This window comes from Podarcis muralis, chromosome 11 (assembly GCF_964188315.1).
Source record: "Podarcis muralis chromosome 11, rPodMur119.hap1.1, whole genome shotgun sequence".
Classification (NCBI taxonomy): domain Eukaryota; kingdom Metazoa; phylum Chordata; class Lepidosauria; order Squamata; family Lacertidae; genus Podarcis; species Podarcis muralis.
In genome coordinates this window covers 64,253,676-64,397,423 of record NC_135665.1, presented here as the reverse complement: position 1 = coordinate 64,397,423, position 143,748 = coordinate 64,253,676, and the positions used below count along the sequence as shown (strand labels likewise).

The 143,748-nt window shown below is 48.5% G+C and overlaps 1 protein-coding gene and 1 non-coding gene across 2 annotated transcripts; both read right to left on the bottom strand.

The window, feature by feature from the left end:
- Nucleotides 1–35,460: 35,460 nt before the first annotated feature.
- Nucleotides 35,461–143,426, bottom strand: ARID3C (AT-rich interaction domain 3C). The gene is made up of 8 exons (XM_028749403.2): nt 143,055–143,426; nt 141,873–142,493; nt 67,214–67,286; nt 46,899–47,082; nt 44,488–44,732; nt 42,468–42,737; nt 39,069–39,158; nt 35,461–36,927 (listed from the first exon to the last, which is right to left on the bottom strand). The coding sequence occupies exons 1-8, from the start codon at nt 143,091–143,093 to the stop codon at nt 36,788–36,790; spliced, it is 1,662 nt and encodes a 553-aa protein (XP_028605236.2). The 5' UTR covers nt 143,094–143,426; the 3' UTR covers nt 35,461–36,787.
- On the bottom strand, nt 125,486–125,563 carry TRNAK-UUU (transfer RNA lysine (anticodon UUU)). Its single transcript has one exon. It is a non-coding gene; the product is annotated as a tRNA-Lys (tRNA).
- Nucleotides 143,427–143,748: the final 322 nt, after the last annotated feature.

Here is a 143,748-nt window from a genome sequence, read left to right as displayed (position 1 = left end):
AGGCTGGGAGTTTCTGGAGAGACAGCAGGGAGTGTGGTGGAATTCGTAACATCTTATTTGAAATTGGTCAGTTGATTTGATTTGCTTCTTTTCTTTCTGGGCATCAGCAGCTGAGATCTCGTCACCCCTGAAATTCAATTCACACTATTTTCTATTAGTATTATTAGTATTATTATTTACATTTCTATATCACTCTTCATCTGAGCATCACAGGGATGTTTACAATGTTGTTCTTGTTGTTAGTCGTTTAGTCGTGTCCAACTCTTCGTGACCCCATGGACCAGAGCACGCCAGGCACTCCTGTCTTCCACTGCCTCCCGCAGTTTGGTCAAACTCATGCTGGTAGCTTCGAGAACACTGTCCAACCATCTCATCCTCTGTCATCCCCTTCTCCTTGTGCCCTCCATCTTTCGCAACATCAGGGTCTTTTCCAGGGAGTCTTCTCTTCTCAGGAGGTGGCCAAAGTCTTGGAGTCTCAGCTTCAGGATCTGTCCTTCCAGTGAGCACTCAGGGCTGATTTCCTTCAGAATGGAGAGGTTTGATCTTCTTGCAGTCCATGGGACTCTCAAGAGTCTCCTCCAGCACCAGAATTCAAAAGCATCCATTCTTCGGTGATCAGCCTTCCTTATGGTCCAGCTCTCACTTCCATACATAACTACTGGGAAAACCGTAGCTTTAACTATACGGACCTTTGTTGGCAAGGTGATGTCTCTGCTTTTTAAGATGCTGTCTAGGTTTGTCATTGCTTTTCTCCCAAGAAGCGGGCGTCAAGCACAAAAATACATGCCATAATAACAAACAAAAGCCATACCCGCTACACACACAGTTTAAAATGCCCTAAATTGCCTTTTTGCTTGGTACATAAATATATGCAACGAAGGCACCTGGTGGGTCTCTCTGGGAAGAGTGAGGAGCCATTGCAGAAAAGGCCCCGTTCTCGTGTTACCACCCTCCAGACCTCTCAAGGAGGAGGCACGTGAAGAAGGGCCTCAGAAGGTGATCTCAAGGTCCAGGTTGGTTCATATGGAGAGAGACATCCTGAGCCTTCTAAGGCTTTACAGGTCAAAACCAGCACTCTGAATAAGGGCCAGCCCCCTGCTTGTATCACAGGGGAAGGTGGGCTAACAGGATCTCCTGATGTTCCCCCTCCACAGGTGGAGCAATTCACAGCAGAAAACTGGATCATGTCCAGTCCCACATTAGCACTCGGCCTGAGGTGAAGTGACTCTGATAAAATGCTAAAGTTAGCCTGAAACCCCATGCACACACACCCAGAAGCAAGCCTCATAGAATCGTGGACTCGCAGAGTTGGGTCATCTAAGTCTTACCCACTGCAGGAATCACATAGGCAGGTGCAGAGACATGGGCTGTGGAGCTTCTCAGAATGTACAGGTCTCCCAGTAGGTCGCAGAGCAGCCTGCGAAAAATCAACAAAGCCACAGAGTTGGGTGGCTTTCAAAAAGGATCAGACAAATTCAGGGAGGAGGAAGCGATCAATGGCTCCTAGCCATGAGATCTGTGCTCTCTGTCCACATTTGGAGGTCGAAATACTTTTGAATAACCGTTGCTGGAAACCACAGGTGGGGAGAGTTGCTCTTGTGCTCGAATCCCCTTTACAGGCTTCCCATAATGGGTGTCTGGTTGGTCACTGTGAGAAGAGGACGAGATGAGCCATTGGCGTGATCCAACAGTTCTCTTCTTATGTTCTTAGTCTAACTCAGCCCAATAAAATCCCTAATTTCTTGACCTGATGACTTTGCTTTGGCTGAGGAATAATCAGGGCTACCACCTTTCATTGATTAGTGTGCTAGATCAATTGATTAAAGCACCTTTTAATCAACTAGAAAGGCATCCCTCTGCAGACGCAAGGGACCTATTAGCGGGATTCCGTTTGACTTGGCAGGCTCTCTTGTCAAAACCCTGCTGGAGTTTGAAAATCTGGGTTCTCCAGGCTCTGTCACTTCGAAGGTCCCGAGCCTCAAGGAGGTTAGATTGGTTTCAACTAGGGCCAGGGCCTTTTCATCACTGGCCCCAATGTGGTGGAACGCTCTGTCACAAGAGACCAGGGCCCTGCAGGATGACATCTTTCCGCAGGGCCTGCAAGACAGAGCTGTTCCGCCTGGCCTTTGGTTTGGACTCAGTCTGACCTTTATGTTTCCCTCCCCTTACGGTCTTGATTTATCGGCTATTTTAAAATGAGGCTGCATTTTAAATTGCATTTTAACCTGCATTTTAAATTTGTTTGTTTCCCCCCCTCTCTCTTTCCCCCCTATTATGTTTTTACTATGATTTTATTGGTGTTAGCCACCCTGAGCCCGGCTCTGGCCAGGGAGGGAGGGGTATAAATAAAATTTTTTTTTATTATTCTGACCTCCAGATGTTTTCAGACCACAACTCCCATCAGCTCCAGCCAGCCATGGCAGAGGGCACCATCTTGGAGGAGAATGGTCTACAGCAGTAGTTTCCAGCTGGTGGTCTGTGGACCCCAGAGGATCTGTGGCACCATTCACATAAGAAAAGCTACTGTTGAGTGTCTGGCTTGGCTTTTGAAAAACAGAGGGTCTGCAGTACTTAGCCCATTGGGAACCACTGGTCTACAACTATAATAATAATAATAATTTATTATTTATACCCCGCCCATCTGGCTGAGTTTCCCCAGCCACTCTGGGTGGCTCCCAATCAGTGTTAAAAACAGTACAGCGTTACATATTAAAAACTTCCCTGAACAGGGCTGCCTTAAGATGTCTTCTGAATGTCAGGTAATTATTTATCTCTTTGACATCTGATGGGAGGGCGTTCCACAGGGCGGGCGCCACTACCGAGAAGGCCCTCTGTCTGATTCCCTGTAGCCTCACTTCTCGCAATGAGGGAACTGCCAGAAGGCTCTCGGCGCTGGATCTCAGTGTCCGGGCTGAACGATGGGGGTGGAGACGCTCCTTCAGGTATACAGGACCGAGGCCGTTTAGGGCTTTAAAGGTCAGCACCAACACTTTGAATCGTGCTCGGAAACGTACTGGGAGCCAATGCAGATCTCTCAGAACCGGTGTTATGTGGTCCCGGCGGCCACTCCCAGTCACCAGTCTAGCTGCCGCATTCTGGATTAATTGCAGTTTCCGGGTCATCTTCAAAGGTAGCCCCACGTAGAGCGCATTGCAGTAGTCCAAGCGTGAGATAACTAGAGCATGCACCACTCTGGCAAGACAGTTCGCGGGCAGGTAGGGTCTTAGCCTGCGTACCAGATGGAGCTGGTAGACTAAGTTGTCCTCTTGTCTTCTTGGGAGTTGATGGGGTTGAAGCCACCAGAATGACAGAGCAGAAGTAGCAGAAGATGCAAGAGGAATCCCACTGACTACAAGAGAGCCAGTTTTGAATATTGTCCATGATGGTGGTGAAGTGAAATAATAGAATTATCAAATTGGAAGGGGCCCTAAGAGTCATTTAGTTGAGTCCCCGGAATGCAAGAATCACAGCTAAAGAATCCCAGACAAATGGCCACCCAACCTCTGCTTAAAAACCTCCAATGAATACAGGCTGGATGGCTATTTGCAGTCTTGCTCTTCTGCCATTATTGCATCTGCAACATGCCATCCTGCTGAACTAGTCCAGGTAGTTTGGAGGCTGGTGGAAACTTCTGGGAATGATCCCTGTCCTCCCCTTCTGTGGCAACTGATATTCAGAAGCATCGCTGCCTCCAATTGTGGTAGGAGAACATGGTCATTGTAGCTAGTCACCATCAATATTAAGTTTGCAGATGACACCACCATAATGGGTTTAATAACAGGTGGAGACGAATCAGCATATAGAGGGAAGATCCAAAAAATATCTACATGGTGCCTAGGGAACAACTTGCACCTTAATATCAGCAAGACAAAGGAGATGGTGTTGGACTTTCGGAGGAAGAGAGGAGAACTAGCCCCGCTGTACATCGGGGAGGGCTGTGTGGAGAGAGTCTCTTCCTTTAAATTCCTAGGAGTTTATCTCAGTGAAGACCTTACTTGGAAAATCAATACAACCCAGGTGCTTAAGAAAACCCAAAAGAGACTCCATTTCCTCAGAGTATAGCGGAAGAACGATGTCAATCAACATTTGATGATGTCCTTCTACCGGTCCGCAATAGAAAGTGTCCTTTCATACTGCATCACGGTGTGGTACGCTGGTTTGACATCATCTGATAGGAAGTGCCTACAGAGGGTGGTGAATACAACACAAGATATTATGGGCTGTCCCGTGAATCCACTGGATGACATTGCGGAAGAACGTTGCCTCAGGAGAGTGAGGAAAATTCTCAGGGATGATTCACACCCTGGCCGGCACTTTCTTGATCTCCTGCCCTCGGGCAGAAGATATAGAAGCATGGTTAGTCACACCAACAGGGTAAAGAACAGCTTCTATCCGTGGGCTGTTCAGCTGCTGAATGAAAAGATAACAACAGGGCAACTGACTTTTGGGTTTGGTGGGTGTGCGTCAGCAAACGAGGGGAATTAAGGCTAAGAGAGCTGAGTACAGGGTGCTGGTGTAATCTCACTGTATACAAGTTGTACAAGTTTCCTGCTTGTTTCCTGCTTGGCAGGGGGTTGGACTCGATGGCCCTTGTGGTCTATTCCAGTGTTTCCCAACCTTGTGCCTCCAGCTGTTTTTGAACTACAACTCCCATCATCCCTGACTAGCAAGACCAGTGGCAAGGGATGATGGGAATTGTAGTCCAAAAACAGCTGGAGGCACAAGGTTGGGAAACACTGGTCTATTCCAACTCTATGATTCTAAGTGACAATAAAGTATTTCAATTTTCAATTCAATTTCGATTTCAACAGCCCTCTCCTCCTCCATAAATTCGTCTAATCCTCCTTTAAAGCTGTCTAAGTTGGTGGTCATCACTGCCTCCTGTGGGCATGAGTTCTACAGTTTAACTATGTGCTGCATTACAAAGGACTATCTTTCATCTCCTCCTGAATCTTCTAGCCATCAGCTTCAGGGGATGCCCATGAGTTCTGGTGTTACTAGAGAGGGAGGAAAACTTTCTTCTCTCTACTTTCCTCCATGTTTTGCAGGAAATGAGCAAGGAAAGAAGATGCTTTCAAAGTACCCTAAAGTTTGGAGCGCTGGACGAACTCTCCTCCCAAAACTCCCAACTGTAATTAGTGGAGAAGAAGTTCCATTCTGGTTGGGGGGGGGGCGTGGAGAGGCGAGGAAGTATCAGATGGGGAGGGAGATAAAGGAGCATAGAGTCTGTGCCGCCTTTGTTCTGTTGAGTCGATAGTTTTATTGAAAGAGACGCCACCACAAAAAAGAAAGGAAGGATAAATAAAAGCTTTGTTCAACAAAGAGTGACAATTAAAAATGGCAAGGCTTGCAAAAGGAGCCGTGATATAAGGGGGGAATAACCTTGGGAGGATCAATTGTCACAGTTTCTATGCGCCATAAAATGCAGCACTGGCAACCCACAGCATAGGCGAGGCAGGCGCCTGGTGTAATATTTGGGGGTTGGTGGGTTAGGGGATTCGTAAGACAGGTACATCCCCCATCAAAAAGGTCTGAAAGTGGGAGAGGTTTCCAGAGGACACCATCCATGTCCTTCAACTCTGAGGACAACCGTTCAGTAAATTGGATGGGGCAACCAAGTCTGACACAACAGATTCTCCCAGTCTATGCCTGTAAGTTGCTTGGCCTTTGTAGTTCTATCTATTCAAGAAGATTCAGGAGAGATAAAAGGCAGGAGGCACTGATGGCCACCAGATTGGAAGGAAGCCTGATTTAAAGTTCTGGTCATGGAACCATAGACTTGTAGAGTTCAAATGTCATCTAGTCCAACCCCCTGCATAAATCCCTCAGGCAGGTGCTGTGATGGCCTGGGACTCGGGCTCGGACCCGGAACCAGAGGAGTCTCAGTCTGCACCAGATCCTTTGCCTCAGGCATCACCTGAACCAAGTCTGGGGCCTGATCCTGAAGAGTCCCAATCTGCACAGGTTCCCCTGCAACAAGCACCAGCTGGGCCGAGTCAGGGGCCTGATCCTGCCCTGGCTCCAGATGTGGGGATTCCCTCGTTGCCTCCAGCTGGGCCATCACTTACAGCTGCTCCACTACCAGTTGAGTCAGGGGAGGCTGAGGCGGCCCCTGGGTCTAGTAACCCACCGACGTCTCCCGAGCTGCAGAGACTGAGGTCTGAGAGAAGGAGAGACCTGAGTACTCGCAGGAGGAGTGCTTGCCTTCAGGCGAGACAGGGAGGTGAGTCACCGGGGGATGAGGACCGGCCGCTACCCCAACAGAGATAAAAGGCTGTCAGACCCCGTCCCAAGTTGCAGGAGGAACATTGCTGTTTGCCAGATCCTGCCTGAGATCCTGTACCTGTCCTTGCCTGGTTTCCTGCCTCGTGTCCTGCCTTGGCTCTGTTGGACTGACTCCTAGCGGCACCTTTGGATTCTGGACTGGTCCTGGACCACGTTTCACGGGTTACCCAGCACAGTCCACCACATTCCAAGGGAGTCTGTTCCACTGTTAAACACTTCTTACTGTCAGAAAGTTCTTCCTGATGTTTAGTTGGAATCTCCTTTCTTGCAATTTGAATCTGTTGGTTCCATTTCCCCTCCACCTCTGGAGCGGCAGAAAGCAATCTAGCTCCATCTTCCATGGAGACCCTTCAGATATCTGAAGGTGGCTATCAAATCTCAGTCTCCTCTTCTCCAAGCTAAACACCTCCTATTCCCTCAAGCTTTCCTCATAAGTCTTGGTTTCCAGATCCTTGATCGTCTTGGCTGCTCTCCTCTGCACACCTTGCCAATCTCCTCCTTATCCAGAAGCAGAGCTGGTGACAAGGTTGTTTTCTGCTGCTCCAGAGAAGCGGACATGGAGCAATGGATCCAAACTACAAGAAAGAAGATTCCACCTAAACATTAGGAAGAACTTCCTGACAGTAAGAGCTGTTCGACGGTGGAATTTGCTGCCAAGGAGTGTGGTGGAGTCTCCTTCTTTGGAGGTCTTTAAGCAGAGGCTTGACAGCCATATGTCAGGAGTGCTCTGATAGTGTTTCCTGCTTGGCAGGGGGTTGGACTCGATGGCCCTTGTGGTCTCTTCCAACTCTAGGATTCTATGACAACATCCAGGCCAGGAGAACAGGGCTGCTCCTGCCAAACAGGTCGGGACTTCAGCTGAGCATTTGCCCTCTCCATAATCGGCAAAATCAACGCAGTCTCTTGAAAAGAAGGGGAAGATTTAAATGATGGATATTCTTGCCATTTCCTTCCCTGAATCATAAGAACATAGGAAGAGCCCGCTGGATGAGGCCAATGGCCCATCTTGTCCAGCATCCTGTTCTTGCAGTGGCCAACCAAATGCCTGTACTGGGAAACTCGCAAGCAGGACCTGGGTGCAGGAGGCCTCTCCATTCCTGTAAAAAGGTAAAGGTAAAGGGACCCCTGACCATTAGGTCCAGTCGTGGCTGACTCTGGGGTTGCAGTGCTCATCTCGCTTTATTGGCCGAGGGAGCCGGTGTGCAGCTTCCGGGTCATGTGCCCAGCATGACTAAGCCACTTCTGGCAAACCAGAGCAGCACACAGAAACGCTGTTTACCTTCCCGCCGGAGTGGTACCTATTTATCTACTTCCACTTTGACATGCTTTCGAACTGTTAGGTTGGCAGGAGCAGGGACCGAGCAACAGGAGCTCACCCCGTTGCGGGGATTCGAACCGCCAACCTTCTGATCAGCAAGTCCTGGGCTCTGTGGCTTAACCCACAGCGCCACCCATGTCTCTCCAGTTAAATATCAGTAAATAATAAAACAGAACAATGTGGTGAATCTTAGGAGTCTGGAAATGCATGCTTAAATAGATAGGTCTTCAATTCATAGAATTAATGAATTTGAAGGGACCACGAGGGTAATCTTGTCCAACCCTCTGCAATGCAGGAATCACGGAAACACTGTTTACCTTCCCGCCAGAGCGGTACCTATTTATCTACTTGCACTTCATAGTTTCGAACTGCTAGGTTGGCAGGAGCAGGGACCGAGCAACGGGAGCTCACCCATCGCGGGCATTCGAACCGCCGACCTTCTGATCGGCAAGCCCTAGGCTCTGGTTTAGACCACAGCACCACCCGCATCCCTGTCTCCACTCCTATACTTTCGTGCAACTGGTATTGAGAAGCATCACTGCCTCCAACTATGGAGGGCAGAGCGTAGCCAGCATGCCTGGTGTCCATCGATAGCCCTCTCTTTCTCAAATTGCCTCCCTTGGGGACTGGGGAAGCCGTCTGCCCCTGGCAGGCTGTGCCAATTTGACCCCCTGCATTGCCCAGGCCTCTTCCCCTGTGTTTGGCGAATTATACTGCTGGAAGCAGCAAAAAGAGAAAACTGACATTGTCAGCGGAGTTATCGACGCGGAGGAGAAGAAAAGAGCCGGGCCTTGGGGGATTAGCCGGTGCCTGGGGCCAGGGACCTCCAAAGCCTCGAGCGGAAGATTTAATGAGCAACGGAAATCAATGGCGCTTAATCTGTGTCTAATCAGAGAGGACTGCGGCTGCTGTGGGTTCGAGAGGGTTGGGAAATGGGAGGTTGTGTCGGAGAGGCTGAGGCAGCTTGCACATCAAGATGTTTGGGACTACAACTCCCATCAGTCCCAGGCACAAAGGGTCCCGATCCACGTTAAGGCGAGGTGTCGATGGGCTTTCATCCTAGACCAGCAGTCTCCCTCTTTATCCGTTGTTCTGCGATGCTTCCCCAATGTTACTGCACTATTCTTGCATTATTGTTGCAATTAATTTATTCATCGCCTTTCAAGCCACTGTCTCAAAGCAATTTACAAGATAGTTAAAAGCAGTTAAAAGCAGAAGAAGAACAAATACCGTTTAAAACAGGAATAAAAGCTGAACAAGTGGCTGGTTGTGGCAAGTCCCATTTATACAGCTGGGAAAGTAATAGGAAGGGGGGGAACAGTTAATTAAAATATGGGTTAAAATAAGGGTTAAAATACAATTTAAAATGCAGCCTCATTTTAGTAGTACAGTGGTACCTTGTGTTAAGTACTTAATTCATTCCAGAGGTCCGTTCTTAACCTGAAACTGTTCTTAACCTGAAGCACCACTTTAGTTAATGGGGCCTCCCGCTGCTGCATCTCCCCATCTCCTGGGTGCTCCACTGAGCACCCAGGTGGGCATAGCTGGGGGAGACCAGCTCCACCCTCCTCACCCACCCAGGTTTGTAGACCAGACTGGCCTTCACAATCAGATCAGGAATGAGGGAGGATGTACTCTGAACTGAGCCGACATTCACAGCAGCATCCACTGGCTGACGGGACAACCGCAATTCCCCAGGTTGAAAGAGGGGCTGGCACAGGGCACAGTCACTAACTGCTTGTGCCGTGTGTGTCAGGAGTGCGTGCAGGAGCCAGTCCCTGTGACCAATAGGACTCTGCAGGACTAGGGCCTTCCTAAGTTTGTTCTGTAGAGGCAAGGTGCGGCCGCACAGGTGAGGCCGATTGGTAACTCACAGCACCTGGTGGCAAGAGCCGGGAAGGGATATAAGGTCAGCATTTTCCCTTCAGATCTTTGCCACAGCAACACGTTTCCTGCCTTGCTGCGTTTGGCTCCTTGCTTCTTGATCCTCGGACCCCTGACTTCATGACTCCCTGCTTCTTGACCCTCGGACCCCTGACTTCGTGACTCCTTGCTTCTTGACCCTCAAACCCCTGACTTCATGACTCCTTGCTCCTTGACCCTCGGACCCCTGACTTCATGACTCCTTGCTTCTTGACCCTCAAACCCCTGACTTCATGACTCCTTGCTCCTTGACCCTCGGACCCCTGACTTTTTGACTCCTTGCTTCCTGACCCTCGTACCCTTGCGCTTCTTGACTCCCGGCTCTCTGAACCTCACACTCTTGGCTTCCTGACTCCTGGCTTCTGGACCCCCGTTCCTGCTCCTGCCATCTTGCCCCCCCGTCCCGACGTCCCCAGCCGGGACTTCGATCGCCCTTGAACCGGACCATGACAGAGGCAGAGCACAGCCATCAGGGCTAGCAGCCTTGGATAGCCCTCTTCTCCATGAATTGGTCCATTAAATCCATCTAGGTTGGTGGTTATCCTGATGTCCCCAGCCAGGACTTTGATCGCCCATGAACTGGACCATGACAGTGTGCCCCTTACTTGCCCTTACCTCCCCCTGCCTTGAACCACTGCGACTGGCCCTTCTCTCTCCCAGCTTCTCTCTCCCAGTCACATCCCCCATAAACCCCAAACTGAAAAACATACAAGTTATAAAGTAGTTAAAAACAATTTAAACAACAACAGAAACACACGCACGCCTAAACAGTACCCCAGCCCAAGAGTCTGTCCAGCAGCCACAGCTTTTGTAGCTGGAGTCAGTCCAGACCAGATGGAAAAGGCAGGGAGCAGGTCTTCCAGAAATCACAACAAGATGATCCATTTGGGGGTAAAATACCACTTTGCTTTCTCCGGCGCATGGGGGGGGGGGAGGAATACTGCACTGCCAAGGCCTTTCCCTGGAGCAGCTGCAGATTCTGCCCCCTCCCCTCCTGAACCGGACTCCATCCTCCCCCCGCCCCTGCCTGCCACACCAGCACTGTGGACAATTACGATCGCTGCTGGAGCCCCATAGATTGCCATTGATTAATGCTCGGGAGATGGCGGGTGCCCCTTCCCATCCAGCCTGGCTCGCCAGGGGGTCCCGCTGCCCCCAGCCCGCTAATGAATGCTCCAGAGGCTGAGTCTCACTTGCACCCATGTGACGCTTGCCAGTCCAGCCCGCAACCCTCGGCACACCGGTCCCCCCTGCTGGGAGTTGATTGGCGGCAAGAGGCCAAGGTGAGACCCCCAATTATCCCCCTGGATCAATGGCTGCCTCCTTGGACCCCCTGCGGGCAAGAGGGCTGCCCATCTCAGACGCTCCGGCTTGTTATCCTAGTTTAGCTCCCCAGATTCTCTCTGGGAAGGGAGGAATCTGAAGGCACAGAACCCCAAGAAGCAGAGGCCAGGTCTTCTGTGCGAGGCGGCAATGGCTTATTACGGGGTTATTGATCCATGTGTCACACCAAGGGAAGGCTCACGTACCGCTAAAGGAGGGAGAGAGTTCTGGTTCTTTTTAAGGAAGGCGGGGAAGGTTCCTCCAGGCATTTGTTCCATCCATCAGATATAAGCTAATTCTAACTAATAATAATAATAATTTTTATTTATACCCCGCCCTCCCCAGCCAAGACCAGGCTCAAGGCGGCTAACACCAGATATAAAACAATTGATTGAAATGCAACTTAAAAAACAAGATTAAAATGCAGCCTCATTTCAGCAGAAACTCAAAAACTTTTTTGGGGATGAAAACAAGTCTTCACCAAGGCTAACTTTTCAGACTGGTCCTACATGGGCCAGAAAAAAACCAGGGAAGTCCCCAAATAGGAGTTCCATCACAGAAGCAGAAGGGAAAAAGGAAAGAGGGGAAGGGATCAAGTTGATTCCAAGCCAAAGGCCAGGTGGAACAACTCTTTCTTACAGGCCCTGCGGAAAGAAATCAGATCCTGCAGGGCCCTGGTCTCATGAGGCAGAGCGTTCCACCAGGCCGAGGCCAGTGTTGAAAAGGCCCTGGCTCTGGTTGAAGCTAATCTAACTTCCTTAGGGCCCGGGACCTCTAGGGTATTGCTATTTATGGACCTATAGTGCTCTGATGGTGTTTCCTGCTTGGCAGGGGGTTGGACTCGATGGCCCTTGTGGTCTCTTCCAACTCTATGATTCTATGACCTTAAGGTCCTCCATGGGGCATACCTGGAGAGGTGGTCCCGTAGGTACAAGGGTCCTAGGCCGTGAAGGGCTTTAAGGTCAAAACCAGCACCTTAAATCTGACCCTGTACTCCACCAGGAGCCAGTGCAGCTGGAAAAGCACTAGGTGAATATGCTCACATGGCAGGGACCCCATGAGGAGCCTCGCTGCAGCATTCTGCACCTGCTGGAGTTTCTGGGACAGCTTCAAGGGCAGCCCCGCATATATCGAATTACTGATTTATTTTATTTTATTATTAAATCTATGCAACACCCTGTCTCCAAGGATTACAGGGCACTGTACAATATAGAAAACACTAAAATACCTAACATAATAACAAATAAAGCAATAAGCACCTTGCGCACAAATCCTGCTCTCTGCTTGCAAGAAACACAAAAGACACAGCGCCAACCAAAAGTAGTTTCAGTGACTTTGGAAAATACTCAAATTTTGAGAAAAATCCAAACTAATAGGGCCAAGGGTATTCCAGATATTTTCTTGCACCTGGGAATATGCACCTGAAATTGGAGCACCCACAAAGTCTCGTTGAGAGCCTGGGCTGTTATAAAAATTGAAAAGAGGGGTGAAGCGTTCAGGAGATCTGTTGAATTAAGGGAGGGGGGTCACTTGCTGTTTTCTGGTGTCAGGGACTGGACAGAAGAAGAATGGTGGAGACTGACCTTTCCAGAGAAGAAGACGTCAGAATTACAACAGGGGTTTCAGGGAGGTCACAGCTCAGAGGAAGATGAGGCGGAAAGTTGGGAAATAATGGGAGAGGAAGAGGGAGAACCATGAAGGCAACAGCTGATGGACTCTGTGTCTTCAGAAAGCATTCCAGACCGCCACCGCCCCCGAACCTGGTGAGCCTTGAAAGCAGTAGAGCAAAAGGCTCAGAAGCAAAAGGACCTCAGCATCACCTGTAGGGAAGAAGGTGATGAATGAGGAAGTGGGAGAAAACGAGGGTGGAGAGTCATTCGGGACAACGCCATTATTCCAAGAGGCTGCATTCCAAGCCTCTCTCTGTAAATATAAAATAAAAAGCAGATGGTAAGGGCTTTTCCTTGTCTTATCCATTCCTGGCAACCTGCCATGGGGTTTGGTTCCACTGCCACCTGACATCTGGAAAGCTGGTAGACCTGGGTGACATTTGAGCTCCGCTGAGAGCCTTAGTGCAGAGAGGAGAGAGGCATGACCTCTGAATAAGCAGGCATGGGATAGTCCTTAAAAACTTTGGAAGAGGAACATCCTATTCTCACAGTGGCCAACCAGAAGCCTCTGGAGGAAACCAGCACGCAGGATCCGAGCACCAGAGCCCTCTCCATTCCTGTGGTTTCCAGCAACTGGCATTCAGAAGCACCGCTGCCTCCAACTTTGTATGCAGAGCAGAGCCATGATGGCTTCTAGCCACTGATAGTCTTTTCCTCTTCCATGAACTTGTCTAGTCCTCTTTTAAAGCCATCTAGGTTGGTGACTAGGGACGCGGGTGGCGCTGTGGGTAAAAGCCTCAGCACCTAGGGCTTGCTGATCGAAAGGTCGGCGGTTCGAATCCCCGCGGCGGGGTGCGCTCCCGTTGCTCGGTCCCAGCGCCTGCCAACCTAGCAGTTCGAAAGCACCCCCGGGTGCAAGTAGATAAATAGGGACCACTTACTAGCGGGAAGGTAAACGGCGTTCTGTGTGCGGCTCTGGCTCGCCAGAGCAGCGATGTCACGCTGGCCACGTGACCCGGAAGTGTCTCCGGGCAGCGCTGGCCCCCGGCCTCTTGAGTGAGATGGGCGCACAACTCCAGAGTCTGGCAAGACTGGCCCGTACAGGCAGGGGTACCTTTACCTTTACCTTTTAGGTTGGTGACTGTGCTGGGCCCGGGGGTAACCCATGAAATGCGGTCCAGGTCTGGTCCAGAATCCGAAGAATCTGCTAGGAGTCAGTCTGACAGGGCCAAGGCAGGATACGAGGCAGGAAAGCAGGCAAGGACAGGTACAGGATCTCAGGCAGGATCTGGCATACAGCAATGTTGCTCCCGCAACCTGGAGTGGGGTCTTACAGCCTTTTATCTCTGACACGGTAACAGCTGGTCCTGATCCCCCAGTGACTCACCTCCCTGTTTCGCCCAAAGGCGAGCACTCCTCCTGCGAGTACTCAGGTCTCTCCTTCTCTCAGACCTCAGTCTCTGCAACTCAGGAGACGTCGGTGGGTTACTAGACCCAGGGGCCGCCTCAGCCTCCCCTGACCCAACCGGTAGTGGAGCAGCTGTAAGTGATGGCCCAGCTGGAGGCAACGAGGTCATCCACGCATCTGGAGCCAGGGCAGGATCAGGCCCCTGACTCAGCCCAGCTGGCATTTGTTGCAGGGGAACCTGTGCAGACTGGGGCTCTTCAGGATCAGGCCCCAGACTTGGTTCAGATGATGCCTGAGGCAAAGGATCTGGTGCAGACTGAGTCTCCTCTGGTTCTGAGTCCGAGCCCAAGTCCCAGACCATCATGGTGACCATCTCTTCCAACCGTGGGAAAATGTCTATAAACTGGAAGAGGGGCTCGTGGACTAGTGCGAAGATTCAGGAAACCAAAATGGTCTGTATTGATTCAGACTCTCAGGGACTCGGCTTCACAGCCAAAGCAATTATTCCCGTAGGGTGTGCTTTGATATTGAGTATATAGGGCATTGTCTCCTGAGCCACAATGATGAATTCGTTTTTCCTATCACGCTTTTGATTTAGGGAGCGCACTGCCAATTCTTATGATAAATTCCCCTTGCTATTTGTTCAGTTCTAACAGCGAAGCCTTCTTATAAATGGGGAACTGAGGTCGAGTCAAAATGATGGTGACTAAGTGGTACTTGAACATTTTGCCCACCGATCCAGACTGCCTCATCGGGTTGGTTTACTAGCTGTTTGTGTGTGAACTCCAGACCACTACAATTCCCCCATCTGTTTTGTTTATTAACAAGCTAAAACATGGTCAATGCTATGAACTCTGGGTTCAGAACTCAAAGGCACAGAACTCAAAGGCAGTCATATGAGTCAGACAACTCCAGGAGCAACCGGTGCAGGGATCATTTCCTTGTGAGATGAGCCTAGAGACCTCCAGCCTTTGGCGCTGCTTCTTTGTAAAGAAGCACGACAAAAAATGAGAGCAAGTGTTGCACACATATAGTGTGAGTCTGAAAAGCATCTTCAAACCCTCTGGAGCCACTTGGATAGCTCGAAAACACAAACTTATGTGGTTATCTCCCAACAGGACCCCCAGTTGCTGATTGAATAAGGGGTGAGTTGTATGGATCGAACCAAATGCAGACTGAAACTATTTCTTGAAATTCACTGACTTCCAACTAAGTCATATTCAGAGCAGAGCCATTAATTTCAGTGGGTCGAGAAACGTAAGCAGAGCCTACTGGATCAGGCCAATCGTCCATCTAGTCCAGTGTCCTGTTCTCACAGTGGTCCACCAGATGCCCAAAGGGAAGTCCACAAGCAAGGCATCAGGGCAACAATGTTCCCTCCATTTGGCAACTGCCTCCAGAACATAGCCATTGTGGCTAGTAGCCACTGATAGCCGGATCCTCCATGAATTTCTCTAATTGTGTTTTAGAGCCATCCAAGTCATTGGCCACCTTGTGGGAGCAATTGTCTACATCGTTTTCCTTGAAGGAGTTTTGGAGAGTTTTGTGAGACTCTCTCTAATTTGTTTGTAGTTAGGATGGGACTGAAGGACCATGATGGGGTGGTTTGTGTTCCTTCTCCTATTTTAACGGTGACTTCTACTGGGGCGTGATCTGTGATTATAATGTTACCTATGTTCATTGATTCCGCTGAGGGGATCAGACCCTGTGTGAGCAGAATGCTGTCCAGTCTAGACACTGTACCATGGCGTCCGGATTGGAATGTAAGGCTGGTGTCTCCTGGGTTTTGCTCACCCCAAATGTCGTAGAGACCCCTGTTTTTTTAGCATTTTTAGTAGCTTGTAAGAGTTCCTAGTTGGACGCAATGAAAGCGGTCCCCAGAGGAGCTTGCATAAAAGAGAAAGCATTCCTTAAAAAACAAACCTCCTCAAAAATTAGCAAAATAGAACAAGACATCACAGCCCTCTCATCTCGCTACAAACAAACAGGATCTAAATGGCAGTGCTTGATCTATAACATTCCAGTTCTTCTACAGACAGCTTGAGGTTTAACAGGTGAGCATTGGCACATTTTCTTTGACTTTTGCTAAGTTAAGTCACTTTTCCCTCTTCCGGAAGCATCAGGACTTGATCCCACCGCAATCTGTAGCAAAGATGCTGACTCCCTATAGCAGCCACAAGCGATATGATACTCTTTATTGTCATTGTCCCATACAATACAACGAAATTGGGGGGGGGGGGGGAATCTACATCAGACGTTCAAAACCCAACAAATCTGCTATTCCAGCCTGGTTAGCCCCCTAAAAACTCTGACACCCCATAATTAAATACAATATACTCCCATAGAGACTACCTTAAAGGTAAAGGGACCCCTGACCATTAGGTCCAGCCGTGACCGACTCTGGGGTTGCGGCACTCATCTCGCTTTATTAACCAAGGGAGCCGGCGTACAGCTTCTCGGTCATGTGGCCAGCATGACTAAGCTGCTTCTGGTGAACCAGAGCAGCGCACGGAAACACTGTTTACTTTCCGCCAGAGTGGTACCTATTTATCTACTTGCACTTTGACGTGCTTTCGAACTGCTAGGTTGGCAGGAGCAGGGACCGAGCAATGGGAACTCACCCCATCGCGGGGATTCTAACCGCCAACCTTCTGATCAGCAAGTCCTAGGCTCAGTGGTTTAACCCACAGCGCCACCCGCGTCCCAAAGACTACCTTACACTGCATTTAAAACCAAAATTGCATTTGGATAGAAACTGTTTCTCAGGTGGCTAGTCCTAGTCTTTATAACCCTGTACCTTCTTCCAGAAGGCAGAAGCTGAAAGAGATCATTTCTGGGGTGCGCACTATCCTGCACTATCTCTGCAGCTTTCTTATGGCACCTGGAAGCATAGATTTGATCCAAGGTGGGAAGAGTGCACCCAATTATTCTCTCTGCAGTCTTTACAACCATGGACAGCATTGTTTTTTCCCTGACCGTGCAGCTCCCAAACCACACACAGAGACCATAAGTTCATACACTCTCAACAGTACAATGGTAAAATGCCATCAACAGGTCCTTTGAGAGATTATTTTTCCAGAGGATTCTCAGAAAATATAACCTCTGCTGTACTCTCTTCATCAGGTCTTTGCTGTTTTCTCCCCAGGTTTGGTCAACTGTCTGTCCAAAAAAACTGAACCGTAACGGAGCAAAAGCGTCATTTGCCCTCTTGCACGCTTCGGTTTCTTAGTACGTTTTTGGAGTCAACCCAGAAAAGTTAGGAAGCGTCTGTTGTTCCGCTTCAACTTCAGCACTCTGGACAGCTCCCCACATGGCAAGCAAGAATGGAAGAAGCTGCCGGGCGCCTTTCTTTCACGGGAAAAGATGAAATGTCTAAAAATAATGGCTCACCCACAATTCCCCTTGTTCCACAATTTCTTCCATTTCTCTCATGGTTATTAGACCCAGGCAGAGAGAGAGGTGTTATGTCTGAATCAGGCCAGCGTGTTTTCCATGCAGTCCTTTCCAGTTTGATATATTCTATCCAGGGGATTAACTTAGGTTGGCTCTGGGCGGGTTTCAAATGAGTTTTTGCATTCATGGAACAAGAGTCTCTCCTCCCATTGTGTCTTGCCACAACCCCTAAATCTGCTCTGGAGCACTGGGAGAATTTCCAGCGCAGGTTTATGGGGTATACAGTGAGAAAAGAGGGAGGGAAAGCTCTAATTGGGGGGATTTTATTGGGTTTGTTTTGTTTTTATTATGAATTTTAAGTTTTTATATTTTGATTTTATGTTGTAACCACCCTGAGACCCTGCAGGTATAGGATACTATACAAATTTAAATAATAATAATAATAATAATAATAATAATAATAATAATAATAATAATAAGACACAGGTTTAACATTTGTTCTGATTCAGCAGTCAACCATGGGTTTTCCCAGGGAAAACAGTGGGGCAAGATTAAAAAAAACCTCTCAGACTTGTGCCTAGAAATCACAGGACAAGTGGAAGTGTGGGCGAAGTTGCTGATGTGTGAAGGGGAGACTTTGGGGAAAATCCTGCAGGGGGGTGGTTGTGGACCCCAAAAGCACTGCTGGCTAGGATGGCCTTACCGGGTCTCTCATGACATTGGTCTTTGCTAGTGCACATCTGCATGCAAGAATTGAACAGACTTTGCACCATGCTCATTCCTTTATTGAGTTGCATGCTTTACAGAATCCAAGAAGAAATCATTACAAAATTAGCAAACACGATCACATCATCCTCTTCAACGGCATCCCAACCCAACACTGACAGGAGTGAGACCCTGCCAGCATGGAACACTCAGAGACTTGCACTGCTTGCCCATTTTCTACCAGGCCAAGTTCAAGGAATATAATAATAATAATAATTAATAATAATTTATACCCTGCCCTCCCCAGCCATAGCTGGGCTCAGGGCGGCTAACACCAATAACATTACAATAAAAACATAATAGGAAAAATAAAATAAAGCAATTTAAAATGCAGGTTAAAATGCAATTTAAAATGCAGCCTCATTTTAAAAGTAGCCCATAGGTCAAAACCGTAAGGGGAGGGAAACATAAGGGTCAGACTGAGTCCAAACCAGAGGCCAGGAGGAACAGATATAAAGCCTTTTTGTGTAAGAAATCAAACTTTTAGTGTGCAGCCCCTGCACTTTGGAACTCCTTGCCTCTTGAAATCATGGAATCACCTTCACTGCATTCTTTCGAGCAGCTGCTAAAAACATTTTTCCTTAGGCAAGCCTACGCAGACATGTAGAATATTGGCATGTGTTTCCATCTGTTATCAGTGTATCATTGATTTTAATTATTTTTGAATGTATTTTTTACTGATACTTTTTTTGCCATTTGCCATGTGCCTCTTTCTTTCTTTCTTTCTTTCTTTCTTTCTTTCTTTCTTTCTTTCTTTCTTTCTTTCTTTCTTTCTTTCTTGTCATCAGATTCCTATTACATGTTAGTTACCATAAGGTTTCAACATTATACATAGCACATGATGTATTTAATTACAAATTCCCCACACCTAGCCCTATACCCAAATACCCATTTGACTTCCTTCACCCACATATATGATATCAAACTCATTTCTTGAAATTCTAATATTGCATTCATTCACCTATTAAAAATATCTGTTCTTAACTTAATGGGTTTAGTCAATATTGGCATGTGTTTTAATCTGTCATCAGCGTATCATAGGATTTAATTATTTTTGAATGTTTTACATAACTGTTTTTTACTGATACTTTTATATTCCTTTTGAGGGTTTTGTTTTGTTTTTACAATCAAGCAGAATATAAATCTTATGAAACAGTTAAAATAAATAAACACAGAGCCCAACCAGTTGTGATCCTATTTGTAAAGGAGCTTGTGAGGATGGCAGGCGGTGGAGGTGCTGATAATTGTGTTCGCTTTTTGACAGCGCATGTGGGGAACTGTGCCATCAAAATCCCCTTTCTGACGATTATGGAAGAGTTCTGCAGAAAGTCCCTCCATCAAAGCTAGAGGCCAAAGCTGTTGGCATTCATTTGTCGAGACGCTGTTTCCTGAAATTTAGCAATGGTCAGCCTTACTGCATTGAAAATAAAAGTGAATGATTGTGTACAATGTAAAAGGAAACCTTCCCCATCAAAACTGGCAAATAATGCTTTGGTGTATTGTTTGGTGTAATCTTCTTTCCTTTCCTTTTCCTTTTTTTTAAAAAAGATATTTATTGAGATTTTCAAATTATTACAAAAAGAAAAAAGAAAAAAGAAAAATACAAAATAAAAATAGTTAAAAACAATTCAATCTTTCCATTACTTATCTTTCATTTGCTTGTTTCCCGGACCTCCTCACACCTCCCTTTTTTGTATTCCAATTCAATTTGTTAGTTCAGCAAATCCTAGTCTTTAATCATAAAGTATTATAACATTAAATTTTTACCTGTTAATAATCCATTTTTTCATATTCCTTTATAGCATTATAGCTAAAAACCACTTAACTTCTTATCCAACATCATTCTAACATTCATTAATTTTACAATATTTCTGTAAGTAGACTTTAAACTTTTTCCAATCTTCTTCCACCGACTCTTCTCCCTGGTCTTGGATTCTGCCGGTCATTTCTGCCAGTTCCATATAGTCCATCACCTTCATCTGCCATTCTTCCAGGGTGGGTAGATCTTGTGTCTTCCAATACTTTGCAATAAGTATTCTTGCTGCTGTCGTGGCATACATAAAGAAAGTTCTATCCTTCTTTGGCACCAATTGGCAAATCCTTATCCTTTTCCTTTTCCTTTTCCTTTTCCTTTTCCTTTTCCTTTTCCTTTTCCTTTTCCTTTTCCTTTCCCTTTCCCTTTCCCTTTCCCTTTCCCTTCCCCTTCCTGTGGAAGGAAGGAAGGAAAGAAGGAAGTGGGGAAGGTGAAAATGGAAAAGGAAAGAAAGGAAAGGGGGAAAGGAAAGAAAGGGGAAGGGTGGCGCTGTGGTTTAAACCACTGAGCCTCTCAGGTTTGCCAATCAGGAGGTCAGCAGTTCGAATCCCTGTGACAGAATGAGCTCCCGTTGCTCGGTCCCAGCTCCTGCAAACCTAGCAGTTTGAAAGCATGTCAGTGCAGGTAGATAGATAGGTACTTCAGCGGGAAGGTAAACAGCATTTCTGTGTACTCTGGTTTCTGTCACGGTGTCCTGTTGCGCCAGAAGCGGTTTAGTCCTGCTACCCACATGACCTAGAAAGCTGTACACTGGCTCCCTCGGCCTGAAGCAAGATGAGCGCCACATCCCATAGTGCCCTTTGACTGGGCATAACCATCCAGGGGTCCTTTACCTTTAAAAAGGTAAAGGGACCCCTGACCATTAGGTCCAGTCATGGCCAACTCTGGGGTTGTGGCGCTCATCTCACTTTACTGTGAGCTTCCGGGTCACGTGGCCAGCATGACTAATCCGCTTCTGGCGAACCAGAGCAGTGCACAGAAACGCCATTTACCTTCCCGCCAGAGTGGTACCTATTTATCTAATTGCACTTTGACATGCTTTTGAACTGCTAGATTGGTAGGAGCAGGAACCGAGCAACAGGAGCTCACCCCGTCGCGGGGATTCGAACCGCCGACTTTCTGATCGGAAAGTCCTAGGCTCTGTGGTTTAACCCACAGCGCAACCCTTCACTTTCCCTTTCCCTTTCTTTCCTTTTCCATTTTCCTCTTCCCCCTTCCTTCCTTCCTTCCTTCCTTCCTTCCTTCCTTCCTTTCTTCCTTCCACAGTCCTTGAGTTGCCAGCCTCCTTGATCCTGCCCCGCACCATCCCCCTCCCCCTGGCTCCCACAAACTGGGGCACTGAGGTGTAAAATTAACACTGCAGCAAAAAAGGGGGTCTGCTCCTGCCCCCTCCCTGGCCCACATCGCAGGCTTATCCATCAGAACCTGACAGGGCAAAATGGTGGGTTGGTGGGTTTTTCCGCTAATTCGTTTGTGTTTATTCTTGGTGTTAATGAGTCCTCTCCTGCAACCCAATAATAAGTCCATTAGCTGCAAATTGTGGCAAGAAAACACCCTCGTGCATTTATCGCCAAGGCTACAAATCTCTGTTAGTCCTAATTAAAACAACTGCTCAGCCTTTAATTAAGTCATCTTTTTTCCTTCCTCCTCCTCTCAAACAAAATCATTGCGCATCAGGCACAGACAGCAGAGCTTAAGCGGAGCTGGAGGGGGGTGTCACCCAGCAGAGCCCCCCCCCCAGCATGTTTCTGAGCCAAGTGCAGAGTGCTTTTCTCACCAGTTAAATAGCGTGTCCTCCAATCATTCTGCACTGATGGGCAAAGGCATCACCATGATCGCCAGTAATATTTATATACCACTTAATATTCAAAATCCCTAAGCAGTTTAAGTAAAACGCAGTAAGAGAATTAGGAAAAGGAAAAAGAAATGTATATGCAGCCAGAAATCTTATGAGGCCAGAAATGCATGCTTAAATAGATAGGTCTTTGATGCATAGAATCTATGGATTTGAAGAGACCACAAGGGTCATCTTGTCCAACCCTCTGCAAGGCAGGAATCTTTTCCCCAAAAATGGGGCTCGAACCCTGAGATTAAGAGTCTCATGTTCTTACCAACTTTATTTTTTAAAAAATATTTTTATTAGAAATTTCAACATAACAATTCATCAAAAACACATCATCCTCATTTTTCCTCCCCATTTCCCCCTCCCCTCTCCCCAAGAAAGAAAAACCCACCCTCCCACCACCACCACCACCCCGGACTTCCCTCTGCTCCTCTCTATGGTTTTTCCACACATGTTATTCTCTGCATATTATAAAATTGTAAAGATCCTTAATTTATCTATCTATATGTTACCAATAAAAAGTTTGTGAGTGTTTGTTCAAAACCTACCAAGGAGTCCAATTCATTTTGTTGTTTCTTTAACACTCTTCTTTAAAGTCCCAGTTGTCCTTATTGCGTAGTTTTATGTGTCAACTTCACCAATTCCGCAGAGTCCAACAGTTTCTCTTGCCACAGTTCTTTGGTTGGGATTTCTTCGTTCTTCCATCCTTGTGCTATTAAAACTCTTGCCACCATTGTCACGTACATAACGATGTTTTTCAACTTCCTTGGCAGTGTTCTTACCAACTTTAAAGCTTGCAACTGTTTCTGCCTCATGTTTGGCCGTTGGCCGTGTTGACTGGGGCAGGTGAGACCCCAGCAGCAGCTGGAGGGCAGAGGGTCCCCGTCTCTGGTCTAAAAGATCAACCCAGTGCTTGTAAGACGGAGATATTTTTCCCAGGCAGATGTGAGCACCTGTCTCACTCACACATGGAGAAGTGCAGATCGCAGGATACATTATGCATTTGTGCATAAAAATGCCCCTTGTTCCCTTTCCTTTTTTGCCTAAGCCCAGAGGTTCCCCAAACATTTGGTGGTCTGCTGTATAGATTTGCTTCCTTTGGACTCATCAGTGAGACCAGGAGGGAAGATCTTGACATCTGAGCAGCCTAGGACCTCCATACACACTGCCCAGCCTTGCTCCCCAGATGATGATGATGATGATGATGATGAGAAAGAAGAATGGCAGACGAAATTAATGGACTATGCAGAATTGGACAAAATGACAGGATGGATTTGAAACCTGTGGGACCAGAGATTTACAGAAGATTGGAAGAAATATACGAATTATTTGAGGAGCAACTGTAATCAACAAATTATGCTAGTAGGACTACAAGAAGTTTTGTAAGGAGGAATATATGAAATATGGCAAAGAAGAGAAAGAAGGGAGATGTTACTTATGATATTTAAATGTAATAGTGAAAGTAAGAAATGGAAATTAGGTGAAAAATTGGAAAATTTTCAGATGTGATTGATGGAAGTAAAAAAATGTATAAGATATAAAAGTATGTTTAATAATTCTTGAAAATGTTATGTTAAAAAACTAATAAAAAATATAATAAAAAAGATTATGATGATGGTGGTGATTTATTTATACCCCGCCCATCTGGCTGGGTTTCCCCAGCCACTCTGGGTGGTTCCCAACAGAATTAAAAGCACAATAAAACATCAAACATTAAAGACTTCCCTAAACAGGGCTGCCTTCAGATGTCTTCTAAAAGTCAGATAGTTATTTTTTTCCTTGACATCTGAAGGGAGGGTGTTCCACAGTAAGGGCGCCACTATCAAGAAGGCCCTCTGCCTGCACCACTCCAGCAAGACAGCCCATGGGCAGGTAGGGTCTCAGCCTGTGTACCAGATGGAGCTGTTAAACAGCTGCCCTGGATACAGAATTGCCCTCCATGGACAGCTGTGAGTCCAGAATGACTCCCAGGCTGCGCACCTGGTCCTTCGGGGGCACAGTGACCCCATTCAGGACCAGGGAGTCCTCCACACCCGCCCGCCACCTGTCCCCCAAAAACAGTACTTCTGTCGTGTCAGGATTCAACCTCAATTCATTAGCCACCATCCATCCTCCAACTGCCTCCAGGCACTCACAAAGGACCGTCACCACCTTCACTGGTTCTGACTTAAAAGAGAGGTAGAGCTGGGTATCATCTGCATACTGACCAGAGAGGCATAGCTGTCAACTTTTTCCTTTTCTTGCGAGGAATCCTATTCGGAATAAGGGAATTTCCCTTTAAAAAAGGGAAACGTTGACAGCTATGCAGAGAGGTCACTTTGATGCTGCAAACACAGCAAAAACAATGGGGCAGACAGCTGTTATAGATTAGAATGCCTTGACCAAGTTGAAACTATAGGAACAGATGCTGTTACTATGAGGGTTATGACCTATAAAGCCCTACACAGCTTAGGTCCAGGATATCTGAAGACTCTATCCTCCCATACGAACCTGTCCAGGCTCCAAGATCTTTGGGGAAAGCCCATCTCTCAGGAATGTTTCATGGGGACGTGGGACAGGGTCTTCTCGGCGGTGGCTACTCCAAGGCAACTTTGGAACTCCCTCCTTAGAGAAGGCAGACTGGCTCCCTCCTTGTTCTCCTTCTACCAACAGACAAAGCCTCTTTTATTCTAACAGACCTATTTTTTAAGGAAACGGTATTTAAATAGTTCTGTGTTGTTTTTCATTATCTGTATTCTAATATAATATTTATATTTGTTCCAACAGAGTTTAGTTGCTTTTTAACTATTCTCTTTTCTACTTTTTCGGCTTTATGTATTTTGTCTGTGCTCTTTTAATCTTTGCATAAGCCGCCTTGAGTCCTGGTCTGAGGAAAAGGTGGAAGGAAGGAAGGAAGGAAGGAAGGAAGGAAGGAAGGAAGGAAGGAAGGAAGGAAAAGAAAGGAAGGAAAAGAAAGGAAGGAAGGAAGGAAGGAAGGAAGGAAGGAAGGAAGGAAGGAAGGAAGGAAGGAAGGAAGGAAGGAAAGAAGGAAAGAAAGAAAGAAAGAAAGAAAGAAAGAAAGAAAGAAAGAAAGAAAGAAAGAAAGAAACTGGCTTGATGGCCAAGTGAATCCTTACAGCCAGCCAGAAGCTTGAAAGTGAAAGAGGCAGTTTAGCCTAGTAGCAGAACAGCAGAACAGCACAGGCAGAAGGAAAAATTGTTTTGTATTATTTTTAACACTCGATTGGGAGCCGCCCAGAGTGGCTGGGGAAACTCAGCCAGATGGGTGGGGTATAAATAATAAATTATTATTATTATATAAATAGAAGGAAACAGGTAATCTCTAACCAATCCACTTTGTTTTCTGCCCCTGATTCATCTTGGCAGAATAAATGGATTTTGCAGCCATATCTCTGTGTTATAGAGATCTAGGATGGCTCCCATCAACTTGTTGCCCTCCATAGAATTCATCGAGTTGGAAGGGACACCAAGGATCATCTAGTCCAACCCCTACAAATGCAGGGATCTCAGCTGAAGCATCCCTGACAGATGGTCACCCAACCTCTGCTTCAAAACCTCCAAGGAAGGAGAGGACACAGCCTTCCATGGGAGACCGTTCCACTTTCGAAAAAACTCTTATTGCCAGGACGTTCTTCCTAACGTTTAGTCAGAATCTCCTTTCTTGTCACTTGAAGCCATGGGTTCGAGTCCTACCCTCGGGAGCAGGCGAAAACAAGCTTGCTCCATCTTCCATGTGACAGCCATTTAGATATTTGAAGGGGGCTACCCTATCCCCTCTCAGTCTCCTCTTTTCCAGGCTAAACATCCCCAGCTCCTTCAACCGTTCCTCATCAGGCTTGGTTTCCAGGCCCTTGATCTTCTTGGTCACCCTCCTCTGCACACCTTACAGCTTGTCCATATCCTTCTTAAATTAAGCTGCCCAGAACTGGAGACAGGATTCCAGGTGTGAACTGCAGGTGTTGCGAACCACAGCCCACATCAGTCCCAGCCAGCACAGCTTGGAGGGCACTAGCTTGCACTGTAGAGTGTTGTGCCAGACGATCCTTTGCGCACCTTCCAACTCTTCCATTCTATGATTCTAGGTAAGTAAAGTCTACAACAGGCTGGCTTTGGGTGTCTTATGGCCTCAGCTGGTCATTCTCCTCCACCCGCAGCCGAGAGATCTCTCTTTCTGGTTTCCTGTTATGTTTTCTTCTTTTTTTACAAAACAAAAATACTTTAATACCTTTAAAATCCAATTTCTTTATGGAGGCATATAACTTGGACAGAAAATTAGGCTTTCAGGTGGGAAAATCAAAATTGGAAACAGAATTGTTAGATCCTAAAGTCAAGAATTTGTCAAGAATGTATAACTTGCTGTTGAAATGTAACACTCAAGATGAAAAGGTGAAATCTGTTATAATTAAATGGGCACAAGATGTTGGACATAATATTATGATGGCAGACTGGGAACAGTTATGGACCACAGGTATGAAGTTTACGGCATGTAATGCCTTAAAAGAGAACTTAATGAAAATGATTTATAGGTGGTACATAACACCAGTCAAGCTTGCAAAAATTTACCATATGCCCGATAATAAATGTTGGAAATGTAAGGAGACTGAAGGTACTTTCTTTCACCTTTGGTGGACGTGCCCAAGGATTAAGGCTTTCTGGGAGATGATATATAATGAAATGAAAAAGGTATTTAAATATACCTTCTTGAAGAAACCAGAGGCCTTTCTCCTGGGCATGGTCGGCCAATTGGTGCCAAAGAAGGATAGAACTTTCTTTATGTATGCCACGACAGCAGCAAGAATACTCATTGCAAAGCATTGGAAGACACAAGATCTACCCACCCGGGAAGAATGGCAGATGAAGCTGATGGACTACATGGAGTTGGCGGAGATGACTGGCAGAATCCGAGACCAGGGAGAAGAGTCGGTGGAAGAAGACTGGAAAAAATTTAAAGTATATTTACAGAAATATTGTAAAATTAATGAATGTTAGAAGCATGCTGGAAAGACGTTATATGGCTTTAGCAGAAATGTTATAAAGAATTAAGTAAGACTAGATTGATAATGGGTAAAGGTGTAAAATTCAAGGCTAAATTGCGTTAAGACAAACTATGGAACTAAATTTGAGAAAGAGGGAAAGGACTTGCTGAAACAACTAATTGAACTAGAATACAAAAAAGGGAGGTGTGAGGAAGTCAAGGAAATAAGTAAATGAAAGATAAGGATATGAAAATACTGGTGTTTTTTTCTTTTCTTTTTTAAATGTTTTTTCTTTTTAAATGTTTTTGTTTTTTCTTTTTTAATGTTTTGATGTACTGTTGTTGTTTTTTCTTACTGTATTTATTTTTAAGTTTTGAAGCCTTGTAACCTTTTATTGTTCGCTTTTCTTTTTTCTGTAATTGTTAAACTCTAATAAATATCTTTAAAAAATAAAAAAATAAAATCCAATTACTTTAAAAATCATTCATGAAAAAAGGTTTTTTTAAAAAGTGTTTTAATTCAAAATTAAAACAAGACATATTATCCAAAAACATATCATCCTTGCCCCCCCCAATTTCCTCCCAAAATATTTAACCCTTTTATGGACTTCAATCTCAATGTTTTGTTCTAACTCGGTTCTTTCTTCTTCCTTCATGTTTTTAACTAATAATTTAGTTTTATTCCTATTTAGCTTAAATCCTGCCACTTCCCCAAATTTCTGAATTTTTTTCTATTACTTTAGGGAGTGAAATTTTAGGTTCTTCCGCTGTTATCACTAGGTCATCTGCATACGCTCTTAACTTGAATTCACTTTTCCCAGTTTTTACACCTGTGATCTCTTTATCTGCTCTTATGTTTTTGGTAAGTACTTCCAAGACCAGGATAAACAATAATGGTGATAATGGGCATCCTTCTCTCGTTCCTTTTTGGATCTTACAATCATCTATTATCACCTGATTTATAATTCGTTTGGCTTTTTGTTCTGAATACATTGCTATTATTCCTTTTAAAAACTTAGAACCACTTCTGATTTGTTCTAACAGCTTTGTCATGAACTTCCAAGAAACATTATCAAAGGCTTTTTCAGCATCTATAAACATCATTGCCGCTTTCTGTTCATTTTTAACCTCCAAATATTCTATTATATTCAAAATATTCCTTATATTCTCCTTCATTTGTCTTCCTGGTAAAACCCCGGCTTGATCTTGATCAAGGTTTGAGTCAGAGTTCACACCTCAATTGGTCAAGCCTCAGGCGGCTACATTAAAGCTATTATATATACAAAGTGACATTTTTCTTTTCACCAGCCATTTTAAACCAAAGTTTTCCTCAGCATTCCCATTTCTATGCCCATCTCTTTCAAATTCCCAAATCCAAAGCCGTCTTCAAATCATGAGAACTGAATTTGCTGAACACCAGAGATCTGTTGATAAGATGTTGTATAAACCATAACATTTTGTTGCTGGCCATCTGCAGTTCTTAAGCCTGCTGGCAACTGGTTAGTAAATGCTTCCTCTGTGAACTCCTCACTCCTGGCTCATCCTTCTTTCTAATCAGGAGATAGCCAGATTCACCAAAGCTCTGCTTCCCTCCTGTTATGTACTGAGTTGAATAGGATCCAAAAAGCAGCAGTCTGATTGGTCCTAGAACAATAGGATCCAAAAAGCAGCAGTCTGATTGGTCCTAGAACGATAGGATCCAGAATGCAGCAGTCTGATTGGTCCTAGAACAATGCAGCAGTCTGATTGGTCCGCAGGAGCCACCCAATCCAGCTCCAGGTGGAAGTGAATCCGCAACCTGATTGGCCTACAGGAGAATCCCAGAATTAGCCAATCACGTGGGGCCCACTGTGTAAATAATGTATATAAAGCAGATTTTTGGGGGGGACTTCCATTCCTTACTACTATGAGCTGAATAAAGAGCATGGGATCCACACTCGACTCCAAGTATATTTCACCTCCTTTCTCCAATCCCTCATCTTACAGTATTACAATCTACTAGCCCAAGCAACTCCCATTGATTGAGAGTTGACTCACTCAATAAATCAAGTTACAGATAGGTAGCCGTGTTGGTCTGCCATAGTCAAAACAAAAAAAATTCCTTCCAGTAGCACCTTAAAGACCAACTAAGTTAGTTCTTGGTATGAGCTTTCGTGTGCATGCACACTTCTTCAGATACACAGTGTGTATCTGAAGAAGTGTGCATGCACACGAAAGCTCATACCAAGAACTAACTTAGTTGGTCTCAATAAATCAAGACATGGACAAGACCCTGTGAACCAGCAGCCAGGAAAGGTTATACAAACTGAGCTGCTGGTCACTTTCGCCTTTTTGGCCGCATCCTGTCAAGTGGGCTATTATTAGCCAGGACCAGGTTATCCTGGGTTTCTCGGACCTCCGCCAGGTTAGCTATGAATCAGGTAAATGCACAGACGTTGTACTTGTATCCTTGCTCACAGCGCTCCAATTGATTGCTTCGAATTGACATGGGCAGCTGCACCCTCCTGACACAGCCACCTTGCAGCCCTCAGTGCTGCTGATCATGAAACATTGGAGCATGGCCCAATAATAATAATAATAATAATAAAATAATAATAATAATAATAATAATAATAATAATAATAATAATAATAATAATAATAATTTATTATTTATACCCCGCCCATCGGGCTGGGTTTCCCCAGCCACTCTGGGCGGCTTCCAACAGAATATTAAAATACAATAATCTATTAAACATTAAAAGCTTCCCTAAACAGGGCTGTCTTCCGATGTCTTCTAAAAGTCTGGTAGTTGTTTTTCTCTTTGACATCTGGTGGGAGGGCATTCCACAGGGCAGGTGCCACCACCGAGAAGGCCCTCTGCCTGGTTCCCTGTAACTTGGCTTCTCTCAGCAAGGGAACCGCCAGAAGGCCCTCAGAGATGGACCTCAGTGTCCAGGCTGAACGATGGGGGTGGAGACGCTCCTTCAGGTATACTGGGCCTTTGAGGCCATTTAGGGCTTTAAAGGTCAGCACCAACACTTTGAATTGTGCTCGGAAACATGTGGTCTTGGCTGCTGCTCCCAGTCACCAGTTTAGCTGCCGCATTCTGGATTAGTTGTAGTTTCCGGGTCACCTTCAAAGGTAGCCCCACGTGGAGCGCATTGCAGTAGTCCAAGCGGGAGATAACCAGACCATGCACCACTCTGACAAGACAGTCTGTGGGCAAGGAGGGTCTCATCCTGCGTACCAGATGGAGCTGGTAGACAGCTGCTCTGGACACAGAATTGACCTGCTCCTCCATGGACAGCTGTGAGTCCAGAATGACTCCCAGGCTGCGCACCTGGTCCTTCAGGGGCACAGTTGCCCTATTCAGGACCAGGGAGTCCTCCACACCCACCCGCCTCCTGTCCCCCCAAAACAGTACTTCTGTCTTGTCAGGATTCAACCTCAATCTGTTAGCCGCCATCCATCCTCCCTACAGAGTTTTGGCAAACCGCTCTCTCCTTCTGGTCCCTGACCCTGCTTCCTCCCCTCAGTTTTCTGCATGTAAGACAGGTGGGAAGCTTTCAGGTAGAAATTCTGCAAAACTCATTATCAGTAAGGCCAGCGCCATGTACGTAAAGGGCAGCCTGGCCACACACAAAAATGGGTAAGAAGCCATTATGGGGGAACTTAACTGACCGCTAGAGTGAAAAAGAGCTCCAGGTGAGATGCAAGAAGGGCTCTACACATACGGTAAAAATCTTGGGTTGAGTGAGTGTTTTCAAGGACTGTGGCTGGATAGGGAAGCCTTTTAATGTTTGATATTTTATTATGTTCTTATATACACTGCAAGCCACCCAGAGTGGCTGGGGCAACCAAGGACTCCGCTATACAGCTGCAAATATAACGTGGCTGCCGAGACCATATAACACCGGTCCTGAAAGACCTACATTGGCTCCCAGCACGTTTCTGGCCACAATTCAAAGCGTTGGTGCTGATATTGAAAGCCCTAAACGGCCTTGGCCCAGTAGACCTGAAGGAGCGTCTCTACCTTGGACGCTGGAGTCCAGCTCCAAGGGCCTTCTGGCGGTTCCCTCAATGAGGGAAGTGAGGTTACTGGGAACCAAGCAGAGGGCCTTCTCGGTGGTGGCGCCCTCCCATCAAATGTCAAGGAAATAAACAACTATCTGACTTTTAGAAGACATCTGAAGGCAGCCATGTTTTGGGAAGTTTTTAATGTTTGATCTTTTATCATGTTTTTAATACTCTGTTGGGAGATGATGATGATGATGATGATGATGATGATGATGATGATGATGATTTTAAGTGCATTATACAAATGTGACACTAGATGGCAATAGTGAGCTTATGGGCAAATTCAATATATTTTTTAAAAACTTTTTTTAAAAAAGCAATTTCACAGCATTATTTTTTTTAAAAAAATATATGTGTGTCTAGATTCCATCCCAGTCTGATGGGTGGGATATAAATAGTAAAACCATAATTAACTAATTAATAAATTAATTAAAATTAATAAAATTAATTAATAAAAGGTGGGCCAATGGTCTGGCTGTCTCTTAGGCCACACCCTTTGTTCCCAGCAGTGGTGCCAGGGACATGATGGAAAGTGATGAAGCAAGATGAGCGGACCACGCAGCAATAGGCAAGTTCTGCTGTCAGCAGGCTGCCTGTCTAGGAGGATGGGGGTGGCTCAAGAGGAAACGGGGGGGGGGGTGCTGACACTGAAACCCCTCAGCCCCTGCCCCCCCCAACACCACGGCTGGCCCTAAATGGGGCAATCTGCCTCTGCTGCTGTTTCATCGTTTGGTGCGGCTTCGATGCACCGATTCACCGCTTTCAGAGCTTTCCCCCTTGAGAAATGGAGGCCTGGGCTTCTGCACTTCTGCCCCCAACCCAAAAAAGAGAGCAGGACTCAATTTGAACTTAGCCTGATCTTTTATTCCCCTTCCTTCCCTCCCTCTCCTCTTTTTATGAAGGTTACCCACTCTGGGATCCCACAGCTAATTCTCCCCTGGTCTCCTCGCTGGCCCAAATAGGACTAATTTAGCCAGCTAGCCCTGTATGCCACAACAGCAGCAAGAATCCTCCTAGCAAAGTATTGGAAGACACAAGATTTACCCACGTTGGAAGAATGGCAGACGAAGGTGATCGACTATATGGGACTGGCAGAGATGACTGGCAGAATTCGAGACCGGGGGAAAGAGGCGGTGGATGAAGATTGGAACAAATTTAAAGTTTATCTTTAAAACTGTTGTAATTTGGAAAATTAGGGGATCAGGGCAATAAGAGATAAAGAACTACAGTTGTTTTAATAACTTATGGAAGTTAAATTTATGAAATACAAATAGTTTATTACGAAAGGGTTGCTGAAAAATCTTGAAACAAGAATGCAGAAAAGGGGTGGTACGGGGAAGTCGATTTTGTGTTTGTTTATGTTTTTGCTTTGTTTCTTTTTTATTTATGAAAAATTAATAAAATTTTATTTAATTTTTTTTTTTTTAAAAAAAAGAAAACTCTTCCTGAAGCAGGGGTCAGCAAACTTTTTCAGCAGGGGGCCGGTCCACTTTTCCTCAGACCTTGTGGGGGGCCAGACTATATTTTGAAGGGGGAAAATGAACGAATTCCTACGCCCCACAAATAACCCAGAGATGCATTTTAAATAAAAGGACACATTCTACTCATGTAAAAACACGCTGATTCCTGGACTGTCCACGGGACAGATTGAGAAGGCGATTGGGCCGCATCCGGCCCCCGGGCCTTAGGTTGCCTACCCATGCCCTGGAGAGTCACTGTCAGTCAGTGTCGACAATACTGAGCTTGGTGAAACACTGGGCTGCCCCCCGTAAGGCAGCTTTCCCTTTCTTCCCAAGATGCAGAACGTACAGAGTCAGTATATAGTAAGCGGTGTGATCACCCATCTTGTGATTCTAGAGCAGCGTCACACCAAGAGAGCCAAATCTTGTATGAGTTCTCAGAATGTCTAGTTTGACCCTGATGTGGTTCATAGGAACCTTCCAGCAATAGTTCAGTTGATAACGCCAAGGTTGCAGGTTTGATCCCCGTAAGGGACAGCTGTGTATTCCTGCCTTTCCAGGGGGTTGGAGTAAGTGCTCCTCAGGGTCCCTTCCAAATCTACAATTCTACGATTCCAAGTTGCCAATATGAACAGACCTTAAATCTGTGGGGAAACGCAGAAAGACAAACAGAATATACCAGCATTTTATTGCAAGTGTATTGTGCAAGATGATGATGATAATAATTTTTTATTATACCCCGCCCATCTGGCTGGGTTTCCCCAGCCACTCTGGGCGGCTTCCAACAGAATATTAAAATACAATAAGCTATTAAACATTAAAAGCTTCCCTAAACAGGGCTGTCTTCCGATGTCTTCAAAAAGTTTGGTTGTTGTTTTTCTCTTTGGCATCTGGTGGGAGGGCGTTCCACAGGGCGGGTGCCACCACTGAGAAGGCCTTCTGCCTGGTTCCCTGTAACTTGGCTTCTCGCAGCGAGGGAACCACCAGAAGGCCCTCGGAGCTGGATCTCAGTGTCCAGGCAGAATGGTGGAGGTGGAGACGCTCCTTCAGGTATACAAGACTGAGGCCATTTAGGGCATTAAAGGTCAGCACCAACACTTTGAAATGTGCTCAGAAACATACTGGGAGCTAATGTGGGTCTTTCAAGACCAGTGTTATGTGGTCTTGGCAGCCGCTCCCAATCACCAGTCTAGCTGCCGCATTCTGGATTAGTTGTAGTTTCCGAGTCACCTTCAAAGGTAGACCCACATGGAATGCATGGCAGTAGTGCAAGCAAGATGTCATCCATGCAACCATTGTGTATTTGTGGTGGGTTTACACAGAGCCATCCACACACCAGTCTGTTTTCATTGTGGTTCTCCCCCAGTTTGTTGCATTATTGCTGTCCAGAGAAACACTTTTGCACTTGGCAGCAAGTTTTTCCCCCACCCTGAAATTTTGCAGGGGCAAACAGAATGGAACGGGGGATCGTGTAGAACAGCCCTGATACCATCGCGAGCACAAATAATCAGGAACGCACGATATAAAAAGGAGAGGGGCCCTTTCTCTGGATTGCCCCCCGCCCTGGAATTGAGTTGCGGCCAAAGTCTCAGGGTGATCATACGCCACCTCCGAAATACAGAGAAACAGCATTCTTTCTGTTTACGTGCCGTGGAAAGGGCTGTAAATCACCTCTGATGCTCAAGACAAGATGGGGAAACCCATAAATGAAAATGACATCCCAAGACAATGGTGTGGAAGTATCATTGTGTTTCTTTGCATACATTTAATTGTGATAGTCTAGCAGGCACTAGGAAAGGGGGCAAATCCATTGTGGCCAGTAGCCTTGGCTGCCTCCATGAATTTGTCTCAAGCCCTTTTTTAAAACCACATGTATAGCCCACCTTTCCTCCAAGCTCAAGATGGCACAAGTAGTTCTCCTTTTCCTCCTCTAATCTCCGCAACAACAACCCTATGAGGTAGGCTTGTCTGAGAGACTGTGGCTGGCCTAGTGAGCCTCATATTTGAATCCTGGTCTCCCAGTTCTTAGTCTGACACTCTGTTACACCACAGTCTCTTTCAAAGTCACCCAAGCTCATGGCTTTGCGGGGACCAATTCCATAGTGTGTGTGATAGTCAATGTGCAGAAAGACTCGTTTTTCTAGCATGGGCCGGACCCTGCAGTTCCACTGCTGTTTATATCTCCCCTTTTTATTTCCAAGTGCTCTCCTGTTCCATCCCATCATTAAGGTTCGGTGGCTACCTGACTCTGAGCTGCCGCAAGGTGCCCAGGCATGAAATGTTGGGACATATTCTATCAATAAACGGTATTATAAGCATTTATTTTTTTATTGATTGAACATGGGCCGGGCAGTAGAGAACCTCCTTTGCTGGTCAAAGGTTACAGGTTCTCGATTCTTGATCACCCAACAGTTCAAGGGATCAGGCCGAGAGGGGGTGACCCTCAGAGCAACCGGGGAGAAGGGGGCAGGTTGTTGCTGTGAAACATCACTCGTCTCCGATGCATCTTTTAAAAGTATTTCTGCTTTTATTTCCATCTCATCGGTACTTGCATTCATTCCCCTGAGCGCCAGGACCCAGCTCCCGACTCAGTGCGCTGGATCGACTCCAAAAACAGACAAGGAAGGGGGAAAGGGAGAGCGGGGGAAGCAGGAGGGAGCGGTAGCAGCAGGAAGGGCCGGGAAAGCACCACCTAGACACAAGGAGCAAAGGGGTTGTCTGGAGCTGCCGGGAAAAGGAGGACAGAAAATGAGAGACAAGAGATGAGCTCGCCGGCCACCTCCATTCCCGCGGCGGAAGAACCAAGTGCCCAAATGCATCCCATCTTTGGTAGAAGAGCTTAAAAACAGTCATGCCACCCGCAGTCCCGTCCTCTGCCCATGTCCGCATTTCCCAGAGAGTCCTGAAATGTCCTTTTCCGGAGGCAGCGTCCATCTGGGAAGATGAAATCTCGTGCAGCAAGTGGCTCGTGCAGCAGAGAAGAGGAGAGTTTCTTTGGTCAAAAGCACAGGATTGTTTCAAAACAAACCAAAAACCAAGCTCCCGTCGGATGCAGAATCAGCGGCAGCGGCAGCAGGCCGAGTCGCCAGCTTGGCTGGCCTGCCTCTCCCCAAACCCACCCCCACTTCCCCCCGTTGGCACATTTTTCAAAAGAACATGAGGTAGATGAACTCGATCCCTTCTTTGGTACGTCTCTATAAACCTTGCACGGGCACAAAAAGAGATTCCCCGACACCCCACCCGGACCCCCACCCCTCCAGTGATTCCAAAGGATTGCCCCCCCAACCCAACCCATCCCTGTTCCCCACCCCCGATGGCAGCCTAACCAGGGGGAGAGGCAAACCCAGCCTGTCCCCAACCGGCTCCCCAAGGGTGGCGATGAGGAAAGTGCGCCAAGGTCAGCTACCCGTCGGTCCGTGTGCGTTTGCTCCCCGACGGAGGGCGCGTTGCACGAGGGGAAAGGAGAGGCACCCGTGTTGGGCTGGCAAAGCAAGGAGGGGAAGGGATGGAAGGGACCAGCGGGCATCGCCAAGGCACCTTTCAGAGGGTACCGCGTTTGGGGAGGCGTTGGGTGCCACAGCGGCGGGGGGCGAGAAAAAGCAATTTCTACAATCAAGTGCAACTCAGCCCCAACCCCGGAAGCTGCTGTCTTATTCCCGAAGAGGACCACTTCCATCACCCGCCTCGCCTGCCCATTCTTTGATTCCCTGCCACCTCGGCCTCCATCTTTCCCCTTTGGCTTCCCTTCCCACTTCCACCCTCTTCCCTTCTAAACTCAACGCCAGGCTTGGGGTTCTGTGCACCTCGCATCTCCCCCAAGTGCTTTTGATGCCCCACAGTTGTGGTTTGGAAAGGACAAGAGACCCCGTCAATGGAAGGGAGAGGAGGACCACTGTGTGTGAGAGAGAGAGAATGTCCGGGGTGAGGTGGGCCAGGCCTTGGGGGCCAAATCCACCTTCCCGGGCCTCTCTCCCTGGCCCCTGAGACTCTCCCCTTGCCAGTTCTGATCCATGCCCTCCTTGAGTGCCTGGTGATGCCTCTTTGCTTGCCCGCACGTGGGCGCAGAGACCTCTGGCACCTGTGTGCCTGGAATGATGCCCGCCAGCGCTGAGGCCCCACCCACCTCTGCCCCTGGCACCCCCAGCCTGGCATGGAGCAGGCGAGAGCGAGGCCTTGGTCTCACGAGGGCTGCCCAGCCCTGAGCGATGTCACGTCGAAGATGTGAGGTGTTGTGTGTGCGAACAGCATGCTTGTGCTGGGTATACAACTGTGCGTGTTTGACAGGGGAGGGGAGCAGATGCAGGAAGCACCCGTGCCCGCCGCTGAGTCTTCTCCAGAGTCCAGAGTCTGGCCTCGAGGTCTCCCCATCCTCCTCCTCCTTCTCCAAGTCCCCTCAAGTCCTCTCCAAAGCTCTCTGCTCAAGCGCATCGTTCCATCCTGCCCGGAAACCCCACCCCCCAGGAAAGGATGGGGCTGCAGCACCCAGCCCCACTCAGCCGCAACCCTGGGTGCCCATTGCTGGACGCTGGCACAGGGCAACCATGGCATTGTCTCTGCCGCCCGAGGTCACCAGGTTGAGGGGTGGAGGCAGGAGGCTCCCCGGACGTCTCCCCTCACGGCGAAGTGCTGGCCGGAGTGTGGCCCCCCCGTGGCACCGTGGACAGCAGCTGGCTCTGCGAGGTGACGGGGCTGCTGTGGCTGTGGGCACTCGCAGTGCTGCCGGCGACGCCAGACCTCCGGGCAAACAGCACACCTGTCGGGAGAAGAGAGGTCAAGGTTACAGTGGTTCCCATCTGCCGCCGAGGAGGTCCTTACACAAAACAAAAGACTTGCCGTGAAAATCCCTGAAACGAGAAGTAATTGACTATAGAATTGAATTAAATAACAAAAATCAAAAAAATGTAAGGAAAAATTAACCTAGAATTCAACAAAGACTTAACGAGGTGTCGGCTACAAAACCCGTTTCACTGAACTCATCCGTTTCCTCAGAAGGAAATAAAGAAATTATATGAGCAGGGCTAAAATGTTTTGCTGGAAATCATTTAAAATCATTTAAGGTTTATAATGTCCTCTTAAATAGGGCTATGTTTAAAACTTGTCATTGAGGTTTTTATACCGTTTTTGTAAACTCAAGGAAGCGTTTCAGCCCTGCTCTTGAGTTTGTTTGATATCACTTAAAATCATTTAAGGTTTATAATTTCTTTATTTCCTTCCGAGGAAACGGATTAGTTCAGTGAAACGAGTTTTGTAGCCGGCACCTCGTTAAGTCTTTGTTGAATTCTAGGTTAATTTTTCCTTAAATGTTTTGATTTTTGTTATTTAATTCAATTCTACAGTCGATTACTTCTCGTTTCAGGGATTTTCATGGCAAGTCTTTTGTTTTGTGTAATTTCTTGGTTCCGTGACTGTCTTTTTTTCACAGAGGTCCTTGGCTCTCCCCTGGCAATTCAGGAGGGGGCCGGGGGCTGCCCAATTCTGGCTCTGAGAGGGCCGGCCTCCTTCGCCCCTTGCAGGGGCTGCGCAAAGCCTGCCTCTCTATACCTCTTAATGCAGCGTATAGACTATGGAACCCGCTGCCACATGAGGCAGCGAGGGCCACCAATTGGGATGGCTTTATTTTAATTTTTTTTAATACATCATTATCAAATTTTATTAAATATTACAAGAAAATAAAAGAAAAACAAGAAATAGGAACAATACTGAACAATACATAAAAACACTTATCTACTCATTTTTCAAAATGTAGATTAGAAAAGAAGAGAGATGAAAGATAGATGAAAAGGCACAAGAAAAAGAAAGAAGAGGGAAAAATACTTTCCATAATCAATAATACCAAATCCATATTTCAAACATTTTCAATATATAAATCATAGTTGAAATATTATAAAAGACTTCCACCACATTCATTTGTAATCAATCAATTCTTTGTATTCTCTATATTCTTCGCAAGGTTAGTCTAAGCACAACCAAACTCGTATTGAGCCCTGTTTGTGTAAATATTCATTTGAGCTTTCCTATTGTTTCTGTACCATAGTTTTAGATTTATACCTTATTCTGTCCATCAATTTGGCTAACTCCAGATCTGGAATTGGGATGGCTTTAAAAGAGGATTTAGGCAAATTCTTAGAGGAGGGAAAGGCTATCACTGGCCACACAGCAAAGCTTCTGAATGTCACCAGCTGGAAACCCACAGGAGGAGGCGGCAGAGCATAGCCATCCTGGCTAGCAAGAATAGATAGCCTTTTCCTCCACAAATTTGCCTAATCATCTTTTAAAGTCGTCCGGGTTGATGGCCGTGATTGCCTCTTGTGGCAGTGAGTTCCATAGTTTATACGCTGCACGAAATAGCTCTTTTATCTGTCCTGAATCTGCCGACATTAGGCTTCTACCTAAGAGATCACAGCTGAAAAGCAGACAGGTAAATAATGAATCTAGGGCACATTGGTGCCCAGTCGCTGCCCAGGAGGCTCCTGCACTGCCCTTGTTCTCAGCTTTGCCTCTGAAAGCCATAAGGGCTAGAAACTTGACTTTTCGTATTATTTACAAAACGGAGAAAGGCAGGTTTCTGCCGGAGAGGCCGGACAAGCAGGTGAGCACAGGAGGCTCCCAGGTGAGCATAACATGCCAGGGCACCCAAATCAGAGGAGCATTCAGGTACAACCTGTCCAAAATTGCCACCCTGGTGCCTGGCATTCCTCACATACATTCTTGCCCCTACCTGGGCAAAGGACAGTCTCTTGCACACCGCAGGCCCTGTGACTTCACGATGATGGATTTTATCGTAGCAAAGACATCAGGGTCGGAGGGAAAGGTCGTCAGCCGGGCCGCAGCTATAACTTATTGGATTTCCCGGCTGCAATTACACGGGCGAAGCAGCCCCCCCTTTCTATTTACCTGTGTAGACAACTCCATTTATTTCTATTGACATGTTGATACTGCTAATGCCATTGCTGGACAGGTTCAATGCAGCCTCCTGTCTGTCATCTGGAAGGGGAGAAGAAAATGCCGATAGAGGGATTTCGGGAGGGAGAGGCGGGAAGGATGGAGCCCAGAGCCAGCCCAGCACCACTTTGCACAACCCAAGCCCGCTGTTTGATTGGCGGCTGCTCATCAAAGTGAGACGGGCCAGCAGCTCACAGCTCAAGTCCCTGCGGCAAAGTGGCTCAGAGATTGTTCTGAAAACCCATAAGCCTTGGGTTCAAATCTCACCTCTGCCACTAAGTCAGCCTTACTCACCCATCTCAAAGTTGGTTTCCTTAATTTTTTAATTAACATATAAAACACATACATATACATTTACACAATACACGTACATAACACACTACCTTATTTTCATAATATAAAACATACCTACATTACTCTATATAACACCTTTCTATACTCTACATCTCAACATATCTACACACCTACCCCACACCAAGTGACTTGACTTCCAGCCGTTCTTGCTACGCTACTTTATTTTTCCAACTAGCTTAAACACATTTCATTACTTCTTTAATCTCTTCTTCTATCTTGACTTTACTCTCCTTTCACTCTAATCAATTTCTGGATTCACTCAATATCTGTCAGAAATTCTACCTTTTCCACATAAATTTTGATGTATTCCTTAAAGATAAAGGTAAAGGGACCCCTGGCCATTAGGTCCAGTTGCGGACGACTCTGGGGTTGTGGTGCTCATCTCGCTTTACTGGCCGAGGGAGCCGGCATACAGCTTCTGGGTCATGTGGCCAGCATGACTGAGCCGCTTCTGGTGAACCAGAGCAGCGCGCGGAAACGTCGTTTACCTTCCCGCCGGAGCGGTACCTATTTATCTCCTTGCACTTTGATGTGCTTTCGAACTGCTAGGTTGGCAGGAGCAGGGACCGAGCAACGGGAGCTCATCCCGTCGCAGGGATTCGAACCACCGACCTTCTGATCGGCAAGTCCTAGGCTCTGTGATTTAGACCACAGCGCAACCCGCGTCCCTTAAGGACCCGCGTCCTTAAAGATAGCCCACTCCTTATTAACTTTTTGTACCATATCTCCTCTTATCCTCCCTGTTAGTTCAGCAGTATGGAAGCATTCCATCATTTTAGATAACCAGTCTCTCTTAGTTGGGACGCTGCTGCTTTTCAAATTTTTGGCAATCAATAACCTTGCCGCAGTAGTTGCATACATAAATATTGCCCTGACGGTTCTTTTTATTTCCTCTGACATGATACCTAGGAGAAAGGATTCTGGTGTGTTTTTTTCCCAAATGAAAATCTAAACATCTTTTTCAGTTCGTTGTAGATATTTTCCCAGAATCCCACTATCTCTTTGCACTCCCACCACATACGTAGAAAGGTTCCTGCCTCATCTCAGAAGTTTTAAATCGTTGTTGTTCATTTTTCTCTGCAGTAATTGTATAGTTTTGTATTTTTGGTAAATTGCTTTGGGCAGGAGGTTTCCACAAGCAAGAGGTGGGTAAATTTTGTGATATAGGTAAATAAGGAAGCAATCTTGCTTCACCTACCATATGGGGGTAATACTGATCTACCTTGCAGGGTTGTTGTAGCACAATAATGGCTATGAAGCGCTTTGAAGAGGCTTGAAGTGCGATGCAAAAGGTAACTTAACAACGGAAGCTGAGAATCCTTGAGAAACATCATTTTTGCAAAGTTGATTCTAGCGTGTGTGCTCTGTTTTATAGATCCTTGCTGAAAGGAATCTGTTTCTTGGATGAACGGACCCCCAGAATAACCTCGCCAGCACTGTCAGCGATGGCCCTGCCACACAGTTCACTTCCACGCTATCGAAATCACTTGCAAAATAAAGTGTGCAAGCTCCCTTCCTGCACACTTTCACCTGCTTTCTTAACTTACTAATTTCTCCACACCCTTTCCTACCCAGACGCATTCACTGGGGTGCAAAAGTGCTTCTCCAAAGTCAAAGAATTCTAGAATTGCAGAGTTGCAAGGAACCCCCAAAGGTCATCTAGTCCAACCCGCTTCAAGCAGGAATCTCAGCTCAAGAACTAGATGTCCCGGGGTCCCTTCAAACTCTACAACTCTATGATACTGCAAGATCAGAAAAGGGAGCCTTTCTTGGTAGTTCTGCTGAAGTATTTTTAATTTTATTTTTTTGCTGGCAGAAGGGCCTTTTCTGTGACAGCTCCTAAACTGTGGAACTCCCTCCCACCAGAAGCATGTGTTTCTGTACAGTTTTCCGCAAATGCTGAAAGATGCACCCCCTCTGCCTTGCCCCTTGGCCCCCAAGAGGTGTGGAAAACTGTACAGGCCTAAGACCCTCGTACCTACAGGACCGCCTCTCCCGGTCTGCCCCGCAGAGAACCTTAAGGTCCATAAATAGCAACCCTAGTGGTCTTTTCAACACTGGCCCCGTCCTGGTGGAACTCTCTGTCTCATGAGACCAGGACCCTGCAGGATCTGATTTCTCTCCACAGGGCCTGTAAGACAGAGTTGTTCCGCCTGGCCTTCGGCTTGGAATCAACTTGATCCCCTTCCCCTCTTTCCTTTCTCCTTCTGTGACGGAACTCCTATTTGGGGACTTCCCTGGCTTTTTTTCCTGGCCCACGTAAGACCAGTCTGGATATTTCACCTTGGTGAAGACTTGACGTTTTCATCCCCCAAAAAGATTTTGATTTGAGTTCCTACTGAAATGAGGCTGCCTTTTAATGCTGTATCTTAATCTTGTTTTTAAGTTGTATTTCAATCAATTGTTTTATATCTGGTGTCAGCCGCCCTGAGCCCTGAGTCTTGGCTGGGGAGGGCGGGGTATAATAAAAATTATTATTATTATTATTATTATTATTATTATTATTATTATTATTATTATTATTATTATTATTTTTCAGGGCCTGCTCTGGTGACAGCAATCTGCTTTTCCAATTCTTGCAACCATCCCTGGAACGTGCTGCTGGAGAGCAGGTAATACAATGGATGATGATGACAGCTACAGATCCATGTCACCTCTGGACCATAGCTGTCAACCTTCCCTTTTTTTGCAGGAAATTCCCTTATTCCAGCGCCATTTCCCGCTGCTATCCTGGATTGTTAGATATCCCGTAGACTTTCCCCGGGACAGGTGAGGCTGCTGATCCCTTATTTTCAAATCTGAAAGTTGACAGCTATGCTCCGGACACTGCCCTCTCAGGCTGCGCTGCCCCAGAGAATCCTGGGAACTGTAGTTTGGGGCGAGATCCCGAGACACGTCATCCTCCTAGCACAAAACTACGCTTCCCAGAATTCCCTGCGGAGAGCAGGGGTTTGCAGACACCCTTTGCGACCCAGACGCGTGAGGAACGGCTCTCACCTCCGCGGTTGTTGATCTTGATGTTGACCGGGAACTGCGACGCCATGGCCAGGAGGTTCTGCTGGAGGGCGTGCTGGACCAGGCGCTGCTGCTCCTCGGCAACCAGGGCCATCTTCTTCTCGGGGGGCTCGCCCCCCTCCAGCTTCTCCCGCAGCTGCTCCAGGGCGGCCGCCTGAGACGCAGCCGCTTGCGCAGCCACCAAATGGTGGCCGGCTAAGCTGACGGGGATGGCCAAGCGGCCGGGGACCGCGGAGGAAAGGATGCTCTCCTCTGGAGGGGGAGGAGAAAAGAGAGGGGGGAGGAATTGCAGAGCGTAAGAATTGCGAGGGACCCCCAAAGGCCATCCAGTCCAACCCCCTGCAGTACAATGATGACCTAACCTGGGGAGAAAACAGCAAAGACCTGAGCACAGCAGAGGTTATATTTTCTGAGAATCCTCCGGAAAAACAATCTCCCAAAGGACCTGTTGATGGCATTTTACCATTGTACTGTGGAGAGTGTATTAACTTATGGTCTGTGTGTGTGGTTTGGGAGCTGCACGGCCAGGGGGAAAACAATGGGTGGTAAAGACTGCGGAGAGAATAATTGGGTGCACTCTTCCCACCTTGGATCAAATCTATGCTTCCAGGTGCCAGAAGAAAGCTGCAGAGATAGCGCAGGATAGTGCGCACCCCGGAAATGATCTCTTTCAGCTTCTGCCTTCTGGAAGAAGGGCCAGGGTTATAAAGACTAGGACTAGCCGTCTGAGAAACAGTTTCTAGCCAAATGCGATTTTGGTTTTAAACGCAGTTTAAGGTAGTCTCTATGGGAGTATATTGTATTTCATTATGGGGTACCAGAGTGGTTCCGCTCCTTCCTCCTGGGCTGTGTTCAGAAAGTGGTGGTGGGGGATGAGTGTTCAGACCCCTGGGCTCTCACTTTTGGGGTCCCTCAGGGTTCTGTCCTCTCCCCCATGCTTTTTAACATCTACATGAAGCCGCTGGGAGAGATCATCAGGGGGTTTGGGCTGGGTGTCCATCAATATGCGGATGATACCCAGCTATACCTCTCTGAAGGTGGTGAAGGTCCTGTGTGAGTGTCTGGAGGCGGTTGGAGGATGGATGGTGGCTAACAGATTGAGGTTGAATCCTGATAAGACAGAAGTACTGTTTCTGGGGGACAAGAGGCGGGCAGGTGTGGGGGACTCCCTGGTCCTGAATGGGGTAACTGTGCCCCTGAAGGACCAGGTGCGCAGCCTGGGAGCCATTCTCACAGCTGTCCATGGAGGCGCAGGTCAATTCTGTGTCCCGGGCAGCTGTCTGCCAGCTCCATCTGGCACGCAGGATGAGACCCTCCCTGCCCACAGAGTGACTCGCCAGAGTGGTGCATGCTCTGGTTATCTCCCGCTTGGACTACTGCAATGCGCTCTATGTGGGGCTACCTTTGAAGGTGACCCAGAAACTACAACTAATCCAGAATGCGGCAGCTAGACTGGTGACTGGGAGCGGCCGCCGAGACGATATAACACCGGTCTTGAAAGACCTACACTGGCTCCCAGTACGTTTCCGAGCACAATTCAAAGTGTTGGTGTTGACCTTGAAAGCCCTAAACGGCCTCGGTCCAGTAGACCTGAAGGAGTGTCTCCACCCCCATCATCCAGCCCGAACACTGAGGTCCAGCTCCGAGGGCCTTCTGGCGGTTCCCTCGCTGCGAGAGGCCAAGTTACAGGGAACCAGGCAGAGGGCCTTCTCGGTAGTGGCCCCCGCCCTGTGGAATGCCCTCCCATCAGATGTCAAAGAGAACAATAACTCCCAGACTTTTAGAAGACATCTGAAGGCAGCCCTGTTTAGGGAAGCTTTTAATGTTTAATAGGTTATTGTATTTTAGTGTTCTGTTGGAAGCCGCCCAGAGTAGCTGGGGAAACCCAGCCAGAGGGCGGCGTATAAATAATAAATTATTATTATTATTATTATTAAAATACGGTAAATCACCTCTTTTGACACCTGGGAATTTCAGTCTGAGTTATGTCCAACTGCCTCACCTTTCTTGATGGCGTGCACCTGGTTGATCTGGCTGCAGTTGTGCGCAGAGATGGTGAGGGAGGGCAGCGGTATCTTGGGCGAGGCCAGGACCCCCGGCGTCCCCACCGGGGAGTAGTTGAAGAGCGTGGTCCCAAAGGCTTGCCGTCTCCCTTCCCTCCGGTTGCTGTCAATGGCGGCCTGCAGTTCGCCGGGGGAGCTGAGCGCCCGCTTCTCACACTCATAGGGATAGAGGTATTTCATGTACCTGGCATGCGGAGGGAGGCAGAAAGGGAGAGAGGAAGCGTGGCGTAGTGGTTAGAGTGCCAGGGTAGCGGTTCCCAAACTTTGTCCGGGCAACCCCGTCCCCTCAGTTTCATAAACTCACCCCCAACTCACCCACTACCCACTACCCACTAAGGAAGTCAGACTATCCTCCACCAGGGCCAGGGCCTTCTCAGTGGTGGCTCTGACCTGGTGGAATGCTCTGTCCCAGGAGACCAGGGCCCTGCAGAATTTAACCTCCTTCCGCAGGGCCTGTAAGACAGAGCTATTCTGCCTGGCCTTTAATTTGAATTCAGCCTGATCTTTTATTCCCCTTCCTTCCCTCCCTCTCCACTTTTTATGAAGATTACCTGCTCTGGGATCCCAAAGCTAATTCTCCCCTGGTCTCCTTGCTGGCCCAAATAGGGCTAATTTAGCCAGCTAGCCCTGGTGACCATCTAATGTTTATTGGATGGATTTCCCCCTAAACTGATTTTTGATTTTACTGTTATTCATGTTTTATACCGTATTTTATGCTGGTTTTTTTGTAGCATCAATTAAGTCTTTTAAATTTGTTGTTAGCCGCCCTGAGCCCGGTTTTCTGAACCGGGAAGGCCGGGGTATAAATAATAAAAAATTATTATTATTGTTATTATTATTATTATTACCCTATTCAGAATTGTTCAGAACAGCGGTTTGCATGACCCGCTAAATAACACCATAGAATGCAAAGCAGATGTTTCTTCAATATCCAATTAAAGCTGTTCCGTTTATTTAATTCAAGCAAACGGATGGATTTTGATTTAGCGATAGCAGCTTTTCAGAGTCATTTGTAGCTCCAGAGCCCCCTCGCCTCTTAGTGCCCCTGCAAGGAATCTCATCGCCACTCTCAGGGCGCCTGTGAGACTTGGGTTCAAATCCTCCCTCGGCCACAAAGCTCCCTGGGTATGACCTGGGGCCAATCGCTGTGTCTCTGCCTAGCCTGCCTCGCAGGGTTGTTGTGGAGATATAACAAAGAAAACCGTTTACACCAGCTGGACCTCCTTAGGGGAAAGATGAGGCACAGATGGAATAACGATAGTCAAAGAAATTGAGATGGCTCTTTTGAAGAGGCTCCAGGATCCTTCCTGCCAGAGTATAGCCATTCCTTTCCCCTCTACTGAGGGCTGTGTGTCCTGAATTGCTGAATAGCTAGACGGAAGGCAGAAATCCAGCAGGTGCAGCTCCCCATAACTAAATCCAGGAAGATTTGCACTTCTGAATAGCTAGACAGCAGGCAGAAATCCAGCAGGTGCAGCTCCCCATAACTAAATCCAAGGAGATTTGCACTTCTGAATAGCTAGACAGCAGGCAGAAATCCAGCAGGTGCAGCTCCCCATAACTAAATCCAGGGAGATTTGCACTTCTGAATAGCTAGACAGCAGGCAGAAATCCAGCAGGTGCAGCTCCCCATAACTAAATCCAGGGAGATTTGCACTTCTGAATAGCTAGACAGCAGGCAGAAATCCAGCAGGCCAAGCCTCCCCATAACTAAATCCAGGGAGATTTGCACTGCGGAATGTCTGAATAGCTAGACAGCAGACAGAAATAAGCAAGGGAGCCTCCCCATGACTAAATCCAAGGAGATTTGCACTGTGGAACATCTGAATAGATAGACATCAGGCAGAAATCCAGCAGGTGCAGTCTCCCCATGACTAAATCAAGGGAGATTTGCACTGTGGAACGTCTGAATAGACATCAGGCAGAAATCCAGCAGGTGCAGTCTCCCTATGACTAAATCAAGGGAGATTTGAACTGCGGAAGATCTGAATAGATAGGGAGGAGGCAGAAATCCAGCAGGTGCAGTCTCCCTATGACTAAATCTGGAGACGTCTGGCCAGTTCCTCTCACAGCAGAGCCACAGCAGCGCTGCTTTGAAAACTGGCCAGAAACGCCTGCCCAGCTGCGCCATGGCTGTCCCCCTCCTCTGCCCTCGCTTGGAAGCGGAGAAGCTGTGCCCCAGGAGCTGCTCTCGCTATGCCTTCTCCCACTTGGGGCCAGTAAAATCCCTGCCAGTCCCAGTCCCATATGAGGCCGGGGGCTGGTGGGAGCCGTAGCCCCAAGCTCTGGCGAGGGCGCCCGATTGGAAAAGGGCTGCCCTGGTTTCCCCGCGGGACAGCAAGCCACTCACTGCGTACGGAGGGTGAAAGCAGCGCTGGTGATGGAGGTGGGCAGGTTGAGGCCTTTGGTGATCTCGCGCCAGATCTTCTTGTTGATGACTTCCACCAGGCCCCCTTTCTCGGTCACCAGCCGATAGAGGGTGTAGAGGTCCAGGACCTGCTTGGCCATGATGGGGATTCGGTTCACGGGAGTCCCTGGGGAGAGAGGAAATTCAAGGTTGGCAGATATACAACAGGTGCTTATGGTGGAATTGTAAAATACCGTATTTTTCGCTCTATAAGAAGCACTTTTCCCCTCCTAAAAAGTATGGGGAAATGTGTGTGCGTCTTATGGAGCGAATGCAGGCTGCGTAGCTATCCCAGAAGCTGGAACAGCAAGAGGGATCACTGCTTTCGCTGTGCAGCGATCCCTCTTGCTGTTCTGACTTTGCTTCACTGGAGAGGCGCTGCGCAGAGAGGGAGAGAATAATTTTCTTGCTCTCCTCCTGTAAAACTAGGTGCGTCTTATGGTTGGGTGCGTCGTATAGAGCAAAAAATACAGTAGTTTAAAATCACAGTCAAAGCTCGGAATAAATGTGCTTCAAGTTAAGTATTTTCAGGTTGTGTTCCGCAGCAACCCAGAAGTAACGGAGCGTGCCCATGCGCAGACGGTCAAAATGACGTCACGCACATACGCAGAAGCGGCAAGACACAACCTGCGCACTCACAGATGCGGGCTGCGTTCGCTTCAGGATGCGAACGGGGCTCTGTTCCGGAGTCCCGTTCGCACCCCAAGGTACCACTGTACTGGGAAATCGAACAAATCCCAACAAAAGAACTGCAGCAAGGGAAATTGATGGACTATGTGGAACTGGCGAAATTGACGCACAAACTTCGCAAAAAGGACAACTGTGACTTCGAAGAATGGGAACCTAAAGAAACAACAAAATGAGTTGGACTGCTTGGCAGGCTTTGAATAAACAAACACAAATTTATTATTGGTAACATATTGACAGATAATTTAAGGAACATTACCATTTTATAGTATGCAGAGAATAACATGTGCTGCAAAACCAGAGAGAGGAGCTAAAGGAAGTCCTGGGTTTTTCTTGGGGAGGGGAGAGGGAAAATCGGGGGGGGGGGGATGTGGATGATATGTTTTTGATAAATTGTTATGCTGAAATTTCTAATAAAAATTATTCAAAAAATAAAATAAAATAAAATTACTGGGAAATGATATATGTCAGGGGTTCAGGGAGAGAGGCACAGATGAGGGAGGAGACTGAGAGCGAGGGGGAAGGATCCCAGGGCGACGAGGAAGAGGATGACAATGACTTGAGGTTTTCCATGAGTCTTTCCAGTGAATCGGAGGATTCCCAAAAGGGGGCGCCCCTGGTCAGGCCAAGGGGAGCCACAGGGGGGAGTAGCCAGGAGCAGGACAGCAGCAGGGGAACCCCCAGTGGGAGTTGGAGATCGGGACCGGCTTCTCCGCCGGAACGGAGTGAAGAGGGTGGAATTCCCAGTGTGTCAGATGAAGCAGAGCAGGAAGCAGAGAGGGGAAGGAGATTGGGGCAAGACGTCCTGCCGGAAGGGGCGGAGAGTAGTACAGAGAGCAGTGTAGCTGTCAAAAGGAAGGTCAGAAGCAGCGTACGCGCGCCAAGTTCAAATGTGGAGGCGCGCGGAAGTGAGGAGAGCCCGGAGGAGGAGCCTGGTCCCAAAGCACGGAGGAGGGGGGAGCAGGCGTCAGGGGATTCAGCCTCGGGGGAATCCAGGAGGGAAGGAGCCCAGGGGGGCAGAAAGACCCTGCGGAAAAGGAAGGACAGGAAGAGGTGGACCAGCACAAGCCTCTTAAACTGGTGTAGAGGCGGGACTGATTCAGAGGGGACTTCAGCGGTCTAAGCGTAACAGACGTGGGGCTGCGCGCCTCGGTTGTGAACTGACAATGTTGTTCTTCAATAAAAGCTTTTGTACATAAGCTGGACTTGGCGTTGGTCTCTTGTGAGCTGGGACCTGAGGCGGCCCTGACAGATATATAATGAAATGGGGGGAAAAATGTTTAAGATAACCTTTGTTAAAAGCCCAGAAGCTTTTTGCTTAGGAATTTTAGGTCTCAAGATCTGCCAAAGGGGAAAAAAAAACTTTTAATGTATGCTACATCCATGAATAGCTGTCAACGTTTCCCTTTTCTTGCGAGGAATCCTATTTGCAATAAGGGAATTTCCCTTTAAAAAAGGGAAACGTTGACAGCTATGCATCCATGGCAAGGATGCTATTGGCACAAAGATGGAAAAGCAATAAAATGCCAACTGAGGAAGAAAGGCAAGAAATGCTTATGGAATACAGCGAAATGGCCAAACAAACTGAAAAACTTTGACTTAAGGACAAAAAAAATCCTTCAAGGAAGATTGGGAACCATTTACGGCTTACCTACGGAAATGAAATATACTCGGAGTCAAGTGTAGATTTCATGCTCTTTATTCAGCTCATAGTAGTGAGGAATGAAAGTTCCCCCAAAAGATCTGCCTTATATACATTATTTACACAATGGGACCCACATGATTGGCTAGTTCCAGGATTCTCCTTTAGGCCAATCAGGTTGCGGATTCACTTCCACCTGGAGCTGGATTGGGTGGCTCCTGCGGACCAATCATACTGCTGCATTGTTCTAGGACCAATCAGACTGCTGCATTCTGAATCCTATTCAACTCAGTACATAACAAGAAACAATGCAAAGAAATGGACTCATTTGCAGGTTCTGAGTAATCGCTTACAATTAAGGGCCCCATTACCTTCAGGAGCTGAGGGCCTCATCAAACCTAAATCCGGCCCTGAGTGGGACCGACTCCCTCGAAAGGGGTTGGACTCTCCTTCATTGGAGATTTTTTAAACAGAGGCCAGATGGCTCAGCTGTGAGTTTGGCATTAAAGGTGTTGGACTAGATCACAATCAGGGTCGCTTCTAACTCTACAATTCTATGGTGTTATGAAGATATCAGTGGTTTGGACTGGGTCTTCAGTGCTCAACACAACCCTTTTCCCAATCAGAATAAATTGTGCAGGATTATATCTATGAATGATGGAAGGATGCAAGGTTTTGGCTCATGCAAAAATGTCTTTCTTTTCCACGATCAATGCAGGCTGAAGAACATAACATTTCTTATTAAATAATTTTGGCTACCGCGGTACATGCCCAAGTTTATGTAAAACCCCTAGATAAAGGTCACGCTATAAATTAAGAATTTAGAAAAAGCGGTCCTGTTTTATTGGTCCCACTTGGTTCTGTGGCAAAGAAATCTTTTGTGACGTAGGATTGATTCCCTCCAGCAGAGGGAGACAAAACCAGAGGGAAAAGGCTATAAAAAAATTAAAACATCAGAGTTCGGGTTAGAAATGCAGGATTTAGAAAAACGCAGATTAACCTTTGAGATAAACTGCCCAGCAAAGAGGTCAGCTGGTCAGGAATGAGGGCGCTTCCAAAGGAAAACTGGAGATAAAACACAGATTGATGAGGCTGAAATAGCAAAAACCTGGAGTGGAGCCCTATTCCTGCTTCGACGTCCATTACTTGACTCTGGACTTCGCGGATCCTTCCCAGAGCGCAAGAATTAAAACGGAGTAACCATTTCCGTGAAGCCAGTTGTGATGGATATATTAGAGAGTCTTGTGTGAACTGCATTAAAAAGACAGCTCACCTCACCCCCCAAATTTACCTGCATGTGGTTCCATTCTTTACCTGCATTCAGGAAAACATGTAAAAAAAATTCTTATGGATCTAGACAGCTTTTACGGCTGTCTGCAACAGGGACAGCAGCAATTCTTTAGCTGTGATTCCTGCATTGCAAGGGGGTTGAGCTAGATGACCTTTGGTGACCCTCCAACACCACAGTTCTAGGATTCTTCAAAAAAAATGTTCCCACGCATTCTGTGGCAAGAAAAGCTGGATTCTGTGCCCCGACAATTTCCGTTGATATGCCTAACTTTGCTCCGTTTTGCATGCTTTATTTAGCAGTGTGGCGTCCTTGTGCTCACCCATTCATTAATGCTTTTGATACGGTAGGGTATGAATTTAAGGATTCAAGGGGAAGGTGGCCCAAAAAACCACTGATCTAGCCCCATTATCGCCCACAGTGATGACAGGACTTGAACTCAGGACCTCTCACCCACTAGGCGCATGCTCCTCCACTGAGGCACGGAAAGCATCTTCAAGTAATAATAATAATAATAATAATAATAATAATAATAATAATAATAATAAAGTTTATTTATACCCTGCCCTCCCCGGCAAGATCTGGGCTCAGGGCAGCTAACACCAGTAAAATCACAGTAAAAACATAATAGGGGGAAAGGGGGGGGAACCAATTTAAAATACAGGTTAAAATGCAATTTTAAAAGTAGCCGATAGATCAAAACCATAAGGGGAGGGAAACATAAGGGTCAGACTGAGTCCAAACCAAAGGCCAGGCGGAACAGCTCTGTCTTGCAGGCCCTGCGGAAAGATGTCAAGTCCTGCAGAGCCCTGGTCTCTTGTGACAGAGCGTTCCACCAAGTCGGGGCCAGTACTGAAAAGGCTCTGGCCCTAGTTGAGACCAATCTAACCACCTTGTGACATGGGACCTCCAAAATGTTGTCATTTGTGGACCTTAAGGTCCTCCGCGGGACATACCAGGAGAGGCAGTCCCGTAGGTACGAGGGTCCTAGGCCGTGAAGGGCTTTAAAGGTCAAAGCCAGCACCTTAAACCTGATCCTGTACAGTGGTTCCTCGCAAGACGAATGCCTCGCAAGACGAAAAACTTGCAAGACGAAAGGGTTTTTGGTTTTTTGAGTTGCTTCGCAAGACGAATTTCCCTATGGGCTTGCTTCGCAAGACGGTAACGTCTTGCAAGTTTGTTTCCTTTTTCTTAACACCGTTAATACAGTTGCGACTTGACTTCGAGGAGCAACTCATAGCACGCGGTGTGGTAGCCTTTTTTGAGGTTTTTGAAGACTTTGGTGATTTTTGAAGCTTTTCCAAAACTTTTCCGAAACCGTGCTTCGCAAGACGAAAAATTCACAAGATGAAAAAACTCGCAGAACGAATTAATTTCGTCTTGCGAGGCACCACTGTACTCCAGCGGGAGCCAGTGCAGTTGGCAAAGCACTGGATGAATGTGATCCCGCCGCAAGGACCCCATAAGGAGTCTCACTGCAGCATTCTGCACCCGCTGGAGTTTCTGGGTCAGCTTCAAGGGCAGCCCCGCATGGAGCAAATTACAATAATCAAGCCTAGAGGTGACTGTAGCATGGATCACTGTGGCCAGATCAGGGCGAGAAAGGGTAAGGGACCAACTGCTTAATACGGCGGAGATGGGAAAATGTCCCCCATTCCCAGAAAATGACTTCTGCAAGAGTGCCCACGTTCCAGTGCGGGTGTGCACTGATTAGATTAGGTGGCTGCCCGCTATCTTGACAGGACAGTGTTTCGTGGCAGGATTTGAATGCAGAGCTAGACCTAGACCAAGCAGAGATGGGGGGTACGTGCCCAAACAAATGTCCCAGGACCTACTGCACCGGTTTTCCTCCACAAAGAGGCACTTGCTCTCTTCCTCTGGCATGAAGGCTGCTTCTTTTGTCTCCTCCTCCTCCTCCTCCTCCTGGTCTACTTTGCTAATTACTCACCTGCCCTCTGCGGCCCAAGCTACATGCTGCATTATCAGCTTATAAAATTGTCAGCTTGTCAGAAAGCTTGTTAATCTCGTTCCGGCTCCCTCTGGAAATGTTTTACGATAATCGCTTCCGTTCTTGACAGAGCGGTTTCTATTAAGGGGCACCGGCGGCAAGACGCGGCCAGCGTCCCAGAGGAAAAGGGGGCACCACGGACGGAGAAAGGAGCTTCTGGACAGGAGGGTCTTTGCACTCCAACCTGACCGGTCCCCAAACCCCTGGATTTTGAGCCAGTCGCTGGACTGCACTGTTTAGCTAGAAGCCCAAATTACAGGGACTCTCCAGACTGGTGGTTTTAATGGGTGTTTTCCTGCAACATGTCACTGATGTAGTGATCGTGCACCTGCGGTGAATTTATACTGGACTGTCTGCGTGTTTCCGTGCGCTGCGCTGGTGCTGGTTCGCCAGAGCAACTTCGTCATGCTGGCCATGTGACCCAGAAGTGTCTCCGGACAGGGCTGGCCCCCGGCCTCTTAAGTGAGATGGGCGCACAACCCTAGAGTCGGACACGACTGGCCCGTACGGGCAGGGGTACCTTAGTCTGCGCATCAGCTGTCTTTATTAGTCGTTCTGTGTTGCTTGCCCTGTGCGCATCATTGCCATCTGGAGGGGTGTTCCTGCACTACAGCGCAGCAAAAGCTGGATCAGCAACAAAAGCCCAGAACATCTGTGGTATAAAGAGTTACAGAATTTCACCAGCTCCTGCCAACCTAGCAGTTCGAAAGCACACCAGTGCAAGTAGATAAGTAGGTACCACTGTGGCGGGAAGGTAAACAGTGTTTCCGTGTGTTCTGGTTTCCGTCACGGTGTTCCGTTTTGCCAGAAGTGGTTTAGTTCTGCTGGCCACACAACCTGGAAAGCTGTCTGCGGACAAACGCCGGCTCCTTTACCTTTTAACCTTATTAAAGGTAAAGGGACCCCTGACAATTAGGTCCAGTCATGGCCGACTCTGGGGTTGCGACGCTCATCTCGCTTTATTGGCCAAGGGAGCCGGCGTACAGCTTCCAGGTCATGTGGCCAGCATGACTAAGCCGCTTCTGGCGAACCAGAGCAGCGCACGGAAACACCGTTTACCTTCCCGCCGGAGTGGTACCTATTTATCTACTTGCTAGGTTGGCAGGAGCAGGGACCGAGCGACAGGAGCTCACCCCGTTGCGGGGATTTGAAGCGCTGACCTTCTGATCAGCAAGTCCTAGGCTCTGTGGTTTAACCCACAGCGCCACCCGTGTCCCTTGATTTTACCTTATTAGGCATTGCTTATTATAATGAACCACATTTATAGGCCTGCTTTAGCTTCTTGCATTGGCTGGGCATTATATTTTGCATGGGCACTCGGTTGTTCATGATCCTGCACCATAAACCGGCCTTTAGACAAAGGGTACGGCAAACATAGGTGGCGCTGTGGGTAAAACCTCAGCGCCTAGGACTTGCCGATCGCATGGTCGGCGGTTCAAATCCCCGCGACGGGGTGCGCTCCCGTTGCTCGGTCCCAGCGCCTGCCAACCTAGCAGTTCGAAAGCACCCCCGGGTGCAAGTAGATAAATAGGGACCGCTTACTAGCGGGAAGGTAAACAGCGTTTCCGTGTGCGGCTCTGGCTCGCCAGAGCAGCGATGTCACGCTGGCCACGTGACCCAGAAGTGTCTGCGGACAGCGCTGGCCCCCGGCCTCTTGAGTGAGATGGGCGCACAACCCCAGAGTCTGGCAAGACTGGCCCGTATGGGCAGGGGTACCTTTACCTTTACCTTACGGCAAACATGTCTTGAACAGAAACTATATGAACAAGCCACTGTGACAACAGGGTGGTGGGGAAATCGGGCTCCCTTCTTGTGCTCTTATTGGGCTTCAACTTCCCGAACGAGGGGCTGGTGCCAGGATGGACTTCTCAGGTTGGCAGCCAAGTCGAAAGTGGTCTTTGCCCTTTGCCAAGTTTCCGCTCTGCCACTGAGCTGTGGGTCCTCACCAAGGGCTCATCATCGCCCAAGAGAAAACAGAGGAGGAGCCCAGGCTCCCCAAACCTGCCCAGAGTCCTGAAAGCAGGACCGTAAGCGGCTCCGGCTGGTGAGCCACGCGCGAGTTTCCCAGCATGCTCCCTGCCCGCAGGCCTGGCTCACCATCTAAACTGAAATCAATTCCAATAACCCCGAGGCATCGACAGCCCTTCACAGCACGTCTAGGTCTAATTAACAGCCTTTTGGGTCACCCGGACCAGAGAGCTCGGCGGCACAGCGTCCCTTCCAGCACCTGCTGCCCATAAAGTGGGAAGGGTGGGTTGAGAGGGGGGCATTCCGCAGGGCCTTGCAGACGAGGCAATCCCACCGTGACTGCTTCCCGTTGCCCCCCACAAAAGAGCAGGGGAGTCCCCATGGCCAGGAGGGGCTCCTCCATTGCTGGCCGATGGGCCGCAATCTCTCCTCGCCATGACCTTCCCTCGCTGACCTCAGCGGCTTTGCGCAGCTGCTGTGGTTTGCAGAGGGAGCCCAGCGCCGAAATGAGCATCTGGGGGCTCTTCGGGATCCGAGTGGGCGAGAGGCTGGGAGGGTTGAGTGCAATGCAATCCGACCCCTCTCGCTGGGGGGGCGGTGTTATATATGGGGCTGTGCCCAGTGTGGCTCTGCATTAGAGGAAGAACACACAGCAAGGTATCACTGCTGCAAAGAAACGCAGGGTCCTGCAGATTTAGCAAACGCATCTCAAAAAGGACAGTGGAGGACCTGAACATGGTGCAGAAAAGGGGGAAGGGAACCTAGGGCCTAAGGAAATGCTTTCTGGGGGGGAAACAGCCCGTCCCATGTTGCATTGTATTTTTAATATTTTGTTGGAAGACGCTCAGAGCGGCTGGGGAAACCCAGCCAGATGGGTGGGGTATAACTACAGTGGTACCTCTGGTTGCAAACGGGATCCGTTCCAGAATCCCGTCCGCAACATGAGCAGAACGCAACCTGCATCTGCATGTGCGCAGGTCACGATTCGCCACGTCTGCGCATGCACGTGATGTCATTTTGTGCGTCTGCACATGCGCAAGCAGTGAAACCCGGAAGTATCCCTTTCCGCTACATCCGGGTTGCCGCGGGACGCAATCTGAAAAAATGTATCATGAAGCAAACGCAACACGAGGTATGACTGTACTTTTCTATGTATAAGACTGGGGTTTTTTTACATTAAATTACGGTTAAAAATCTGGGGGCATCTTATACACAGATAGTGCATATGCCCATTTTCTAAATTTGGGGTCCCCAAAAGTAGGGGGCATCTTATACATGGGGGCGTCTTATACACAGAAAAATATGGTAATAAATTGTTGTTGTTGTTGTTGTTGTTGCACCAGGATGGGTGGAAAGTCTTGTTCCTTCTATCTGCCCACTCTGTTCGCCATGGCCAGCCAGGACACTGTGGCTGTGTCAGTCGAATCCAGAGCAGGAGCAGATGCAGAGTGGAAACAGCCGTGGCCAACTGACCCGCCTCACAGCCCACAGACCAGATGCCAGCTGGGCAATTGCAGGTGGGCAACTCCAAAGGAAAAGCAGCAGGTGCCCTTTGGTGTCTCCCCTTTAGGGGCACAGTAAGTGTGGATTGCCTCAGCGCCTAGGACTTGCCGATCGAAAGGTCAGCGGTTCGAATCCCCGCGGCGGGGTGCACTCCCGTCGTTCGGTCCCAGTGCCTGCCAACCTAGCAGTTCGAAAGCACCCCCGGGTGCAAATAGATAAATAGGGACCGCTTTCTAGCGGGAAGGTAAACGGCGTTTCCGTGTGCTGCGCTGGCTCGCCAGAGCAGCGATGTCACGCTGGCCACGTGACCCGGAAGTGTCTGCGGACAGCGCTGGCCCCCGGCCTCTTGAGTGAGATGGGCGCACAACCCTAGAGTCTGGCAAGACTGGCCCGTATGGACAGGGGTACCTTTACCTTTACTTAAGTGTGGATTGGCAGCCAAACCTAACAAATGCATGTTCTTGCAAATCTGTACGAGAAGGAGCTAAGTCTGCAGAGCTGTGTTGTTGACACCCGGACCATAGAAACACAACTGGCAGAGAGGGCTTTGTGTGATGTCATTTCCCCTCCTCTCCTGGAGAGGAAAGAGCATAGACGACTTCCTGTTCCTCTCTTTCTCTTCTCGTGGCCAGCCATTAAAGGACATATGCCCTGGGTTTGCTCCTGGCACATAACGGAAGCTGTTGCTACCATAAATGTAAGCATTTTGCCTGCATAGTTTTTACTGTTGCCACTGCTGCGAACCAATGCACAATTATAAAGTAAGCAAATCTAATTTTTGAACTTACTTCCTTTGTTAAGAGGCGTAAGGAAAAGGAACTCAGCTTAATTCATTAGCTGGACTTGCTCAAAATAAGTCTTTGCAGTCCAATGCCTATGGAGTAGAACGAGGGGCGGAGGAACAATTTGAAGCCTTCCTCCCACCTGGAAATTTTGGAGCACGTGAGGGTCTTTGGGGGGAGAGTCTGTCCATTCTCAGAAATGTGGGGCAGCCTTAGTGGGGGTGAGGGAGGGCATTGCACACAGGAGGGGGTGTCACATAGCCCCCAGGCTGTTAGTAGGAAGAGGCTCAAGTAGGCAGCAGAACAAAGGAAAACAGGAGGGGTGGAGGAGGCACTTTGAATAACAACCCCATCTGGCCAGTGGGACTCACTGCCACAGGATTTCTCCTGCATTGCAGGGGTTGGACTAGATGGCCTTTGGGATCCCAACCATAAAGTTCTGAGATTCTGTTGTTGTTTAGTCGTTCAGTCGTGTCCGACTCTTCGTGACCCCCTGGACCAGAGCACGCCAGGCACCTCTGTCCTCCACTGCCTCCCGCAGTTTGGTCAAACTCATGCTGGTAGCTTCGAAAACACTGTCCCACCATCTCATCCTCTGTCGTCCCCTTCTCCTTGCGCCCTCCATCTTTCCCAATATCAGGGTCTTTTCCAGGGAGTCTTCTCTTCTCAGGAGGTGACCAAAGTCTTGGAGCCTCAGCTTCAGGATCTGTCCTTCCAGTGAGCACTCAGGGCTGGTTTCCTTCAGAATGGAGAGGTTTGATCTTCTTGCAGTCCATGGGACTTTCAAGAGTCTCCTCCAGCACCAGAATTCAAAAGCATCCATTCTTCGGCAATCGGGCTTCCTTATGCTCCTGCTCTCACTTCCATACATCACGACTGGGGGAAACCATAGTTTTAACTATAGGATGTTCCAAAAGCAGAAGCAAAAATAGCTTCAGAAAAGCATTCGATGGGGCATACTTTGCTTATCAGTTACCTTTTCCTAATGGGACTTGAGGCAAGGTGGAGGGAGGGAGAGAGAGACTGGGGTGGCTCCTCTGCCCCCAGCATCAGCCGTCACCCCCATAAGCCCAACAAGCAGAGATCCGCCTGACATTCCCTGTGCAGGCAGTGGGGTCCTCTGGGCAGGGCACCATGGAAGCAGCTGCCAGTCCCTGACACACAGGCAGAGAAAAGCTCCTTATTTATGCCCTTCCTTTCTTCTGGGTGGCCGTGAATGGGAGCTATCGAAAAGCCATCCATTTGCAGCCGAGAGGCCGCCAGGGTATCGCCGCTCGACTCAAACGCGTCCGTCACTCAGCGCCGCTTCCTCGCCCCCTTAATTTATGACCCTGATATTGGCTGGAGTGCTCCTCATAAGCCTGAAAAGCCTGGCGCCTTCATTCTTTTCAACCAGCTCATTTCGCTTGTTTCTTCACTCTTTGGTCAGGAGGGGAGGGAGTGTGTGTGTGTTCTGGGGTGGTGCAATTCTCCCTTCTGCCTTCCGTCCTTCTGCAAGGCAAATTATCTCCCTGTGCAATAATCCGACTCCCGGAACTTTCTGAAAACCCAGAAGCATCTCAAACGCAGGAGAGCTTCTGCAAGTCAGGGTAGACAATACTGACCTAAATGGACAAACTGGTCTCCATTTTTTTATTCTATAAATAGGGAGAGTCTTATATTTAAGCATTCCTCCCATGACTTCCTTCTCATGCTATACAGTGGTACCTCGGGTTGCATACGCTTCAGGTTACATATGCTTCAGGTTACAGACTCTGCTAACCCAGAAACAGTGCTTCAGGTTAAGAACTTTGCTTTAGGATGAGAACAGAAATCGTGCTCCAGCGGCGTGGCGGCAGCAGGAGGCCCCATTAGCTAAAGTGGTGCTTCAGGTTAAGAACAGTTTCAGGTTAAGAACAGACCTCCGGAACGAATTAAGTACTTAACCTGAGGTACCATTGTACCAGGATTCAGCAATCTTTTTCAGCAGGAGGCCGGTCCACTGTCCCTCAGACCTTGTGGGGGGCTGGACTATATTTTGAAAAATAATAATTCCTATGCCCCACAATTAACGCAGAGATGCATTTTAAATAAAAGCACACATTTTACTCGTGTAAAAGCACGCTGATTCCCAGACCATCCGTGGGCCGGATTTAGAAGGCGATTGGGCCGGATCCAGCCCCTGGGCCTTAGTTTGCCTACCCATGGGCTATACTCAGGCCGCTTAAAATCCTGGCTATATGCTACAGCTTCTCTGTAATTTGTTTTCTTATACTGAATATGTACAGAGCCTGGTACGGTTATTGTTTGCATGATTGTTTGTTAGTTTGGACATATGTTTATGAAAAAAATTATTACAAGGAAAGGGAAGGAAAGACAATGCTGAATAGGGCAAGCTTCCGATGGTGCTGAACTTAAAACCCCTAAACGGCCTCAGCCCAGTATACCTGAAGGAGCGTCTCCACCCCCATCATTCTGCCCGGACACTGAGGTCCAGCTCCGAGGGCCTTCTGGCGGTTCCCTCCCTGCGAGAAGCCAAGTTACAGGGGACCAGCAGAGGGCCTTCTCGGTAGTGGCGCCCGCCCTGTGGAACGCCCTCCCACCAGATGTCAAGGAAATAGACAACTATCTGACTTTTAGAAGACATCTGAAGGCAGCCCTGTTTAGGGAAGTTTTTGATGACTGATGTTTTATTGTGTTTTTAATATTCTGTTGGGAGCCACCCAGAGTGGCTGGGGAGGCCAAGCCAGATGGGTGGGGTATAAGTAATAAATTATTATTATTATTACTACTACTACTACTACTACTACTACTATCTTTTCACTTCCCTCCTGAATCCATCAGAAGAATAAGGTGGGGAAGAGGCAAGTGTATCTGGACACGCAAATCACAGGACAACTTTAGAAGGCCCTGCCGGATCAGCCCCCAAAGGCCCCATACTTCTTCGTTTCCAGTCATTCTAAGTCCTGTCGTTTCCTGCTGAAGTCCTGAAACTTTTCACTCTACAAGCACTCAGTGGGGTTTCCCCAATTTTTGCAAGCAGGGGTGACCACGTGCTTGAGGTGGCAGACAATTTTGTCTACCTGGGTACCACCCTATCCAGCAACCTCTCCATTGACCCTGAGCTGGACAAGCAAATTGGCAAGGCGGCTACGGCATTGCCTCTCCTCTCCAAAGGGGTTGGGAGAAGGTGATGCTAACGGCCAATACCAAGATAGAGGTCTACCAGGCTTGTGTGCTGAGCTCGCTGATTTATGGAACTGAGTCATGGGCTACCACCAGGAGCGACGCCTCAATGCGCTTTCTGTGCCTAGAAAACACGAGGCAAAATGTGGATGAGCCCTGAGCTGCAGAAGAAGATCCTGCTGGATCAGGCCAGTGGTCCCATCTAGCGCAGCATCCTGTTCTCACAGTGGCTCAACAGCTGCCCCAAGGGGAAACCAGCAAGCAGGTGATCTGAGCACAAGAGCCCTTCTCTTGTGGTTTCCAGCAACTGGTATTCAGAAGCATCACTGCCTCCAACTGTGGAGGGCAGAGGACAGCCATCCTGGTTGGTAGGCACTGATAGCCTTGAATTTGTCTAATCCTCTTTTAGAACCATCCATGACAGGTGGCCACCAAAACTCTGCTTTAAAAACTCCAAGAAAGGAGAGCCCACCACTGTTCATAGAATCATAGAGTTGGAAGAGACCACAAGGGCCATCGAGCCCAACCCCCTGCCAAGCAGGAAACACCATCAGAGCACTCCTGACATATGGTTGTCAAGCCTCTGCTTAAAGACCTCCAAAGAAGGAGACTCCACCACACTCCTTGGCAGCAAATTCCACTGTCAAACAGCTCTTACTGTCAGGAAGTTCTTCCTAATGTTTAGGTGGAATCTTCTTTCTTGTAGTTTGGATCCATTGCTCCGTGTCCGCTTCTCTGGAGCAGCAGAAAACAACCTTTCTCCCTCCTCTATGTGACATCCTTTTATATATTTGAACATGGCTATCATATCACCCCTTAACCTCCTCTTCTCCAGGCTAAACATGCCCAGCTCCCTTAGCCGTTCCTCATAAGGCATCGTTTCCAGAACGATGGAAACAGAACAACAGAACGATGCCCAGCTCGTTCTGTTGAACGAGCTCTTCTTGCCAGGAAGTTCTTCCCCATGTTGAGTCGGAATCTCCTTGCTTCTGACTCTAAGCCATGGGTTCGAGTCCTACCCTCCAGAGCAGGAGAAAACAAGCTTGTTCCCTCTTCCATGTGGCCCCCATATATTTGAAGATGGCTCTCCTTTCTCCTCTCAGTCTCCTCTTCTCCAGTCCATGCCACTGTTCCAGCTCAGAAGTTCTTCCTGACGTTTAGCCAGCATCTCCTTGCACAGAGCAGGGTTTAGTCAACACGCTGCTCTCTGGATCTTGAGACTCCAGCTCCCATCAGCCCTCCGCGCTCTCCATGCTGCCTGGGGCTGATGGGAGTTGGAGTCCAACAACATCTTGAAGGCATTACGTGGTCACTGCCCTCAAAGAAGAAGCCAAGATAGACATACAGTCATACCTCGGGTTACAGATGCTTCAGGTTGTGCAATTTCAGGTTACGCACCTCGCCGAACCCGGAAGTACCGGAACAGGTTATTTCCGGGTTTCGGCAGTTGTGCATGTACAGAAGCACTAAATCGCACTTTGCGCATGTGCAGAAGCGCCGAATCATGACCCACGCGCACACAGATGTGGCGCTGCAGACGCTGCGGGTTGCGAACATGCTTCCCGCACGGATCACGTTTGCAACCCGAGCATCCACTGTAAGGTAAAGGTAAAGGGACCCCTGACCATTAGGTCCAGTCGCGGCCGACTCTGGGGTTGCGGCGCTCATCTCGTTTTACTGGCCAAGGGAGCCAGCGTACAGCTTCCGGGTCATGTGGCCAGCAGGACTAAGCCGCTTCTGGCGAACCAGAGTAGCGCACAGAAACGCCATTTACCTTCCTGCCGGAGCGGTACCTATTTATCTATTTGCACTTTGACATTCTTTTTAATTGCTAGGTTGGCAGGAGCAGGGACCGAGCAACGGGAGCTCACCCCATGGCGGGGATTCAAACCACCGACCTTCTGATCGGCAAGTCCTAGGCTCTGTCCACTGTACTTAATCCCAAATTCAACTGTGAGTCTTCCTCCTTTGGCAGGCGCAACCGGTGGCTCAATGGGCCTCATCACTCCTGCCTCTGTCCCCTTTTGCGAGGCCCTAATGGAGACGCAGATCGCTCGGGGAGATTAGCCCCCTCGTCCAAGGGACTGGCCGGCAGATTAATGCCAACCGGGAAGCCACAAGACGCGCGTTATTTATGCCCCATACCTTCGGGATCGATGTCGTGTGGGCAGAGCGGGGGGAGCTCAGACTCCTGGGCTCTTATCTCCCCACTGTGGATTTATGGGCATCGACCGCCCCGCCCTAGAGAAGCCGCCACCCTCCGCGGGATTCGATTCCGCAGCCCCGATGGCAGGAGCCTCACAAAGGACCCTGATACAGATGTACAGCCAGGGGAGAATGGCTGTTAATTAGCACCCTTATCTCAGCCAGGAGAGAGCCAGTTAATTAGCTGGGAGAGAATAATGAGGCCGGCGCTCAGCAGAGGCGCCATGAATCTCGTGTCAGATGGAATGGGGGGGTCCGGGGCGTAGGGGCTTTGTCACTATCACTGGGGGGGGGGGCTGGGAGCACCTCCATTCCTAGCTGGCAAGAGGACCACGTTAGTTCTTCGAAAGAGGCAGCAGGTGGTTCTCGCTTAGGGTCTAACCGATCCAGTTTAAGGCTTGGAAAAAGTCCCGTCCACCCCCAAGTCGAGAAAGATCTAGGATTTTCATTTGCTTCCTGTTTTCGTTGTGTGTTTTTTAAACGGGAGGAAGTTGCAACCTCTTTTCCTCGCAGCGCGCAACATGGCTCGCTTCTTCGAGCCACCTGTAGGAAATTTTGTGTGCTCAGCATTAAAGGGGCTGGCAGCTGCGTGAGTTCTCAGGAAGGCAGGGATGAGGGACGCTCTTGAGACAGGGGCAGGGAGGCAATCAGGTTGGATTTTCTGCAGACTCCAAAAGGGAATTGAAATAATCGTGGCCGCTGTGATGAATGTTGGAGCTGGAGCCATGCAAATAGGGGTGAGTCCAGCTCTGGCTTGCTGCCGTTGCCTTGAACGGAAGGAGTGGAGAGAACAGGTTGTAACGTGGAGGCAAAACTGCCTTATGACAGCGCTGAGTGAGATGGATCAATGCTCTGACTCAGGTGAAGACAGCATCCTATGTGCAGGAGAAAATCTAGGTATGCGCTGCCCTGTATTCATATAATTATAGAGCTGGAAGGGACCCTAGGGTCGTCTAGTCTGACCCCCTGCAATGAAGGAATCTCAGCTAAAGCATCCATGACAGAGGGCCATGCAACCTCTGCTTGAAAACCTCCAAGGAAGGAGATTCCACCACCTTCCATTGCACAGTCAAACAGTTCTTACTGCCAGAAAGTTCTTTCTGATGTTTAGTCGGAATCGCCTGCCTTGAAACTTGAAGCCATGAGTTCAAGTCCTACCTTCCAGAGTGTGAGAGACTCAGGCTTAGGCTCGGAACCAGAGGAGACTCAGTGTGCACCGGATCCTTTGCCTCAGGAATCATCTGAACCAAGTCTGGGGCCTGATCCTGAAGAGTCCCAGTCTGCACAGGTTCCCCTGCAACAAGCACCAGCTGGGCCGAGTCAGGGGCCTGATCCTGCCCTGGCTCCAGATGCGGGGATGACCTCGTTGCCTCCAGCTGGGCCATCACTTACAGCTGCTCCACTACCGGTTGGGTCAGGGGAGGCTGAGGCGGCCCCTGGGTCTAGTCACCCACCGATGTCTCCTGAGCTGCAGAGACTGAGGTCTGAGAGAAGGAGAGACCTGAGTACTTGCAGGAGGAGTGCTCGCCTTCGGGCGAGACAGGGAGGTGAGTTGCCGGGGGATCAGGACCGGCCGCTACCCCGACAAAGAGAAAAGGCTGTCGGTCCCTGCCCCAGGTTGCGGGAGCAACATTGCTGTATGCTAGATCCTGCCTGAGATCCTGTCCCTGTCCTTGCCTGGTTTCCTGCCTCGTGTCCTGCCTCGGCCCTGTCGGACTGACTCCTAGCAGAACCTTCAGATTCTGGACCAGTCCTGGGCCGCATTTCTCGGGTTACCCCCGGGCCCAGCACACAGAGCAGGAGAAAACAATTTTATTCCCTCTTCCATAGGACAGCCCTTCAGATATTTGAAGACAGCTTTCATATCTCGTCTCCGTCTCCTCTTCTCCAGGCTAAACAGACCCAGCTCCTTCAACCGTTCCTCATCAGGCTTGCTTTCCAAGCCCTCTGCCCATAGAATTATGGAATTGCAAAGTTGGAAGAGACCTAAGAGTCATCTTAGCTGAAGATGCTGGAATCTTCAACTAAGCCATTCAAGCCAGGGATAGAATTTTCTGAGCATCGCAATGTCCAGCTTATCTGTCCGCCCAGGTTTTTCATCTTTCCATCTTGCTCCTTGATTCAACGACAAGCAAGTTATTTATGCTCAGGAACACTCTTGCTTTTAAAGACGATTCCCGATTTTCAGGGCAGGACCCTGGAAGCAGAAGAGGGCGGGACACAGGGCTGCCTTCAGACCACGGCGTTTCCCCCAGCCTTGGAGCCGAGCACGGGGTTCTGGCGGCTTTTGACAGACAGCGGCTCCCGCATTGGAAATCGGTGCCGGGTTTTGTTATGGGGGTCAGGCGGGATAAATAGGAAGCTCCAGCAATTGAGGCGATTCGATAAATGCTTTAACCTCTGACCCCGTCCTCCCAATCCCCCATCGAGCCGCGGAGCCATTTTCAAAAGGCTCCCCGGCCGCAGCCCACGCCGTCCGGAGGCTGCCATCAATTAAAGCCCTTTGCCAGAATCTGGATTAATGAACATGCCGCTCGATAGGAAATAAAACCCCAGGCAGAGGTTAATGTTGCGCTAATTAACTGGGAGGGGGAGGCTGGGAATGGGGGGGGAGGAGAGAGGAAAAAACGGACACGCACACAAGGCAGGAATTGTTTAAAGAAAGAAGATTTTGGAGAAAGATGCTTTGCAGGCTTGGCTTGGCATCCCAGAGAGAATCGCGCGATGGAAGCGCAAGATGGATTTATCTCCCAGTTATCAAATGAGTCTAGGCCAGAATGGAGATTTGACCCTGTGGCTGTCCGGACTTCATTCTGCCTCTCTATGTGCTCTTTGTGGGGCTGCCTCGGGAGACAATCCGGAAGCTTCCGTCGTTTCAAAATGTAGTTGCCAGAGTTGCCAACGCAGGTGTTGGATTATTATTATTATTATTATTATTATTTATTACATTTGTATACCGTCCATCTGAAGATCACGGGGCAGTTCACAACATTGATGAGGCCATATTGCATTGATCTTATTTATACTGGCGACTCAACACCATTGCAGGTCACATTCGTACATGAAAGTGGACCTTTATATGATACAGTGGTACCTTGGTTCTCGAACTTAATCCGTTCCCCTCGACTCCCGAAACCGTTCGGAAACCAAGGCCCGGCTTCCGTAGCTTCCTGCACTCAGTCGGAAGCCACGTCCGACGTTTGGCTTCCCAAAAACGTTCACAAACCGGAAAACTCACTTTCAGGGTTACAGCATTCAGGAGCCGATTTGTTCGAGTACCAAGGCGTTTGAGAACCAAAGTTCTATTTCTTGTTTTGTGCTCTTACCACCTTTTTATTCTTTTAAGCTTTTTCTTCTAAAAAAAGATTGTTGACGTTAATCTTTATTTCTTCAGGTGTGTGTGTGTTATTCCCATTGTAAGGTGGCAGGGTATTTTCCTTGGCAGGTCTTGTCCAACAATCCCTAACTGAAATGCTTCTGGTTTTTTAACAAATGTAATTTTAAACATTTTCTTCAATTCACTGTATATCATTTCCCCAAAAAATTTAATTTCTCTACATCCCCACCACATATGATAAAAAGTCCCTTCCTTTTCTTTACATTTCCAACATATGTTTGACTTGGTTTTATACATTTTTGCTATTTGTACTGGTGTTATATATCATCTACACATCATTTTCATATAATTTTCTTTCAAAAGAGCACAGTCTGTAAATTTTAAATCTGTTTTCCACAGTTTTTCCCAATCCTCAAATTGTATATTATGTCCTATATCTTGTGCCCATTTGATCATGGCCGATTTTACCTCCTCATCTTTTGTTTCCCATTCTAGCAGGATAGTATATGCACCCTTCAGCAACTTCACTTTTCCTTCTATAACTTCCTTTTGAAATCTAGAATTGTAGAGCTGGAAGGGACCACTGGGGGTCATCTAGTCCACCCCCTGCAATGCAGGAATCTCAGCTAAAGCATCCATGACAGATGGCCACCCAACCTCTGCTTAGAAACCACTTGGAGCTGGACCTCAGTGTCCGGGCAGAACGATGGGGGTGGAGACGCTCCGTCAGGTATACTGGACCGAGGCCGTTTAGGGCTTTAAAGGTCAGCACCAACACTTTGAATTGTGCTCAGAAATGTACTGGGAGCCAGTGTAGGTCTTTCAAGACCGGTGTTATGTGGTCTCGGCGGTCGCTCCCAGTTGCCAGTCTAGCTACCGCATTCTGGATTAGTTGTAGTTTCCAAGTCACCTTCAAAGGTAGCCCCACAAAGAGCGCATAGCAGTAGCCCAAGCGGGAGATAACCAGAGCCTCTACCACTCTGGGGAGACAGTCTGCGGGCAGGGAGGGTCTCATCCTGCGTACCAGGTGGAGCTGATAAACAGCTGCCCTGGACACTGGACTGACCTGCACCTCTATGGACAGCTGTGAGTCCAAAATGACTCCCAGGCTGTGCACCTGCTCGTTCAGGGGCACAGTTGCCCCATTCAGGACCAGGGAGTCCTCCACACCCAACCGCCTCCTGTCCCCCAAAAACAGTACTTCTCTCTTGTCAGGATTTAACCTCAATCTGTGAGCCGCCATCCATCCTCCAACCACCTCTGGCGATTTGGGAGGAGTGGGGTTCATGGGGGCCACCATCTGCCTGGTGCCCAGGCTGGAGCTAGGCAGGGCAAGAAGCAGAAGGAGACGGGCAAATTTCCTCCCCCCACTTTGCTCTGAATGCAAAGAGCAAGGGGGAGGCACTTGGTTCCCGTCAGCTGGGATGGGCTGAAAGTTCCCCTTTCGGCTGGGGAGGAAGCGTGATAATAGAATCACAGAACTGCCAGAGTTGGGACCCCCAAAGGCCATGTAGTCCAACCCAGGAATCTCAGCTAAAGCTGGCTATCCAACCTCTCATTTAAAAACCACAATGATAGCAATATTATTATGTTGATGCAATGACGGTGCATTAGGGGCGGCCGTTAATTCCAGCTCCTCCCTTCTCCAGAACCCCGGAGAACGTCCGACTCACCTCTCTTTTGCATGAAGCCAAACAAATCGTCCAAGAACTCTTTGCGTTTGGGGTCGGTGTCCAGTTCGTAGAGCTGCAAATGTGGGGGAAAGGAAGGAAAGAGATTAGGGCAGGGCAGGAAAGGGTTTGGGGCCCCTTCCCTAGAGGCCAGACCCCCCGCAAGGGTCAACAACAACTATTATTATTATTTATTATTTCTATTATTTATTATTTCCCACCATCTCGTCCTCTGTCATCCCCTTCTCCTTGTGCCCTCCATCTTTCCCAACATCAGGGTCTTTTCCAGGGAGTCTTCTCTTCTCATGAGGTGGCCAAAGTCTTGGAGCCTCAGCTTCAGGATCTGTCCTTCCAGTGAGCACTCAGGGCTGATTTCCTTCAGAATGGAGAGGTTTGATCGTCTTGCAGTCCATGGGGCTCTCAAGAGTCTCCTCCAACACCATAATTCAAAAACTAGCCAGAGGTAATGATAATTTATTATTTATACCCTGCCCATCTGGCTGAGTTTCCCCATCCACTCTGGGTGGCTTCCAACAAAAGATTAAAAATACATTAAAATATCAGTCCTTAAAGACTTCCCTAAACTGGGCTGCCTTCAGATGTCTTCTCAAAGTCAGGTAGTTTATTTCCTTGACAGCTGATGGGAGGGCGTTCCACAGGGTGGGCGCCACCACAGAGAAGGCCCTCTGCCTGGTTCCCTGTAACCTCACTTTTCGCAGGGAGGGAACCGCCAGAAGGCCCTCGGAGCTGGACCTCAGTGCCCGGGTTGAACGTTGAACAATAACAAGGACAATTAACAGCAGGTCTTCAGGGAATAGACATGGGGAGGGGAAGAGATTTGCACTAACTTGAACCCCATTAGGTCTCCCCCAAAATGTACTGTGTACTCCAGGACATCATTTATTTCCCACCTTTTCCTCCAAGGAGGTGCTGTGCATGGTTTTGCTCTCCCTCCTCATTGAACCCCCACAACAACCCTGTGAGGTAGGTCAGGTTGAGACGCAGTGACTGGCCCCCAAAGTCACACGCAGTGAGCTTCACGGCCGAGTGGGGATTCGAACCCAGGTCTCCCAGGTCCTCCTCTGGCACTCTAACCACTATGCCACAGCAAGCTCTCTTATAATGAAGCTCTGGCCCCCTCTGCCCATTGTGCAAATTCAAATCGTTGGTTTATTGCCTCAATTTGATTCTCTCCCCCTCTTTCCTTTTTCCTTTCTTCTTCTGTGTTGGAACTCCTATTTGGGGACTTCCCTGGCTTTTTTCTGGCCCGTGTAGGACCAGTCTGGATAGTTAGCCTTGGTGAAGACTTGACATTTTTATCCCCAAAAAAGTTTTGGATTGAGTTTCCACTGAAAGGAGGTTGCATTTTAATGTTTTAATGTTGTATTTTAATCTTGTTTTTAAGCTTTATTTCAATCAATTGTTTTTATATTTGGTGTTAGCCGCCCTGAGCCCGGTCTTGGCTGGAGAGGGCGGGGTATAAAAAAATTATTATTATTATTATTATTATTATTATTATTATTACTATTATTATTATCGCCACAACCACCACCCTGTAAGGTAGGCCTGGCCAAAAAGCAGGGACTGGCCCCCCAAGGTTACATCTAGCAAGCTTCACGGCCAAGTGGAGATTTGAACCCTGGTCTCCCAGGTGCGACACTCTAACCACTACACAATGCTGCCTCACTTTGTGGATGAACCAGGAGAAGATGCTGCAAGTCCTACTCTTCCCATTTGCAGGTCCTCCCCTTCCTCCGAGAGCGGTGGGGGGGATGAATCTGCTCCCCACAAAAGCTGATTGGGGGGGACAGCTTGTGCTTCTGCCACCAAATGGGTACCTAATTTCTCCCACCCACACCAGAAGGTGGTGAGAGCCAAAAGGGCCCCTCTCCCTCTTTGCAACCAGAGAAGAGGCCGAGAGCCGAGAGCCGTCCTCCCCCAAGGGAGCCATCGCCACCCCTCTTGGTCCTCCACAGCGGCGACCTTTGACCTTTGCGCGGGGGGAAGAAATAAATATTTGATGGTGCTCGGGCGATCGCTGTTGAGCCTTCCTTGACACCTGTAGGGACTGCCTCCATCTCCCTGGCCACCTCCTCCCTTACATCAGGGCAATTAGCAGGATGGGGGCAGCCCCCTACTGACCTCTGACCTCTATTATCCGGGCTCCAGCAGAGTGAAATTGATGGGGAGGGGAGGGGGGGCCGCTGCGCTGAGTACCTGTGCCCTCTTCCCGCAATGAAATTCGGCGACGTTCCTATTTCAGACTAGAGACTCGGTAGCTTTTTAAAAAGGTTGCCCTTTTTGCAAATATTCCAGAAACAATCATTCAAGCATGCAAACACGGGCATCAAAACTGACCGCAGCCAGGATAAGGCTTTAAAAAGAATTGTTTTCTGCATGTACAGTTTAGTGGTTTCATAGCCACAAACTGAAGCGGCTGACATGCGACGTTGCAGTGATCACAACACCCTCTGCAACTGCACCAGGTGAGCCCAGATGTTTAGCAGCTGGAGAAGCCCACGTTTCGTTTTTAAACCAAAGCCAATTTTCTAGTCCTTAAGACTGCAAATGAAGCCTAGGAAATGTGTGGGCTGTGCCCGAGAATCCGAGAAGTGAATTATGAAAAGGAATTAAGGATTTTCTGGATCTACATAATGTCCACATTAAAAACCAGACTGAGGCTTTGGGGAAACAGAATTTGAACAGAAGCAGAACAGGAGCTCTCTCTTCCCCCCCCCCCCCTTTTCATATGAGAAACAGGGTTCTGGTTATATGATTCTCTACACCTCAGACGCGGGTGAGGAATGCGGGTGGCGCTGTGGGTTAAAGCCTCAGCGCCTAGGGCTTGCTGATTGAAAGGTCGGCGGTTCGAATCCCCGCGACGGGGTGCGCTCCCGTTGCTCGGTCCCAGCGCCTGCCAACCTAGCAGTTCGAAAGCACCTCCGGGTGCAAGTAGATAAATAGGGACCGCTTACTGGCGGGAAGGTAAACGGCGTTTCCGTGTGCTGCGCTGGCTCGCCAGATGCAGCTTTGTCATGCTGGCCACATGACCCGGAAGTGTCTCCGGACAGCGCTGGCCCTCGGCCTCTTGAGTGAGATGGGCGCACAACCCTAGAGTCTGTCAAGACTGGCCCGTACGGGCAGGGGTACCTTTACCTTTACCTTTACACCTCAGATACCTTCTTTCTAAACAGATCTGCTAAGAACAGTTTCAGGTTAAGTACGGTCCTCTGGAACAAATTAAGTACTTAACCCGAGGTACCACTGTATTTTGTTGGAAGCCGCCTAGAGTGGATGGGGAAACCCAGCCAGATGGGCGGGGTATAAATAATAAATTATTATTCTTATTATTACCTCTGCCTAGTTTTTGAATTATGGTGCTGGAGGAGACTCTTGAGAGTCCCATGGACTGCAAGAAGATCAGAGGACGAGATGGTGGGACAGTGTTCTCGAAGCTACGAACATGAGTTTGACCAAACAGTGGGAGGCAGTGGAAGACAGGAGTGCCTGGCATGCTCTGGTCCAGGGGGTCACAAAGAGTCGGACACCACTAAACGACTAAACAACACTGGCTAGTTGCCACAGCACCTCTTTGTGCACCTGTGCACCCCACCTGCTTCTCCAAGGTCACTTTGCCCAGTCCCAGTCATAACCCCAAGCCCTTTCCCCATCAATTCTGCTCCACATGTCCTCTGGCCAGAAGTTATAGTGTGACCTACGTACACCATTAGCACATGGGCCTGAATCCAGGAGGTGATTCTGATGTTCCTAAACAGCAAAGTAAGACGCAGTGTGGAGAGAGACCTTAGGACTCTTCCCCAAAGCGAAGGGGAAATCCCTTTGCTCTGCCAGGAGTGTCCTGCTGGGCGATGGGCGCTCATCGCACATCCAGGCTGGCACGACTCCTCTCCTGGCCCGGACCTTTGAAACTGCCACATTCCCAAGCTCCAAGGAAAACGGCCAAGAGGGGCAGCCGCTCCGGTAACTGAGCACATCCCATTAGATCAGAATCTGCGGCCTGTCACACAGTGGCTTGGCACACCTCGTGGCGAACAGGCACCATGCCAGCTGGAGAAGGGCCATTTACACAGATTGCTGCTTCATGATTAACCCTTGGACTGCCCGGCTGTCTGGCGGCTTAGACCTTTGCACGGTCCAGTACAGTGGTACCTCGGGTTACATATGCTTCAAATTACATACACTTCAGGTTACAGACTCCGCTAACTCAGAAATAGTGCTTCAGGTTAAGAACTTTGCTTCAGGATGAGAACAGAAAATGTGCTCCGGCGGTGTGGCGGCAGCAGGAGGCCCCATTAGCTAAAGTGGTGCTTCAGGCTAAGAACAGTTTCAGGTTAAGAACAGACCTCCAGAACGAATTAAGTACTTAACTCGAGGTACCACTGTATATCTGAAGGAGCGTCTCCACCCCCATCGTTCTGCCTGGACACTGAGGTCCAGCGCCAAGGGCCTTCTGGCGGTTCCCTCACTGCGAGATGCCAAGTTACAGGGAAGCAGGCAGAGGGCCTTCTCGGTAGTGGCACCTGCCCTGTGGAATGCCCTCCCACCATATGTCAAAGAGAAGAACAACTCAAAGACTTTTAGAAGACATCTGAAGGTAGCCCTGTTTAGGGAAGCTTTTAATGTTTAATAGGTTATTGTATTTTAGTGTTTTGTTGGAAGCCGCCCAGAGTGGCTGGGGAAGCCTAGCCAGATGGGCGGGGTATAAATAATAAATTATTATTATTATTATTATTATTATTATTATTATTATTATTATTATTATTATTATTATTATTGCACTGCAAACCACCTCCCCCAAGAACCAACAATAGCTCCCATGGCTTTCCATAATGCTACATATGGCATCAGCTTCCCTCTCTGATTCCGTGGCCGTCTCTGGCTTGAGCCTGCTGCTCTGGGTTTCAAAGCCTCCCTGGGCTAGAGGGCATACAGGAGCCAGCCAGCCTCTTCTGCCAGCCTAGCTGCTCACACTGGGAGGCAGCCGCAAACCCTCCTGCCCTCCCATTCTTGGCTTCCTCTCAAGATCAGCCCCCTCTGTCCTCCCTGACAATGCAGATTGCGACACTGTCAATCCATGGCCCCTGTTCAGATAAGCGCACTTTCAGCTTCTGCCTTCTGGAAGAAGGTCCAGGGTTATAAAGACTAGGACTAGCCTCCTGAGAAACAGTTTCTATCCAAATGCGATTTTGGTTTTAAACGCAGTGTAAGGTAGTCTCTATGGGAGTATATTGTATTTAATTACGGGGTATCAGAGCTTTTAGGGGGGCTAACCAGGCTGGGATAGCAGGCTTGTTGGTTTTTGAATGTCTGATGTAGATTTTTTCAATTTCGTTGTTCTGCATGGGACAGTAACAATAAAGATTATCGTATCGTAAGCATTGAGCTGGCAGCTGCCCCAGCAGGCGGGCTCAGAGCCTGCTTGGCCACAGCTCCGTTGCAATCCTTCCACCAGCACAGCGGGCTCCCCGGTGCAATTTGTAGCGCGGCCAGAGAAAATAGGACTAGCATTTTGCAGCATTTGGCCAGGAATTCAGAAGTGGGCAGGGAGGGTCTTGGCATGTCCTGAGCGATGGCTGCATTCACAGGCAGCGGGCACGAAAGAAAGAAAGGGATTCTGTGATTCCTGAATTGCAGGGGGTGGACGACAGGACCTTTGGAGATCCCTTCCAACTCTACTATTCTAGAGTCAGTTCCAAGAAGGAAAAAGGGAAGAAGAGGTGAGCTTCTGGGTCACATACTCAAACCTTGGAAGATTTTCAAGGCCCAGCACAAGAGTCTATCTAGACTGGTACTGTCCACTCTGACTGGCAGCAGCCCTCTAGGATCCCAGCCCTACCTGGAGATGCAAGGTGGCACACGTAGTTCTCCCACTTAATCTCCGCAACAACCCTGTGAGGTAGGTTAGGCTGAGAGGCGGGGACTGGCTCCTAAGGTCTCACCCTGTGAGCTTCAGGGCCAGGTGACGATTCAAACCCTCATCTCCCAGGTCCTGGTCCAACACACTAACCACTACACCGCACTGCCTGTCAAGGTTCTGCTTTCAGGTTTCCCACAGGCATTTGGCTGGCAACTGTGAGAACAGGATGCTGAACTAGAAGGGGCTATTTTGGCTTGATCCATCCGCAGGACTCTTGACTTGTGCTCCTAGATTATTTTATTATTTACTTATTTGTTCAGAAAGACTATATGCATTTAATTGGGAAAGACACCCTCAAAGCAGTTTACGTGAAGATGAAACAAGAAAACAACAAGAAGAAAAATTGCAGCACTTTAAGACAAGCAAAAAAAGTTAAAACACTAAAAGCTGATTAAAATTCACAGTAGTTTTCCAAGCATCTGGACAGACTCATCTAAACAAGGGTGCTTTTAGCAAGCGGTGAAGTGAAGTGTCCTGCCTGGTGTCAAGTGGCAGGGAGTTCCAAAGGGTAGCCGCTGGCACACTAAACCACCGAGTTCTTATAAATACAGAACGGGTATAACATGACTCCTATCGTAATTCAAGTTTTGCTGATCAAAGTGGTTGCGTGCACACATCTTGTAGGTAAACTGGCCCCGAGTCGTTAAGGGCTTTATTACCTGTCTTTAGGCACCAGGCAAAAATATTCCACCTTTGGCCATTAAAGAATCCACGGCCTGTTAAAGCTTGTTGGAGGCCACTGTTGAGATTATGATTATTTTTCCATTATGTTCTCTGCAACTACGCTTTTTATTATGTTTTTATGACTGGTGCTCTGCGATGTGTTTTTAAGGTTGGGATCTTTGAATAAAGGGCGGCATTCAAATCGAAGAAATAATAATAATAAATAATAATATACTAATGGCAACACCAGGTATGGTCGCAGGCGGGCAAACAGTTCAGACCTCTGAGCACAGGGGTGATGTGTTGACAAGGCCTGACTCCCGTCAGCAATCGGGCTGCAGCATTCTGTGCCAACTGCAGCATCTGGATCGAGCGCATTGCAGGAGGAACCAGCTATGGCAGCCAGGCTTCTCTGGTTGCATCTATTGTACCTTTTGCATTTGGTAAAAGCCACTTTGCACCATGGAGGATAACCGATGTGCCAGGAGACTGGCCAGCTCCCTCCCTCTTCGGCCTGGAAGAGATCCAGCCGCGAGGGAAAGCCGCTTCGCCAATTCCAGGCGATTACATAATCCGGGGTCAACTGTGCAGCAGCACGAGCCCATCAGACGCTTGCACGATGACACCCCCCCCCCCAAAAAAAAGCCTGGTTTTGCGGACTCTGCACCCTGGAGAAGGGGAGGGGAGGGAGGGGGCGCCGAACTGCCCAGACAAAAGCAGAAGCTGCAACTTCCCTCGTGGAGTTGCTGATTCCCGGCACCCTGCCCAATATTAGATATGCTGACGGGCTGTTTTGAGGCCCCCACCACCACAAAACCACACACACTCTCAGCCACAGAAACCCCTGAAGAGTTTCCTCAGAGGCTGAATAGAGAGGATTTTTAGTCGCTGAATCATCCGCCCAAAGGCGCCGATCGACGGGGGGAACCAAAACGATGGCCCTTCGAAGGATGGTGTTATTTCACAAATGAGAGGTGCAAGTGTTTGTAAAAGAAGGAGACCCGTCGGAAGTGCTTTCTCCTCCGTCCCATTTGGCAGCAGGAAACCACGCCAGAATTGAAAGAGGGTCTACTAATAAAGAAAACCAGGGCATTCCTAAATTGTCCACCACGGAGTGTCAAAATGTGCTGTGGCTCAGCCAAATGGGCTCCCAGCCAATTGATCAAAATGGACTGTTGTTTATTCACCTGACCATTCAACTGGTGAAAGCTTCTGGTCCAATTTCACAGAATCACAGAACTGGAGAGTTGGAAGGGCATCCAGGGGCCATCTAGCCCAACCCCCGGCTGCATCACACTTGACTCATGTTAAGCTTGTGGTCTACTGTTTAGTCGCTTAGTCGTGTCCACCTCAACATCAGGGTCTTTTCCAGAGAGTCTTCTCTTCTCATGAGGTGGCCAAAATACTGGAGCCTCGGCTTCAGGATCTGTCCTTCCAGTGAGCACTCAGGGCTGATTTCCTTCAGAATGGAGAGGTTGGATCTTCTTGCAGTCCATGGGACTCTCAAGAGTCTCCTCCAGCACCAGAATTCAAAAGCATCAATTCTTCGGTGATCAGCTTTCTTTATGGTCCATCTCTCACTTCCATACATCACTACTGGGAAAACCATAGCTTTAACTATACGGACCTTTGTTGGCAAGGTGATGTCTCTGCTTTTGAAGATGCTGTCTAGGTTTGCCATCGCCTTTCTCCCAAGGAGTAGGCGTCTTTTAATTTCGTGGCTGCTGTCACCATCTGCAGTGATCATGGAGCCCAAGAAAGTAAAATCTCTCACTGCCTCCATTTCTTCCCCTTCTATTTGCCAGGAGGTGATGGGACCAGTGGCCATGATCTTCGTTTTTTTGATGTTGAGCTTCAGACCATATTTTGCGCTCTCCTCTTTCACCCTCATGTTCTTTAATTCCTCCTCACTTTCTGCCATCAAGGTTGTGTCACCCGCATATCTGAGGTTGTTGATATTTCTTCCAGCAATCTTAATTCCGGTTTGGGATTCATCCAGCCCAGCCTTTCGCATGATGAATTTTGCATATAAGTTAAATAAGCAGGGAGACAATATACAGCCTTGTCGTGCTCCTTTCCCAATTTTGAACCAATCAGTTGTTCCATATCCAGTTCTAACTGTAGCTTCTTGTCCCACATAGAGATTTCTCAGGAGACAGATGAGGTGATCAGGCACTCCCATTTATTTAAGAACTTGCCATAGTTTGCTGTGGTCGACACAGTCAAAGCCTTTTGCATAGTCAATGAAGCAGAAGTAGATGTCTTTCTGGAACTCTCTAGCTTTCTCCATAATCCAGCGCATGTTTGCAATTTGGTCCAGCTTGCACTTGTGGGAGTTCTCGGTCCACATACTGCTTGAGCCTTCCTTGTAGAATTTTAAGCATAACCTTGCTAGCGTGTGAAATGAGTGCAATTGTGCGGTAGTTGGAGCATTCTTTGGCACTGCCCTTCTTTGGGCTTGGGATGTAGACTGATCTTCTCCAATCCTCTGGCCACTGTTGAGTTTTCCAAATTTTCTGGCATATTGAGTGTAGCACCTTAACAGCATCATCTGTGTAGAGTCGTCTACTAAGACTCCTCAAAGGGACCTAGGTAAACGCCTGGAGGTCAAAGTTTCAGGGACACATCCGTGGTGCCTTCATATCAAGATCCTGGGAGAGATCTTGCAGCTTGAAGGAGCCGCATGCTCTCTGCAGCATTGCAATGAACAATGAGTAAGAGGCGGCTGGATGAGGCCAAGGGCCTGCATTGTCCAGCATCCTGTTCTCACACGGGGCAACCAGATGGGTGAAAGTGGCGCCAGGCTGCATATTTCTAAATGCACAGGTGTCCCATTGGGGTCTGGATGTGGCAGCCCTGCCAGGCTCCGTGAAAGGCAGGATCCGAGCCGAAGCACCTGTGAGGGCTCTTCACCTGGACCTCCAAGGCAGAGCGAGGCAGAGGCAACTGGATCAGTCTGGATTCCAGAAAGAGGGAGGGCGAGCAAGTGGAATCCTGCTCCTCAGCACAAACTTCATTAAACGACCCTGGATACAGATTAACTTCCCCGTTTGGCATTATTCGGTTATTGCTGCTTTGCATGCAGTTTTATCTTAAAGGGAAAGGGAAAAGGCCCCAGAAAGCAGGGCAAAGATGTGAAGACGCAGCACTGGGGCGGAAAGGCGCAGGTTTGCAAGAGATTTGCCTGCATTGATTTAGAAGTGCAGGGGCACACTGAGGAAGAATGACTGCAACTGAAATTGGAACGTGGCACATCTCAACAGCGGGAGTTGCCATCCATGCCTTAAAATGAGCAGGAAAACGGCACCAGGACAGAGGAATTATTGCACAGCAGGTTGGAAGAAAAAACCCCTGAGAGGTCTCCCAGAAACCAACATCACTGGGCCCGTATATAATTCCTTGAGAACTCCCATTTAAATTGTTGTCACCCACCCTGGGAGCTGCTGGAGAAAGGCGGGCAATTAATTTAATAATAAATATTATATCCCTGATATTGTTGATTGCGGCTGCCAAGTCTGAAAGTGTGTGGCTTTGTGGGTTCATGACAGAGGGGAGTTCTGATTCTTTAGCTCAGATATTACGCCATACTAGGTCACTAAAAATGTTAAGTTGTGGTTGAACATATCAGACGACACAGTGATTCTTCAGACAGCTCTTGTTTATTCACAGGCCAGAACAGAACTGAACTGAAGGGTTCAGCCAGCCTACTTATATAGAGCTCCAGTACAACGTAACTGTAACAACTTTCTGTAACTATCCAATCACTGAACGTCAGTTTCAATCCCTTATTTGCATATGTGGACCTGAGTGAAAACTATCTACCGTATTCCCCCTGCTGGCCCAGGGTGAGAACTTCAGTACATAACAAAAAGAGAGAGTTAAAGAAAGTGGGGTGCAGGCAGGATTTTTGCTTCCGTTTGTTGGGAAGTGTGATAGGAAAGGCAGAGAATTCTCCACAACCCTGAGGATGGGCCCTTCGCCTCTTGAAAGCAAAAGAGCCAAGATTCGTCCCAAGATGGCAGCCGAATGCCTGAAACAGGGTTTTGAGCTCTAAGGCCAACGTTAAGGCAAGTTTCTGCTCTATAACCAACCCTTAGCACTTGTTTTTACCCTCTCTTCCATTTTAACTCCTCTTAGTGCTTCGTTTTGTTGTTTTAATTTATTGTTTTATCTCACTGTTTTATTGTTCTAACTCCCCTAAACTGCAAGGCTACAGAAGACTGGGCTGAGCACTTTGCTAGGCAGTGCCAAACGCAAGGTCAAGCTGAAGTTTACAAGATAATAGTTGAAAATTAAGGAAGAGAAACATCTTGATTATCAGAACTGTTGACGAGCGAGCCCAAGTGGCAGCTGCAGAGAGTCTCCCAAACGCTCCCTTCTGCTGGATGGCACTGACTCCGGACTCGTAAATTCGAGGCCGCCACATTTGGAGATAATAGATTTCTGCAAACTGCCGACAAATAATCATAATTATTATGGTACTTACTAGAAAGAACTGCAAAGATCTGGGAATCATGCCAGATTCGTTAATCAGCTCCCCGGAATCCCGAAGGACACAGAGCAAAGCCACACATTATTTTCTCCAAAAGGAGGAGAGTAAGAGGGAGCTGAACAAGTTAATTCTAGATGAGGCCATTCCTCCTCCTTCTACTGTTCTGGACTGGTCAACTCATCTTAAAGGGCTCTGACAAGATTCTTCTTGGAGGTGTTTTTTTTGGGAGGGATGCAGTAAGTTCTGTCCTGGCAACCAGACAGATTTTCATCAGATTCTTAGGGAGATCGCCAAAACAAAAAAAATTCCTTCCAGTAGCACCTTAAAGACCAACTAAGTTAGTTCTTGGTATGAACTTTCGTGTGCATGCACACTTCTTCAGATACACTACTGGAAGGAATTTTTTTTGTTTTGACTATGGCAGACCAATACGGCTACCTATCTGTTAGGGAGATCGCGGCTACGATGCATGTTTGAAACTGCCAGAATTTCCCACCTCCCTCTGCTTTGGGGCCAAATGCATCCAATTCATTTGGGGGTTCCTCGTATTATTAAACACCTACAAATCCCCTCCTGATTCTGTAACACGAGGCTGGGCTTACTTGCTGGAGCCATCTCTGCAGCTGTTGTTTCACCTACTCACATGGCTTGCCTTTCAGGGCCAACAGGGCGACTGTTGTCTAAGTGATGAGCAGACTTGGCCAAACCGGTGACCTCCAGATGTTTTGGACTACAGCTCCCATCAGCCCCTGCCAGGGCAGCATCTGGGGGGCTGCACGTTCCCCATCCCCGATGGCACTGCAGGGCCACCATGGTAACAACAGCAACAGCTGCTAACAAATGAGTTGTTTTCATATGCAATGACAGCAGCAAGAATATTAGGTAAAGGGACCCCTGACCATTAGGTCCAGTCGTGGCCGACTCTGTGGTTGCGGCGCTCATCTCGCTTTACTGGCCGAGGGAGCTGGCATGCAGCTTCCGGGTCATGTGGCCAGCAGGACTAAGCTGCTTCTGGCAAACCAGAGCAGTGCACGGAAATGCCGTTTACCTTCCTGCTGGAGCGGTACCTATTTATCTACTTGCACTTTGACGTGCTTTCAAACTGCTAGGTGGACAGGAGCAGGGAACGAGCAGCAGGAGATCACCCCATCGTGGGGATTCAAACCGCCAACCTTCTGTTCGACAAGTCCTAGGCTCTGTGGTTTAACCCACAGCGCCACCCGTGTCCCAACGGCAAGAATATTATTGGCACAAAAATGGAAGCGAGAAGAATTACCAACGAAAGAAGAATGGAGGGTGAAGTTGATGGACTATGCAGAATTAGACAAATTAACAGGAAGGATTCGAAACTGGCAGGATCAGAGATTCTTGGAAGACTGGAGCAAATGTATGAACTATTTGAAGAGTAATTGTAATGCACAGATTACGCTAGTAGGACTGCAAGAAGTTTTGTAAGGAGGATTATTGGAAATATTGCTAGAAAGACTATGAGGAGAATTATTAGTTAATGACAACAAAGAGTAATAGAGAAATTAAGAAACGCAGAATAAGTGGTAAAGAACGAAAAATCATCAGAGGTGTTGATGAAAGTCCAAAATATTGTATAAGATAAGAAGTTATGTTATATGACTGTTGGAAATAATATGGGGAAAAACCCAATAAAAATGTAGATATTTAAAAAAAAAAAAATGAGAAGGGAGGAACTCCCTTCTCTGCCAGACAGTGAAGGCTACAGTCCACTGGACTCCAGCAAAACTTTATCAGAAGAAAATAACAAATGCAGACAACTGCTGGAGATGTGGAAGTAAAAATGCGAACTTAGTACATATGATGATTAACTTTCCGATGATAAGATCATTTTGGTGCGAGGTGAGGATATATATAGCAAGAGTAATAAAAAGAAATTGTTATTTAGGGGAATTTAATTTAATTTAATTATAAATTATATACCAGAAACGTGGGAGATTACAAGGGGTCAAAAGAAATATGGATGTACTGTGCCATATTGGAAGCAAAAAAAATTGTTCTGATGAATTGGAAGAGCCGCAAAAAGATTCCATTGAGCACGTGGATTGATAATATGGACAGACTAGCTACATACGAACGAATTGCAAGTTGACGCAAATTAAGAGTGGATAAATATGAAGAAATCTGGAAGGAAGTACAGGGAGATATTTTTTTTCAAAAAGCAAAACAGTGAAGGCTACAAGGTCATCCTAGCTGCTCCCAGTGCAGGGAAGGGAATGGGAAATGGCTCCTTATCCTCTCGCCAAGGTCCCTGAAGCCTGAATTGGCTCTGTCCCCTGGGAAGGTTCACTCTGTGCCCTGGAGGTCAGAGGGCAGGGCTTGTCCCTTGTAGCCGGTCTTGCATCTTCAAGGCAGCACAAGCCGGAAGCTGGGGGGGGGGGCGGAGTGGGGGCCTTGACCCAAGAGAGGACCTATTGATGACACGATAAGCGTGGCCTGCCTGCGCCGTCAAAGGAGACGGACGCAGCAGAGACAAAGCAGCTCGAAGCAATTCGGCAGAGAGGTCGGAGGCAGCGCCAAGGCAGCCGCCGAAAAAGACCCGGCGGTATAGTCAGACTGGTGGCCCAGAAGGTCAGCTGTGCAGGCTGGCCAAGTGGAAGGTTTTCTGGGAAGAAGTGGCCTCAAACAAGTCTAATTGGGACAGCAGCGGCCGACCTTGTGACACCAAGAAAGATGGAGCGCTGAAATGCAAATAAAGGGTCTGTACAGGCATGCCCAAAAGGAAGTGGGAGAACTGAGCAGGGGAGCAGGGCAGCTCCCCCATGGAGGACGGTTGCAAAACTGGGGACTTTTCAGTTTAGAGAAAAGAGAAAATAACAGATGGTCTGATGGTCCCAGTGCGTTTCCGAGCACAGTTCAAAGTGTTGGTGCTGACCTTTAAAGCCTTTAAAGCCCTAAACGGACTTGGTCCAGTATACCTGAAGGAGCGTCTCCACCTCCATCGTTCAGCCTGGACACTGAGGTCCAGCACCTTCCCCAGTCACTCTGGGCAGCTTCCAACAAAATATCAAAATACAGCAATGCATCAAACATTAAAAGCTTCCCTAAACAGGGCTGCCTTCAGATGTCTTCTAAAAGTCTGGTAGTTGCTGTTCTCTTTGACATCTGATGGGAGGGCGTTCCACAGGGACCTCTGCCTGGTACCCTGTGACTTCGCTTCTCGCAGTGAGGGAACCGCCAGAAGGCCCTCGGCGCTGGACCTCAGTGTCTGGGCTGAACGATGGGGGTGGAGACGCTCCTTCAGAGTCCAGAAGCAATTCAGACTTGCAAGTCGGAGGCTGTGGAGCCTCCAGGAAAGCAGCCAGACCCGGATCTGCAAGACTTGTGTGTTAAGCATGCTGCTTCATGGAAGTGGGCAACTAGCAAACACCTTCTATGTAAACTGTCAGGAAAACTTTAGGTACTGCATGGCAGGGCAGAGTGTCAAACAAAGGCGTTCTCTCCCAAGCCCAGTATGTCCAGACTGCTGTGCCAGCAATGTCTATGCTGGCTTGGTCATGCCCACAGAATGGAAGATGGCAGGATCCCCAAGGAGGTGCCCTACAGGGAGCTGGTTTCAGGCACCAGGCCAGTTGGCAGACCAACTCTGCGTTGCAAATGTGGCATGAAGGCTGGCAATGCCAACCCAGCCGTAGGGAATCCCTCACAGATGACCGACAGTGCCTGGAGACAGACGGCCGGGTTGTGTATTCACAACGGGGACCAGAGGAGAAATGCGAGAAGAAACGCCCTGGGGCATCTGTAGCAGCGCAACCGGACGCCTTCATCTGCCCCAGCTGCAACAAAACATGTAAATAATAATAAAGTCTCTCCTGCATTTGGTCTCTACAACCACAGCAGGCGCTGTAACTCTCCAACGGTTTGACTTCACCCCCAAAAGTGTATTCCTCCATTGCCTCCCGAGACAGACGGATGCCAATCATGATTGAAGCTGGACCTTGAAGCTGTACCCCCGAGCCCGAGCAACTGAATGCCTCCATAGCACCTCACGGGTCCAAAGGCACACCCCAGACAATGGTCAGCAATGTCTAGGCAACATGATGACCATGTACATACGCAATAGACAATCTTTTATAGAATTCAGCAAATGTGATGTCCAACACGGAACAGTGGGCACTGTTCCACAGCATTTGATATTTTCATTTGCATACATTCATTTGAAATAAGATGGGTTTATGAAGCAATTCTGTATCCTCCCACCATGCTGATGAGGAATTCTATGGAACAATAGTCTACAGTATATCCGGAATCACTGTTCAGTGTTGGACATCATATTTCCTAAATACACAAAGTTTCAAAGCTTGTCTTTCATCATACAATGTCTGGTAAAAAGGTAAAGGGACCCCTGACCATTAGGTCCAGTCGTGGCCAACTCTGGGGTTGTGGCGCTCACCTCGCTTTATTGGCCGAGGGAGCCGGCGTACAGCTTCTGGGTCATGTGGCCAGCATGACTAAGCTGCTTCTGGCGAACCAGAGCAGCGCATGGAAACACCGTTTACCTTCCCACCAGAGTGGTACCTATTTATCTACTTGCACTTTGATGTGCTTTTGAACTGCTAGGTTGGCAGGAGGTGGGACAGAGCAACAGGAGCTTACCCCGTCACGGGGATTCGAACCGCCGACCTTCTGATCGGCAAGTCCTAGGCTCAGTGGTTTAACCCACAGTGCCACCCGCATCCCTACAAAGTCTGGAACCTCACTTCATTTAAAGATTTTCAGAGACTTTGAGACTAAATACAGTCATACCTCGGGTTGAAGTAGCTTCGGGATAAGTATTTTCGGGTTGCACGCTGCGGCGACCCGGAATTAACGGAGTGCGTTACTTCTGGGTTTCACCGCTCGTGCATGCACAGTCAAAATGACGTCACACACATGCGCAGAAGCGGCAAATCGCGACCCGTGCACGCGCAGACACGCGGACGCTTCTGGATGCGAACGGGGCTCCAGAACGGATCCCGTTCGCATCCAGAGGTACCACTGTATTTCATTTTGGACTTGTTATGGTTTGAAGGGCTTTTATAAAAGATTGTCTATTGAGCATGTACATGGTCATCATGTTGCCTAGAGTCATTGCTGACGTTCTCTTTGCAACACAGGGGTTTGTAAGGTAGGCAATGGGACAGGACTCTTGAGTTAGTGGCAAGGGGGCAGAGCCTAGGAGAGACTGCCTGGAGGCTCAGTCTGCTCTCACTGTGAGCTGCAGCTTGTAGCTCAAGCTGGACCTGCAATGTCTGTCCTGCCTTCTTGCCCTGCTTGCATCAGACTGGCCACTGTGCCCCAGGGGTAAACATGGTGCCCACTGGCATAATCAAGCTGGCGTCAACCCCTAATGGAGGAAGGGGGAGCCCTTGGCCCTCTGAGATGGGGGGAGGCTCTTGTCAGCCCCAAACAGCATGGCCAGTAGCCAAGGATGTTGGGAGTTGTAGTTTTGCAACATCTGGGGTGTCCAAAGGTTCCCCGGCTGCGCCCCAAAGGCAGCGCGGCGCTCCCAGTTTGCAGCTCCGAAGAGGCCGCCTTTTCCGCTAACCGATGCTCCGTTGACTGTGACAAACTGCAGGCTAGGAGATCAATGCTCCCGCCATAAAAGTCAGGGCACATGAAGGAAAAATTAGTGCTAATCGAAAGCACTATAGACACCAATTCCTCCCAGGAAACCGGGGCGAGAATTTAAAGCCGGCTGAAAAGAAACAAAACTCAGCAATCCAGAATGGATTTCCAAAAGGCACACAAAGGAATCCAGCCTCCACAACAGAGCGGAGGACAAAACAGAATCATTTAAAGAAACAATTGCGCTCCGAGAGGCGGTTAAGGCCGGCGTGCGAGGAAGTCGCAACCGGAGGGGGTGTTGGTGATATACAGTAGCCGAGACAGGCGGGCTCAGAGTGATTTAGGCAAAACTCCTCTGGAAGGTTCTCTGGTTTTTAATAGGCCGTCGGAGTAATTAAGCAAGTTTTGTGTCTGCAACAATGGCCAAGGAAACAGCTCCAGCCCTCAGCTTGCATGCTGACGATCCACCTAGATACTTTAGAGCAGCCTTTCTCAACCTGTGGGTCCCCAGATGTTGTTTAACTACAATTCCCATCACCCCTAGCTAGCAAGGCCAGAGTTCAGGGATGATGGGACTTGTAGTCCAACAACCTCTGGGGACCCACAGCTTGAGAACCGCTGCTCAAGAGCCACAGACGCACACAAGATTCTTTGTGTTGCTTGGCCAAGCAATCCCCTGAAGTGCCGAAGCGATGGGTGCTGTCAGGAGTGAGCCACCTTGCGGGTGCAAAGCCTTCTGAGAAGTTTTTCCTCCTGGCTCTCACCGCTTCTAAACGAGCCAAGGCTGGAACGCAGGAGGTCTCCTATCTTGGCCAGTGGTCTGGGCAACCCTCAGGCCCAGCGAGGTCAACTCCAGATCATCACCCTTCCTAGCCATATACTCAAGGGAACAAATGAGAGAGGAGCCCACAAAAATCCATTCTCTCCGCAGGACTGGACCCCAGGCTTAGTAAGAAAGAGGAACCCTCAAAAGTAGATGAGAATTTAATAGGTGTATGGGAAGAGGGGTTACTTTCAGCTTAAGGACAACATTTTTATTTTTCCTTCATTTCTATGGTAAATGAGGAAGGTGATAGTCTTCAAGGGCGGTCTGCAAACAGCCCCTTGTAGTAGTCTAGCCCAGCGTTGGCAACCCCCACCTCCCTTGTATGGTTAAGACTAGACTACTACAATGTAGAACAAAGTGCAAGTAGATAAATAGGTACCACTCCGGTGGGAAGGTAAACAGCATTTCCGTGCGCTGCTCTGGTTCGCCAGAAGCGGCTTAGTCATGCTGGCCACATGACCCAGAAGCTGTACGCCGGCTCCCTCGGCCAGTAAAGCGAGATGAGCGCCGCAATCCCAGAGTCGTCCGTGGCTGGACCTAACGGTCAGGGGTCCCTTTACCTTTACTACAACATACTGCATGTGGGGCTGCCACTGGAGACTTAATCCATTCCGGAAGTCCGTTCCAAAACCAAAGTGTTCCAAAACCAAGGTGCGCTTTCCCATAGGAAGTAATGCAAAATGGATCGATCCGTGCCAGACTTTTAAAAACAACCCCTAAAACAGCAATTTAACATGAATTTTACCATCTAACGAGACCAGTGATCCATAAAATGAAAGCAATAAACAATGTACTGTACTGCAGTCACACAATCAATCAATCAGTGGCTGAACTGGGTTCCAAACAGTCACAAAAACAAAACAAAAAAGTTGCAAAAACAGACAGACCTCAGCGTAATACTCAAAACGGAAGTGCGGCACTCAAAACAGAAGCATAACACTCAAAACGGAGCACGTTTGGCTTCTGAAAAAAGTCCGCAAACCGGAACACTTACATCTGGGTTTGCAGTGTTTGGGTTGTACCAAGGCGTTTGAGAACCAAGATACCAGTGTGTGTGTGTCTGTGTGTGTACACACACAGTGGTACCTCTGGATACGAACGGGATCCATTTCAGATCCCTGCGCACGCGCGGGTCGCAATTCGCCGCTTCCGCGCATGCAAATGACGTTATTTTGACCATCTGCGCATGCGTGAGCAGTGAAACCTGGAAGTAACACGTTCCGTTACTTCCGGGTCGCCGCAGAGTGCAACCCAAAAGCGCTCAACCTGAAGCAACTTCAACCTGAGACACACACACGGCCAACCAAATGCCTGTGAGAAACCCACAGGCAGGACTCGAACTCAAGACCCTCCCCCCCTGCAATTCTAGCCAATGGTATTCAGAAGCACTGCTGCCTCCGACCCTGGAGGGAGGGCAGAGCCACTGAGGCTAGCAGCTCTCCCTAGCCTTCTGCTCCTTCAGGAATTTGCCTAATCCACTTTTAAAGCCATATCTGCCTCTTGTGGCAGTGAGTTCCACCGCTCAACTAAGCGCTGCCTAAAGAAGGCCTTTCTTTTATCCTTCACGGATCTCCCAGCATTCGGCTTATTGGGTGTCCACAAGTTGTGCTATTGAGGCAGAAAAGGTTTGCACTCTCAGCACCTCCATGCGTAATTTTCTATCAATGTTCAATTGTTTTCTAACGAATTTTTTCCTGTGTCGTTAATTATTGTTATTTTATTCAGTAAGCAGCTCTGAGACTTGCCAGGGGAAAAGCTGGGGTATAAATAACTATAATCAACAACAACAAATGGACAGAAGATATGTATAATCTTGCAACACATGAACAAGCCGCGTACAAATGTAGACTCACCGTGGGCAAATTTAATGATAGTTGGAAATCATTTTCATAAACGCTGTATTCAGTTAAGTTTAGGAAAAGAACAATAACAACCTTAACAAGTTTATAAGGGTTTTTTTCCTTTTGGCTTTTCCCCCTTTTACATGGGTGCATCGTATCAATTGTCATTCTTTTCGCGTCTTATTTTAGGGAAGTTTTAAATATTTAATGCTGTATTGTTTTTAACACTCGATTGGGAGCCGCCCAGAGTGGCTGGGGAAACTCAGCCAGATGGGTGGGGTATAAATATATTATTATTATTATTATTATTATTATTATTATTATTATTATTACAAGGCAACCAGAACTGCACATGGCTTGCTGGTTTCCCAGGACTAGAAGGGCAAATGTCCTGAGCCAGCAGAGCTCTTTCTTATTTACTTACTTATTTCTGGTTTTTATTTATTTTCATGGGACAGAAAATAAATTTTGGGTAAACAACTAGTGCCTGACAACAAACCCTAACTCTCGGATTCTTTTCACCCATCTTTTTGGGCCTGCAAAACAGCTACATTGTGCTTACGACAATATTTTATTTTCTTGTTAAATTATGCTGTTTTAAATGTTTCATTTTATATTTGACTTCCCTTAGCAATTTTTAAAAAAAGTTTAAGATTTTTTTTTTGTTAACTTTGTCTTAAATGTGTATTCTGTAGCTGACCTCCTTTGTAATGTTTCATTTTGAAATCTTTAAGATAATATTTTGGTTTTCGGTTTATTACGTTGCTTTGATTGTATGCTCTACATTTGACTTTCTTCAGATTGATGTTTCCTTGATGTTTTAATAGTCTGTAAACTGCCTTGAGGTTTTTCTTAAAAATATAAAGCTGTATAGAAATAAAATAAATAACAATAATAATAAGCTGATCTGTGTTCTGGACGAATGTGAGCTGGAGACGCACCTCTCTTTCTCTCTCTCTTTCTCTCTCTCTTTCTCTCTCTCAGGCATCTGGCCTCTCTCGTCTCTCCACACCCTGGGGGACTGCACCACCCCAATTACGGCGCATAAAGGCAGGAATGATCCTGCACTCCAACCGGGCGCAATTACCCCCCTCTCCCGCCTGCCGGTTTTTTGTGGTTTTTTTTGCAGCCGTGGAACTTGAAGAAGCGAAAACAGGTGTGACCTCAAAGCTTTGGTATCTATTTTTCCACCATTTATTAACCTCTAACCTTTTATCTGGGGGGCGCCTGGAGATGCATAAACATGTTTCATCAAACCCGGGCCAAAGGTCACCTTTTAAGCGGAGACAATTGCAGAGCGGAATGGCAGAGGGTTTGGGGCGTGGAGGGTTTCAGGCCTTCATTAAATGCATTGATCAGCAGGCTCCCAAACCCCTTTGATAATGTCATCCCGGCCTTTAATGGGGGAAAGTTAGGGGGTGGCCTCCCTGGGGGGGTGGAGAGGGAGGCTTTCTCGCATGTTGCCACAAGCAGATGGGCTGGGGTGGGCTGGATTAACCATTCCACTCCTTCTGCTTCCAAAAGGAACAGGTGGGAACAGGAGCAGGGCTGCAGGACCAAATTCGGGTGCCGTTTCAACGACCAATTTTTCAATCCCATCAGAAGTATCTGTCTTCTTCTTCTTCTTCTTCTTCTTCTTCTTCTTCTTCTTCTTCTTCTTCTTCTTCTTCTTCCTCCTCCTCCTCCTCCTCCTCCTCTTCTTCCTCGGCGATCCCTCGTAGCTGAGTAAGACTGTCTTCCATGAACACAGTCTCAACAATGAGTCCATAAGGGACTGTGGAGGCCAATTCTGGATCCACACGTCCTTCCACAGTGGGGACATTGGTTTTCAGGTGGGAGTTGATCACGGTGTGGATTTGCCAAGCATGTCTTCCTCTTAGCACGTTTCTCCCTTGCATCCAGAGTTCGAGTGTCTTCAAAGCCCATGACACCTTTGGTCAAGGCTGTTCTCCAATTGGAGAGCTCCCAGGTCAGCGTTTCCCAATTGCTGGTGTTTATACTACAGTGGTACCTCGGGTTAAGAACTTAATTCGTTCTGGAGCTCCATTCTTAACCTGAAACTGTTCTTAACCTGAGGTACCACTTTAGCTAATGGGGACTCCCACTGCTGCCGCCGCGCGATTTCTGTTCTCATCCTGAAGCAAAGTTCTTAACCCGAGGTACTATTTCTGGGTTAGCGGAGTCTGTAACCTGAAGCGTCTGTAACCTGATGTACCACTGTACATTTTTTTAAGATTTGCCTTGAGAGAGTTTTTAAACCTCTTTTGGTTACCACCAGCATTACGCTTTCTATTTTTAAGTCTGGAGTAGAGTAGTTGCTTTAGAAGACGATAATCAGGCATCCGCACAACATGACCAGTCCAACAAAGTTGATGTTGTAGAATCATTGCTTCAACACTGGTGATCTTTGCTTCTTCCAGTACACTGGTATTAGTTTGCCTGTCTTCCCAAGTGATGTGTAAAAAAATTTGAAGACACAGTTGATGGAATCTTTTGAGGAGTTGGAGATGGTGTTTATAAGTGGTTCACAAGCATGCAATAAGGTTTGCTGTATCTGTACTAACCCCTCATCCACTGCATGTGATGCCACAAAGAATCTGAAAATCTGATTGCTTTTTTCTCTTTTAAAACCATTTCCTAGGCTTGGCAGTTGGGAGAAATATTATACAACGCAATATCATCTCATGATGCTCCTTTAACTTGTGCGATTTCAGTCGTAAGGGCTTGAGGGCCAGCTGGCTGAAATTCTGCAAGTTAAATGCTAGCGAGGCTCTTTCTGCGCTGAGTTTTCCTGGCGCGGAAAGCGCTTTTAAGCCGGATCAGGCAAGACTGGCTCTGAAAGCCTAGGGATGTTTGTGCAAAATCTCGCAGGAATTCATAGACAGCCCCTCAAAATGTCACGACAGCATCTCAGAAAAGAGAGCCTTGGACCCCAAACAAAGTTGTTGTTGTTGTTGTTGTTGTTGTTTAGTCATTTAGTCATGTCCGCCTCATTGTGACCCCCTGGACCAGAGCACACCAGGCCCTCCTGTCTTCCACTGCCTCCCACAGTTTGGTCAAACTCATGCTGGGAGCTTCGAGAACACTGTCCCACCATCTCGTCCTCTGTCGTCCCCTTCTCCTTGCACCCTCCATCTTTCCCAACATCAGGGTCTTTTCCAGGGAGTCTTCTCTTCTCATGAGGTGGCCAAAGTAGTGGAGCCTCAGCTTCAGGATGTGTCCTTCCAGTGAGCACTCAGGGCTGATTTCCTTCAGAATGGATAGGTTTGATCTTTTTGCAGTCCATGGGACTCTCAAGAGTCTCCTCCAGCACCAGAATTCAAAAGCATCAATTTTTCAGCAATCAGCCTTCTTTATGGTCCAGCTGGACCAAGCAAGGTAGGGAGCTTAAAACTCTTTACATGGCTCTCATATCTCCTCTCAATCTCCTGTTTCCCAGGCTAAACATTCCCAGCTTCTTCCTCAACCATTCCTTATACATCTTGATTTCCATAGGGTCACGTTGCTAAACCTCAGCTGCTACACAGCAAAATCCTGAGGCTCCGCAGTTAGCTCTCGCAAGACCCTAGATATGAGTTACATTGCCAATATTTATTCATTTCACAGAATCAGAGTTGGAAGGGACTACCAACAAAAGAGGGGGACGTGGGTGGCGCTGTGGATTAAACCGCAGAGCCTAGGACTTGCCGATCACAAGGTTGGCGGTTCGAATCCCCACGACGGAGTGAGCTCCTGTTGCTCGGTCCCTGCTCCTGCCAACCTAGCAGTTCGAAAGCACATCAAAGTGCAAGTAGATAAATAGGTACCGCTCTGGCGGGAAGGTAAACGGCATTTCGGTGCGCTGCTCTGGTTCGCCAGAAGCTGCTTAGTCCTGCTGGCCACATGACCCAGAAGCTGTACGCCGGCTCCCTCGGCCAGTAAAGCAAGATGAGCGCCGCAACCCCAGAGTCGGCCACGACTGGACCTAATGGTCAGGGGTCCCTTTACCAACAAAAGAGGAAATGATGGAAATTCCAAAACGAAGCACAGAAACCTTGCGACATATAATTATTCAACCAGGGATTTGCAGGTAGCAGTCGTGACACAAACCAATTTACTCGGACTTCGGCCCCTTTGATTTCAATGCAGCTTTCTCCCGTGTAAGTGTCCCTAGACCTGAGGCCTGCCTTTCTCGCTCTGGACTTCTCGGGAGTTGTCAGGGATGAATGAAGACGTGTCAGAGCAGCCTGCCAAGACCACACAGAAGCTCCTTGTGATGCAACGGGGAGAGAGGAATGCCCCATCTTGGCAGGATTACCAGAGGAATAACGCTGAAGCGTGAGCCAACAGAGCTGGAAATTGTCCAGGAGGCAGCAGCACAAAAGCTGACACAGATTTCGGTGCCGGAAGGTTCAAGGCATGAAGGCCAAGGTCCTTGGACAGACAGGCAAGATTAGACGGGGACTGTTTGCTGTGGAGAGGAGACTGATAAGGCGGGATGTGACCGGGGTCTATAAAATAATGAGAAATAGCAGATTGCAGACCTCCTAACCTCCCTCAGGCATGCTGCCAATGAGAATCAAAGGTCTCGGCTTGCAAATTGGACGTCTGTTCTAATCAGGGCACAAGTGGCCTGTGGGACTCCCCGCCACAAGAGCCCTGCAGGTGGATCAGGCCAAGGCCCGCCTAAGCCCAGCACCCTAATCTCACATTGGCCAACCAGGTTTCCCCAAGGGAAACCCACCAAGCAGGACGCGAGCCCAACAGCAACTCTCTCCTGTTGTGACTCAGACGAAAACATCTGGAAGGCTCTTCTGGGATATTCCAAAGTCTCTCAAAGAGACCGCTTTAACTGATATTCCCCACCAAAGAAATTCTGTGATATGCAGAATCTCCAACCTTAGCTCCTCTCCCAGGAGCAGAATTCCCAGAATCCCCTGGGAAGAGGGAATGGTCAAGCTGGTTTAGGATCCGTAGTGCGGACATGTCGAAAGGGATTAAAACCCCCACCTCTTCTCTTCCCAGCCCCGCTCAAAAGCAAAGGGAGAATGTGATCTCACAAGACATCCCCTCCAGCCACTGAACCACGAGCATGAAAACAAGTACAGGTCTGGAATTAATTCTGGGGCTCTCGCCCAGAGCATTTTTCTAAAAGAAATGTTTTGGGGTACTCTCATTTTCCTACTCATACTGAAATACTGCCCCTCAATGAGGCCAAACTTAAGATTTAGTTTAGTGGTCTGCGTACCCCCAGAAAAAAGAACTGACTGCTCTTACCCCAGATTAATTATTTGCATAAAGCATTTACTGTCTATATCATAAAGAGACTCTGAGTATGTTGTCTGTGGTCCACTGGATATGTTAATGTTCCAGCTAACTTGAACATTAACCGGATCCTTAATCACCGGAGGCAAGTGCAATTGTCATAGCTTGTGGGGGAAGCACAGAAACACAGCGATGTAGAGTCGGAAGGGACCCCCAGAGATCATCTAGTCCAACCCCCTGCAATGCAGGAATCTCAGCTCAAGGCTCCCTGACAGATGGCCCAAGCTACCTTGGGGAGCAAAGCCCTTCGCTTCTGCATAGAAGGAATCTACCCAGGGGAGACTTTCGCAGGTATGAGGAAACCATGTTTTATTGGCTCCCATTCCTTCCTCCAGTTTAGTAGCTCACAAGTCAAAAGTAATCGATGAATTAGCAATTGCGGAGTGGGGGTGGGACAATCATTCAAACAGCAAAGTGCAACTCAGCTGCAAATTGGGATTTTGCAAAAAAAAAAAAAAAAAAAAAAGCATTTGCCATTCTGAGGATCCCGCACCTTAGATTTTTGGTTCCCGTTTCTCCGCAACAAATATCCAGAACTTTGCACTTTGCTCAGATGGAATGTGCACCAACCCCCCCCCCCCCGGCCGACAGAGCAATTGTGCAACCCCACCATTCCCTTTCCTTGATAGCAACCTCCCAGCAAAAAAGCCCCCTTTTTTTAATCATGTTTGTATTGATATAATTAGTAACTCATTTAACACCATCGATAGAGCTATATTCCTCTATAAACAGAAGAATTAAACTGTCAAGCCTTGGAATCGATACGCCGGCTGAGAAGAGGTCTTGGCTGCCCTCCCTCCCCAAACCAGAGGGCACGGGGGGGGGGCGAGATGGGATGGGGGGGGGTCGTGCGCCAACACAGCACTCTTTCCTGCATCATCACAAACAAATAGCAGCTGGGGGAGGGGGCAACATTTATAGACAGGAGAAAGGACACAGAAGAGAAAGGATTATTCACTTCCTATCCAGCCCCCTGATCTGATTCTCCCCCCCCCCCCACATACACCCAAAGAGATGTTTTGAACTAAACCAGAAAAAGGCCACAGGTTTTCCACTGTCTCCTTGACTTTGGCCTCAGAAGCACATGCTATTCTCCCCTCCACAATACAGTGGTACCTCAAGTTACAGGCACTTCAGGTTACAGACTCCGCTAACCCAGAAATAGTACCTCAGGTTAAGAACTTTGCTTCAGGATGAGAACAGAAATCACACAGCAGGAGGCCCCACTAGCTAAAGTGCTGCTTCAGGTTAAGAACAGTTTCAGGTTAAGAACAGACCTCCAGAACGAATTAAGTTCTTAACCCGAGGTACCACTGTACCAACTTCAAAATACAGTCATACCTCGGGTTACAGCTGCTTCAGGTTAAGTTTTTTTTTGGGTAAGGACCGCTGAAACCCGGAAGTACCGGAACGGGTTACTTCTGGGTTTCGGCGGTCGTGCATGCGCAGAAGCGCTAAATCGCGCTTTGCGCATGTGTAGAAGCACCGAATCACAACCCGAGCGTGCACAGATGTGCAGACGCAGGTTGCGAACGCTGCGGGTTGCGGACGTGCATCCTGCACGGATCACATTTGCAACCTGAGCGTCCATGTAAATGGTTTGGCAGGAGGGCCATGGAATCGTAGAACTGCTGAGTCGTAAGGGGTCCCCAAAGGTCCTCTAGACCAACCCCCTGCCATGCAGGAAGCACAGTGAAAGCATCCCTGACAAGTGGCCACTCAGCCTCAAAATCACCGACAAAGGAGAGCCTTCTGAGGGTGTCCTCTGCTCCACTGTCGAAGCATCAGAAAGCTAAGTTGAAATCTTATTTCTTGCCATTTGAGTCCATTGGTTTGGATCCTGCCCTCTGGAGCTGCAGAAAACCAGCCTGGGCCATCATCCATGAGACAGCCCTTCAGATATTTGAAGACCACCCTCCTATCACCTCTGAGACTGGTGTAAGTAGAATTATGAAGTGTCCTAAGTCTCCAAGGGACGCAGGTGGCACTGTGGTCTAAACCACAGAGCCTAGGGCTTGCTGATCAGAAGGTTGGTGGTTCGAATCCCCGCGACAGGGTGAGCTCCCGTTGCTCAGTCCCTGCTCCTGCCAACCTAGCAGTTCGAAAGCACGTCAAAGTGCAAGTAGATAAATAGGTACTTCTCTGGCGGGAAGGTAAACGGCGTTTCCGTGCGCTGCTCTGGTTCACCAGAAGCGGCTTAGTCATGCTGGCCACATGACCTGGAAGCTGTATGCCGGCTCTCTCAGCCAGTAAAGCAAGATGAGCGCTGCAACCCCAGAGTCGTCCACAGTCAGAGGTCCCTTTACCCTTTACGAAGTCTCCAAAACATTTTAAATTCAGCACCTGATCCTATTAATTCCTGATTCATTGTTCTAAAATGCACCAACCTCGGGTTAAGAACTTACTGTAATTTGTTCTGTGGCAGTAAAAAAAAAAAAAAGAAGAACTTAATTCGTTCTGGAGGTCTGTTCTTAACCTGAAACTGTTCTTAACCTGAGGTACCACTTTAGCTAATGCAGCCTGCCACCGGTGCATGATTTCTGTTCTCATCCTGAAGCAAAGTTTTTAACCTGAGGTACTATTTGTGGGTTAGCAGAGTCTGTAACCTGAAGCGTCTGTAACCTGAAGTGTTTGTAACCCGAGGTACCAGTGTATTATTATTATTATTATTATTAATAATAATAATAATAAGCATGTGAAGAGGAATTCTGTGTTATCCAAAACCTTGCTTCCCATGGCAAAGAGTTCTCCTCTGCCTCGCTCAGGGCTTGCTTTTCTCTCCTGAAGTGCCCCTCTTGTTATAGCCCAACAAACACCCCACCCCACTTATTGTCATGGAGATGTTATTGGTCAGGTCTGTGGCTAACTGGGGCTTAGCCTGAGGGGGTGGGGGCAAAGGTCACCCTGTTGGCGGTGTTTGTTAAAGGCCCGGTATGAAGACTCGTTCGGCAGCTTTCTCTCTTCCAATTACTTCTTAGAGAAAAATAATATTGACTCTGGCTCACTTGATGTGCTAGAAAAGCAAATGGGTCGAGCCCCTTCCCTTCACACCTCCTGCCCCGCAAGGCTCTGCTGCGCACTTCACGGGAAGCAGCGCCCTGTCCGCACTATCGAGCCAAACTTGACCACTGCTAGCCCACATTAAGAAAAACCACATAGGCTTTTTTCCCTTTCCTGCAAAAGTTGTCAACTGCTCCACAACCAAGTTCCTCCTTCCTTGAAGGTTTTAAAGCATGGGTAGGCAAACTAAGGCCCAGGGGCCGGATCCGGCCCAATCGCCTTCTAAATCCAGCCCGCGGATGGCCCAGGCATCAGCGTGTTTTTACATGAGTAGAATGTGCCCTTTTATTTAAAATGCATCTCGCTGAGTTATTTGTGGGGCATTGGAATTTGATCATTATTTTTTTCAAAATATAGTCCGGCTCCCCACAAGGTCTGAGGGACAGTGGACCAGCCCCCTGCTGAAAAAGTTTGCTGACCCCTGTTTTAAAGGATGGGTGGCCATCTGTCAGGGATGCTTTCGCTGAGATTCTTGCATTGCAGAGGGTTGGGCTAGATGACCCTTAGGGTCCCTTCCAACTTTACGTTTCTATGATTGTACAGTGGTACCTTGGTTCTTGAACTTTGACTCCCGAAACTGTTCGAAAATCACCAATTGGTTGCAGGAGCTTCCTGCACTCAACCGGAAGATTCGCCGGACGTTCGGCTTCTGAAAAACGTTCACAATCCGGAACACTCACTTCCGGGTTTGCGGCGTTTGGGAGCCGATTTGTTCGACAACTAAGCCATTCCGGAACCAGGGTTCCACTGTACAGTTCTATGGAGCTTACCTCTCAGCACCCAGGACACAGCCAACACCACAATTAACGATGCTGTATTTATAGACGCTGCTATTTCAAAACTCCTTTGGCTGGGCATGTTGCTAGACCTCATGAGGTCGCACAGCTGCATCCCATCTTGCGCCCTGGAAGCCCTCATCCAGGTCCATTAAGGTGGGTGAGTTAAAGGCTCTAGCCAGAGAGAAAGGTACTTTGCACTTGCCCTGCAGTTTGATTCACAGCAGCCTCTCCCAACCCGGCGCCCTCCAGATCGTTTGGCCTAAAACTCTCATCAGACAACACAGTTGTTGCAACAAAAGGCTCACGTGGGTTATACAGTCCAAAACATCTGGAGGGCACCATGTTAGGGAAAGCTGGGTCAGAATGGAGGCTCCTTGGGGCAGTGACCTGTCCTTTTATTACGATTATTATTATTATTATTATTATTATTATTATTATTATTATTACTACTACTCCCCCATAGCTAGATAGCTCCGATGGTTAGCACATGGTGCTGATAACACCAAGGTTGCAGGTTCAATCCCCGTATGGAACAGCTGCATATTCCTGCATCGCAGGGGGGTTGGACTAGATGATCTCAGGCTCCCTTCCAACTCTATGATTCTATGAGATGCTTTCAAGAAATCTATGCTTGATTATAAGCATACAAAAAACAAAAAACCTCCAAGTGGTTTATGGCAAAGATAAAACAATAAATTTATCAATAAGGAGAATCGACAGCAATAACTTAATACTTTCGAAAAGTTAAAGGTAAAGGTAAAGGTACCCCTGCCCGTATGGGCCAGTCTTGACAGACTCTAGGGTTGTGCGCCCATCTCACTCAAGAGGCCGGGAGCCAGCGCTGTCCGGAGACACTTCCAGGTCACGTGGCCAGCGTGACATCGCTGCTCTGGCGAGCCAGAGCCGCACACGGAAACGCCGTTTACCTTCCCACTTGTAAGCGGTCCCTATTTATCTACTTGCACCCGGGGGTGCTTTCGAACTGCTAGGTTGGCAGGCGCTGGGACCGAACGACGGGAGCGCACCCTGCCGCAGGGATTCGAACCGCCGACCTTTCGATCGGCAAGCCCTAGGCGCTGAGGTTTTTACCCACAGCGCCACCCATGTCCCTTTCGAAAAGTTAGAATAATACAAACTCAAAGTAGATTAAAATTCACATCAACTTCCTGAACACCTTGGCAGGCTTCGTCTAAGCAAAAAAAATGATTTTCGCAGGGACCGAAAAGAGTACAGAGAAGGTCAATCGGCAGGGAGTTCCAAAGTGTAGCTGCTGCCACACTAAAATATTGAGTTATTAAAATGCAGGTATGATATGGTGTGGTACCTATAACAGTGTCAGGTCTGCCAATCGAAGCAGCTGAGTGGGCCCACGGGGGGGGGGGGGCTGCCAGAGGCATTTAGGCACCTGAGGTGACCCACAAAACAGTGCCCCCCAAGCCAGGAAAGAAGTGGGTGAAGATCTACATTAAGAATATGGGGGGACGGGGACGACTCAAATCTACCTGATCCAACAGTCGAATCAAAAGCTGCTGGGGGTGGGAAGGCCTTCTCTGAATCACACCGAGGAGGCGCAAAGCCCAGGGGACCCCAAAGAACAGCCCCACCATTTCATCCCTTGGGTAAGAGGAGAGCAGCAGCGCCTCCCATTTGCAGAGTCGGCACTGGGGGTGGGGGCCAGTCTTGGATTTACATAGAAGCTAAACAAGCTACAGCTTAGGGCCCACTCTCTTGGGGGCCCCCAAAAAAATTAAAGGGGGGAAAAACTGGATGTACATTTCCAAAATATAAGATTAAAAAAATGAAATAAAACCTACATACAGCAACAGTGTTTTGTGTTGTGTAAGCTCCTATGGTGTAAGTCGTGGGCCCCGCCTGCTCCCTAAAATATCCCTGGTTTGCTCCTTTCTATATATAGGGTGCCTACATTCTGCATGGACTGGTTGCAGGGCAACATGTGGAAATGGCTGAAGATACCTATTAGGTCCATATAGCATATACAGTGGTACCTGGGGTTAAGTACTTAATTCGTTCCGGAGGTCTGTTCTTAACCTGAAACTGTTCTTAACCTGAAGCACCACTTTAGCTAATGGGGTCTCCCGCTGCTGCCGTGCTGTCAGAGCACGATTTCTGTTCTCATCCTGAAGCAAAGTTCTTAACCCGAGGTACTATTTCTGGGTTACTGGAGTCTGTAACCTGAAGCGCCTGTAACATGAGGTACCACTGCACAGGGTGCCTACATTCTGCATGGACTGGTTGCAGGGCAACGTGTGCAAATGGCTTGAGATCCCTATTAGGTCCATAAATTACCATAGAGCATATACTCAACACAAAAAACAGCGACAATTTGTTGTTGACAAAGAACAGCTGGACATATAAAGGGCCCCATTACCTTCAGGAGCTGAGGGCCTCATCAAACCTACCATATTTTTCGCCCTATAGGACGCACCGGCCCATAGGACGCACCTAGATTTGGGGGGGGGGGGGAATAAAGGAAAAAATGTTTATCCCCCCCCCCAGGCGCAGGGCTGGGGTGGGGGAAGCCCGAGCTTCCCCAGAACGGACTCCGGAGGCTTCGCGCCGGGCTCCCTAGGGCTGTGCAGAGCTTTCTGAAGCCTGGAGAGCGAGAGAGGTTGGTGTGCACCGCCCCTTCTCGCTCTCCAGGCTTAAGCGAAAGCCTGTATTCGCCCCATAGGACGCACACACATTTCCCCTTCATTTTTGGAGGGGGGAAAGTGCGTCCTATAGGGTGACAAATACGGTAAATCCGGGCCTGTTCGGGGCGCGCCCAAGAAGGCAGCAGATCAGGCTGGCAAGCAATGTATTCCTTGCAGGCCAAGATCCGCAACCCTTGCAGATCTTGCCACCTGAAGCGGCTGCCCCATCTTGCCTCATGGGCGGGTCGGTGCTGAGCTTTGCTCCCTGAAGCGCCATCTGTGTGGGATTGGTCTGCAACCTCCTTCCTCCTGACCCCATGTGCTTGTGAAGGCACCCTACAAACAATCTCACACACACACACACACACACACACACACACACACACCTGCTTCATGCCCAGCTAGCGAGGATGCAGCCCCCCCTGCCTGACCTTTGCTGGGGGGGGCAGGGGCTCTGGTCTCGAAGCCGAGTGCCAAAATCCAAATCTCCCCCAATTACCATTTAATGGCCAAAGGGCCAGATGGAGCCGTTAATAAGTTAATGTTTATGAAACAGCTTGATTTTTATTAACACTCGTGGAATTGAAGTTTATACAAAGGTGGGGAGAGCTCAGCTCTTTGCAGAGGGGGGGGGGCGGGTAGCTGCCTGGCTCACTAGCATGACCCACCCAGGGAGTCGCACAACACCCAGGCAAACACATTTTTCTAGCCTGGCCATGAAAGAGAGCGGCTGACTGCAGAGGTGCTATTCCAGGTTCATTCAGGATCCTGGGGTGCACGTCTAGGATCACGCAGTGCAAGCCTCAGCGGAGAGTGCAAAATGTTTTGCTTGGGATTCCTTGCACCCACAAAGAACATCTGTTGAAACCTGGCAGCGCTTGAAATTACCGTATTTTTCGCCCCATAGGACGCACCGGCCCACAGGACGCATCAAGTTATTTTGGGGGGAAATAAAGAAAAAAAATTGATTTCCCCCCCAGGCGCTTGTGGGGCCGGCAGCGGGGAGAAGCGCTCTTCTCCCTGCCGCCCGCCTTGAGATCAGGTCCGGGGACAGCAGGAAGACGCGCTGCGCCTCCCAGCTGTCCCCGGAGCTTGCGGTGCAGGCAGCGGGGAGAAGCGCTCTTCTCCCCGCCACCCGCCTTCAGATCAGGTCCGGGTACAGCAGGAAGACGCGCTGTGTCTCCCCACTGTCCCTGGAGCTTGCGGGGCTGGCGGCGGGGTCTCCCTGCCGTCAGCCTCCAAACCACTTCGGGAGACAGCGGGATGGCGGCGTTCCGCCTCCCTCTGTCCCCCGACCTTGTGGGGCTGGCGCTGGGGCTCTCCTGAAGCCTGCATTCGCCCCATAGGACACACACACATTTCCCCTTCATTTTTGGAGAGGGAAAAGTGCGTCCTATAGGGCGAAAAATACGGTAGCAATATCAAAAGCAACACCGTGGCCAGAAACAATTACAATGTGAAAAACTTTATGGAATAATTCAAAACATCAAAACTAACAAACTGAAGTCTCTGAAAGTCCTTAAATGAATCCCGGTGCCAGACTTTCCCCGGCAGAGAGCAAGCTGTGAAGCTTTGTATAATCAGCAAATGTCCAATTCTGATGTCCAACTCTGAACTCTGCTGAACAGTGTTTCCAGATAATAACTACTGTTTCGTTGAATTCTTCATCAGCCAATTAGTTCAACACTACTCATAAGTAGAAAGATATGTAATTTCTTCCTTAACTGAAAATAAAATATTCAAACGATGACTTGCACATGCATAACAACAACTTCAAATAGCGTAGAAATTATAAACCGTACTGTAACATATATTTTGCAACACAGGGGTTTGTTTGTTTACTCAGCGTTTGAAATTAACCAGGCGCATTTTGCACCTGGGTGTTGAAGCTCAACGTCAAAAAAACGAAGATCATGGCCACTGGTCCCATCACCTCCTGGCAAATAGAAGGGGAAGAAATGGAGGCAGTGAGAGATTTTACTTTCTTGGGCTCCATGATCACTGCAGATGGTGACAGCAGTCACAAAATTAAAAGACGACTGCTTCTTGGGAGAAAAGCAATGACAAACCTAGACAGCATCTTAAAAAGCAGAGACATCACCTTGCCAACAAAGGTCCGTATAGTTAAAGCTATTGTTTTCCCAGTAGTGATTATGGAAGTGAGAGCTGGACCATAAAGAAGGCTGATCGCTGAAGAATGGATGCTTTTGAATTATGGTGCTGGAGGACACTCCTGAGAGTCCCATGGACTGCAAGAAGATCAAACCTATCCATTCTGAAGGAAATCAGCCTTGAGTGCGCACTGGAAGAACAGATCGTGAAGCTGAGGCTCCAGTACTTTGGCCAGCTCATGAGAAGAGAAGACTCCCTGGAAAAGACCCTGATGCTGGGAAAGATGGAGGGCACAAGGAGAAGGGGACGACAGAGGACGAGATGGTTGGACAGTGTTCTCGGAGCTACAAACATGAGTTTGACCAAACTGCGGGAGGCAGTGGAAGACAGGAGGGCCTGGCGTGCTCTGGTCCAGGGGGTCACGAAGAGGCGGACACGACTAAACGGCTAAACAACAAACCAACAAGAGCCTGGCACCCAGCTTTTTCTCTCCCCAAAATTGTTTACCCTTACTGACTTCTGCACGGGTGTGGTTGTCAGTTCTGTTCCTACCTCTATGTAGGAACAGATAGTCGCTAACCAATGCCTAAGCAACCACTCACTTACTGTAATTCAATAAAGTTGTGGTCAAAACTTTATGCCAAAAACCAACACAAAAATGATGTGTGAAAGTGTTTTTATTCAGGGGTGTCTTAGGGGTCCTCGACACGCAATACTGAATTTACAAAAAAGGGGTTTGAAAACCTCAATGGCAAGTTTTAGACAAAGCGCAACTTGGAGAAAGCAAAGCACAGTCATAAAGGATGAACACGGCTCTGGCTACGAGCGCTGAAACATCAACTTACTGGCATGGCCAAAAAGAGAGGGGGAAGTCTGGGGGCTGCCAATCCCTTCCCTTTGGGGAGACCTTTCTCCCACAAATGCACCTCGCACACACGCCCCACCAATTCTCGCCCCACTGCCATTCCCTCCCAGCCCCCCTTGCCTTTTCCCAAACTGAAGGTGACCTCTCCCCCTCCGGCATCCAAACAGAACCTTTAATCTGCGATTAATATTTAACATCATTTTATAGGGCTGCCCGTTTAATAAGCGCTGATAATGCAGCCCATCAGGCAGGTCATTAAACCGGAGGGGGGAGAGAGAGAGAGAACGAGGGCCTCCACTTACAAACATTAACCCAGCTTTGGGAAAAGATGTGGGGTGGAAGTCTGACCTTGGAATCAACCTCCTCCCTCAAGCTCCCTTTGCCCCCAACAATCTGGGGGGGTGGGGAAACAGGGGGAGCGATCCATAAACTCAAGCCCAGGTCTGCAGATATTTACTTGGTGGCTCAGAAGCCTTTGGGGAAACTCAGAGCAAGGATTTCAAAGGAGCTTTTTGCTGGGATCTTGGAGATCTTTGGGCAAAACCGGGTGCTGCTTTCACATGCATCAATGTCTCTTTCTCTTGTGGGTGCATTAACTTTAATTTTAATTAAATTTAATCACAGGGTTGTGAGTTCGAGCCCTACCTGGGGCCAAAGTTCCCTGCATCACAGGGGGTGGACTAGAGGACCCTTGGGGTCCCTTGTGGGTGTTTATTGGGTTGTTTACGTTTTTGTTTTTATAATGTACTTTGTGGTTTCATGTTGTGATTTTATGCTGCTGTTGGCTTATTTATTCATTTTGCAGTTTTCTGTTTACACATCATGAGTTGTTGTTTTTACTCATGCATTGCTTTTCTACAGACTTCCCAACCTATTACTCGGTGACATTCTCAATAAGCTTTGTTTTGCTGCACATCCATTAAGCTCCTCACGGGGTCCCTGCCATGGGAGGATATTCACCCAGTGCTTTACCAGTTGCACTGGTTCCTGGTGGAGTATAGGGTCAGGTTTAAGGTGCTGGTCTTGACCTTACATCCTTCACATATCAATGACTTCCCTTCTTCTCTTTCCATGGTTCATTTTACATATCTTAAATCCCTGCATATTTTACAAACACTATACCATTCAGTATTCCATTATTGCATCCATCAAAACTAATTTACACTGGTGAATTTATCTGAATGCTGCCAGCGTTTTCAGCTGTACACAATTATTTCCCACATATTCAATAAATGTTTTCCAATCTTCTCTAAACGTACGTTCTTCTTGTTCTCTCATTCTATATGTTAAGTCTGCAAGTTGTGCATATTCTGTCAACTCAAGTTGCCATTCTTGTTTGGTCGGGACCTCACTCGTTTTCTATTTGGGGGCTAACAAAACACAGGCTGCAGTTGTTGCATACTTAAATAACCTTTTCTGAGGTATTCCACCGCATTTCTTCCTCCTCAATTCCTTCGTTATTATTGACTGTTGCTCAGAGTATAACCCCCTACTTGTAAATTGGTGATTTTGTGTTAAAACCGCCTGAGTCCTGCAGGTTCCGGGTCAGTATACAAATTAAATAAATAAAAACATACATACATACATACATACATACATACATACATACATACATACATACTGTATTCTCCCGTCTATAAGAAGCCCCCATGTATAAGACGCCCCCTATTTTGGGGGATTCAGATTTAAGAAAATGGGGGGAGATGTATCTGTGTATAAGACTCCCCCTAATTTTTGACATTATTTTTTTTGGGGGGGGGGGTCTAGTCTTACACATGAAAAAATGCGGTACATACATACCGCATAGAATCTACAATTCTATCATTCCATGACCACGGAAGCAGAGCAGAGCCATTGTGGTTAGCAGCCCTCTCCCTCTATGAATTTGACTAATCCTCTTTTAAAGTCATCTGGCAAGTGGCCGTGGGACGCGGGTGGCGCTGTGGGTTAAACCACAGAGCCTGGCGCTTGCCGATCGGAAGGTCGGCGGTTCAAATCCCCGCGACGGGGTGAGCTCCCGTTGCTCAGTCCCTGCTCCTGCCAACCTAGCAGTTCGAAAGCACGTCAAAGTGCAAGTAGATAAATAGGTACCACTCTGGTGGGAAGGTAAACGGTGTTTCCGTGCGCTGCTCTGGTTAGTCATGCTGGCCACGTGACCTGGAAGCTGTACACCGGCTCCCTCGGCCAATAAAGCGAGATGAGTGTCGCAACCCCAGAGTTGGTCATGACTGGACCTAATGCTCAGGGGTCCCTTTACCTTTACCTTTAGGCCAGTGGCAGGGAGTTCCACATGTGCTTCAGGAAGAAGACCTTCCATTGGTCTCTCCTGAACCGCCCCCATCATTCAGATTCCCTGGGTGTCCCCACTGAGTTCTAGCATTATGAGAGATGGAGGAAAAACCTTTCCCCCAATCCAGGCCATGGATCATTCTTTTAAGTTTCTGCCGTCCCGCCGCTCACTTGCCTTTTCTCTAAACTACAGCCTCGCTTGGCCCTTTGCTCAAACTCGCCATCCCAGGAGAAATCCCTTGCAAAGGGAGTCTGCTCTGGGCTGCTGTCTCCCCCCGCCCTTCCGCAAAACACAAGAGCCCGGCTCCTGCTATTAGCTCAGCCCAGAGTCGACAGGAAGTCAATGAAGGGATTTGTCCAAGTTAACCTCCTTGACCTCCTCTCGCTCCTCCCTGCCCAGCCTGGCCTGGCCTCCCTGCTGCGGGTTTCCTTCGGGGCTTTTTCTCTTTCTTTCTTTTTAAAAAGACATTTTCTTGTGGCTGCAAAGGGATAGATAAAACCCTGTCGTTACGGAACACGAATGTTCGATGCAAAAGCTGAACGAACGTACAGACAGAAACCTCCAATGTGTATCATTGCATGATTGGAGAAAGCACTTCCCACACCCAAAAAAGTTTATGATGTGCACATACACTCTTTCTGCCTCAGATTTAGTAGGTTTTGCAGGTTTCGGGTGCAGTTAGAAACTGGGATAGAAAAGCTAGGAGCCAAATGGCTTCTGGGCTGTGGGCGCCAAAACAGAATGTCTGGTCACCTTTCAGAGGGTGGGTCGGAAACACTTTTTATTTATTACAGTGGTACCTCAGGTTAAGTACTTAATTCGTTCCGGAGGTCCATTCTTAACCTGAAACTGTTCTTAACCTGAAGCACCACTTTAGCTAATGGGGCCTCCTGCCACTGCTGCCGCGCCACTGGAGCACGATTTCTGTTCTCATCCTGAAGCAAAGTTCTTAACCTGAAGCACTATTTCTGGGTTAGCGGAGTCTGACACCTGAAGCGTATGTAACCTGAAGTGTATGTAACCAGAGGTACCACTGTACAGCCCATGCGTGCATGTTTCGTTTTATGTATTTACTTGTACAGTGGTACCTCTGTAACCCTTTCCAGTACTTCCGCGGGACGTGACCTGAAAGAACGTAACATGAAGCAAACGTAACATGAGGTATGACTGTACAATAAAAATATTGGTACCATAGTTCAGTATTCAAAACACTCTACTTTTTATTGTTAAACTCTTTAACATATTGTCTGTCCTTAACGTATACGTCGAGGCTTCAAAGTACATACATTTCAGTAATCCTTGAGTGTCAGCCAAGTGCAAAAAAAATAGCACCCAGACTTTTTAAGTGCTCACAAATGGAGAATCTTTAGGTGCAAAATGCGCCTTGCACCCTGCTAATTTCGATCCCTGTTCGGAAGCAATGCAAAAACCTGTCGATGTTACTAGACTGGAGGTGAATGATGGGGAGATGAAAGGCGTGTGGGACGTGGGAGATCAGGGTTTTTGGACCTCCAGATCAGACCTGAAATTTCCAGGATATATATATTCTTAAGAAGACTGTGCATGCCTGGCAGAAGCTGACTGCAAATTATAGCAAATTAAAGCCAATCCAGTCTCTGTGTGTTTAAGCGAGTGGAGGGGATTGGGAGTGACTAGCCCAGGCATAGGCAAACTCGGCCCTCCAGATGTTTTGGGACTACAACTCCCATGATCCCTAGCAAACAGGACCAGTGGTCAGGGATGATGGGAACTGTAGTCCCAAAACATCTGGAGGGCTGAGTTTGCCTGTTCCTGGACTAGCCAGTCATCATTTGCATAGCGGGCTAGGAAAGGGGAGGGAGGGGGCTTTAGACTGGCACAAACGCTGGCCAATCAGCATGCAACACATCTGGCTTGTACCAACAGAACTGAGGCAAGTGTCCTATCTGGCCCAAAGGGCTGAGTATGGAGCCAGGCATTAATCCCCGATTTTGTGTCCCCGTACCTATCTCCTGCCCATACAGTGGTACCTCGGGTTACATATGCTTCAGGTTACATACGCTTCAAGTTACAGACTCCGCTAGCCCAGAAATAGAACCTCAGGTTAAGAACTTTGCTTCAGGTTGAGAACAGAAATTGTGGTCCGGCGGCGCAGCGGCAGCAGGAAGCCCCTTAGCTAAAGTGATGCTTCAGGTTAAGGACGGACCTCTGGAACGAATTAAGTACTTAACCCGAGGTCTCTTCCAAGAACAGAACCAAGCAGAATATTTCAGACACCGGCCCCACCTGAAAAAACCCGGAATGAGAGCGAGCAAGCTCAAAAGATTGCTGCGAGGAGGAAAAACTTTGCAATTACAAAGTTCTGCGGACAAAAATGGCATGAACACAAACACACATCCCAGCATCTCCCCAGGATATTCTGCATCCAGCAAGGATGAGGGGCCAAAACTTTGTGACCCCAGTAAGAGCAAATTCCCCCCCTCTCTCTCGTTCCCTGACCCGCCAGCCTTCTTGATCCTTACTGAACCGAAACAAAACCTGCCTGTGCTTCCTAAATTCCCGTCTCATGTAACCACTGATGGATTCGCCACTGTCTCGCTGGCCCAAATTGTGATCCTCTTCCTTCCATCAGCATCTCTGGGTCACAGGGCTGCGCCTCCCTCCCCCACCCCAATGAATCAGCTTGGAGAGCCAACACCCCATACTGCAAAGGAAAATGCGCCCCATGCAACAAACAGCTGGGTCTTGCCAACAGGAAATGAGAGTGTGGACATGAATTATAGCCTAGAGGTTGCGGCGTGGGGGGGAGCCAACGCCAAGAATAGGGGAAGTGAGGCAAAGCTGAATTCTTGCATAAACACAAGCAAGGGAGATTCGAGGTGGTTTTCCTAACTAACTCCGAATGTAGCCCCCAAGTCGTCAATACCCGGGGCAAAAATGTTTCTGTCTAGCTTGATTCTATCCTAGTTTGAACAGGTTACACCTGCAATAAATGTGTTTTCAGCGGTCAAGTTCAGTGTTGCCGGCTGGCCGTAGGGAGTGGTTGACCCTAGCTAGCTCACATCAAAGAACAGTAGAGTTGGAAGGGGACCCCGATGTCATCTAGTCCAGTCTCTTGCAATTGCAGGAATCTCCGCTAAAGCATCCCTGACAGATGCCCATACGATATATACGATATCTTTATTGTCATTGTCCCATACAGAACCATGAAATTGGAAATCTACATAAAACATTCAAAAACCCCTAAAAACTCTGAAACCCTATTTTAAAATACAACGTACTAAATAGACTCCTTATGCTGCGTTTAGAACCAGAATTGCATTTGCGTAGAAACTGTTTCTCAGGCGGCTAGTCCTAGTCTTTATAACCCTGGACCTTCTTCCAGAAGCTGAAAGAGATCATTTCCGGGGTGCGCACTATCTCTGCAGCTTTCTTATGGCACCTGGAAGCGTAGATTTGATCCAAGGTGGGAAGAGTGCACCCAATTATTCTCTGGACAGAATTTTCTGAACATCACAATGCTGATCTTATCTGCATAGAGTGTTTTCCCCCCTCCCCAATTCCCTTCTTGCTCCTTAATATCAACAGCAAGCAAGTTGTTTATCAGTGCTGCTAAAAATAGGAGCAATTCTCACATACTATGTGCATTATATGATACGCTGCAGTTCTCAGCGACTCCAACTGCGGAGGCCGAGCTGAGTGGCTACTCTTGTCCATGAAGCCAGTGGTCAAATTCCTGGGAGGCTGGAGGGCAGGAGGAAGGAGTGGACCCCATCAACCTATCAGAGTCAAAAGAAGAGGCCTTTGGGCTTTTAAATATCTATGGTCTTTTAGAGGGGGAAGGGTGTTTTAAAATGTATTTCCCCCCTTAGTTTTAATATGTGCACGTAGTTTTTTGATGGCTTTGTTTCTTGCAAGTTGCTTTGAGTTGCTGTGGCTAATAATAATAATAATAATAATAATAATAATAATTTATTATATGTACCCGGCCCTTCTGGCTGGGTTTCCCCAGGCACTCTGGGTGGCTTCCAATAAACTTGCATTAAAATGTCACACATTAAAAACTTCCCTGAACAGGGCTGCCTTCAGATGTCTTCTAAATGTCAGGTAGTTGTTTTTCTCTTTGACATCTGGTGGGAGGGCGTTCCATAGGGTGGGTGCCACCACCGAGAAGACCCTCTGCCTGGTTCCCTGTAACTTGGCTTCTCACAATGAGGGAATCGCCAGAAGGCCCTCAGCGTTGGACCTCAGTGTCCGGGCAGAATGATGGGGGTGGAGACGCTCCTTCAGGTATACTGGACTGAGGCCGTTTAGGGCTTTAAAGGTCAGCACCAACACTTTGAATTGTGCTCCGAAATGTACTGGGGGACAATGTAGGTCTTTCAAGACCGGTGTTATGTGGTCTCAGCAGCCGCCCCCAGTCAGCAGTCTAGCTGCCGCATTCTGGATTAGTTGTAGTTTAGTAAGTTTAATTACAGTGGTACCTCGGGTTACATATGCTTCAGGTTACAGACTCCGCTAACCCAGAAATAGTACCTCGGGTAAAGAACTTTGCTTCAGGATGAGAACAGAAATGGCACGGCAATGGCACGGCAGCACTGGGAGGCCCCATTAGCTAAAATGGTGCTTCAGGTTAAGAACAGTTTCAGGTTAAGAACAGACCTCCGGAACGAATTCAGTACGTAACAAGAGGTACCACTGTAATGATAATTAAATAATAAAATACTGGCCTACCTTACCGGCTTGCAAATAGAACTGGGCCCTTTGGAAAGCACAATAATTGAGGGTTATTACACTCTGGGCAGCACTCAGCACGTGGCTTGGTGCAAACAGTCCAAAATCAACAAGAGACATCTGAGACTTGGCAAGAGCCTATCAGGGGGGTGTGATGTCTGTCTGTGCTTACATACGGCTGGCACTAATCCCACAAAGATTTTATATTTACGCCCGGCTCTCTGCCAAGCTGCAGCTGAAATGGGAAACACGGCAGGTCAGAAGCTGCGCCATGTCCTGGTGATCTCACAGGAGAACCTCTGTCCTGGATCCGTGACTCTCCTCCTGCCAGCTTCTGCTGCTGAACGGCAGCCAAATCTCTCTCCAGCTGAGCGCAGCAGGCAGTGCCAAGAAGCCGGGAAAACATTCCTTCTGGGGAAACTGCAGCCCAGACAAGCAGGACATTGAGATCACACCTTGGCAGGCTTGGAACTTGGACAGGACAGCCCCAGCGTGGAATCTGCAAAAGGGGCAGGCGACAAGAGCTTTTTGCAAGTGGAAGAGACAAAAGCAAGACACCCTTTCTCCCTTTCAGGTGGAAATGGGAGGAGGAGGCAGGAACAAAACAGCTTAATTCTGGGAGGGCAAAACAAGGAGAGTCGCAAATAGCTCAGCCCAGACTTCATGCAGGAAGGGTCTTAACAACAAAGAGAATCGGACAGTGGTTTGAGCAACAGGGAATCAAGTGCAAGAGTTTAAGAGCAGGCTAGGAGGGGACTGTCGGAGTCCAGTATCCTGTCCCCAAATGCGGTCAGAAGCTTTCAGGAACCAGGGCATAGTGGGGGGGGGGGTGTGAGAGGTGTAAATGTGTTGCACTGTTTGCTGGCCTTGCGCATGGAGGATCCCCTCCTACTATCACAGCTAAGCCCCCCCTGAGAGATCTGCCTGGGCTCCGAGATCTTCAGAGAAGGCCCTTCTCTCAATCCTGCCAGCCTCCCAGACAAGTTTGTAGGCGATGCGGGAGAGGGCCTTCTTGGTGGTGGCTCCTGGCCTTTGGAACTCCCTCCCTATAGAAGCCAGACTTAGCTCAATCCTTGACCTTCAACCGGCAGACACAGACTGTTTCATTCTGAAAGGCCTTTGGGAACTGACTGGTGTGTTTTTTTAAGGAAAGGACTTTTAAATAGTGCTGTGCAGCTTTTATCTGTATTTTAATAGATGGTTTGTGTTATGTACTGAGTTGAATAGGATCCAAAAGGCAGCAGTCTGAATGGTCCTAGAACAATAGGATTCAGAATGCAGCAGTCTGATTGGTCCTAGAACAATAGGGTCCAGAATGCAGCAGTCTGATTGGTCCACAGGAGCCACCCAATCCAACTCCAGGTGGAAGTGAATCCGCAACCTGATTGGCCTACAGGTGAATCCCGGAATTAGCCAATCACGTGGGGCCCATTGTGTAAATAATGTATATAAGGCAGACATTCTGGGGGAACTTCCATTCCTCCTCACCACTATGAGCTAAATAAAGAGCATGAAAGCCACTCTCGACTCTGAGTATATTTCAGTTTGTGATAAGGTTTTAATTACTTTTAAATTATCTTTTATATAATCTACGCTTTCTCTATTTCATCTGTGTTTTAATTTTTGTAAGCCGCCTTGAGTCCCAGTCTAGAAATAAATATAATAATATAATAATCGTAAATGACTTTAGAAGACGATTTCACAAATTCATGGAGGAGAGGGCTATCTAAGGCTACTAACCACGATGGCTATGCTTCTGCATCCACAATCAGGGCCTATGCTTCTGAATACCAGTTTCTGGGCCCAGGACACGGATGGCGCTGTGGTCTAAACCACTGAGCCTCTCGGGGCTTGCCCATCAGGAGGTTGGCGGTTCAAACCCCCGCGACGGGGTGAGCTCCCGTTGCTCGGTCCCTGCTCCTGCCAACCTAGCAGTTCGAAAGCACGTCAAAGTGCAAGTAGATAAATAGGTACCACTCCGGCGGGAAGCAGGCTCCTGTATTCTTAATCTGAATCCCCCAATGGACCAAAGCATTTTACAGGGTAAAGGTCTCCCAAAATCCCATGCTGTACTGGATCAATCAGTGCCAAAGGAGTGCATGAAAAGGGCCTCTGCTGTTGCTGCCGCGCCTTCGATGGGAATTTGAGGGCCGCCTCCAGGGCCGACTGATAAAATTTCTCCAGCTGGCCCCATCCTGTCCATCCACGGTCAGCGTCAACATTCCAGGCTGCTTCAGGGCCCATAAAAGCCACAGGGCGTTAACATGTGAGCGGCCCAAACAGCTGACTCGCTGCTGCGCCACCAGAGCCGGGATGCGGGCCTGCGGCAGTGCTGCAAAGCCATGCAAGCGCAGCAGCAGCCGCAGATCAGGAAGGAAGTCCAGGAAGCAAAAAGACCCTGCTCCCTGCTCACCACGGGTGCAAACAGACAGTCAAACCCTTGCATAGCAGCACAGAAAGCTACCTTGTATTATCATCATCATCATCATTATTATTATTATATTTGATATCCCACCTTTTTCCCTGACAAAAACTCAAGGTAGCTTACATATCCAATAGGTAAAGGTAAAGGTACCCCTGCCCGTACGGGCCAGTCGTGACCGACTTTGGGGTTGCGCGCTCATCTCACTCTAGAGGCCGGGAGCCAGCACTGTCCGCAGACACTTCCGGGTCACGTGGCCAGCGTGACGAAGCTGCTCTGGCGAACCTGCACCAGCGCAGCACACGGAAACGCCGTTTACCTTCCCGCTATAAAGCGGTACCTATTTATCTACTTACACTTAAGGGTGCTTTCGAACTGCTAGGTGGGCAGGAGCTGGGACCGAACGACGGGAGCTCACCCCGCCGCGAGGATTTGAACCGCCGACCATACGATCGGCAAATCCTAGGCGCTGAGGTTTTACCCACAGCACCACCCGCATCCCGTACATATCCAATAGAAACAGCTAAAAACATATAAAGACAATAATTTCAAAAACAATTAAACATCAAAAGGATTAAGATACCGTATTTTCCCGTGTATAAGACGAGGTAATTTTATTAAGAAATTATGCTAAAAATTGGGGATCGTCTTAGTGGAGAGGTGGGACGGGCGATTGCTGGCTGCCGCGAGCAGGAGGTTGTCGGCGGCGTTTTTGAGGGTGATTGGTGGGTGCGGCAAGGTCCGCTGGCTATTGGGTGCTGTGGCAGTTGGGTGGGCGATTGGCGCTTGGTTTTGGCGAGCATGCAGACGACTGGCTTCATCAATGTGCGTGCGATTGGCTGTTGCGGTTCTACAGGTGAGCGATTTTCGGCAACCCCCCCCCCAAAAAAAGCTCAGCAACGGTGGGCAATTCCCCCCATTCTCTCAATTTGGAGTTCCAAAAAAGCGGGGCGTCTTATACATGAGGGCATTTTACACACGAAATAATACAGTACATATAAGACCTAGTAACATGTACAGATCATTCCAATGAAAAACAGCCAGTTTTCCAAAGCCTGTTGGAACTACTAAGGTAAAGGTAAAGGTACCCCTGCCCGTACGGGCCAGTCTTGACAGACTCTAGGGTTGTGCGCCCATCTCACTTAAGAGGCCAGGGGCCAGCGCTGTCCGGAGACACTTCCGGGTCACATGGCCAGCGTGACAAAGCTGCATCTGGCGAGCCAGAGCCGCACACGGAAACGCTGTTTACCTTCCCGCTAGAAAGCGGTCCCTATTTATCTACTTGCACCCGGGGGTGCTTTCGAACTGCTAGGTTGGCAGGCGCTGGGACCGAGCAACGGGAGCGCACCCCGCTGCGGGGATTCGAACCGCCGACCTTTCGATCGGCAAGCCCTAGGCGCTGAGGCTTTAACCCACAGCGCCACCCGCGTCCCCTCCGCCACCCGCGTCCCCTTGTTGGAACTACTACTACTACTACTATTCTTATTCTTATTCTTATTCTATACCACCCTTCATCAAAAGATCTCAGGATGGTTCACAACATAAAATCTGGGGCAAAGTCCCTCCTGCACACAGAACCGCTCTTAGATGGGCTTTGCATTTTGCAGCACTGAGGACCACAGTGTGGGAATTCCTCAATTGCTGCCACGCTAGCCTTTCCAGAGACCAGGAAATACCCAGATGAAAGACTTCACCTGCAGGAGGAAGGACAGCAAGGGGGGAGCCAGTCTACCTTCTCTAGGGAGGGAGCCACCACCGAGAAGGCCCTCCCCCACGTCCCCACCAAGCTGAGTGAAACCCCTGGCCCACCTAGCTCCCTCCATACTGCCGACACTGGCTGGCAGTTGTTTTGCAGGGTTTCGGACACAAGGCTCTCCCAGTCATACGTGGAGATTTTTGCACTTCAAGCAGGGTAAAGGGAAAGGGACCCCTGACCATTAGGTCCCGTCGTGGCTGACTCTGGGATTGCAGCCGCTCATCTCGCTTTATTGGCTGAGGGAGCCGGCGTACAGCTTCTGGGTCATGTGGCCAGCATGACTAAGCCACTTCTGGTGAACCAGACCAGCGCACGGAAACGCCGTTTACCTTCCCGCCAGAGCGGTACCTATTTATCTACTTGCACTTTGACGTGCTTTCGAACTGCCAGGTTGGCAGGAGCAGGGACCGAGCAACGGGAGCTCACCCCATCGCGGGGATTTGAACCGGCGACCTTCTGATCAGCAAGCCCTAGGCTCTGTGGTTTAACCCACAGCGCCACCCGCGTCCCCTTCGAGCAGGGGCTCTTCCCCAAATCTATAACCCTTCTCCTTAGCCTGCTGTGGGGCTCAAGTTGCCCAAGTCCTCCTCAAACCTTCAGGGTCCAGGACTTCCGTCCTCCAAGCTTCTAACAAGATGCTAACGAGGTTTATTGTCCTAGTCTGTCCCAGAAGAGGCACTCGAGCGAAGTGACCTGCTGCGATGCTGGGGGGGGGGGGGAGGAGGCGAGGAAACACCTCTCCCCAGAGCCTCTTCTCCCTCGCAGCCATAAATCCAGCAGCCAAAGCATCCGCCTCCCTTCCGACAACAAGCTTCTAGGGTTTCCTTCCTGTGTGATCACAGCATATGTTACCTTCCTCTCCCCCCCCCCTTTCCAAGGGCATGACTGACGGGGTGCAGCTGGGGGCTCCCCTGTGCGATGCCAAAAAAAAAAAAAAAAACCACGCTCAGGTTTTATCCCTTGGAGGGCAGCATGATGAGCGCAGCGAAATTTGCTGAGAAGGCTAGGCAAAATATGGTTGGCCGGGTGGGAAAATGGGGCGATCAGGTACGGGAAAAGCGTCTCGCCATTTCAGGCTAACTGAATGGTTCAGGAAAGGGCGAGCAAAATGATAGAGGGGATGGAGCGAATCGCCTAGCAGGGAAAGTGGCAGCAGTGGGGGGCTTTTCAGCTTAGAGAAAGGTCAAGGAAGAGATACATAGATCAGGGTTCAGCAAACTTTTTCAGCCGGGGGCCGGTCCACCGTCCCTCAGACCATGAGGGGGGCCAGACTATATTTTGGGGAAAAAATAAAAATGAACGAATTCCTATGCCCCACAAATAACCCAGAGATGCATTTTAAATAAAAGCACACATTCTACTTATGTAGAATTACTCAAGGCAATAAACAACTATTTTACTTTTAAAAGACAACTGAAGGCGGCCCTGTTTAGGGAAGTTTTTAATGTCTAGCGCTGTATTGTTTTTAATATAGCCTAAACGGCTTCGGTCCTGTATACCTGAAGGAGCGTCTCCACCCCCATCGTTCTACCCGGACACTGAGGTCCAGCTCTGAGGAGGCCCTCAGAGCTGGACCTCAGTGTCCGGGTAGAACGATGGGGGTGGAGACGCTCCTTCTGGCGGTTCCCTCACTGCAAGAAGCCAAGTTACAGGGAACCAGACAGAGGGCCTTCTCAGTAGTGGCACCCGCCCTGTGGAACGCCCTCCCACCAGATGTCAAAGAGAAAAAGAACTACCAGACTTTTAGAAGACATCTAAAGGCAGCCCTGTTCAGGGAAGCTTTTAATGTTTGATGTATTAGAGTATTTTAATATTATTATTTTTTGGAAGCCGCCCAGAGTGGCTGGGGAAGCCTAGCCAGATGGGCGGGGTACAAATAATAAATTATTATTATTATTATTATTATTAAAATAAAATGAAAAAATAATGAAAAAAGTATGTCTGGCATGGAGAAAATGGATGGAGAAACGTTGGGATTTTTCCACCCAAACTCATGTGTTGGAGTACGGTGGACGCTTGGGTTGCGAACATGATCCGTGCGGTATGCACGTTCGCAACCCGCAGTGTTCGCAACCCGCGTCTGCGCACGTGTGGGTTGCAATTCGGCACTTCTGCGCATGCGCAAAGCGTGATTTAGCGCTTCTGCGCATGCGCGACCACCGAAACCTGGAAGTAACCCGTTCCGGTACTTCTGGGCTTTGGTGCGTCCGCAACCCGAAAAAATGCAACCTGAAGCATCTGTAACCCGAAGTATGACTGTATTTGAGGAAGATAAAAGAAAGGACTTCTTCACACAACACAGGGTTAAACTAGGACACTCCCTCCCCCAGGAGGCAGGGGTGGTTTTAAAAGAGGATTGGACATATTCAGGGAAGAAGAGACTGTTACCAGCCAGGATGGCTATGTCCTCTCTGTCTCCAAACTCAGAGGCAGAAATACAGTCATACCTCAGGTTAAATATGCTTCAAGTTGAGCACATTCGAGTTGCGCTCCTTGGCAACCCGGAAGTAACGGAGCACGTTACTTCCGGGTTTCGCTGCTTGCGCATTTGCAGACACTCAAAATGATGTCACACGCATGCGCAGAAGCGGCGAAAAGCGACGGGCGTGTGCGCAGACGTGCCGTCACTAGTTATGTTTACCTCTAGATGCGAACGGGGCTTCGGAACGGATCCCGTTCATATCTAGAGGTACCACTGTACTTCTGAATCCCAGTTTCTGGAAACCATAGGAAGAGAGAGTCGCTCTTGCTGGCCACGGTGAGAGCAGGATTGCTGGACCAGAAGGGCCCCTGGCCTGATCCTGCAGGCTCTGCTTCTGTTCTAACTTGCACGCATCCAGTAGAAACGTTTAAATCACAGTCTTAGCAGCATGCAAACAGGGGCAATTTCCTTATCACAAAAGTCAAATGGCAGAGGGAGGAGCGGGTTTGTTGCACAAGAGCACTAAATCCACTTTAATTGTGCAAGCCGAGTTTGTCTGGTGTGCAGCTGAATCGCACTTGCAACAGATGCAGCCCAGCAGGGTGTGCAACTTTTCTCCTCTGTTTTAAGTTTTAATCTGTAAATAAGTACACACACACAAACACACACACGACTCCAGTGATTTCCTGCACATCTTTCATCAACTTTCCTCCATGAAAACTGACCCACGGTAATGAAGCCGTGTGTCCTCCATGTGGTCTAGAAACATGCCCGGCCATGATTTGAAAACAGTCAACTTCAAAATGCATTCTTCTTTCCAAAAAGGACTTTCTTTGCAGAGTTCAATGTCCCAAGTTGAATCTGCCCCTGTCTGCCATACCAAAATGGAATTTAAGGATAGAACACGCCCATTAGACTCGATGTTCTTCAAACCAAACGCCAGTTAAAGGCAGTCTGTGCCTTTTCATCAGAGCAGATAGGATTAGCAGGTCAATTGCCAAACCCAAAGCACAATCTCTTCCTCTGCACTCAGCCCCCTGAGTTCAATGGGGCTTCATCCCAGGTAAAAAGGTAAAAAGGTACCCCTGCCCATACGGGCCAGTCTTGCCAGACTCTAGGGTTGTGCGCCCATCTCACTTAAGAGGCCGGGGGCCAGCGCTGTCCGGAGACACTTCCGGGTCACGTGGCCAGCGTGACGAAGTTGCTCTGGCGAGCCAACACCAGCGCAGCACACGGAAACGCCGTTTACCTTCCCGCTATAAAGCGGTTCCTATTTATCTACTTGCACTTAAGGGTGCTTTCGAACTGCTAGGTGGGCAGGAGCTGGGACCGAACGACGGGAGCTCACCCCGCCGTGGGGATTCGAACCGCCGACCTTTCGATCGGCAAGCCCTAGGCGCTGAGGTTTTACCCACAGTGCCACCCGCATCCCTTCATCCCAGGTATGCAAACCAAATATACCGAAAGCAGGTGTGCATGAATGTAGCCGGAAAGGCCCAGTCAGGATCAGGACCACACCATACAAAGTAAACCCAAAGAGTTTGCATTGAATTGTATTATTTACTTGATGAATTTGATTAATACTGCATTTTTATATATCATTATAGGAATATTACCAATGGAAATAAATATATATATATCAGACCATTGTTTATGTACGCAATTACGGCAGCCAGAATAATAGTGGCAAGAAATTGGAAGAATGAAATCTTAACCAATGATTACAGAGTGGAAAATTCTTATGATAGAATACCTGCAGCTAGCAAAATTGACTGGAAAAATTAGAGGAGTGTCAAACCGGAAGGTATATAGGGAATGGAAAATATTTAAAGAATACTTAAAAATGTACTGTACGAGCAATAAGATATTTGCAGAAATAGAGTGATACTGGTAACCAAGAATTACATAAAATGTAATAGTGGATTATATATATATATATAATCATGGAAGCCATGGAAGAGAATAATCATGGAAGCCATCGAGATAGAGAAACACCCTCACAACAAGCGTGACGACACATCCCGCTTGCCAGACATCTGGAAATTAGCCCTCCCCACAAAAACTGACACCAGATCCAGAGGCACACAGAACGCCATCACCAATCAACCACACCAGACCCAAACCCAGACCCTCTCCACAGATAAATTACAGACACCATCCAGTAGCCAAACCATGATGGCACCTCCGGATGCTGCACCCCCCTGCAATCCCTACACAGATCTGGCTGGCACAGGCCACAAAACCACAGCTCGCCCCTATACACGAAGCCAAGCCAGAGCACAACTACAGCCATCTTCTCAGAAAAACTCTTCACAAAGTTCAAGAGGTCAAGACACAAAGGCTTTAGCAACTAATCCACACCTAATGACCCACCTAAGTGGTACTCAGGATATCACTCAAGAAATCACTCAAGATATCCCTCAAGCAACTAAGGAACAAAAGAAGAAAAGGCACACTAGCCTGGGAACTTCCTCTCGGCCCAGAACATTGGAGGCTATACACCACACCCCTCAACAGTATTTATAGGAACTCAAACACTGAGATCCTGCTCTGTTCCAGTAACAAGAAGCCGAAAGCACCAGCCTGAAGATGACGAGTGAGACCTCGTCGAAACGTCGCCTAGACACCCCAACTTTTACACGGGAAGACACCCGAGGACACCAAAACCTGCATACCTATACCCGTGAAAATCTACGAAAGCATATATATATATATATACACACACACACAAAACAAAATAATATGAATCTGTGCAAGGAATACAGATAATATACCGTAAGTAGTATAATGAGAATTATTGGAAGTTATATATTTTAATCTGTCATGCAAGTGTAATATATTGTATTTGTTTATGTTTCTTTCTTTATCTTTTCTTATTTCATCGTTTCTATTCATTTGTATCGTTTTCTGTTCTATATGTTATGTAACTCGTGTATATTTGTCTATGTGAAAATTAATAAAGATTTTCTTTTTAAAAAAGGAATCATAGAATTGTAGAGTTGGAAAAGACCCTGATGATCTAGTCCACCCCCCCTGCAATGCAGGAAAATGCTGTCGCATACGGGGAATCGAACCCACAACCTTGGGACTTATCAGCACCCCGCTCTAACCAACTGAACTACCCACCTGTCGTTAGTCATTACAATTAGCAGTTATCACGTTTGTTTGTTTTTAACGCTACTGTTGCTGTATTCTGAGCCACTTTGAGCTGAACGGTTGTTGTTGGGAAAGCAGGGTGCAAAGATTAAATAAAGATTTTTTAAAATCACCTTTCCGAAAAGCCGGTTTTTCTCCCAGGAGAGTCTTCTAGTGGTATCAATAGATATCACTCCTGTGGCAAAAAGCAGTTTTATGGTGGAAAGAGCTATTTTTATCAAGACATGGAGAAGGAAAGGTCTTCATTCCTCCTCTGCCCTTTCCACAAAGCTGGTCACTTAACTGTCTCTCTCAGCTGCTATTTGGTTTTTTTTTAAGTTTAAATGTTTTCTGCATTCCATGCCATAAAACCAAGTTTGGCCCTAAGCAAAAAAATGGATTACAGGGCAGGCAGACGTCCGAGACACACTAAGTGCGCACCAATTGCAAAAAGTAGACTTTAACTACCAGGATGGTTCCTTGCCCTGCTGGAACTTAAAAATAAGAAATTAGGATCCATTGGGAACAAAGTTCCCAACAGCTCAGGCTCGGTTCCCATAGAGGTGACAGACTTTTTTGTGGCAGGGTGAGATGGGATCTACGTAAATGTAGTGACTGCCACCAACACAGATGACTTTTTCAAGAGGACTACTAGATTGACAACAATTTGGGAATCCCACAGGAGCCCAAAGGGACGTGGCCAGGGTGGTTAAAAATCAATGATTAAAAAAAAAAATGGGATTTTTAAAAATTTAAATCAGTTTTTTTTAATTGGATTTTTCAAATAAAATGCTTTTGGAGTAATTTTTTTTTCTAAAGATAGTTTTCTATTTTCTATTTAAGTTTTCTATTTAAGTTACATTATATTATTATTATTATTATTATTATTATTATTATTATTAATAATAATAATAATAATAATATATAAGTTTTCTATTTAAGTTAAGGTCCAGATCCAAGGGCCTTCTGGCAGTTCCCTCGCTGCGAGAAGCCAAATTACAGGGAACCAGACAGAGAGCCTTCTTGGTGGTGGCACCCGCCCTGTGGAACGCCCTCCCACCAGATGTCAAAGAGATAAACAACTACCTGGCATTTATAAGTGATCTGAAGGAAGCCCTTTTCAGGGAAGTTTTTAATGTGTGACATTTTAGTGTATTTTTGGTCTTTGTTGGAAACCGCCCAGAGTGGCTGGGGAAACCCAGCCAGATGGGCAGGGTACAAATAATAAATTATGATGATGATGATGAAGGGCAGCTGTGAGGGCTGAGCAAGACAGCTCCTGCTTCCATCGAACCTTTCCCTTCCCACATCACCTTCCCCTCATTTCCTGCTGGGGGGGATGAAAGGGAGGCTCAGCTGAGGTCCCTGGCTTTCTGGGGGAGGGGGGAAATGGGGGGAAGGCTCTCTCACAAGCCTAGGCCATCCATCCCCTTGCACAGGGCTAGTTTCCCGAATTCATTCTCTCTCTCTCTCTCTCTCTTTCACAGTTTTGCCATCCATGAAATGGGTAGAATGCAATTCCCTGGGCAGAACATCGTTGCAGGGAAGTTTATGGCCCAATTCTCGCAAACAGCGAGCGGCTGAACCTGCACCTGGACTGAACACCCCTAATAATAATAATAATAATAATAACAACAACAACATATTATATTTATGTCTCTACTTTATAATATAATAATATATTATAAAGCAGAGACATCACCTTGCCAACAAAGGTCCGCATAGTTAAAGCCATGGTTTTCCCAGTAGTGATGTGTGGAAGTGAGAGCTGGACCATAAAGAAGGCTGATCGCCGAAGAATTGATGCTTTTGAATTATGGTGCTGGAGGAGACTCTTGAGAGTCCCACGGACTGCAAGAAGATCAAACCTCTCCATTCACTGGAAGGACAGATCCTGAAGCTGAGGCTCCAATACTTTGGCCACCTCAGAAGAAGAGAAGACTCCCTGGAAAAGACTCTGATGTTGGGAAAGATGGAGGGCACAAGGAGAAGGGGACGACAGAGATGGTTGGACAGTGTTCTTGAAGCTACCAGCATGAGTTTGACCAAACTGCGGGAGGGAGTGGAAGACAGGAGTGCCAGGTGTGCTCTGGTCCAGGGGGTCACGAAGAGGCAGACACGACTAAATGACTAAACAACAACAACAACAACACTTATTTATACCCCACCCATCTGGCTGGGTTTCCCCAGCCACTCTGGGTGGGCTTCCAACAGAAGGTTAAAACATTCAGATTGTGCCTGATGAGCACAATCAACAAGATTGAAGAAAAATTTCCAGTACATTTGGAACAAAACAAGAAACTTGTCAGTCAGGTAGAAGGGCTGTTGCCTTCTGGTCTGGCCTGGTAATTTCTTTTGAACATGAAGGAGCCTTTAGGTCAACTGATGCACCTTTCAGAATGACTTGTTTATTCATTACATTAATATCCACCTTTCCTCCACAGAGCTCCAGGTGCCATAACATGGTTTGGAATCGATGGCAGAGAAACTGCTTTTCTTATCTGTCTTTTAAAAGGTTCTTTTTAAAAATTCTATTTATTGCTTTTCAACAACGTTTGCATTTCTAGCTTCTTGCATCTTATCTGTGTTGTTTGAATCTGCGTGTTAAGGCGCCTTGAGTCTGGGAAACAGATGGCATATTACCGTATTTTTCCATGTATAAGACGCCCCCATGTATAAGACACCCCCTATTTTGGGTGACTCCAAATTAAGAAAACACCCCTCAGCACTACCTGTGTATAAGACGAGCCCCAATTTTAAACCATTTTTTTTGTTAAAAAACCTAGTCTTATACACGGAAAAATTCGGTAATAATCAATCAATCAATCAATAATATCAGTCAGTCAGTTTTATTGCACATAGCCAAAGGCTGCCGCAATGTACACAGAATCATTCAACAATTAAAAGAAAATATACTGGATTGATACAAAAGACTTAAAACATTTATATTATCAAGACATTGCCTACTCTAAACAGAGCTATAAAAGTACCTTAATATACAAATTAAGACATTAAACAATAAAATTTATAAGCTAAAATTATCATATGGCCACTAATACATTAAAAAATAATGTTAATTAATACAGTGTGCAGTTTGGTGATAAAGATAGAATATAGCTTGATGTAGACAGGGTCAAATAAATTCATCTCCTTTACAGTTGGCGGCTACCTTGGCTATATAATTTGCTCTAATTTTCCTAGTGGCACTTGCAGAGTGCTACACGCCAGGTCACATACTTATCTGTGTCTGTGAGGAGATATAAAATCATGTCAGAGGGCTTCTGGCCAGGGGACCTTGTCATTATAGGTGCTAAAAACCGTTCTCCTGCTTCATGATATAAGGGGCAGCGACAGATATAATGCATAAGGTCCTCTACTTCAGGACATCCCCTAATGCAAACACGTTCGTTTGTTGGTCTGCCTCTGTGTCTCCCATCTCTATAAGCAGAGCTTGTTCTATTTAATCGTAACTCTGTAAAAGCTTTCCGAAGTCGCAATAATATCAGAGTCTTATTTCTATACGCGACAACAGCGGCAATAATTTTGATTGCAAGCTATTGGAAAGAAGACAGCATCCCAACAAAAAGAGAATGGTTGGGGAAACTTTGCGAGTACCTGGAACTAGCAAAACTGACGGATATAATAAGGAGAAAATCCAAAACCATGGTTATGAAGCAATTAAAGCCCTAAACGGCCTCGGCCCAGTATATCTGAAGGAGCGTCTCCACCCCCATCGTTCTGCCCGGACACTGAGGTCCAGCGCCAAGGGCCTTCTGGCGGTTCCCTCATTGCGAGAAGCAAAGCTACAGGGAACCAGGCAGAGGGCCTTCTCAGTAGTGGCCCCCGCCCTGTGGAACACCCTCCCGTCAGATGCCAAAGAGAACAACAACTACCAGACTTTTAGAAGACATCTGAAGGCAGCCCTGTTTAGGGCTTTAGAGGTCAGCACCAACACTTTGAATTCTGTTCAGAAATGTACTGGGAGCCAATGTAGGTCTTTCAAGACCAGTGTTATGTGGTCTCGGCTGCCGCTCCCAGTCACCAGTCTGGATTAGTTGTAGTTTCTGGGTCACCTTCAAAGGTAGCCCCACGTAGAGCACATGGCAGTAGTCCAAGTGGGAGATAACTAGAACATGCATCACTCTGACAAGACAGTCCGTGGGCAGGGAGGGTTTCAGCCTGCGTACCACATGGAGCTAGTAGACAGCTGCCCTGGACACAGAATTGACCTGTGCCTCCATGGACAACTGTGAGTCCAGAATAACTCCCAGGCTGCACACCTGGTCCTTCAGGGGCACAGTTGCCCCATTCAGAACCAGGGAGTCCTCCACACCTGCCCACCTGCTGTCCCCCCAAAACAGTACTTCTGTCTTGTCAGGATTCAACCTCAATCCATTAGCCGCCATCCATCCTCCAACCACCTCCAGACACTCACACAGGACCGTCACCGCCTTCACTGGTTCTGATTTGAAAGAGAGAGGGAACTGGGTATCATCTGCATACTGGTGAACACCCAGCCCAAATCCCCTGATGATCTCTCCCAGCGGCTTCATATAGATGTTAAAAAGCATGGGGGAGAGGACAGAACCCTGAGGCACCCCACAAGTGAGGGCCTTTCTGAACACGGCGCAGGAGGAAGGAGCGGAACTACTGTATAACAGTGCCCCCACCTCCCAGCCCCTCAAGACCTGCACAGGCTCTTTTTAAATCAGCACAGGCACACCTCTTCCTCCCCCCCCCCCATTTTTCTTGCTCTAAAATATCAGGAGCCAAGGAGTCCTTGTGAAGCATGGAATGGCAGGCGGAACAGCAAAGTGTTAATTGTGCACTTCACAACCGAGGTGGATGCCCCAGGCCAGAGCATTAAACCGAGGGCCTGAAATTACATGGCTGCCCCACTGACCTGGCCCAAATGCCCTTCGAGGATGCCATGGGATGGTCCCAGCACCCCACCTCTGCCTCCAGCTGCGGCAAGCTCTCCCAAACAGGGAGGGGCTAAAGAAATTTGGGGCAGGGGTGTGGCAGGGAATGCTTCCTGCAGGGAGACTTCTTCCACCTGGAGGGGGCAGCTGCCCAGCCCTGGAATGCAGCCCCCACTCTTTCATTAAGAGCTGAGGAGATGGGTCAGCGCACCTGGTTTAAAGGAAAGGAAAAGAAGGGCCTCACCACTGCCTCTCTGCCTGTGTTTCCAACTCCCATGAGATCTTACAAGGCTGGGTGGAAGGGGCAAGGAAGCCTGAGGATGCATGCTTGCATATTGTGGGATTTGGGGGAGGGCATTATTGAGCAAGCAGAGGGTGGATAAGGGTCAGTGTTCAATATTCACCAGGCGCATTTTGCACATGGCTGTGGGCCACGTGCAACCAAGTAAAGATGGCTGGGGGACGTGGGTGGCGCTGTGGGTTAAACCACAGAGCCTAGGTTTGCCGATCAGAAGGTCGGTGGTTCGAATCCCCACGACGGGGTGAGCTCCCATTGCCTGGTCCCTGCTCCTGCCAACCTAGCAGTTCGAAAGCACGTCAAAGTGCAAGTAGATAAATATGTACCACTCCGGCAGGAAGAGCAAGACTCTCCTGGCTTCAGCAGAGAGGGAGAGCTGCGCAGCGCCCCTTCAGCGAAGCAGGAGGAGAAATGGAAGGGGCTCCGTTTCTCCTGCCGCTTCGCTGAAGGGGCGCTGAGCAGAGAGGGGGAGAATATTTTTTTTCTTGTTCTCCCCCTCTAAAACAAGGTGCGTCCTATGGTCGGGTGTGTCTTATAGAGCGAAAAATACGGTAGGCAGGTTGGCTGAACCCTTCAGTTCTGTTCTGGCCTGTGAATAAACAAGAGCTGTTTGAAGAATCGCTGTGTTGTCTGATATGTTCACCTACAACTTAACAATTGATGCAGCAAGAAATAAAACACAAGTTTCTGACACGCATACCACACCGGGTGAATCAGAGAGCTGGTCCTTTGCAGCGTACGAGGAGATTTGGACATTTGCACACAAACCACCCTCCATTCCTGAAATCAAACGCAATCCAGGGCCCGCCTGCCAGTCCAGTCCATTCTCCGAACTCCTTGCTCTGTAATTATAAGCTTTCATCCACAAATAGCCACAGGCCAAAAGCAGTGAAGGGGGTGGGGGCTGGTTGAGCAGCAAGGTTGGAGGCTGGGAATGCCCCCTCCCCTTGCATGCTTCACACATGATAGGTACCTGCTGAGGTAATCCAGTTCTTGTTTGGCCAGTTATCAAGCCCCAAATCTGGGCAAACTAGCCGGTCCTTGCGCAAGACGCAAACAGAAAGGTCAGCAACGTGGCGCTTGAACACCTCCAACCCGTTTGGGGAAGGATATTTGGACGTAAAACAATGGTTCGGAGGCACAACCAAACATATGCCCTGCACATGCAAAAAAACCACACAGCTCTGTAGTCATTTTGCAAGTCCTGTCCCTCCAGATTTTCAAAGTTTTCATTTTTTTAAAAAAATTATTTAAATTTTATTAACATATAAAACACATACATATACGTTTACACAATACACAACACACTATCTTATTTTCATAACATAAAACATACCTACATTATATAATATCTACCTATACTGTACATATCAACACACCTACACACCTACCCCACACCAAGTGACTTGACTTCCAGCCGTTCTTGCTACGCTACTTTATTTTTCCAGCTAGCTTAAATGCATTTCATTATTTCTTTAATCTCTTCTTCTATGTCAACTTTACTCTCCTTTCACTCTCGTCATTTTCTGGATTGACTCAGTATCTGTCAGAAATTCTGCTTTTTCCATATAAATGTTGATGTATTCCTTAAAGGTAAAGGTAAAGGGACCTCTGACCATTGGGTCCAGTCGTGACCGACTCTGGGGTTGCGGCGCTCATCTCACTTTATTGGCCGAGGGAGCCGGCGTACAGCTTCCGGGTCATGTGAATAAGGAGTGGGCTATATTTAAGGACATGGGTCCTTAAGGGATGTGGGTGGCGCTTGGGTTAAACCACAGAGCCTAGGACTTGCCGATCAGAGGGTCAGCAGTTCGAATCCCTGCGACAGGGGGAGCTCCCGTTGCTCGGTCCCTGCTACTGCCAACCTAGCAGTTCGAAAGCACACCAGTGCAAGTAGATAAATAGGTACCGCTCCGGCGGGAAGGTAAATGGCTTTTCTGTGCGCTGCTCTGGTTCGCCAGAAGCGACTTAGTCATGCTGGCCACATGACCTGGAAGCTGTACACCAGCTCCCTCAGCCAATATAGCGAGATGAGCACCGCAACCCTAGAGTCGGCCACGACTGGACCTAATGGTCAGGGGGGTCCCTTTTCATTTTAACTGGTTGGTGGCAGCAGGGAAGCGAGCACAGTGGTGGCACAGGGATCAATAGACCATTAAATATCCGGGGACCCCGTGTGATCGCCACACCCTGCAATGCAGGAATCTTTTGCCCAACGCGGAGTTCGAACCCACAGCCCTGAGATTAAAAGACTCATGCTCTACCGACTGAGCTATCCCAAGGGGGCCCAATGAGGGTTCGCCCCCGTTCACCCCACCCTGTGCAGCAATAAGGCTGGAAGACTGTCTCCCACGGGAAACTTTTCCATGCCTCGTTGAAGATTTGCAGGAGGGGTGAAGCTACAGAGGGAAGGGTTAACTCTATGAAGCAAGAATGTTCATCTTCCTCTGTTTTAAAAAGCGGGGGGGGGGGGAGGCTAGAAGACAAAGAGTGGAAGTGAAAAGGCTATACGGCTCATTCAACCACTGGAGGCTGAAACCACAATATTTTATGCCCGTTTTACGCTGAATTCCATATGGGGCATGGCATGTTGCATCCTGATATTCTAAATTTCTTCCCAATAAAAACAAGTTCCTAGTTCCTGTGGCTGAAAAGGCTCGAAAAGGAAGGTCCAAGGGCTAGAGCATGGTGCTGAAATGCCAAGGTTGCAGGTTCGAGCCCCGTAAGGAACAGCTGCCTATTGCTGCATTGCAGAGGGTTGGGCTGGATGACCTCAGGGTCCCTGCCAACTCTGCGATTCTATTCTTGCAAGCTGTCATTTACAATGACCTCAAGGGGTGTGTAACGCCTTACGCAGCATGGTGGAGAAGCAGAACAAATATATGCAAATAATATGCATATCCTGCTTAAGACAGGCTGCAGAAATTAGCTCTCTCTTTTTGCAGAAAGAAGCTGCGCCTCTCAGAATTATTTTAATTTAATTAACAGACGGTGTGGCTTTAATAATAAATAATATTTTTTTATTTATACCCGGCTCTTCCCAGTTCAGAAAACCGGGCTCAGGGTGGCTGACAACAAATTTAAAACAATTAATGCAACAAAAAACAGCATAAAATACAGTATAAAACATGAGTAACAATAAATTCACAATTTAAAAAATCAATTTAGGGGGGAAATCCATCCAATAAACATTAGATGATCACCAGGGCTAGCTGGCTAAATTAGTCCTATTTGGGCCAGCGAGGAGACCAGGGGAGAATTAGCTGTGGGATCCCAGAGCAGGTTATCTTCATAAAAAGGAGAGAAGGAGGGAAGGAAGAGGAATAAAAGATCAGGCTGAATTCAAATTGAAAGCCAGGCGGAATAGCTCTGTCTTACAAGCCCGACAGAAGGAGGTTAAATCCTGCAGGGCCCTGGTCTCATGGGACAGAGCATTCCACCAGGTCGGAGCCATCACTGAAAAGGCCCTGGCCCTGGTGGAGGATAGTCTGACTTCCTTAGGGCCCGGGACCTCTAAACTATGATTATTCAAGGACCTTAAGGTCCTCTGCAGGGCATACCAGGAGAGGCGGTCCTGTAAATACGAGGGCTTTGAGCCACAAAGGGCTTTAAAGGTCAAGATCAGCACCTTAAACCTGACCCGATACTCCACCAGGAGCCAGTGCAACTGGAAAAGCACTGGGTGAATATGCTCCCATGGCAGAGACCCCGTGAGGAGCCTCACTGCAGCATTCTGCACCCGCTGGAGTTTCTGGGTCAGCTTCAAGGGCAGCCCCGCGTAGAGCGAATTACAGTAGTCAAGCCTGGAGGTGACCGTCGCATGGATCACTGTGGCCAGGTCGGGGCGGGAAAGGTAAGGGACCAACTGCTTGATGCGGCGAAGGTGCAAGTGTGCAACCCACTTGCGGAAAGGAGAGCATCCTTGCTTCCCCTGGCCCTATCCGCAGCCCCTCTTTGCCCAACCTTCAGCATAAGAGGGCCCAGCCAATGGGCAGTACTGTTCAATAGGTGGAGGTTAGGGGGAGGGCCAGAGGACCCAGCCATACATTTCTCCCACCCCCACAACTGCAGACCCCAGGATGGCAGGCACAGGGGTCCTATTTAAAAGTTATAAACCCTGCCACCCCACAAGACCAGGGGCAGCTTGGGCTGGATTCCGACTTGGGGTGAGACTTTTCCTTTTCTTCCTTCCTTCCACAGGGCATCGCAATCCCTCTTTGGATAGACGCCTCTTCCAGGTTCTCTCCAGCAGTTCTCTTGTTTGCTTCCTGCATCCACACAAACTCTGCTGTTCGTTTTAATGCCACCCACCCACCGAATGGAAAGACTTGTCCACTTGGTCTTTTGAGATTGCAGGGTCTCCATGCTAAGACCTCATCCCATCAGCCTGAGTTGTCTCTCGCAACATTTGTCCATTGTAGCTTCACAGCCTTTTCCACAGTATCTCCAGTTACAGTGGTACCTTGGTTCTCAAACTTAATCCGTTCCGGAAGTCCGTTCCAAAACCAAAGCGTTCCAAAACCAAGGTGCGCTTTCCCATAGGAAGTAATGCAAAATAGATTAATCCGTTCCAGACTTTTAAAAACAACCTCTAAAACAGCAATTGAACATGAATTTTACAATCTAATGAGACCACTGATCCATAAAATGAAAGCAGTAAACAGTGTACAGCAGTCACACAATCAATCAATTGGTAGCTGAACTGGGTTCCACACAGCTATCTGCCAATCACCCATTCCCACCACCCTTCTGAGTAATACCCCTCCCCACCTTCTCACTATATAGAAGGATCTGGCAACTTCTGTTTCAGTGTATCTGAAGAAGTGTGCATGCACACGAAAGCTCATACCAAGAACTAACTTAGTTGGTCTTTAAGGTGCTACTGGAAGGAATTTTTTTGTTTGGGTTCCACACAGTCACACACACACACAAAAAGAGTCACAGAAGCAAAAACGCAAAATAAATAGCAAAAACAGCGTAACGCTCAAAACGGAACTGTGGCACTCAAATCAGAAGCGTAACACTCAAAACAGAGCACGTTCAGTTCCAAAAAAAAGTTCACAAACCGGAACACTTAACTTCGTGGTTTGTAGTGTTTGGGTTCCAAGTTGTTGAGTACCAAGGCGTTGGAGAACCAAGGTACCACTGTGTCAGTTATTCCTAACATTGCACGTTCCATGGCATGCGGCCGTGTTGTTCTTAAATTGTTTGCTTTTCTCTGTGCCACCGTCCACTTCTCCACTGTGGGTCATAGGCGAATGTTGAACGCTTTATAGCTTTCAAATCTAGGAAATATTTTTGTTTGCTCTTTGGAGGAAATGTTTCATTTCGAGTCCCATCAGGGGAAAACTTGGGGGTACAGTGGACACTGGGGTTGCAAACGTGATCCATGCGGGAGGCGCGTCCGCAACCCGCAGCGCCGCGTCTGCGCATGCATAGGTTGCGATTGGGTGCTTCTGAGCATGTGCAAAGCAAGATTTAGTGCTTCTGCACATGCGCCGAAACCCGGAAGTAACCCATTCTGGTACTTCCGGGTTTCGGTGTGTCCATAACCTGAAAATGAGCAATCTGAAGTGTCTGTAACCCAAGGTAAAGGTAAAGGGACCCCTGACCATTAGATCCAGTCATGACCGACTCTGGGGTTGCGGTGCTCATCTCGCTTTATTGGCTGAGGGAGCCGGCATACAGCTTCCGGGTCATCTGGCCAGCACGACTAAGCCGCTTCTGGCGAACCAGAACAGCGCACGGAAACGCCGTTTACCTTCCAGCCAGAGCGGTACCTATTTATCTACTTGCACTTTAGCATTCTTTCGAACTGCTAGGTTGGCAGGAACAGGGACCGGGCAACGGGAGCTCACCCCGTCGCGGGGATTCAAACCGCTGACCTTCTGATCGGCAAGTCCTAGGCTCTGTGGTTTAACCCACAGCACCACCCGCGTCCGTAACCCGAGGTATGACTGTATAAATAAATGCATAATCGTAATTATAATTTTCCATTGCAAAGCTCAGTTTTCCAAAGACTTTCCACGGTTTCTTTTTTTGGGTGGTGGGGGGGAGAAATATCCCATAATGAAACCAGAAGATCAGCTGTCCTCCTCTCTCTTTTTCTCTCCGACTGACACTTCCTAAGAGCGAGGCTGCAGGAGAAGAAATTAACGCAGTCCTACGAATGCACCCACATGCAAACACGCCCTGCCCCACATCGAGATTCCAAGGGCGGCTGCCTCCATCGGACACTTCCTGACAGTAGATCTGGATAAAGAGGAGTGGGCCAGAGGGAGGGGGGGTGGAGAGCTGATTTATGTGCTGAGGTCAGGGGGTCAAAGGTCGGGGAGAGAAAGGGGGAAGGGGAGGCAAATGGAAAAGCCACTTCCCTCCTTATCAAATATTTACCCAGCTTGGAGGGCTGGAAGGCCTCCGATGCAACAAAGGGGGTGGGGAGAGCCAGGGGGCAACTGCACTGATCCCAGCCAGGGCGAAGGAGCTGAAGATGGCTGGGTTAAGGATGCTACCTTACCTGGGGGGTGGAAATCAAACCTGGACGGGATGGGGGGCAGAGAGGGCGGTCTGTGACCCTTTTCGCTGGCTCTTTCCTTAAATTCAATCCCAGGGCGGATTGCAAGGAGGAGAACGCTTGTAGGAACATCCTCGAAGCCAAATAAAATCGCATAGGAAAAGACACGCGCAGAGAATCAAAAGGCTGGAAGCAGAAAAGGATTTCCCCAAAAAACAACCCACGCAAATGGGGACACACACAAAAAAACACAACCTGAATTATCCTGAAACCAAACGGTGCTTTCAATTGCCTGCTGTAACGAGAGAATGAAAACGGCTTTCGCCGTTTCGTTTATCTTGTTTGTTTGTTTCATTTCATAGAAATTTACACAAAAAATAAAACGATGCTAATAATAATAATAATGGGCATTTTTTTTCTGAGCAAAAGCCTGTGTCCAACACAGCTTACCAGTTTAAAAAATGGCAAAAGAGAAATGAACTGTAATGCAAAGTTTTAAACTTTGAACTACAATTTAGCAATAACCTGTGTTGTTTAAAAAAATGAAGAAGGGGGGGGGCATAAAAAAACCAGAGCCTCCCCACCCCCGGGAACATGGCACAGCTGCACATGAGGTGAAGAGAGAGCTCTGGAGGTGCCTTCCATGCGCCAACTCGCCCAAACCCCAGATACCAGCACTCGGGTCCACTCAACAGTTCTGAGCCTTTGGCACTAATTTACCGCGCCAACATTTTCTCCATCGTCCAAAGCAGCATTCCACAACCTTGCGTCCACCGGGCGCTCTGCGCTACAACTCCCAGACCCCCCCCCCCGCAGCCAACTCAGGTTGCAGTTCAGAACACCCAGAGGACACCAGGCTGCGAAGGCGGATCCCAAGGAGTTATTTCAACTGAGCCAGAAATTCAGGCTGCACCGAATACGAGGGGAGAAAACCAGGAGGTCCGAGGTGAGAATGACAGGCAGAAATGATGAGCGACAGCGAATGGTGAGCGAAAGTGACCACACACACACACACACACACGGGCCCTGATTCATTGATAAAAAGCAGACCTGAGGGGAGGGTGGCTTTTGAGAAGAGACGCAGCAGGTGGCGTTAAGGAAAGGACAGCAATATCTCCTCCCTCTGCTTCCCAACGCTGATTTTCAGCGAGGGGGGTGGTCCTCACCATGGGGCTGAGATCCACAGGGGAAGGGGAAGGGGACGACAGAGGACAAGATGGTTGGATAGTGTTCGCGAAGCTACCAGCATGAGTTTGACCAAACTGCGGGAGGCAGTGGAAGACAGGAGTGCCTGGCGTGCTCTGGTCCAGGGGGTCACGAAGAGTCGGACACGACTAAACGACTAAACAACAACAACAACAAAACAAGCTATAGTTTAGGGTCCCACACTCTTGGGGCCCCCCAAAAAAATTAAAGGGAAAAAGCCTGGATGCACATTTCCAAAATATAAGATAAAAAAACAAATGAAATAAAACCTACATACAGCACCTGTGTTTTGTGTTGTGTTGGCTCCTATGATGTAAGTCATGCCTGCTAGCCTGCTCCCTAAAATATCACTGGTTCGCTCCTTTCTATATATAGGGACTGGTTGCAGGGCAATATGCAGCATGCAGCTGCAGACTACAGTGCAGCACAGATGAATGTAGGTCAAGCTGTTGTAAAAAGGTAAAGGTAAAGGGACCCTGACCATTAAGTCCAGTCACGGACGACTCTGGGGTTATGGCGCTCATCTCGCTTTATTGGCCGAGGGAGCTGGCGTACAGCTTCTGGGTCATGTGGCCAACATGACTAAGCCGCTTCTGGTGAACCAGAGCAGCGCATGGAAACGCCGTTTACCTTCCCGCTGGAGCGGTACCTGTTTGTCTACTTGCACTTTGACGTGCTTTCGAACTGCTAGGTGGGCAGGAGCAGGGACCGAGCAACGGGAGCTCACCCCGTCGCGGGGATTTGAACCGCCAACCTTCTGATCGGCAAGCCCTAGACTCTGTGGTTTAGACCACAGCGCCACCTGCAATCCCTCAAGCTGTTGTAAAGGTAAAGGTACCCCTGCCCGTATGGGCCAGTCTTGACAGACTCTAGGGTTGTGCGCCCATCTCACTCAAGAGGCCGGGGGCCAGTGCTGTCCGGAGACACTTCCGGGTCACGTGGCCAGCGTGACATCGCTGCTCTGGCGAGCCAGAGCCGCACACGGAAACGCTGTTTACCTTCCCGCTAGTAAGCGGTCCCTATTTATCTACTTGCACCCGAGGGTGCTTTCGAACTGCTAGGTTGGCAGGCGCTGGGACCGAACAACGGGAGCGCACCCCGCCGCAGGGATTCGAACCGCCGACCTTTCGATCGGCAAGCCCTAGGCGCTGAGGCTTTTACCCACAGTGCCACCCGCGTCCCCCAAGCTGTTGTACCTGTTATCTAATATTAAAGAGTGCTTGTCGACTGATGATCAGGCAGCGTAGACTAAGGGTATGAGTCTTATGCCTACTGACTGATTTCATGCAATACATTATTTATTTATTTTGATCCCATTAAGGCTTTAGATACCTATTAGGTCCATAAATTACCATATAGCATATATTCAACACAAAAAACAGTGGCAATTTGTTGTTGACAAAGGACAGCTGGAGATATAAAGGGCCCCATTACCTTCAGTAGCTGAGGACCTCATCAAACCTAAATCCGGCCCTGGTCCACCCCCATCTGCTGACTTACGTGGGATCCAAGAAGATCCACAAACTGCGGCAAATGGCCCCAGGTAACCCAAGCAAGCAAGTCTGCCAGCCAGCCACTCTGTGCGTTAGTATCCGATCTGGGAGAAAATTCCTTCCAAGCCACAAATAATGCAGTAAACTGGGACAGCAACGGCCACCCACGCAGCCCATCTCACAGAGACATTTGTTTGCATGCAATTCCACAGGCCCTCCCCTTCCTAGCAGGGAAAAATGACCCAGGATTGTTTCTAGGGATTTAAAAGGAGAGGAATAACTTTTTCCCCCCCTGTTCCCAGCACTCCGCAAGACTGAAGCCGCCAGCTATGCTTCGTCACCGATATGTGATCTTTTGCCATATATCTTGGTTCCTTTTTGGCGGCTTTTCAGCTGCTGCCTTGTGTGTAGCAATGCAGAAAGGCGGTGCACAAATTAAAAAGTGAAAGGAACATGAAACAAACTCTCGCTTGAGCCCAGCAACAAAAACAACAACAACAACAATTTATTATTTCTGCACCGCCCATCTGGCTGGGTTTCCCCAGGCACTCTGGGCGGCTTCCAACAAAGATTAAAAATACATTAAAATGTCACACATTAAAAACTTCCCTGGACAGGGCTGCCTTCAGATGTCTTCTAAAAGTCTGGTAGTTATTTTTCTCTTTGACATCTGGTGGGAGGGCGTTCCACAGGGCGGGTGCCACTACCGAGAAGGCCCTCTGCCGGGTTCCTTGTAGCTTTGCTTCTCGCAGGGAGGGAACTGCCAGAAGGCCCTCAGAGCTGGACCTCAGCGTCCAGGCAGAAAGGTGGAGGTGGAGACGCTCCTTCAGGTCTACTGGACCAAGGCCGTTTAGGGCTTTAAAGGTCAACACCAACACTTTGAATTGTGCTCGCAAACGTACTGGGAGCCAATGTACTAGGTCTTTCAAGACTGGTGTTATATGGTCTCGGCGGCCGCTCCCAATCACCAGTCAAGCTGCCGCGTTCTGGATTAGTTGTAGTTTCTGGGTCCCCTTCAAAGATAGCCCCACGTAGAGCGCATTGCAGTAGTCCAGGCAGGAGTACCCCTCACGACAGCTGTTTCAGGCAAAGGCTTCCAAAAGCTTTGCTTCCTTTGGGGAGTACACATTAAGCGCACACCCAGGCTGCCGCAACCCAACCCAGGGCCCTTCCTAAATGAAGCACCCAGGAAATTTCAGCCACAGCCCATGTCAACGGGTGCTTAACCCCTCCTGGGCCTGCCGATTCTTCTACTCCTGAAAATGGGCCACAACAGGTGTGCCCCCCGCTGCCGCCACCTGCCAAAAGCACTTCTGATTCATCTGAGCGGCAGCACCCCAAAGTTCCATCCCAAATTGTTTAGCACTTCCGGGGGCTGGACTAGATGACCCCATGGGTGCCCGGCCAACTCCAATGGCGCAATCTAGGATTTCTCCAACGGCTTCCTGCTGCACATGCAAATCGTCAAATATGTGGGTGGGGTGAGAAGAGAGAGAGAAGGGGGAATGGTAGCTTGTTCTGGGGGGGGGGGCAGTGTCTGCCTGGTAGCCCCATTCCCTTATCTGCCCCTTCCATCTCCTTATCTCCCCCCAAGCACGTCAAACAGCTCAGCTTCTCTCTCCCTTGAATAAACAAGGCAGGGATCCTCGCCTCCATCCCTTAATTCCAAAGGGCACTTGTTTCCTACCAGGAATTTTAGTGGAAGGCAAAAGGGGTGTCTGGGAATTGTCACCTTCGCTGCCTCTTAACATCCTTAGAAGGCTTCTTGAGCTCCCAGCGTCCATATTGGGGAGCTGAAGCAGATCCTACAACCTTTTAACTGTGTGTTCTTCCTGTGTTGTGAATGACTGGAGCCAAACAACAGCCGCATGATTTGCCTGTTTGCAGCAGTGTTAGAAACTCATACAATCTAATTGCCAAATGGCTCCTTAAACCTATCTACAATAGAATGTCTAGGGACTTTTTAAAAAAATAATAATATGGATTTATTATTACTACTACTACAGTCGTACCTTGGAAGTCGAATGGAATCCGTTCTGGAAGTCACAAAACATTCGGAAACCAAAGCGCGGCTTCTGATTGGCTGCAGGAAGCTCCTGCAGTCAATCGGAAGCCCTGTCGGACGTTCAGCTTCCAAAAATTGTTCAAAAACCGGAACAGTCACTTCTGGGTTTCGATCGCTCGGAAGCCAAGGCGTTTAAGATCCAAGGTACAACCGTACTACTATTATTATTATCATTCCTATACCACTTTATATTTTGAAGAAATAAATCTCACAGCAGTTTACAATACATTAATACAGTGGTACCTCGGGTTACATACGCTTCAGGTTACAGACGCTTCAGGTTACAGACTCCGCTAACCCAGAAATAGTGCTTCAGGCTAAGAGGCTCCATTAGCTAAAGTGCTGCTTCAGGTTAAGAACAGTTTCAGGTTAAAAACGGACCTCCGGAACAAATTAAGTACTTAACCCGAGGTACCACTGTACATGAAATAAAACAATTCAGAATAAAACCAATTCAGGCTTCAAGGAAACTATTTCAGATCCTTCTTTAAGTGACATTTTGCTTTCCCCAGTCAACACCCTGGCATCCAGAGATCTCCACGTGGTCGCAATTGGACCCGCACCAGTTGCAAAATGCGCCTAGCTAATTTCTAACACTGGCATGGAGAGGGTACTGCAATAAACCAACGCTAAAGCTTTGCTAGCAGATCTGATGCTGTAAGATCTCTTACAGACATCGGAAGCCACCTTATCCTGAATCGCATCACTGTTTCATGTAGCACACAGCTCTGCCTGCACTGGCACAAGGAATTGTGGTCCTCCAGATGTTGCTGAACCACAGCTCCCATCATCCCTCACCACTGTCTCTGGATGGCCCACCTCTGATCTATACTGACAGGTGTAGATCACTGGTTTCTCGTGTCTCCCTGGGATGCTTCCCAGAGGAGACATCGGGGATTGGACCAAATTCCTTTCGTTTGCAAAGTGCTCTGCCACTGAGCTACACAAGTGTCTGCTGGATCAGGCCAATGGCCCATCTAGTCCAACATCCTGTTCCTGCCCCAGTCGGAAACCTGCAAGCAGGATTTCAGCACAAGAGTCCTCTCCCCTCCTGTGGTTTCCAGAAAATGCTGCCTCCAGCTGTGGAGAGCAGTGCAGAGCCATTGTGGCTGCTAGCCATCGATAGCCCTCTCCTCCTCTGTGAATCTGTGCAATCCTATTGTTATGAAGGTTGCTCAAAATTCCCCAGCCGTATTTTGCTCCTGGAGTGAGTCCAGTTGCAACTACATGGAGATTTCTGAGCACCAGGTTGGTGACCACAGTTTGAAATCCTCTGCTTTAGTCCATAGTTAATACCTTTTTTTTCCATTTCCACTGTGTGTTTTTCTCCTTGTATATTGGAGCAAGTGAATTGTTGTAAAAGCAAGTGATGTACAGTAGACGCTCAGGTTGCGGACGTGATCCGTGCAGGATGCATGTTTGCAACCTGCAGCGTTCGCAACCCACAGCGGCACATCTGCGCGCGCACGGGTTGCGATTTGGCACTTCTGCGCATGCGCAAAGCACGATTTAGCGCTTCCTGCGCATGCGCGACCGCCAAAACCCAGAAGTAACCCGTTCCGGTACTTCCGGGTTTTGGCAGTCCGTAACCCAAAAAAGGGACGTGGGTGGTGCTGTGGGTTAAACCACAGAGCCTAGGACTTGCCGATCAGAAGGCCGGCGGTTCGAATCCCCGCGATAGGGTGAGCTCCCATTGCTCGGTCCCTGCTCCTGCCAACCTAGCAGTTCGAAAGCACGTCAAAGTGCAAGCAGATAAATAGGTACCACTCTGGCGGGAAGGTAAACGGAGTTTCCGTGCGCTGCTCTGGTTCACCAGAAGCGGCTTAGTCCTGCTGGCCACATGACCCAGAAGCTGTACGCCGGCTCCCTTGGCCAATAAAGCAAGATGAGCGCCGCAACCCCAGAGTCGGTCACGACGGGACCTAATGGTCAGGGGTCCCTTTACCTTTTAACCCAAAAAAACGCAACCTGAAGTGTGTGTAACCCGAGGTTTGACTGTAGTTGAGATTATAGAATTGGAAGGGACCCCCAGACATTCCGTTGTGGTGACCATAACCTAGATTTAAGGTGCCATCTGGCGCCTATCTTAGATATCTGAATTTCTAACACTGATCCCTCTTCCGAGTGGTAGCAAGATTTCGGGGGCTCCAAGTGCTCACCCAGGGTTGTGTTTCCGCTAGGAAAACTGAGTCTTAAGACAAATTTATGCATAAATGTGCCAACATTTCGCAAGTTTCCATTTAGGAAAGGCTTTATAAATAACTTCTCCCTACTCCAACTGAAGCTCCCAACAAGAGGCCACACATTGTGCTCCTCGTGGCTAAAAAGATGCACAGAGCTCTGAAGTCCGGTCGCTGCATCCAGGAAGAGAACGTCCAACCTATTCTTGGCACAGGAAAGCAGAAGGCGTTTGGGGCTGGACCATCAATCAGCTGGCCGCCTGGCTGATCTGACAAATGCTAGCATGCTGGTTCAGAAAAGATTTACACTCAAAACATTCTGCGTAGTGCAAGTACAGGCCCTGTTGGACTTCCTCAGCAAAGTTAAGCAGGCACGCAGATTCATTTTGCAGCAAGAGAAAACTAACCCTGCAATTCTCCAGAGTCTTGATCTTTCAGTATTTCATACAAGGCAGACAGAAAGCACCCCGATCCCTTAGAAAGTAAGAGCCCCTTGGCATGCGCTTTGTTTAAAGCGCCGCCACGTATGAAGGAGCTGGAAACCAACGCTTTGTAACAAGCGACAGACGATCTGCACACCGCGTCGTCTTTCCGACAAAGAAAACATACAACATCTGAAGCAGCCCAAACTGGTTCCTTTCTTCTTCGCGGGCAACAGTCTACTTCATCAGATCCATGCGATGGGGAAGAGGAAGAAGAAGGCAGTCGCAAATGGGCTTAGTTTCACCCAAAAACAAACGTTAAACATGGGAAGGAAGAGCTAAATATAACGAGAACTCACACACCTTGATGGACAAAGCACTGAAAAATACCGGGAACACAATTCGCAACACCAATGAGAGCTATTATATTATTTATTATTATTATTATTATTATTATTATTATTATTATTATTATTATTAGAAGGGTGTGCCCGTCATCCTTGCCCATGCCTGGATGAACTCAACCAGATGGGTCCAGAGAGTCCATCTCTGTGATGTCCTGGGACAGCCATCCCTGCACACTGTTCTAAGGATAGAAAACCCAAGTGGTTTGTAATTTTTTACCACCCTTAAGATCTGAATTGCAATGGAAGTTAAGTGCTGTTGACTCTCTCGAGCGTGTCCTGGATCATGGTGCCAACCCAGCTAAAAGGCAGTTTTTGTGTGTGTGTTTCTAGGATAACAGAATCATTTGAAACAGGTCTTCCGAGGGCAGAGTTGCAATCGTTTGGCAGAACCGCCAAGCGATTCCAGTACTGTTCCCAAGCTCTTCCAAACCAGGAATCAAGCCACGGGAATCAGCTTCTTCCCTCTTGGTGCATCGCAGGTTTTGACAAATCCTAAATTCTCACCAAAAGCCAGCTCCTTCCTCCTTCATCCCACCATGAGAAAGGGGTCTGCGGATGCAGCTCCAGGAAAAAGTAATCGGAATTACAGGTCTGGCAGATTTGGGATATGGAGGGGCACAATCTTCCCAAACAAAGCAAGTCTAAAATTCACATTCCGTGTTTTAATTCAGATAGGGGCAAGAAGGGAATGGGTGCAGTTAATGGCGAGCAGAAGATAATCACTCTCCCTCTCTACTGGTAGCTCTCTGGGTGATCTACAGTGGATCGGCAAGGAATTCTGACTTCCAGCTGTTCAACAATAGTAACAACAAAATGACCACCTCCCAACCAAATTATGCTGGTGAAACGAAGGACGCTTGAAATATCCAGAAATGGATTTATGCATGAAAGAACTGATAGCTCGGTTCTGTTCCCATGCACAAAACAAATCCCCAAGTTCAGAATTCTTTCATTCTAAGTGTGAGGCATTTGCAACAGGATCCAGCTGGTAGATTTTGGGGTTCTAATGGGGAAAAAACAAAGTTGGCCCCTCAAGACTGAAGCCTGCTCATCCCTGGCATAGACTACCTTCCAGCTCTAACTCTGGAACACAGCTGTCAACGTTTCCCCTTTTTTAAGGGAAATTCCCTTATTCCGAATAGGATTCCTCGCAAGAAAAGGGGAAAGTCGACAGCTATACTCTGGAATGCTCCGGAGTGACTGTAAGAGGTCCTCTGGGCAATCATTTCTTCCCAAACAATGGGGCAAAAAAACCAGGCATGATGGAGGCAGGTCTGATTCTTTAAATACAGGCACGTCGCAACCATGTATAAAAATGAATGTGTATCTCGATCCGAAATGTTCCTTATTTGCTATGAATTTTCCAAATTGAGATAGAAAGATTAGATAGATGATAGATAGATAGATAGATAGATGATAGATGCCGGACATTGTGAAATTGTTACATTGTTAAAATGGAATATTTTTTAAAAAAAATAAAAATAAAATGCATGCATGGGGGAGGACCTGATTTAAAGCATATATTTAGCATTTGGGTGGGGGAGAGGAATGGTGACAAGTGCACTCTGCCCCCCTGGCATCACTTCACCCTCGAGACAGCTCCAGTGCCACAAGTCAGCCTGGCTGAGAGAAAAGCACCTTCACACAGCACATAGTTAAACTATGGAACTCACTGCCACAGGAGGCAAAGTTGCCCAGTCCTTTTAAAAAGCAATGGGCAAATTCATGGAGGAGAGGACTATCATTGGCCAGTAGCCACAATCACTACGCTCTGCCCTCCACAGGTGGAGGCAGCAAGAAACCAGAAGAAACCAGCCTGTCATTGTGGGCAAGCACTACATGGCTCAGTGGAAGAGCATCTGCTTTGCATGCAGGAGGTCCCAGGTTCGAGTCCGGGCACCTCCAAGAAGGAAGTGGGGAAGGCTGAAAAGAGTCATTGCCAAATCGGCGCAGACAGCACGAAGGTAGATGGACCAACAGAAGGCAATTTCCTATGCAGTGGGGAAAGTGTGATAGGGGAGGTCCCATGTCCCTTCCCCTGGTTGCATGTTAATTCCTCTCCCCTACTTTATAGGACAGCCTTCCCCAACCTGGTGCCCTGCAGAGATTTTGGGGTACAGCATGCATCAGCAGACAGAAACATCTGGAGGCTGCTATAGAATTCCTGCAGCCGCCCAGTCAGGACAGAGCAACATGGACCAGGTCTGGAAGGAGCACGTAGGACAGAGGTTTTCAAACACAGGTTGGGAGGCCATCTGTCAGGGATGCTTTCACTGCAATTCCTGCATTGCAGGGGGTTGGACTGGATGACCCTTGGAGACCTCTTCCGACTCAACAGTTATAGTACCCAATCCTTCTGGCGGAGGAAGGGAAAAGGTGAACAAGAGCGCTTTGGGAATTGGGACATTCTCGGGGGCAAAACATCCCTCCTGAAAGGAGGCTCTAGGAACCCTGGAAAAGGTGCAAAGAGGGAGTAGAAACAGCAGTTGTTTTCAGATATCTGAATGTATCCCCAAAGAAGGAAAATGAATAATCACACACGCCACTGTCTGCAGAAGGAGAGACTAGAAGTGATGGGTCATCGCGAACGATGCTGTTCTACTTGTGCCGGAGACTCACTTGGCCAACAGAACTTTCCTTCCCTCTCTCCTGAAACCTCCCTGTGCACCCCCAAAATCTGTTCCAGGGGTTTGGGGGATCCTCCGAAACAGATTTTGAGGGTGTGCAGAGGAAGAAGAGGAGGGAGAGTCTTGCTGTACAAGCAAAACTCCCCATGAGAAGCACTGGATACGATGGTTTTAAACTGCCCAAAATTCATTTATGGCATCTCTATTCCACTTTTCCCCCTCCAAGGAGCTCAAGGTTCATGGTACGTGGTTCTACCTCCCTCCTAATTTATCTCCATGACAACCCTGTGAGGTAGGTTAAGCCGAGCATGAGGGACTGCCCCAAAGTCACCTGGTGAATTTTATGGCCGATTGAAGATTTGAACCCTGGTCTCCCGGGTTCATGTCAGACACTCTAAACGCTACACCACACCAACTGAAGCAGTTGGTTAAAAATCCAAGATTCCACCACCCTAAAAACAACTTTAGCTGTAGCTCAGCCTTGACATAAAACAGTGAGAGGGATTGTTTTATTCAGGGAAAAGGCCCTAACAGCTACCTGCGGAGGTACAAGCGGTCCTGTCTCAAAGAGAACTTTATTTGATGCCCTGGTTCTATATATGAGAACTGGCACATTTAATGCAACAAGGAGACATTGCAAAACTTGAAACATCCATGGAGAGGGTATATACAGGGGGTAGAATACCGAGAGGAAAGAAAATTGATTTGAGAAGAAATCGGCAGCATATTGCAGGATTCTGGCAGGCAAGGGGGGCTATTTGGGAGCTAACGCAAAGGTTTGGAAAGATGGAATGAACAGGGGCAAAAGGAGGAATTTGGGGTCAGCTCTCAAGAGGCTTGCAAATGAACCAAACTATATTTTCAGAGACTGGCAGATTGGCGCTCCTGGATCCTTCCTAACGGGTTTGAGATACAGGTTGGAAGCAGCCTAGAATTTTTGGCACCCCAGAATTAGAGAACGGGCTCTTAAGAATGTTGTCTCGACATTTCAGAATATTTCTCCAGCCCTACAAACTTTAATAACTGGAGGGGAGGTCAGGATTCTTGCGCACCAGCACCTAGAAAACCCTGCCTAGTTGATCATTTGGTAACAATACATACAAACAGGACTGACAACCTAAGAGCGTCCCTTTCAGCCACGCTCTTTTCCAGCATACTCCATTGCATTCCTTCCACCCACCCAGTTTCCCCATTTCCACTGTCCCACCTACAACTGTCACAAGACCACAGCCCCTAAGGAGGCTAGTCCTCATGGGGGCTATTCGTTGTTTTCCGGCCACATGACCCGGGGCACTGGAAATAAAGGGAACTGTTGTCAGAGTGTGGTGAGGGAAGTAGCTAATGGCGAAAGATTAAGTATCTTTGAAAGAATTAAAAAGAACTGAGAAATTGACGGCCAGTTTGTGAGGCAGGCCTGAGAGTCGGAGAGGAAGAGGTTGGGGCTCATTTGCCCTTTCGTGGAGGATGCAAAAGATCTCTAAGCCTCTGGAGAAAGAGATGTCAGCGCCAAAGTTTTCCCTCTGGCAGCTCCGAGGGCGCAGCTGAGCAAGGAGGAGATCTGGGGGCGCAATTGGGATGCGAGGGAGGAGTCCTTTTTAGAGCAGCTTGGGGGGTCCCGTCGAGGGGCGCACACTTGCATGGGGGGGTTAATAACACCGAGATTTGGGGTTCCTGCTGCTTACCTGCTTGAACTGCTCTTCGTAGGTCCACTCGTGGGGCTGCTGCGGCGCCGGGGGCAGCTGCGGCGAGGCGAGGCGCGGCGCGTGTCGGGGCGCGGCGGCGGCTGCGCCTCGGTCCTCGTCGTCCGGCTCGTCGTCCTCCGCTTCCTCCTCGTCGTCTTCCTCCTCGTCGTCCTCCTCCTCGCCGCCACCGCCCTCCTCTTCCTCGGGGCGGCGGCGGACAGCGGCCGGATCCGGCGCGGGGCGCGGCGGAGGGAGAGGGAGCGCTCGCCCCGAGGGCAGCAGCCCCGCGCAGCGCCCGGCGGCCGGGAAGGGGCGCAGCGCCAGCGGGGTGGCCGTCGGGCAGGCTCCGGCGGCGGCGGGGTGCGGAGGCGGTGGCTGCGAGGCGCGCAACGGAGGCGGCTGCCCGGCCGGGAGCGCCTGGGGGTGGGGGCCGCCGCCGGGGCTGCTCCGGGCCGGGGCTGCCTGGGCGCGGCGCAGCTTCTCCTCGAGGCGCGCCGCCTGCGCCCGCTGCAGGTTCTCCATCACCGCCTCCAGCCGGAGCCCCCCGGCGGCGCCCGCGCCGCGCCCCGGCGAGCACGACGGAGCCGACGACGCCGACGGCGAGGAGAAGGCGGCGGCAGCCTGGAAAAAGAGAGAGAGAGAGAGAAAGAAACGGAGAGGGGGGGGGCGTCAGAAGGAAGAAAGGACGAAGGAGCCGAGGAGGAAGAAAAGGAGACGGGGAGGGGGGGGGAGAAGGGAGGGCGGAGGAAAGGGAAGATGGTCCCCGAAGGGCGCCGGGGTGGGAAGGGGAAGGAGCCCAGGGCGTGGGACTGACCGGGGGGGGGGTCAGGAAGGAAGGAAGCCGCCTGGGAGCGTCCGCTTGGGGACCCACCCACGGTGCCGTCGAGAAGCGCGCGCGGAAACTTCACAAGGAAAGCGGGGGAGAACCTCCCCCCCCCCAGTCAAAAGAATTAAACTGGACGGGAGAGGCTGGAGACGGGGGGGGGGGGCACACACACGTGAAGCCCTCCAGAAGTTGGCTTTCCCAGTAACCCGACGCTGACTTCCCCCTCCCACCCGTTAAAACAAGCAAACAAACTCCTTCTAAACTCCACCCGCGCGGTGGGGAGTCCGGGACCGAATCGCCGCCCGTCCGCCCCCCCGGGGGGGGGGTACGAGGGGTGCTGACCCGGCGCCGCTTACCAGGGCGGATTTGGTGGCGACGCGGGTGTTTTCGCCCATCCTTCGCCTCTCCGTGGCGCACCTGGCCGCGCTGGGCGAAAAAATGGACTCAAACTCGACGGGGGGGGGGGGTGGCGTGTGTGTGGGAAGCGAGGGAGGGAGGGCGACCGCCTGGCCGCCTGAATGTAATTTTAATCGAGACCTCCGCGCTGGCGTTCGGGGTTGGTCCGGGGAGGGTTGTTGGGGGTCTGCCCCTCCCCCTCCTCCCACCCCCCTCGAGGCATGTGTCAGATGCGTCCGAAATATTTCTCTAGATTCGGATCCTGCGCCTTGTGGGCGAGATCGGAGGGGGGGTCCTGTTTTTCGCCCTCCTCTTCCTCCTACTCCTCCCCCCCCCCTTTGCAACAAGTGGCAGTAGAAACAAGACTGACCCCTTCCTCCTCCTCCTCCTCTTCCCCACCCCCAGCAGCCGAGAGATCCCCATTTGCTAACAACACGTCAAAGGGAGTGATAAATGGCAGGGGGCCGGCTGGGCTGGGCTGGGCTGGCGGATCGCCCGAGGGGGAAATTGCTCCAGAGAGAAGATCACCGACGGACTAGCCGGCCGAGACTCCCTGGGCGCACCTAATACCTGGGCGGAAGAAGCTTCCTTCCCTCCTTCCATCAACATGCAAAGACTGACAGTCCCGGGTGGGTTTTCTGACTCTTCCAAAAA

Bases quoted from the DNA above. Each gene is read 5' to 3' on its own strand.
- ARID3C (XM_028749403.2), bottom strand. From the start codon at position 143,093: ATGGGCGAAAACACCCGCGTCGCCACCAAATCCGCCCTG. The intron at 67,287-141,872 runs GTAAGCAGCAGG...CCACATTTGCAG, and splicing joins ACGAAGAGCAGTTCAAGCAG to CTCTACGAACTGGACACCGA. The intron at 44,733-46,898 runs GTGAGTGGCTTG...TCCGCATGCCAG, and splicing joins GCTTTCACCCTCCGTACGCA to GTACATGAAATACCTCTATC.